This window comes from Medicago sativa, chromosome 2, assembly GCF_051527215.1.
Source record: "Medicago sativa cultivar Bolivia chromosome 2, Bolivia_mono, whole genome shotgun sequence".
NCBI classification, from domain to species: Eukaryota; Viridiplantae; Streptophyta; class Magnoliopsida; order Fabales; family Fabaceae; genus Medicago; species Medicago sativa.
In genome coordinates this window covers 34513794-34657972 of record NC_140750.1, presented here as the reverse complement: position 1 = coordinate 34657972, position 144179 = coordinate 34513794, and the positions used below count along the sequence as shown (strand labels likewise).

Here is a 144179-nt window from a genome sequence, read left to right as displayed (position 1 = left end):
GTTAATTTGAATGAAAAAGGAGTTTGCTGTCATGAGTAGCTTACATTATGAAGCTAGTTGATTTGTGAGAAGGGAATGATTAAGTATTTAATGTTTGTTTAAATCTTAGGCACACCGGATAGAGACTGTTTGTTTCTGATTATTTATTTAACAAATCACTTTTTTCAAAGATATAATAACTTGTAAAGATTTTTTCAACGTTTGTTTCAGTTTTTGGAAATAATTAAAATCTAAAAGAAAAAATCAAAATATGATTAGTTTCAGTTTTTGGAAATAATTAAAATCTAAAAGAAAAAATCAAAATATGATTATAATCAGAAACTATTTTTAGTAGCTTCAGAGACACAATTTTGTTTTTATTGAGTGTAATAGATGAGAGTACAAATACAAACTAGTTATTGTTTTACACAAAAATATTCTCTAGATTATTTTATCTTATAAAAAAGGGCAGCTCGGTGCACAAAGCTCCCACATACGCAGGGTTCGGGAAGGGGTCCCACCATTTGGTGCATTGTACCTAGCCTTACCCTGTTTTTTACACAAGAGGATGTTTCCATGACTTGAACTCGTAACCTTTCAGTCACATGACAACAACTTTACCGTTGCACCAAGGCCCCCCCTAGATTATTTTATCTTAAAATCACTCTTTCTAATCTCAAAATAGCGATCCAAAATTAGACTAGTAATATCCTCTCTAAACCCATTGACTGTGGCTTAGTCCCACCTGGATTTGAGCTCCGTGTGGTCTTTCATTATTGAAAATATATGTGACGGAAAATGAAGGACAAAATTGAAGAGAGAATCAAGCTTCTGATCTGAACAAAGCGAGTTTCATTTATTCTGTGTAAATACATTATACACAATAAGTTTTTAAAGATATAACAAAGGGTTAACTAAGTTACAACTCCCTAACCATTCGACTAACTGGGTAGCCTTCCGAGTCTGAAACAACATCGAGTTACTCATGGACTGATATGAGATCGTCAATAGAGAGGCAAAAATCTAGTAATGCCTTTCTACAAAGCAAGAATTAAGAGATCGTTTTCTTGTCTTATTTGTACTTATGAGCTCTGTGTGAAGCTGACTAGTCTTCTTGTAAGTCTAAGTTTCGAAGTAATTGTGTTTCTGCTCCCATATTTGCCACAAGTAGATTCAACTGAATACTCGAGTGAAGAATTGAAGTTAACAAAAAAGACTGCAACCACGAAGAGAGCAACTGATCTTATTGCTCCTAAAACTGAATAGGCCTTGTTCACTTTCTCTAGATTTAGATCTTCCTCATTCAGCAATTGGGAGGAATAGCTGGATTTCACACAGTTTTGTAATTGTCAACCTTTGATAGTAGGTTCAAAACATAGCTTGCAAAGAAGTTCTTATTGTCAAATTTCTTTGATAGTATGAAAGTTTTAAAAGCTTATAAATAAACAAGTTTACAAAGACAAATAGCATGAATATGTTATGTCCCGAGCATGAATCATGATCAGCAATAGTTAAAAAAAGGAGAGTGGACCGTGTAAGTTAGTCCCCAATATAACCCTAATCCTATTGACGGAACGATATGAGATGGAATTTTATGGGTCGGTACATCATGGGCCTCTAGCCATTGGGCTATCCTCCATGTGATCAACTCTTCGTATGACTTGTGATGACTTCTATTGGTCATATTCTCACATGCCCACATCTTGGGCGCAATTCCACCATCTTTTCCTCAACAATTGCTATTTTCAGAAATTGAGAAAATGAATACTCTCTCTGAGCTTCTACAATTTTTGTTGTACACGTTGTCTGGTTCAAGTTAATCAAGTGGTTACTTCTATCTTATATTCCCTGAATAACTCAATTTGGCCTTGAAAGGAAAACTAAGATTCCTATCAAGAAAGAGCATTGATTTCTGCTGCTTTTTCCAACAATTGTTTTGTCTGAATGGAATTTCTGCCATTTAGTGCAACTGTTTGGAGATGACTGTTTATTTTGTTGGAAGTGTTAACCGTGTACAACCAGGCTATTGATTATGCTATATGCCGCAGAAAAAGCACAATTTTTAACTTCAAATTTTAAAAGTAATACAAAAATTCTGTGCTTGTTCTTTGAGAATTTTTATTTATTCTATACCTCCAGTTTTTTTTTTTCTATCTTTCTGTTTTACAATTTTTTATTTCGCGTTTAAAATATCTTGTAATAAGAAGTTTTTTTTCCTTCTGATAAAGCATTATAAAAAGAAACGGTCTTCTGATTTTTCCTAAAATTTAGTAAATTGTAAAATGCACTTAATGTCATTTATCAATATAGTTAAATCTTTTTCTTTTGTATGTTCTTCTCTAGGGTGGTGGACCATACTATCTCATAGGCCGGGCGCTTGGTCCAGAAGTTGGAGTTAGTATTGGTTTATGCTTTTTCCTCGGAAACGCAGTTGCTGGAGCTCTGTAAGTGCATAAAATGAACCTTTTTTCTTTTTAAACATTTAATGGAGATCAGGCTAGGTAGATGATGAATAAAGTGTTTTCAAATTATGTGTCATCATCATAGCTTAATAGGTACTGTGCAATGGATTCTGAAGTTTCTTGTTTGTTATTTATGGTTCTAGGTATGTATTGGGAGCTGTAGAAACATTTTTGAAAGCAGTTCCAGCTGCTGGGATTTTTAGAGGTAATGACTAATGAATCTAAAGACAGTTTTTTAATGTGGAATTAAGTGGTCTTTTATATTTTATTTAAATTTTTAATACTTACATGTAATTTTTCATTTGCTGAATATTGATGTTTAAACATGTGTCTCCTTCAATTTTCCTAATAATTAATTCTGCAATAAAAGTCAACTTAAGAACCATGGTGTACTCTTTTGGAATTGTATTATTGTCATTGTTGTCAGATAGTGGCTATAGTGGTGCTGTAATGCAGCGGAATTTGAATAAATCGCTATTGTTCTGCGATACACTGGTACGAAGTGTTGTCGAGAGTTGACTGTTGCCGCAATAACACTGTAGCTTACCAGAATTTAAAAAAGCTACTATTTTTTCTTGATTCGTGATTGGCAAATACTAATTATTGTACTAGTACGCGTGTGTGTGGAATAAAATGGTATACTTTATCTTTCCAATAAATCTTATATTTTTAATTTTGTAGTTTTGTTTTTTGATATGTTAACATGATTTGAGGCTTCAGTAGTATTGGAGAATCTGTTTTTCAGAATAGGATAAAATATATTGAGCATGAGTCTTGGACTCATAGCCATAATTCGACCTCAAGCCTTATTTATTTGGTCATATCACTAGTAATGTGGGATCTCAACATACACCACATGCCTAGAACAATAACTGTGTTGGAGGCTGCAATGAAAGTGACCCATGGTGGCCACAATGAAGGAAGCACAAGGTGCTTGCAATGAAGGCTGCTGGAGTTTCCTACACTGCTACACAACACCTTCACCTCCAAAAATGACATTTGGAGCGTGTACAGATGTGGGTGGCCCAATACTTTATATAAGATAATCTCTGATAGCAAATTGGAAGAAGGAAAAACTATAAATGTCTATCCTAAATTAAAGCAAAGAATAATTACCGAAAAATACAAAATCAGCTATACAAAAAAAAAAAAGGGAAATAAACAGCTATATACAAAATGGAAGACCTTCCTATACTTGAACCATGCATAGACAATAATTTTTTCTTTCTATTTGATTTCAGATAAATGTGCATAAAAGCCATCAAACTGACATGTTTTTGTCATTACATTTGTCCCTGGTCAGGGACGGAACCAGAAAAAGATACTAAGGGGGCAGATTTTTTTTTAAAAGGCTACATGTAATTATATACCACTTTCAAATTTCCACCTATAAAATATAAACAAAAAAAATACAAAAACAGGGATCATTTACGTTGGTAACTTGGGATGGCCTTATCTTGTATTCCTTTGCATTTATCAACACGAAAAAGGGGGATATAAAGATTCACTATTCAATTTAATATATATTAAATATCAATGGAAACACCATATATTTTTGCTTTGGTCATATACATCTTTCAGTCCTTCAAGTTAGATGTTTGTAACAAGTTAGCCATTTAAGTTTTTTGTAACAAGTTAGTCCTTTTAGTTTGTATAAGTGTACGTTACAAACATCTAACTTAAAGGACCGCAGAATGTATTTAGCCTTTTTCTTTGGGTTATGTCGACGTTGCATGTTTGATTTTCTTTTTGACAAATAAGTATACTGTTATGCATTGAGTTGAAGTATACTAAACAATTGTACTGTTATGCGTGTTTTGACAAAAAAATGAGCAGTATGCTGAAGTAGGAAACTGATCGTGTAAATTTCTTTTTCCTTCATTTTTTATGTATTGCAAGTGCAGAGACTATCACACAAGTTAATGGTACCACAATTGCACAGCCGATAGAGAGTCCAAGTTCACATGACCTGCAAATTTATGGGATTGTTGTGACTATTATGCTATGCTTTATTGTATTCGGAGGAGTGAAGATGATAAATCGGGTTGCACCTGCATTTCTCATACCTGTTTTATTCTCACTCATCTGCATATATTTGGGAATTCTGTTGGCAAAGGAGGATCATCCCACAGGTTTGTTTTATTCTCATTGTTAACTTGTCCTTTTGCTAGTTTATCCATACTTTGGCTTCATCATAGGCTCAAGTTCACACATAGACATTTTTTTTTTCTCCAAGCTTTCCTAGTTTGGTAAAACTTGGTTAATGTTTAGGTGTAACAAATATAAGTTTATTTTCAAAATATACTGTACTCTATAGCCTATACAAAATAAAGGGGAGACGGGTGAGTGTCAACCAGAGGATTCTTGCAGAAGCATTTAAATATGAAATGAAATGGAGGAATAGTTCAGCTGTAATTTTATGATAAAAAGTGTCACTCTAGTTTAAAGGAAATTTTTTGTACGTCGCTTAAGATATGCAATACTGTACGAAATTGAATGTTTGGCTGCAAAAAGTCTATAAAAAGTGGGTGTCCCTAATATGGATTTGGTCCACCTACAGAACAGACCCATTGGTTAGAAGAAACCAACTACTGCAGGTCTTGAAGTTTTTGTTTTGCAAGATCTAGGAAATGTGGAAGAAAATGTGTATAAAAATTACCCATACATATGATGCGAATGCAAACCCAATTATTTAATCGCCTAATCATATCCATCTTATAGTGAAGAAAATGTCATTGTTTGCTACAATTTGACTGGAGCTTCCTCTTTTTCCGCAATAGCGAGCAAAAGCTAGTGGATCTCAAAATTTAGATGACTTGGGAAAAGACCAGGGGAGTTTCCTTGACCTCGCAGGTTTAAGGAGTACACAGAATACATATAGCAAATTTGAAGTGTTTGTGAAAAACTGACCTTGTTATATCTAGTAAAAATTCAGGTTCTACTGTTGGACCACTTTTGAGATGGTCCATATTAGAGGGACCCTTAGAAAATAAGAGCAATGGCCAGATTATGTTTTTATTTGGGTGATTGAAGAACAATCAGTGAAGAAAAAAGGCAATAGTACTGTGGTGGTATGAAGGTTAAGATATACTGTCTACAATAGACAGATAACAGAATCAAATCTGGGCAAGAAATAGGGAAAAATTACTTAGCTGGACTTGTAAATTTGACTTGTTCTAATTCTTTAGGGCTTTGTGCTCACATTGATCTTGCTCCCTTCATGTTGTTGACTGTTGAGTTTTTTTCCCTTTGTTTTTTATTAAATAAATTTTCTTTTTAAAGTTATACTGATTTGTGCTATTGAATTTCTTTAATTCGTTACCTTTTATCCACTCTGCCATATTTATTTCAGAAGGAATTACTGGATTGAGTTTTAAGACTCTTAAAGAAAATTGGAGTTCAGATTATCAAAAGACTAACGATGCTGGAATTCCAGAGCCTGATGGTTCTGTAACCTGGAATTTCAAGTAAGACTTTGTAGATTTTTCTCTTTAACTAATGTAGTACCCATATCCTTCTTTTATGCTTTATATGATTATGTCTTACAATATATTTGCAAGAAGCCTAATTATTGATGTGCTTTGGATTTCACTTCCTGTCAGCGAGTCATTTGTGGCAAAAGTCCTTCAACTTCTTTCAATTGATCTAAGTGCTATATGGTGAATCATAGCAAACGTTATAACAGTTTTATTTGACTAAATTTGTCCTACTTCCGCTCCTTTTATATGTTCCCTTTGTAATTTCCACATATATTACGAAAAATAGGCAGTGTATTTAATATGTTTATTTTGTGTATAGATATTTCTAAAATACTCTTTTATATACGGATATATTTAATTATGACTTTTTATATTTTAAGACACGCAGTAGTATTAATTAGGGACATATTTCGAAAAATATATTAAATGCCTTAGAAATTGTGTTGTGCTTGGTGCGTGGATATAAATAATAGGTGGCCCAATAGCGGAAACCTGATAGCAGGTGGCCTGACAGATCTTGGAGGCTTTTACCATCTTTTATCCAACGTGGGACTCTTTGACACACCCACTCACGCCCACCACCATTGAGCTTGGAGTGTGGATATAAATTGTGGGTGACCCAATAGCGGAAACATGATAGTAGGTGGCCCAACAGATCTTGGAGGAGGCTCTGATACCATGTTAGAAATTGTGGTTGGGCCTAACACAATCCCACAAAACCGGTTTGTGAGGTGTGGGCCATCTTTTATCCGATGTGAGACTCCTTAACAAAATGTATCTAGTAATTTGAGTTGAGGCTTATATTTAGATGTATCTAGTAATTTGAGTTGTGGCTTATATTTAGGGACAAATGTTTTTCTCAACAGGGGCATATAGGGGCAGAGAGTGTTTGTGTGTGTATTATGGCTGATGTAACAAAAAGACCATTTGCAGTTTTTAAACATATACTGTTGTTACTAACATAGCCATTCATTAGTTTCCAATCACCATTGTTGACTTTTAGTACCATTTTATTCAATTTAATTTGATTTTCACAAGGGATAATGCTTTCAAAGGAAAAAGTAGAATTTTGAAATGGACTTATAATGGGTATTTGTTAGTTCCAATGGAGTGTTGTATTCCGTACATGTTGCTATGAAACTTTTCCATAGGGTTTGGCACCAGCTGGTAGTGGCAAACATTTATGTACGTAAATCATTTTTGTCACTCTAATTATCGTGCACAGAGAGAGCATGATTGTCAAACTCTTGAGTTAACTCCTCTATTTTACAATCTCAGAACACAAAGATGAGTTATATAAATAAATGAACTCTATTTTTAGGGGATGCACATTACTTAAGTAAACTGAAATCAGTAAATTATCAATTCTACTAGTGAGTTTGAATCTGGATTTATACATTTTAGCCTAAAGTTTTTACAGTTTTGGGTGATGCTGTTGGGTGCTTTGACCGGTTTGCCTTTATTATATATACTAGCGAAAAGATGGGCACTCACGTGCCCGTCTTTCCGCTCTTTTTATTGCGCTAACGCGTGTAGATTATCAACGATATTTTATAGAAATTTGCGTGTAAATTACAAACAACATTATATATATATATATATATATATATATATATATATATATATATATTAAAATTATAAGTAGACATATATATTAATGTGACTTTCAAATGTAACAAACTCAATAAACCATATTTATCGTTTTCAATGACACCAATAATATAACACATATAATAAAAATTCTTATCTTTTTTAAAAACACCAACAATATAGCATTATTATATGAAAATTTGTTTAAGGGTATAATTGAAATAACAAAAAAGCCAACCCAAAATCTTTTCCAAAAGGGGCTATATTCTTTATAATTGGAGTAGTGTATATATGTGTGTGTGTGTGTGTGTGTGTGTGTGTGTGTATATATATATATAATTCATGGAGTTACTTTATGTTGAAATGATTATTTATGTTCTGTTTTGCTAAATAATACTACTAGACTACGTAATTGCTAAGTATAAATATAAGAAATGGATCAAGTATTGAATTATGCTTATATTTGAGTTTAGAAGTAGAATATGAATTATACTAGATCATATTTTGCTACTGAATGTTTTAAAACAATGTATTTGAATTACGTAATCACTTAAGAGTTTATGGATCAAATCTATGATTTTGGTTTTACTAGGGCTCCACAAATTTACCCATACTCTCGAGTTTGATAACCTTGGGATAAAAAATTGGGGAATGAGTTTCATAACTTTACAATATATTAGCATTTATATAATTTAAAACTATCTCATATTTAATGCTTGTCCTTGGGTTGGGGATTATTTTTTCAGTAAAGGCTAGTTTGTGATATTGAAATGCTTTTTCAATTTTTTAATTTTAATATTTTTCCCCACCAGTTCTTTGGTGGGCCTCTTTTTCCCAGCAGTGACAGGAATAATGGCAGGTTCTAACCGATCATCTTCTCTGAGAGATACTCAACGATCTATTCCTGTTGGAACTTTATCTGCAACTCTTTCAACTTCTTTTATGTATCTTATTTCTGTCATACTGTTTGGCGCCGTTGCCACCAGAGATAAGCTTTTAACTGACAGGTACTTTTTTAGTCCAAAAGTTTTTTATGTAGCTTTTTCTTATAATATAAGCATCAGCTCAGAATATCTACTCCCTCTGAATGTGCACCAAAGAAACTGCTTATGTTTCACCAAATGCACAAACCCCTTTTATCACATTAGTTTTCCCTTCAGTGGTTAGTTTGGCATTAACTGTATCAGGAAGTTCCTTGTTTTCTATTCAAACAAATGGATAATTGATCTTGGTATTAAGCCACAGATTTAGCGTTTCTTTTTTGTTTTTCTTTTTTGTGGGGGATATACTTATAATCTTGGATATTGATGTGATTTCTATTAACTGGTTTTATTTTGATTTGGAGTTTTATGCAGGTTGCTTACAGCTACAATTGCGTGGCCTTTACCTTCATTAATTAAAATTGGGATTATTCTTTCAACCATGGGTGCTGCTCTTCAGAGCCTGACCGGCGCCCCACGTCTGCTTGCAGCTATAGCCAATGATGATATTTTACCTATTCTGAACTACTTTAAAGTTGCAGATGGCAGCGAGCCACATATTGCTACCCTTTTCACTGCTTTGCTATGTATTGGGTGTGTCGTCATTGGGAATCTGGATCTTATCACTCCAACCGTGACCATGTTTTTCCTTCTGTGTTATTCTGGTGTCAACTTATCCTGCTTCCTTCTTGATCTATTAGATGCTCCTAGTTGGCGTCCTCGGTGGAAATTTCATCATTGGAGTTTGTCGCTTCTAGGAGCATTACTTTGCATAGGTATGCTTCCTTCCTGGGCATTTTTTCCGTAGATTCAATCCACTTGTTTCTTTATTTCCCTGTTTTATATCTGATCTGGTGAAATGTGGAAGACAACAAGGACAGAAGAAAATCCTTCTGTATATGTTAATAATTAAAATAAAACTAAAAATGAGAGATAATAGTGCTCTCAAGACACCATTGGTCAAACACCATATATGCCACTGTCAATTTTATTTATAGGCAACACGGGTGTAGTGAGAATCCCTTTGTTCAGTTTATAGTATTCAACTTTATGTCTTCCTTTTGTTTATAAAAGGGGTAAGAGTTGTGTACAGCTGATATTGCAACTGTACAAATCAAATATAGTTGTGTAATAGCTACAACTAGAAATGCATATAACTCGGTGGATGCTTATTTCCGCTTCTGTCTCATTTTAAAGCTTGATTTTTGTGGTGATCAGTATCTTGTTTGCAATGCAGTGATCATGTTCTTAATCTCTTGGTCATTCACTGTGGTTTCTTTGGCCCTAGCAAGCTTAATATATAAGTATGTGAGCATCAAAGGAAAGGCTGGAGACTGGGGAGACGGTTTCAAAAGTGCCTACTTCCAACTTGCACTTCGCAGCCTTCGGTCACTAGGAGGTATATCTCTTATAAATTCAGTCATCTATGCGCCTCAAGTAGATGATATGGCACTAAATATGGTAATTTTGTTGATTTTGAAATGATATATGATTTGATGGCTAGTATAGATTAGGTTGAACCACTTTTGATGATCTCTTCCCTGGAGTGACAAACCAAAATTAGTACACGTTACACATAACTCTGGTCTGCTTGTGTTCGTTTCTCAGCTAGCTTAGAAGAGGTTTCATTGGAGTTGGTTAAGGTGATTTCACCACCATTGATCGGTCCATTGACATTGATAGACCCATTAAGAGGAAAGGAGGTGATGTAGTTATAAAGGAACTGAAAGTAGCGTGAAAGGCATGCATGAATTTTGTTGAGTGGTTTGGGTTTGGTTAGTTCGTGCAAGGAAACATGTTCCTTCTCAGCAAGGGTTAATAATTTTTTTTTCTTAATTACCATTACTGCTTGCTTGTTAGGAGCTTGGCTTCATTCCATTCATAATTTTCTTTTTTAGCAGTCTGGTATCAATTCATGAAGAGAGGATTTATCATCTTGTTGAAGGAGTTGTACCTTTTAATTCAATACAAGTTTCTTTTTCTGTTGTGTTACCTATTAACCTTGCACTCAGGGTTGAAGAAATGGGTGAATTACCGTTCTGGTCCTCAAAACTGTAGGGATCATTCAATTTGGTTCCTCAAATTTACAAAATGGCAAATTAGTCTTTGAAATTGAAGATCATCGCCATTCAATCCGGTCCCTCCATCATTTAACAGAATCAGAAATGTTGAGTTGACACGCTAAAAGCATGCTCAGTTGAAAGCATGTTTTAAGAAATTTGTTTAGGGCTTCTCTTGATCTCTATTTAGTGATTCAGATTTATCCGAATTAATTGACAGATGGACTTAATTGGTCGAGGGTCCTCAATTTCAGGGTCTAATTTGCTATTTAGTAATTTTTTTAGACCAAATTTCCCGACCTCCAAATTTCAAGAACTAAAATGATGATTCACACTTGGATTTAAAGAGAAAAAAATGAGAGAAACTTTGTTTTCTCTGAGCTTGTTTCGCTTAGTAAAAAAGTGAAAGGAAAGAATATAATATTTTAGTATATAGACAATTTGTCTCTGTAAAATATTTGGCAAAAGTTGAGAAATTGCATAGTTGGCACTTGAGAAGAATCCAACTGGTTGGTTTATCCCATCTCGTGGGATGCAGAAGTCTTCAATTCGTTGGCTTTTCTGTACCACTTTTCTTACTTCAACTTTTATCGTGCGTAGCTCGGCAGAAACAATGTGTAACTCCTGCGCAATTCCAACCATGAATCGTAGTAGTACTTGAGATTTTTGAATTTAAATGGCTGTTGCTTTTCTTATATTGCATGATTATCTCTTCTATTTTGTCATCTATAGTTCGTAGAATATCATATCATCTAGAATAAGAATATGAGGAGTTAGGATAAAATTGTACTGTGGTCAACTTTTAGAAGTATCAACATATGAATGGGATGTTTTCAATCACGCATAGCTGGAATTTTACCGCATCAGACTACCCTTTTTTTAACCTGTGTATTTCGCTCTAGTAACTTGTTTCGTTTTATGTTTGTAGCAAATCAAGTGCACCCAAAGAATTGGTATCCAATTCCGCTAGTATTTTGTCGACCCTGGGGAAAACTGCCAGAAAATGTTCCCTGTCATCCGAAACTTGCGGACTTCGCCAACTGTATGAAGAAGAAAGGTCGAGGACTGACCATATTTGTCTCTATACTAGACGGGGATTACCATGAATGTGCTGAAGATGCCAAGACTGCTTGTAAACAACTTAGTACGTACATCGAGTACAAGAATTGTGAAGGTGTGGCCGAGATTGTTGTAGCTCCTAACATGTCTGAAGGTTTCCGTGGCATCGTTCAGACAATGGGCCTTGGCAACCTCAAGCCGAACATTGTGGTCATGCGTTATCCAGAAATCTGGCGACGGGAGAACTTAACAGATATCCCCGCCACCTTTGTTGGTATAATTAATGACTGCATTGTTGCAAACAAGGCAGTAGTTATAGTGAAGGGTCTCGATGAATGGCCAAATGTGTACCAGAAGCAATACGGTACAATTGACTTGTATTGGATTGTAAGAGATGGTGGTCTCATGCTGCTTCTCTCTCAATTGCTTCTCACCAAAGAGAGCTTCGAGAGTTGTAAGATTCAGGTTTTCTGTATTGCAGAAGAGGATGCAGATGCAGAGGGGCTAAAAGCTGATGTTAAAAAGTTCCTTTACGATCTTCGTATGCAAGCAGAAGTCTTTGTCATAACAATGAAATGGGATGTTCAAGTGGATAGTGGGTCTCCACAAGACGAGTCATTAGACGCATTTACCAGTGCTAATCAAAGAATTGTTGATTATTTAACCCAAATGAAGTCAACAGCAGAGAGAGAAGGTACCCCTCTAATGGCAGATGGTAAGCCGGTGATTGTGAACGAGAAGCAAGTTGAGAAGTTTTTATACACAACGCTTAAGCTCAATTCCATAATTTTGAGATACTCAAGAATGGCTGCTGTTGTGTTAGTAAGTCTTCCTCCCCCTCCATTGAGCCACCCGGCATATTTCTATATGGAGTATATGGATCTGTTACTGGAGAATGTACCAAGGATTTTGATTGTAAGAGGATATCGTAGAGATGTTGTAACTCTATTCACATAGCTTGAAGTGGATTCTAGGACAGTAATCGAATTTCTCTCACACTGTTTATATTTTTGTAGTTTACATGCAAGGCTCATTCTTTGTACCAATTTTCTTGATGAAGAGGATCTTTTGTATCCGTCAGATTTTATAGAAAGATATGAAATTATAAATTCATTTTCTGGACTTTGTTGTAACTATTTCCTATCAGATGAGAACTAATGTTCCAATATGGTCATTTTTAAATACGACACCATATATGACTCTTTAACTTATACGCCATACACAGATTTTGAAATATATTAAAAAAGAACAAAACGTTAAATGTATTTTTTTGGTACAAATGAGGGACCTAAGCTCAAACAAATGAACAAACTAAAAAGGAACTAAGCTGGGGAAGAAAACATCCCTCAAATCATCTCGATATGCATGTACAACCTCGAGAGGTTGATTATAGACCAGCATTGTCATAATAGTAAAACATGCCATATTTGCTAGAATGTTAACCCATCCATTCTCTGATCATTGTCCTGTTGATTCCACCCTTTAACCATCTTTATAACGCATAGAAAATCATCCATAAGATGCAGCAGTCCAATACATATTAGCTATCATCCTACTCTTATTGCTTGCAGCATCTCTAATTGAAGAGTATGTTCCACAACATCCCAACACAAATTCTAATGTTGTCCAAGATGTTTGCTGTACAAAATGTTCAAAAATACTCACCGCTATCAAACAATCTTGAAGCACCAGAAGCGTTGTTTCTTCGCACTGGCCACAACGAGTACACTTTGAATCTTCCAAATTCCATCGAGCTATTTTCAAATTGGTTAATATTTTTTGGGTTAATTATGTTTCTAGTCCCTATAAAATAGCGACCTTGTAAGTTTAGTCCCTACTTAATTTTAATAGCATTTTTAGTCCCTAATTTTGTTTTTCTGCACTGAATATTAGTCCCTACTCAATTCAAATTTGTTTAATTTATGCTTAAACTCTTAAATTTTTGAACAATTTTTTGCAGACATGTTTAGAACATTACTAAAAGTTCGTCCGCAAAAAATTATTGCAAAATTTGATTTCTACATCCAGATTTTATTACTTTTTATCTTTAACTTTTGTCGTTTTAAAAAATTCATATTTAATTCATTTCATGTCAGAAAATTCTAAATTTTAGTAAATGAACCTTTCATAGTGTTCTAATCTTGTCTCAAAAAAATCGTTCAAAAATTTAAGAGTTTAAGGATAATTAATCAAACTTTGTTTTAGCATGGACTAAAATTATAAGTAAATTTTTTTTATAGGGACTAAAAATGCTATTAAAATTAAGTAGGGACTAAACTTACAAGGTCGCTATTTTATAGGGACTAGAAACATAATTAACCCATATTTTTTTTATGTGCTCATTAAGGATATATTTAATTTTATTACTAAAGAAAGAGATAATACGAGTATTTTATTTGAACAATTAACAAAAACATATATATGTAAAATAAAAATGAATCTAATATTATGTGATTGTGTAGAAAATTTGTTTCTTAAATAAAATTGTAGTTTCTGACTATAAATAATATACTCGAGAGATTGTTCATGACACAAGGTGAAAGAAAGAAACCAAGAAAACGTTTTAGAGGTGCACCCTTTTTCTCAAATAAATTTGTTTCTTAAATAAAAATTATAGTTTTTGATTATAAATAATAATATAATCGAGAGATTGTTCATGACACAAGGTGAAACAAAGAAACCTAGAAAACATTGCTCAGGTACACCCTTTTCTCAAATTTTTCTTCGATTGATTTGTTGTGCTTTTGTCTTTCTATTTGTATGTTACCATAATTTTTGTGCTTGTCTGCAAAAGCTTATATATCGGATTTTTTTTTCTTCTTCTTTCATTAGTATGTTAATCGTTAATTTTGTTAGTTTATATAATTAAGGTGAAATTGAACTTGAGACCACCTTGTCACTATCTTCTCTTACTCTAATCACAAAGTCAACATTGTATTTCTTTTTTATTGTAAAAATTCCATATGAATTCTACTAAGTATTATTACATTTAATAACGCAAGGACGAACACGTTACATATATTAAAGTGACGTTTGTTTGTTTTTCTATTATGTTTAATTGTATATCCATGTTAGCACATTTTATTATAGATTTTTAGCATATACCACAAATAATTTTCGTATATAAATTAAAATAAATTTGCCTTTATTGTTACTCTTTTTTTAGTAAGATATTATTCCAGATTGTTCTTATTATTATGAAATACCACACTTAAATAATTTTCGTAAGATATATTCTTTTTCATGAAATATTCCAAAATGTTCCTTTTTTCATGAAATTTTATAAACTTTTTAATCAAAACCATATAAAAATATTATAAAAAGATAAATAATAAACAAATTATTTAATTGAAGAGTATAATAATTAGAACAATCAAAAAGTCAGCACTAAATCTCCTAACCTTTTATATATTATTATGTTATAGATAATTTATAATTCACTAATATTCATACAAACATTTCGTGTCAGTCTATCTGTTTTTTTAACACATGTATAATATAAACAATGTGTTCTTATAAAATTTTGATTAAAATTATATGTATAGATGTTTGTGACTTTTAAATAGTAACAAACTATGCTTATATTTGACCAACAATATAACAAATTTAATAAAAATTCTTATTTTTGTCAATAACAGTAACAACCTTTGTAAAGAAAAATTTGTTTAAAGATAAAATTGATATAATTAAAATATCCAGCTCACAAGAAATCATATATTCCCTTTATATTTTGTTATAGATAAAGACTAAAAACTAATTTGTCAACAAAAAAAAAACTAAAAATTAATTTACCAATTACACCCTCCGTTCCTTTTTAAGTGTCTTTTTAGAAAATTAACACAAAAATAGTGATGTGTATTTTTCACATTTTCTTCCTATTATACCCTCATTTTAATCCACCAATAAATTCCTATTTCACACACGTTATCTTTCCAATAAATTTAATATGTTATGTTTCTCCCGTAACAAACAATTATTATATTTTTCTCCAACAAATTCCTATTTTTTTGTGCACTCTCTCTTTCATAACAAACAATTGTCAATTTTCTAAATATTGTGCACATCTTTTTAATTATTGTAAGTCGATATAAAAATTATTTCAACTTCACATTTATCAAAAGTTAAGAAAAAATTAACTTTCTTCCAACTCCTTTAATCAAAGTTAAGGCTTCAACTAATGCTAGAGTCACACTTGAAATTTTTAACAATTGTCCACCCAAGATAATGATGAACAACACTCTAACACCATCCGAGGGCATCCCTGAGACGTCAAATCCTTCTCGACCTCAAGATATGGCTGCTAACCATACTCCTATTCCTCCTCGCCGGCGAAGTGCACCACGTAGCGGACCAATTCCTATCCCTTTCATATGGGCAACCGATCGCCGAGCAAAAATCCACAACCTCAATCATCTCTTACAAAACAAAATCTTTAGCATCACCGGCGACGTTCAATGCAAGAGTTGCCAAACAAAGTTCCAAATATCGTTCGATTTGCGGACGAAATTCGATGTAATCTCTCAATATTTGGTTACGAACATGAACACCATGCATGATAGGGCACCAAAGATTTTGATGAATCCAAGATTGCCAAGATGTGCGCATTGCAATCAAGAAAACAGTGTGAAACCGGTCATTGCCGAGAAGAAAAAGAATATCAATTGGTTGTTTCTGTTGCTGGGACAAATGCTCGGTTGTTGCAAGCTTGAACAATTGAGGTATTTTTGCAAGTACAACAATCATCATCGAACAGGTGCCAAGAATAGAGTTCTTTATTTGACTTATTTTGAGTTATGCCAACAACTTGATCCTTCGGGACCCTTCAATGTCCGTTAATTGGTGAGCAAATATGGCAGTACTGTGTGCTTACTTATGGCTTGATGGTTTACGATTTTTTTTCCCTGTCATGATTTTACTTTAGTTTTTAAGGTGTGTGGTTATTTGATTTTCTAAATTTGTAACTCTAAGATGTTTTTATGGATTTTTTTCGTAGCCATTTTATGTTTTGTTATGAATTTGATTCAAATATTTATATATATATATATATATATAGACACACACAAAGGTTATGATCAAAGTACATGGTTTTGTGAGTTCCTTTCATTGATGTGTAGTTTATCTAAATGTTGTGTCTGTCTTTAGGAATAATGATGTTCATTGATTTTTTTTTTGTTTGTTTTGCTTATGCTAATAAAATCTGTTTTTGTTAGGTTTGTTGAGAATAGTTAGCAATTAAATTAGGCACTACCTCAATTCAGGTTAATATTTGTTAGGTTTGATAGGTTAACATTAGTTAAGCACTGTCCAGTTGATTCCATCCTTAATTTAATCCAGTTGTAATTCCCATTTTCCATTCATTTAACCCTAACCCTAAATTCATCACTCCACATCCTCTTGCCATACTACTCCTTCGTATAAGTCTCAAGGCTCCGATAATAACTTCTCTTGGTCAATCAAATGTTTCAATTTATTTTCTACTTAAAATAATTTGATTAAAATAATAAATTGAATTATAACTCAATGAATATGCTCCAGTGGTGAATCCCAACTTGAAATATATTTTTTTTATCATGAAAATATAAGTTAATGGATCTAAGAAATTACCCTTATCAAGCACAAAAGGTAGAGTAACTATATTTTTTTTTGAAGGAAGTAGAGTAACTATATTTGTCTTTTAAACTTATATAAAAATGTTAATATGTTTAAAAGAGTCTCGTTAACGAGTGTCCCGGACGCTCTTAAGCATTTCAAAATAAGCAATTATTATTTAAAAAAATCAAATATTTTGATTTCCAAGACATTGATTACGCTGATTACGCGCATTTTTATAAATACTTACTACTTATAACGGTCCATCAACAAAGACAAAGATAGAAGGAGGACAATCAAAGGTCACAATCCCCCCGAACTTATTTTTTTAGACTAGTATGCAATTTTTTTTTTTTGCTCTCTCTATATGTGTGTGTGTGTGAAATTTATATGATATTGCATATGGTCCATTGTTTTGACTCAATATATTGGGTCTTAGCTATTGTTTGGTTAGGCGTTTTAAATTAACATTCTTGCGTCCCAATGTCTTTTTTACCATGATTTTATGAAGCTAGAAATACAAGCTTCTCCTCAAACCATTATAGCATCAAGTTAACCGCTAAAACAAACACACTATTAAACACCTATGTTTATAGGCTTAAGTTGCACTAATACTTAACTCGAATCCTTAGCAACTAAAAGAAATTGAGGTTTTGTCTGAAATTTACGGAAGAACCCTAATTAATCCTTAACTAAAATTCCAATATATGATTCTTCATTGCAATTTTGTTTAGAAATATCAAATTAAAATTTGCGCACTACCAATGATGCCTTGATCATGACATCATCCTCCTACGCTTGCATTTTCGTTGTTTCACATTTTCTTTCTATGCTACATATTAAAAAATCACTTTAATCTTGTTATTCTATAGCAGCAAGCATGTACTCATCTTTCTTATATCCCTGGAATTTCTTATAATTTTAAATATATCTTATAATTTCTTAAATATCTTGTATATATTGTGCACAAATTATTTTTTTGTTACTAAATTATACTTTCAACTTGGTCCCCCCAAATTTAATTCATGAATCAATCTATATCCATTAGAGTCACCCTTTCAGATCCCGATGAAAGGAAAACCAAACCAGATAATAATGAAATCCCGAAGCTACCCTACAAATAAACCCAAACCCGTATTAAACAAACAACCACCACATGCACAATTCAACGAACCTAAAGCACGAGTGCGAAAAAACCAAATTGCAAAAAAAAAAAAAAAGTAGATGTTGATTTTATGATTTGTTATATAAAAACGAATTAAAATAAATAAAGTTATAAATGAGTTTATTTTTTTTATTTGTGCTTGTTAAAAATACATTTGATTTTACTACAAAGGAAATATATAATATTTTATTCGAGCAATTAAGCAATTTTTTTTTGACAACAGCATAATATTTTTAATCCCCTACAAACAAATCAAAATATTTTTAATAATAAACTAGAATTTGTCCCATTAAAGTAGTGTGTTTTAAAAATGTCCTCGTGAACTTAGCTAAACTGATAGGGACAATGCATAATATATGTAAAAGTCCGGGGATCAAACCCCGTATACCAAAAAAAAAGTGTGTTTTTAAAATAAAAAGGGATCTAATATTATGTGATTGTGTAGGAAATTTGTTTCTTAAATTAAAATTATAGTTTGTCACTATAAATAATATACTCGACAGTTTTTGCAAGGCACAGTGCAAGAAAGAAACCCTAGAACATTGCTGCGATACCGGTATGCCTTATTCTCTATTTTTTCTTCCATTGAGTCGTTGCCCTTTTGTCTTTGTATTTGTATGCATACTATTTTTTGCTTGTATGAATCTGTTACTATACATTTTATTTCGCTGATTTTCATATAAGAATTCTAACATGGATATTTTTTAATAGTCAATATTAGCATGTTAATTTTTTATACAGAATGTTAGTATGTTAATTGTTAATTTTGTTGTGAATATTTGAAGTGAAATCAAATTTGAATTAATCCATAATTAATTAGTCTTTCATTTAAAAACCACTAAATTTTCTGGTCAGAGTTTTGATGTTCTAACCATGCCTACAAAATTAAGGAACAAAATTTGATCCGTGAGTATATATATGTTTTACTCAAAAAATTCCAATTTTGCACGTTTTTGTTGAAAAATCAAAATAAATCGAGACCTCTTCAAAATACTATGAAACTTTGAAGACCCTTTTTTTTTATCTATTTTTATAGATGTTTCTGCAAACAATCAACTCAAAATTTGATGTTTAGGTCTAGATTTCCGTTTTTTAGTTTTTTGAGTTTTTGCCGCTTTAAAAATTCATAATTAATTTGTCTTTTATTGGAAAATTCTAAATGTATGTGGAAAACTATTTTAACATCTTAAACATGTATGCAAAAACGGAAAAAAATTCAAAATCTAGGTTACTTTTCCAGACTTTGTTCCTATAGAAAAAAGATGAGGGCACATATACGAAGAATCTCAAATTACCGGGCTATAATATGTTTTTTACAAGGTTATTTTTTCAGAATTCACGTATATTACATGACCAATTTGAACAATTATAAATTAACCATTATATTTTATTTTGAAGGAATTATCCCTTATATTTGTTTGTCCTTTAATTATTTTTTCAACTATTATTTTTCTCCTCTCTTTACTATTTCCACACCACAACACCAACTTGAATGTACATGACAACAAAACTGTGAGATTTATTCGATTTTAGAAGATGAAAATGGGATGGGTAATGGAGACAACGATACCCACCCCGAGTCCATCCCCACTTGTCTAAAAATTAAATTTGTTATTTTCTTAAATTTAAAACCCTTAAACAGTCCCGTAGATATAACTCAATTGGTAGGATATTGAATGTAATATGCAGAGTTCGGGTTCGAACATCACATTCCTCATTTATTCACCTTATGAGGTGAATTTCTAGGCACAAACTACTTGACAAAAAAAACCTTATTTTTTTGTTGCTAGTGTTGAGAAGCTGGAAAGCACGTTTGCTAATAATGAGAAACCCACATTTTCGTGTAATTTTTATGACTGTCATCGGCTTAAAGGTTTACTATGATTACCATTAATGAAAACACACTTTTGAGATTTATTTATGATCAATGTCTTTCTTAATTCATTTGAAGCAAAATGACCTAATTCTAAGCAAATTCATGACAGGTAAATAAAAAATATGAATACTTTGTCCTGCCATAAGATCAACATATATGATGGTAAGAGAGACAAAGAGCTGGTCACAATGGGTGACAAGGAGGAAAAATTTATTCTCCGTGATCAAAATGAATCAACACAAAACTCTATCAAAGTAAGTCATGGCCACTTGATTGGTTTTGCTTCTTTAGAAAGTTATCATATATTTGTGATGTAATTTGTAATGCAATACAACTAGTTATTCTTTTATAACCAGAAAGGATATGTTTAGTACGTGATTTTCAATGTATCAATATCTCTAAAATGTACAGGCAAACAAGGAATATGGCATGAATGTGGTGAAAAGACTTCGCAAAAGTGCATCCTCATGGAAGACATTTATAAAGTTTTGTTCATCAGAAATGCTTCCAAAGAAAAACACTCTGAAACTCACTATTTTTGCAGTTATTATATGTATGATTCAAGTCAAATTGAGGTTGATGTTCAATGATGATTATATAAACTCGGGGACCTTATTACTAACCTTGGGGAAGGACTCTACTAAACTCTTACCAACAATTTGCTGGAATTTTTTGTTGATAGGGAGCTTTGTCTATGACATTTTCTACATAGTGTCATTGGTTCGGTCTTTGGCTTTAAGGGTGCCCTTTATCTTAATGATATGTGTTACTCATTTATATCTCTTATCAAAATGGGTGGTTGAAGCATCAAGGTTCACTATCATCTGCTACTCATTTAAAATGAATGGAATCTTGTTTGCCTTTATTGGAGCTCTTGGCTTTATCATGCTTTTTGTTGTTTTGGTCATTCTTGTACATGTAGATCTCTTAGTAAAGTAGAGGAGTAAGGTGCAAAATGGAGGAGTAAGGTTATTGCATTTTATTTCATTAACTTAGAATGTTTCTTATTCACTGGAAAAAGTTCATACATGTTTCTTTTTCTTATGGTTTAATATTTTTCTCTTAAATTAGTTTGGTGTGACTGTGATTGATACATATATTTATATCATATATAAAAAGAATATTATTTTGATGTAGTTTTTTTCTTCTTTCAATTTACCGTTTGTTTAGACCATAATATATAAAATTGTCTCCTTTTGCTATATATCATTTGAATTTTTAATTTTAAAAAAGTCAAATTGCAACTTGAACAAATTCACTCTAATAGGAGCAATACCACGCACTACAAATAAAAATCTTGTTTTGATTTTGTTTTTTTTTTTTGCCAAAAAGAATTTGATATGTCAACATAATTATAACCAATTACAATGAAAATAAAATACAATATATAAAGGAAATCGTTAATTTTAATGTAGTATTTTTTTCTTCAATTAGTTAATATTTGGCTGATGAGTACTGGTAGTTATTTTGTAATTAATTTAGTAGTTGTAGTTATTGAATTTAGGATTGAATAGACCTTATATATTAAATTTATTTTTGATCCCTAAAAAACTCAAACCTTCTAAGTTTAGTCATCTTTTAATTTTAATAGTTTAGTAGTCCTTAATTTCTTTGCATGCAATTTTAGTCATTGCTATAATCAAAATTTATTTAATCTGCACATAGTTTTAGTCCTGCTAAAACAAAATTTGTTTAATTATCGTTAAACATCTTAAGTTTTTGAATGATTTTTTACATACATATTTAGAACATTATAAAATGTTCATCGGTAAAAAACAAGCTCAAAAATTGATTTCTAGATCCAAATTTTAGTTGCTTTTATCTTAAATTTATTATGTTTTAAAAAATTGCGTATTTAATTCATCTCATGTTAAAAAACCATAAATTTTAGTTCAAAAAATTGAGAATTTTTTTGAAAGGTTTGGGGGGTTCCAACCTTTGATCCAGTTCTATATTTCCCACCTAAAGGAGCTTGGTTCTGAGTAGTAGTCTTCTTTAGCATTGCATCATTTTTCTTTCTAGTTGAAATCCAGAGTCAAGAACATTTTGTGCATCTTTCTTAGCGAAAGCTTCATCAATCTGTTTCTCATTAGCAATTTTGTTAATAGCCATCTCTTCATCTAGCTTGCATCTCTTGCTTTTCAGCTAAATTAGCCGATGACTCTATGAGAAACTCTATATCTTTTTGGATTCTAACATGGGTGCTTGTGTTGTGGCTAGAATCAGATTCTTCATTCTCTAGATTTTGTTGTAAAGGGTTGTTCTGGCTATAACCTTGGTGTGATATGTTCCCATCCTCTACTTCCTCTAAATGTGTTGCATCAATAAACTCTGATGCCTCAGAGGCGGAGCCAGACAAAAAAGTTTGGGGTGACCGTCATAAAAAAAACCAAAATATATAAATTGTATTGCATAAAACACATTTAAGTCGTAATAAACTAAAAATCGATCATTCAAAATTTAAATTACATCTATACTAATGTTTTTAAAGTCGGGCAGGAGATTGAACCGGTGAGACCTTCGGTTCATAGTTCAATCGGTTCAACTGGTTAAACCGTTATTGAATCGGTTAATGAATAAATAAATATTCATAAAATAAATATGAAGATAAATCAAGAAAAACCTCTAAAGATTTTATTAATTTTCATATGGATATTAATCCATTTAGTTGACTCATTGGGCCAAGTCCAAATCAAAGTATCCAACCCTAAATATAAATTAGTTTTTTTTTTTTTGAACGAATTAGTTGTTGTATCACATTGGTTGGTAATATTTCCTAAGCCGCCGCTAACAACTTTCTCTTTCGTTCTACTGAAGTTCATGTTTCTTTTTTCCTTTCCTTACTCCTTCTCCTTATTTCTTCCTCATGCTTAGAGACCACAATTTCTACAAAAGCAAACTAAAAGCTTAAGCCTTTTCATCAAATTTGAAAGACGTCGTTAACATCAAATTTAAACTGGCTCAGTAGGACAGAAAAAACACCAGAAGCAGTATGTAATTTTTTTTATTTTTTTTAGGATGGGGTGGCGGTGGCTCCCCCTTGCCACCCCCTAGTTCCGCCACTGCTCAGAGCTTTCATCTTCTGTTTCATCTGCAATCCTCTAAGTTAAAGCATGTTTTTCCATTCTAACATCTTATCCAGGTGCCTCAGGTTTTGAGCTGCTTCTTTTAATTCCTTTTGTTGAAGCATTCTTCTCTAAGACATCATTTGTTATTTCTTTGTCATTCCTTATATTTTCCTTTTCTTCAAATTCAAGATTAACCTCTTTTGCCTTATAACCCTGCTAAGGTGCCTTTCCTTTGTTTCTTGTTGCATTTGTTTCCTTTTCTTTGCTTTCCCTTCCATCTTTCTTATTCCTCCAACAATTTACCATCATGATGACCAACCAGTATGCGCTGATTACAAAAATCAGGTAATATCTCATAATCAAGTTCCACAAAAAAGGCAAATCCTTTCCTTTCCACTAACACTTTCCATTTTAACTCAGAGGCTAAATATTTTTTCACAAAAACAAAACAATATTCATTCATTTAAATTGATAGAATACATCAGATACAATAACATGATCAACATCGCTAAAAACGTAAAGGATGAATACGCAAACAAACTCACAACACCTAAGTTAATGGCATACAATGACAAAATGCCTACAAGTAATATGATAAAATTTAAATCACCATAATACCCATGCTTCCAGCTCTGCAATGTTGACAACTAAATCATTGATTGAATTTATGATTAACTAAAGCTAATCTTTCAACACGAACTAAACAAACACTGCAACAAGACGCACATGAAATCAAACAACGCCATACAAGACGACGAACAACACAACGCCACACTCAGACGATGAAATCACAAAAAATACAAGTAAAAACTTGATATATTTGAAATCACTTATTTAGATAGAAAATAATATGGGAAAAGAGAAGCAGAGGATGATTCTAGGTCAAAAAATTACCTAAAATCACACCTCCTCGATGAGTGAAAGAGAACTTGGAGAAAAGTTGGAGTTTCTCTTACTAAAAAACTAGTACCGACCACTCAGAGGCTAAATCTAAATCCACAAGAAGAATATAATGAGAATTCAGGTGATGATATAAAGAGTTTTTAATTAAAGTTTAGAAATTAGTTTCATTTTATATAATTGGACATATTATAAATTTAAAAGGAGTATGTAATATTGGAAAATAGTTTCTCCTTATATTTAATAATACAATAATTCACAAGAGGTTGAAATTAAATTATGGCTAATCTCAAATACTGTGACTTTCATCCTTGCATATAGAGTCGTTGAGCTTTGATGACTTAACAACAATACCATGTATCGTTCTTTAAAAAAACATGTAATCTTGCACATATTGTCATCATAAATGATTCAAGATTCAAGAATCAACAAATGATTTATGTGATGGAGGCAAATTGTATTTGGAGAGATTGTTACTGATTCAAGAAAAACTCTCCGTTTTTCTTTTTCTTTCTGTAAGATTAGGCCTTGTAAGCTTTCACATTTTTTCTGTACAAAAATCCAGACTAAGTTATTTTGGTGAGGCTTATCATACCCAACTAACCAACCCATTTGACCGCTCATCTGTCATACCCGAGACCCGCTCAAATTGAATTAGTTTGTGGGTGGAAGTGGGTTTTAAAATGGGAGGCTCGGTTTCATCCATCTTGCTAAGTTCAGATGGGAACCTGACCGCTGCTCTACCATAAAATATGGGCTAATGTTAGAGCTTTGAAGGCCATCTTACTTTTATTTGAAAAGATGTATGGGCTAAAAGTAAATTTTCATAAAACATGATGTTTGGTGTCAATGTGGCGGATTCTTGGTTACATGAAGCAACATTGGTGTTGGATTGAAAACATGGTCGACTTCTGTTTGTTTATTTGGGATTTCCCATTGGTGAGGGATCCTAGAAAGCTTAACTTTTGGTATCTGTTGGTTGAGCGTATTAGAAGTCGTTTGTCGGGTTAGAAAAGTAAGAATCTATCTATAGGGGGTCGGCTGATCTTGCTTAAGTCTATTTTGTCTTATATACCAGTTTATTTTCTTTCCTTATTCAAGGCCCCCTCGGGTATCATTTCTTCCCTTGATTCTATTTTCAGTAAAACAAAATTTGGGGAGGGGGTGAGGATGTTAGAAAAATGTCTTGGATCAAATGAGATCCTTTGTGTTTGGAAAGGGAGAATGGAGGTTTGGGGCTTAAGACGTTAAAGGAGTTTAACATTTTGTTACTAGGGAAGTGGGTTTGTAGGGTGTTGAAGGAGATGTAGAATTGGTGGTACAAAGTGTTGGTTGTGCGGTATGGTGAGGAAGGAGATTGGTTGTGTTTCGATGGGAGAGGAGGGTCAGTGTGGTGGGAGAATTTGAAGAAAATTAGTATGGGGGATAGTTTGGTGAATGAAGGGTAGTTAATCGATAATATTAACCGCGAGGTGGGGAACGGGTTGTCAACTTTATTTTGGAGAAATTCATGGCTTGATGGGGTCCCCCTAGAAGTTAGTTAACGTAGATTGTTTGAGTTGGCAAAGAATAAGCTAGTTACGTCGCGGACATGAAGGTGATGGGGTGGGAAGTAGGTGGGGAGGCTTGGAAATAGCGTAGAAAGATGTTTGCATGGGAGGAGGAGTTGGCGAGGGAGATGTGTGGACAGATTGGCTATTGTTACTCTGCAGGTTGACATGGACGACCGATGGATTTTGAAGCTTCATTCATCCAAATGTTATATGGTCAAAAGTGCTTATGAAAATTTAACTTAAGTTGATGTTGACTTTAATGTGGGTTTCAATCATGTGTTGTGGCCAAAAATGATTTATCTTAAATTTAATACTTTTATTTGGAGATTATTGTTTGAACCAGCTCTCAACTAAGGATCTCTTGGTGAGGCGTCAGATTTTGGATGTATATGATAATACTTTGTTTTGGTGATTGCAATTTTCCGAAAGATATAAATCAACTTTTCATTACTCACAAAGTGTTTGGTACCCTGTGTTTATCGATTTCAAGTTGGCTTGGTATCTCGACGATTTTCCATGGAAACATTCAGGATCATCTGTTGTAGTTTGGTGGTCTAGGTGGGTTCTCCAAAAAATCCCTCCTGACTTTTAATATTATTTGGATTTCAGTTCTTTGTTTTATTTGGAAGCAAAGAAATGGTCAAATTTTTCAACAAAAGAGTAATCATATTCAGGCCTTGAGTGAAAAGTTCAAGCTGCATACTTATTGGTGGTTCAAATCGTTTTATGTTTTATTCGATTTTGATTATCTCTTGTGTCGGCAAAATCCACTGTTCTTCTTAAAAGCAATGTTGTAATTTTCTTATTTTTTGTGAATTGTTCGGATTTTTTTTTGTGGTGTGTGGGGTTCAAACCTTGAACCTGACATATATTATACATTGTCTCTACCAACTGAATTAAGTTCATGAGGACTTGTGAATTGTTCAGATTGTTAAGTTGTTCTAGCACTCCTTGTGCTAGATGAACTTTAATATAATTTCTTTAGCCTTTTAAAAAAAAAGATGATAGTTTTTCATTTGTCTTATGAGTTGCGCAAAATATTTATTTTGATCACATTTCTGACATGAGCATCTAAAGTGTTTAAACTACAAGGAAACATAACCTATAAAATTCCTTAAAATATATATTAATTTATAAAATTAGTTGTAAATTTATAATATGATATAATATGGTTTGTAAAAAAAATATAATATTTGGTTCGAGAATCTATAAAATTAAGCCTGAAAACACATCACAATCTCAACACTTTAATACAAAATAATTTTTTCGGTAGAAAAATATAAATGTAATTTACTTTAGTGTTACTATTTTATAAAAGAGAATTTCACAATCATATTTTAGGTTCAAATCTGGAGAATACGTGATTTAAAATTATATATTCTCATATTACATCTCATTATATGGTATTTTACAGTAGAATACCTTCCAATAGAATCTCATACCTTACCCTTTAAAAAAAACTTTCCGAATCTTCTCCCTCCTCTCTTAACAAACATACCAGCGCCGCCCTCTTCAGTCCTAACCCTTTCGATGTAGCCACCTTGGGTGGTGGTGCGACGAGCGAAGGTTGTCCTCCACACCACCCTTTGCCCCGCTGGGGTGTCTGAACGCCAGTTCCGTCGATGGCGCAACCTTGTGGCATCGACCTGTGGTCTGGTGGGCTGGTTCTTTAACGCGGTGGTGTGGGCTCGGCCACCACTCGCGTCAGTTTTCGTATTGGAGCAATCGGAGGTGCTCCAAGCCTTTGGTTTTCAAATCCCGTAAGGGTTGTTTCGCTCCAGATCCGGTGGTGCAGGTGGGTCTCTGTGAACAACGTTGGTGTTTGTTCTCAGATTGTCTTGTGAACGGCGTTGTTGTTTGTTCTCAGATTGGCTTAATGTGTCTCCGTCGCATTGATGCTCGATGGATTGCTTTTCCCAACTTTGGTTCCTGGTTCGACTCCAAATCTTTTGAGATTTGCAGGTCTAAAATGTTTTGGATTGTGTATGTTGTACTGGAGGGTTTCTTTGTTTTGTTTCAAGAAACAACTAGAATCACGGTTCTTTGTCGTATAGGTTCTGCTTCAAAACCTTATTGTCATCGTGCTGGATTTTTAGATCCAGTTTGCTATGCACAAGTTCGTTGGGCTCGAAAGGGCTGGTTATGCTGCTGTATTTCGTGTCAGGGGTCGTTGGTTCATGAATCTATCGATGTTGGTTGTTGATTCTTACACCATTACAAATATATCCCAGTCATCCTTTGATTGACTGACATGGGACTGTATGGACTCAAAAGATTCGTTATTGCTTGCTGTCATTGTTGCAGGGAGTTGATGGTACGTGAATCGTTTTTGTGTTGACGATCGATTCATTCGCCAAACTTTAGACCTGCTTGGTTCGTTTGTTTGAATTCTTTAGGGTTGGATCCATTTAATGATTTTTTTTTATGTTTTACCCATTAGGGTTGTTGACCGAGTCAGGTTTTATGTCCCCTCAGTTTTTATATGTAATTTTTTCTCTCTTTTTTTTAATAATATATATAAGCAATTGACAACATATTAGAGTAGGGTGCCAACTTAGTTGGACATTATTCTTTTCGATGTCATTTTGCTCTTGGCTTATAAAAAAATATTACATCTCATTAATTATATATATATATATATATATATATATATTTAAATAATTATCAATTCAAGTATACAATATTCAATGTCTGAATAAACAAAATTGAATTTAAAATTATTTCATAATTGTAACACTTAAAAATTACAATAGTCTTACTCAGTGGCTGAGCCAGGAATTTTATGGAGCCTGGGCAAAAAAATTGTTCTAATTAAGTCACTTCAAGAATTTATTCTAAAAATTGGTTATAGTAATCAATTTCAAATTCCAATGATATTGATTATAATATTTTATTATATTGATTAAACTAATTTTATGAATTATTCATTTTTTGAATTTATAGTAGAATAGAAAATATAAAAAATAAAATAAAACAATGATAAGTTTTAGTGACAGCCGCAACCGTAGGTAGAGGTGCATAATATTTTTAAAATGATCTCCTTGAATTACCTACGGGTTGGTCTGTAGGTAAAGGTGAAAAACATGCAATGACAACCAGTTGGCAAAGACAGACAGATTTAGCTACGAAAATTTGCTCTATAGTGACGGATTTTGGCAGTCACTACATATACAAGTCAAATTTCTTGTAAATATCTTGTAGTGATACAAAGAAAGTATGAGTTGAGCCCGACATGTGCCCAGGCTCGCCGGGTGGTAAAACCGCCCCTGGTCTTACTGTTGTAAAAGACATTTTACCAAAGATCCAAACCTTAAGAATATATGATTTTATTTAAAAAATGAATATATGATTTAATTTCTCAAAAAAGGAATATATGATTTAAAATAATATTCAACTCAAATTTAAATTCCTTCAAAGAAAAACTCAAATTTAAATAACACCAAATATTTACATTTTTTTTTTTGAAGGAAACACCAAATATTTACATATTTTACAAATAAATTTTTAACCACATGAGTTTTCATAGATTAAAACAATACCACTGATGGTATTTTTTTTAAGGGGACCACTGTTGGTAATATTAACTCTAATTATATTTCGTTAACATATTTTGAATGTCATAAAATAAAATATATCCCATATTTTGAATGTAATAAAATAAAATATGTTCCATTAAAATAGAATATTTTTAAAATAAAAATGAATCTAATATTGGGTGATTGTGAAGAAAATTTGTTTCTTAATTAAAAATTCCAGTTTATCGCTATAAATTATATACTTGAGAGATTGTTCAAGGAACATATTGAAAGAAAACCAAACAATTAAACTGAGTGTGATTCATGAGCTCCACCAAAAGCAATACTTTTTCCCTGAAAATTTAAAGGTACGCGTTTTTGAAAAAATTTCTTCCATTAAGTCGTTGCCCCTTTGTCTTTTTTTTTTTTTTTTTTTTAATACTACTTTTTTTGAAACAGCAAAATTTATTAGGCAAGATTAGCGCAAGGAACGCGAACCCGCAAGGAGGAATTTTTTTTTTTTAATACTACTATTACTTTTTTATTATATGCTGCCGATTTTCATAGACAAATTTCAATAAAGATTTTTATTTTTAAATTTTATTATGTTAGTCGTTAATTTTCATAGTTTATGTTTGAGGTGAACTCGAACTTGAGACCACCGTCGTCACTATACTCTATAGCCTCTCACTTCAGTCACAAAATCAATCTTATATCTTTATGATGTTTTTTTTTTAACACTTCAACATTTGTATCCTTATGATATTTTTTTATTGTGAAAATTCCCCTATGAATTTAACTAAGTATTATTATATTTACCAACTATAAGACATAACTAGCATGCCCGTCTGTTCAATTTTCTATTGCGTTTAATAGCATATCTATGTTAGCGCATCATTATAAATCCCACATTGTCCCTTTAATTTTAGAGTCATTTTGCCGGCTTTTTCTATTATCGGTAGATTTTAATCACGGGGGTTTTTAACAAGTCTTACTGTTGAATTAAAAGTGATATGATGCGACTTATTGACCCGATGGTAGAAAATATACTTATACAAATGGTCCAAGACAATTTTACTTGTGCACATTAGACAAAACAATTATAGATAATTTATATTTTAATTATATGAAATGAAATAAAACCTAATTTAAACCAAATAATAATTAAATTCTTTTTATTTTGTCAAAAAAATTAAATTCTTTTTATCATAAAAAATAATTAAAATTATTAATTATAGATGGATATGGATTTGATTAATAGGACACACGCATAATTAAGGATAGTTAGTTTAATTTGACCAAATTAGAATTCAAAGGCAATTTGTATCCGGAGAATTCAGTTAGTTTTTTGAAGGAAGGAGAGAATTCAGTTAGTTATTTGATTCTTTATTTTATATTTTGCTTAGTTTTTTTTTTTTTTGCTTCGTTTTTTTTAAAGATTTTACTTGGTTATTTGAGAGGCAATTTTATTAGGAATCAACTAGTTAGTTGATCCTGGACGGAATCAGAAGCAATTTATTTTTGAACAGAATTCAACAAGTCTTGTTACATTGAACCTACTTTCCAGTTCTTCAAATTTAAATATCACACTTTAATATTTTTTTATGAAAATCTCACTCTTAAATTCAAATTCATTCCCTTTTACACATTCTTTAACCCTAACTTTCTTCCTCCTCTTAGTCACTATTCTTCTGAATTCTTTTGCAGTCCACCCAAGAAAATGATGAACATAACTCTAACGTCAGAGATATCAAGTCCTTCTCAATCTCAAGATATCGACGCTAATCATCCTCCCGTTCGTGCTCGCCGACGAGCTGCACCACGTAGCGGACCAATCCCTATTCCTTTCATATGGGCAACTGATAGCCGTGCAAAAATCCACAGCCTCAATCATCTCTTACAAAACAGAATCTTTAATATCACTGGTGACGTTCAATGCAAGAGTTGCCGAACAAAGTTCCAAATGTCGTTCGATTTGCAGGCGAAATTTGATGTAATCTCTCGATACTTGGTTACAAACAGGAACAACATGCATGATAGGGCACCAGAGAATTTGATGAATCCAAGATTGCCAAGATGTGTGCATTGCAATCAAGAAAACAGTGTGAAGCCAATAATTGCTGAGAAGAAAAAGAATATCAATTGGTTGTTTCTATTGCTGGGACAAATGCTTGGTTGTTGCAAGCTTGAACATTTGAAGTATTTTTGCAAGTATAACAATCATCATCGAACAGGTGCCAAGAATAGAGTTCTTTATTTGACTTATTTTGAATTATGCCAACAACTTGACCCTACTGGACCCTTCAATGTTCGTTAATTGACGTGCTTTATGGTAGTACTGTTTGCTTACTTATGGCTATGATGATCTATGAATTTTCTTTCTCCTGTTATGATTTTATGTTGGTTTATAAGGTTTGAGGTTATTTGATTTTCTAAATTTGCAGACTCTATCTTAATGAATACATATTCACCAAAGAACGATGCAATTTTATTTTTTATGGATTTTTTCCTAGTCATATTTATGTTTTGCTATGAATCTAATTTAAATCTTTATATACAAAGACCTCAAAACTCAATGAATCTGATTGAAGACCCTATTTTTATGTTTTCCTAGTCATATGATTTTGTTATTTTTTCATTATAACGCCTTTTTAATCTTTGGTTTGGGAACGAAAATGCAATGAGTTCATCAATAAGTGCATCCATATTGTTTTTTAGTACCACAAGTGCATCAATATTGTTGATATTTGGTCTTGGAATTCTATAAATTATATTGCGCCCATGTAATTTTACTCACGAGCATCTTCAAACCTCTATACCCAACCAACCATTAGAGTTTAGAGATAGAATTCATTTGTTCCAAAAGAAAGATGAGTGTAATAACTAAAATTGAACTCTTTCCAATCCTCAATTAAAATTTCATGTGACGAAAAAAATTGAGATTTCAAGAGAGTTTATAGTAGTGTTGTTTTTTTGACCAAATACTAGTGTTGTTAGATAGCAAATATTTTCATTTGTAAATTGCAAGCGTGTTTCGAAAATCTTGAGTTTTGTTAAAATGGCTGTTGGAACATAAGTTTGGAATTAGTTGAAAGTTGAAAACTAAACACCAAGTCTTGGGATTTTAAACTAGTATTATGTGAATTAAAAATAGTGGTAATCCCATGTTAGAAAGAACACACACATTGATATTGTTTATACAGTAGAAACATTTTAAGGACATAAAAGATATGTATTTATTTAGTTAGACTTGAACCATTGTATTGCAATCCATCTCACATTGCAATTCGGACGAGAAGTGTGATAGTGAGAAGTGGGAATGATATACTAATCTGATCGGAATTAAAGTATCCTCAACTAAAAATCTAATGATAAGGGATAATGATATACTAATGATCATAGACACAATATCTATTTCAACAACCATAATTACAATTGTAAAAGGAAGATGTTTGTCCACGACAAGACTAAATAATATATACGTTTGTTCTAAGAGATATTTGTTCTAAGTAATATAACAATGCAATGCACCCTACGACAACAAAGAAAGGAGAGAAAAGTTACCCAACACTAAGGAGCACAAAAGAGATGCTCCGGAGGGCATCCCGGCAAGGTTTTTGCTTCGGCTGTACAAGAAGAGCCGAATGAAAGTTTGTCCGACTAACCTGTTTATACCAAGGGTGAATTGGCAAGACAAATCCAATAAGAAACCCTATTATTAATCCTACAATGTGACCAAAATTATATATTGGCATTTGGAATAATTCAATCCAAGAGCTAAAATGATTATGGCGGCCACAATGAGAATCCACATCTTAGCAAACTACAAAATAACAACAAAAATGAAACTAACTAATGTATGTTATGTGGCATAGATGTAACATGCACTATTTATTATAAGGATTCATTGAGGAGAATCGCAATGAATAAAAGAGTCAATATGTTTGAAACCATGGTAGATCGTAGACTGTCTAATCAAAACTAGATGTCTCACATTTCAACTGTGTGATTCCTAAATTGGACCTTTAAATCCATTTATCAAACAACATTACCTATTATTTCTCGAATAAATGAATTTAAATTCACTATTAGAGGTAAATATGTGTTGCCTGGAATGCAGACAATCCAAATCAAAGTCAAAACTACTCCCTCATATAAACGCGTCACTTATTTAATTTTAGTTGAGGCTTCAATTATATAGGGTTTCTGCAATAATAATGCTTTGAATAAACTAGCAACAGACCCGTGCTAAGCACGGGCCCGTGCTACGCACGGGCAGAGCGTTGAAGTGCGGATTATGCGTCGAAGCACATTTGCAATGTTATATGAATTCAGAAGATAAGAAAAAACTAATGATAAAGCCAACGTTAATGATAAAAGGGAAAATTATTTTGACTTCCTTTGAGATTTTCTTAAATAACACAGACACCCCTTCTAATTTTTGAAACACATCAATCTCCCTTCATTTTATCCATTTCAATCACTTTGTAAATATACAATTTAATCAGTCATTTTGGTTTGTTTATATCAGCTTTCTCTTTTCACAAATAAGTTAAATGAAGTGTTTTTCTCGCAATGGAGAAACAATAACATCATTTGTATTTACCACCAAATAGAACCTAACATCGACAATTACAGAAGAGATCAAAAGAGAATATAGAAATGAGAAATTTTTTGGTGGATGAACATTGTGGTTGATCAATGAAAAGGAAATAATATTCGATATATCTGTATTATTACATTAGAGTTTAAAAAAAAATTAAACCACATTGACCCAGGAACAATAAGTTGGGGAAAATTACCTACATGAAAATTGGAAAGAAAAATGGTCGAAAATTAAATGAGTTTCATACTTGTGTGAAAAAGTTAATTGCTCAAAATAAATGGAATTAACAAAGTTTAAACCATGTTATATTAGAAGAGAAGTGTTTGTCAATTTGATAAAAAAAAAGGGAGATTAGTATTTAGTTAAAAAATAGAGCGGGTGTTTGTGTTATTTAAGAAGATCTTAAGGGAGGTTAGTGTAATTATATGTAAAAATATTTAAAATTGTAAAGATTTCATTATCGATAAAGATGTCGTTATGAGTCTTGTTTATAAATTGTACAACTATATTATTTACTGTGTTGACGGTCGATCCATTAATTATTTTTCGCAGAGGTTCACGTTTCATATTTTTTTGTAACCTAATGTCGCGCCCGTATATGGGTTTGCTACGTTGCGCCCGTGATTAGTGAATTTTTGTTAGGATAGATTTGGGTCGATCCACTTGGTCTGATTTATTATGTTGTATCCCCGTTTTAGGTTGTACCTGAGTCAGGTCTAATGCCCTCAGACTCTTTATCTATTCTTTTTATTTAATATAATTTTTCGTTTGACTAAGTATTTTTAGAAAAGAAGCAATCTTGAAAATGTCTAACTTTTTGAAAAATAAATATATGCCTTGTAATAAATATTTTGTAACTTTCTTGAAGTTATGTTATTTTTTTTTAAGAATGAAGTTTTGTTATTTTGTGATTATCAATCAGAAATTATTGCATGTTTTTTTTTTTATTTTCTTAATGAAAATATTTTTTTCAATGTTTTGTTAGTATCGAAGTTAACTGTCTCAACCATATTTTGTTATTTTATTGATACGTGAAATGTATTTGTTAATGTTTTTATTAAAATTTATATTTTGTGAATATATTTTTTTAGTCCAAATATGTAAACAATTGTCATTTTTTCATTGGATTACCTACAAAAGAAAAACTCATAGGAAGATAGTTCTATTGCATCCTAAAAACTAAAAAATCATTGGAAGTGAGTTATGTATCATCAATAGACTCAGTGTCTGATAAAAGCACATGAACATCTAAAAAAAAAAAAATTGGTACAATCACAAAACTTATTTTTAATAAAATAAAAATATATTTTGATATTGAATTAAAAATTATATATATTTTGATATTCAATCATTTAGTGATTATTTTTGAAAAAGTGGAATCAATTTTGTGTTTGTTTATCATAATAACAATCACTTCTTTGAAAAATTTTGTTTGGATACAACAATATAAAATGGATTTTGTGTTAGAAGATTATCTTCTTGTTTAAAGTTTTTTTAAAATTTATAGCAAACCCCGTAGGGCTTATTTGTTACGAATTAAAATAAAAAGAGTAAATTACACTCTCCTCCCCTCAAAGATACTTGAATTACACTTCTCTCCCCTCTTATGTTAAAATATACACTTCCCTCCCCTCTTATTCAAAACATATTAGAAAATATTTCACTCCCCTCCCTTGAGAGAAGCTTGAATTACATTCCCCTCCCCTTTTATTTTAAAATCTACGCTTTAATCCCTCAATTTTTTTTATTTCTAATAATCTAACAAAAAAAATAATCTAACACATTTAAAAGAAAAATAGCATTGCTGGTTCATTTTAATATAATAAAATTTTGAATACATATCTTTCTCTATTTTTTATTCACAATTTCATTAACATATAGTTTTAAACCATATTATAAAATATGAAACAACCCAAAATAAAATTAAAATATGTGAAAAATTACTAAAGTTGATTAAGTATGGTTATTTAAAAGTGAATTTTATAATCTAAATTATAAAATTAATAACAAAATATTTAAATTTAATTGTTATTGACATTTAGATTATAAAAAAACGAATTTATATTTTTTAAATGGTGATTCAAAATTAATATATATTATACAAATATTTATTTATGTTAAAATAGATTAAAGTGTAGTCCATATTTAATTATTAAGGGAGGGGGTTGTAATTCAAGCATCTTATAGGGGAAGGGAGTGTAAATTTTACTTTTCAAGGAAGGGGAGTGTATATTTTAACATAAGAGGGGATGTGAGTGTAATTCAAGCATCTTTGAGGGGAGTGTAATTTACTCAAATAAAAATAATATTGACATTCAATAATTTAGTGATTTTTTTAAATTTTAATAAAAATATCATAATCTATTTTGTATTTGTTTATGGTAATATAAAATCATTTAAAAAAAAAATATATTGTAGAGTTTGTGTAGATACATCAATATAAGTCCTCGTGAACTTACCTCAGTTGGTAGGGACAATGCATAATATATGCAAGGTATGGGGTTCAAACCCCGACTTCCACCAAAAAAAGATACATCAATATAAAAGAAACTTTTTGTTGCAAAATTACATCAATCTTTTGAAATTTATGTTCTCTCTCAGCTAAATAGGTTCTTTTGTTACAAAAGACACAAAAAGATAAATATAAGTTGACGTGTCAAAATATTAAGATGTGGTAAAATTATGTTTTTACAGATCATTAACTTTCATAATTAGAGAAAGATAATAGATTGTATTTGTTTTTTTAACTCTTTAGATATTTAAAAGTTGAATTATATAAAAATTTGTTTTGATTGAGATTAAGATTAAGTTTGTTTGTAGATTAAGTTAGTGTGTTTTATTGAGTAAATTTGTTTTAATTTGTTTTTAAAAGAGAAAAAATAGGGGGAAGTTGAAACAAAAGACACAAAAGGATATAATTTTGATGACGTGCCATAAGGTTAAGAAGGGGTAAGATTGTATTTTTGGTAGACATTAAGTATCATGATTAGAGAATAGAAAATAGACGATTGTAACTTTTTTAACTCTTTAGATATTTAAAAGTTGAATTATAGGAAAATTTGTTTTGATTGGGATTTAGATTAAGTTTGTTTTTTCTTTAAAAAAGATTTAGTTAGTGTGTTTTATCGAGTGAGTTTGTTTTAATTTGTTTTTGAGAGAGAAAAAATAGAGGAAAGTTGAAGCAAAAGACACAAAAGGATATAATTTTGATGACGTGTCAAAAAATTAAGAAGGGGTAAGATTGTATTTTTGGTAGACATTAAGTTTTATAATTAGAGAATAGAAGAAGTAAAAAACACAAATCTCAGTTGTTACGAATAAACATCCAACACGGTAGAGAGACGTCACACTAGTAAAAACATGAGAACTATAACAATAAAATATTTTTTTCGAATGAATAAAATATTTATAAATATATTTCTTTCGTTTCAAAATAAGTGTCGTTTTAGCAAAAAAATTCGTTTTAAAATGAATATCGTTTTAGCCAAAAAAAAAATTGTTTTAAAATGAATGACATTCTCACCTTTCAATATAGTGTTAATTAAATTTTTCCAATAGTTTGCTAAAAAAAAACTTTTTCCAAAGCATCATATTCAACTTTAATTTATAATGATGGGAAATGCACCAATAAATAATAAGACTATTTTAGTAAAAATGTAATGTCCTTAGACAACATTATTACATTTCTTTATCTCCATCTGCTACAAATTATACACCATCTGATCCTTATTATAAGAAACAATTTACTTTTTAGTTTCATTGGGTAACTTTTATATGTAGTTTATATTTACAAACCACATGATCAAAGAGGTGCAAAGAGCAGACCTCCCTGTTCCTTGAAGGCCCAAGCTCAAACCAAACCCTAGCTTATATAATCACATTCACGCCGCAAAAACATTCATAGTCACAGCGTTACTTGTTCCTTAAACAAACAATGTGTTAGTTACCGCAAACCTATCTTGGATACCTCAAAATCATCATCTATCTGACACGCCTCTGCCGCCGCTATTGCAACCACCACCAATAACTACAACTCTTATTCGATGAGCGTGTATCTGCCTGAAGAAGTGATAAAGGAAATCCTTCTGAGGTTGCCGGTGAAGACTTTACTACGCTGCAGGTGTGTCTGTAAGTTATGGCTTTCTATCATCTCTCATCCACATTTTTCATCTTCACATTTTCAACTTGCTGCCTCTCCCACACATAAAATAATGGTCTTCAAAGCTGCTGCTTATTTTACTCAACCCCTATCCATAGATTTTAACGATGATGATTCTTCTTATCGTTCACTAAGCCTTGATTTTAAGCCTCACCGATCCCACCCTGAAATTATTAAAGGTTCTAGTAGAGGGTTTCTTCTATTATTGAACTGTTACGGTTGCATCTACCTGTGGAATCCAACCACCGGTCTCAACCAAAAAATACCTAAGTCTCCTATAACTCTTGTCAATGAATTACATATTATCAAGTTTCTGTATGCTTTGGCATACGAACCGTCAACTGATGATTACTTGGTAGTTTTGGGGTCCTACAAAGCTGATGATCACCTTGAGCCTATATCTAGTTCAATTGACTTGGAGATTTTCTCATTGAGAGCTAATAAGTGGAAACAAATTGAGGTTGCTTCTCATTTGCCTTATATCTTTACTGATGCCTATGAATTTCGTCCCAGAGTCGGGTCGTTCTTAAATGGGGCTATTCATAGGCTGGTTCATAATTCTGAGACCAACCGGGATGTTATTATTGCCCTTGATTTAAAGGAAACAACAATGTCAGAGATAGCTCTTCCAGATGATTATAATATTCTTTATGCTTCTCGTTTAGAATTTGATGTGTTGGTACTTAACGGGCTTATCGGTGTATGGGTTGCAAATAGGGTTACAGTTAAGATATGGATGATGCAAGAATACGCTGTCCATTCATCTTGGACTTTTTATATGCATCCCGCTCCTCAAGACAATGATTTTTCCCTAACATGCTTTACAAATTGTAATGGAAATGGATTGAAGAAGTTTAACGACAAAGGACAGCGGCTAGAGCATCAATTCTATTTATCATCATATAAAAAGAATGTGGCGATGTATACAGAGTCTCTGCTTTCACTCCCTAGCGGCATTGATCAAGCTTAAGAAGACGACAAGTGTGGCGATAACAAATAAAAAGTTTTTAATACAGTATTCTGTATGTTATTGTTGTGTTAATATTAAGCAATTTGTTTTCTTCGATTGTTCCCACTCGGTAATAATTTGTTTCCTTCCTTTCTTTTATTGGGATTTTTTGGTTGAAGACGTGATTAAAAAAAAATTGTTGCATTGCATGATGATATGGAGTCAATTTTTAAGCTGTGAAAATCAGTTGACGGTGGGTACTAGTTATGCGAACCGGATGCCATGTTATTGCATGTGATGTTTAATTTAGCCTATGATATGCATGTAATTAGTTTATGTATAAATAAACACCAATAAGATTGTATTGATTTTCTTGTAGACAAACTTGCTGTCAAGATCTAATCTAAATCTTAACAATTCCAAATAATTTTTATTTGATGAGTAAGTATATACAGATTGAGGAGTTAAAAGATGAGTCATTTATCCTTAGCCATCTTTGGGATAAACATTTCTCCATAAGTTGAAAATGAAATGCAGAGCATAAAGATCAAGAATCTGTATCAATCTGGCATTTTAGAAGGATGTGGACTCCATTTGTAGGGATAGCGAAAAAAAATTCTGCTGTGAAGGTCATTAGTTGTATGCTCAAATGATTATCCTTTAATTGGTGACTACGTAAGGAATTATGACCTTTCTTGGTGCTTCTAATTCTGTTGAAACCACCCTTATTGTTGGTATTTTCTTGCCGATAAGTTTCAAACGTCTCACTGCAAGATTTGCAATAGCAATGATTTCACATCTTTCCTTACTTCCTTAAGAATTGTGGATTCTAAAATCTGCGAGAGTTGGATGTCCGGTTAAGTAAAATCTTTTATTACTGTCAAACTGTTTCGACTTTTTAACTGTCCGGTAACGTTCCTTTGTGCACATGCCATAACCACCTTGACTAAGGAACCTATTCTCGTTGTAGATATCTGTTGCTCTTTTCAGCTCTATTTTTGTAAAAAGCTTTGCTATTTCTCCATTTCCATAAGATGATAACTTCTCTGTAACAAGTAGCCTACGTTTTGCCTGAATAGCTTTTCCGGATGAATACTAAGTAGCCTACTTGTTACACAGAAGACTACTTGTTACTAACATCTAAATTTTGTGAGACAATTTTAATAATAATGTCCTTCGTGTTTTTTAATTTGATTACGCTCATAAAATCAGTTTATTTACCTATTTGTTAGGTTTGTTAAATAGTAAGCAGTCAACATGGGTAAGGCTGTATTTTGCGGTATAAGCAGGTTTGGGTTTGGTTTTGGCCTTCAGAAGCAAAGGTTTTTTTCCTCTGCTCTGGTGTGTGCTGCAGGTGTTTTGGTTTTAAGGGCAGTCGCAGTCTTGAAGTTTTGTCGTTGGGTGTTGGCTTTATTTGCTTTATGTTTTTTAGGCTTTGACGAGCTATCTGGTGTTTGACCGTTTCTAACCCACTATCTCTTATATGATTGAAGATGTAAGATGAGCAATTCCAATTTATATTTCCACTAAGTTTCAAAAGTATGTTTCAATTATATATCCTTAAGGTTCCTATTTCTTTAGAAGACAGCGATCAACTTGTCTGGAAAGAAAGAGTGGTGATTGGGCTCTATCTGCAAATATATACCTTACTTGCACCTCAAGCACCAGCAAAATCCCAAGAATTGGGCTAAGATGATTTGGTTCAATTTTATACCCCCTTACACTCCTTTCTCTTTGCGTGGTTCATTCATGATAAGTTACCTACTAAAAACAACCTTTAGAATAAAAGTGTTGCATTATAGTGTCAGCTTGCAGCTTCTGCCTTAATCACTATAATTCTGCTGAACATATCTTGGGTGCGTTTGTTTCAGCTTTAAAGAAAAAAAATAGATTTTGAATAAGAATCTAGAGATTTTTAGAAAAAAATCTAAAGCTATTTCTGTTTGTTTACTATCATAAAAATCATTTTTTAAAAATTTGAAACTCTTACACTTGAGTTCCTTGTATTTAGAAAAAAATAGATTTGGAAAAGCTACTTGGAATAGCTTTTCATTGAGGCTAAAAATGATTTTTTTAACAAAATAGATTTTTTGAAAATCTAAAACAAACACTACAAAAATAAAAAAAGTGATTTTTTGGTTAAAAAAATAGTTTTTTTTCAAAAGAATCCAAAACAAACAGCCCCTTGTCACATTTTCATTATGCGAACCATATTAGAACATAGTTATTTGATTTGATCGGTGTCAATGTGGCGGGTTCTTGGTTACATGAAGCGACATTGGGGTTGGATTGAAATCATGGTCAAATTCCGATTGTTTATTTCGGATTTACCATTGGTGGGGCATCCTAGAAAGCTTAACTTTTGGCATCTGTTGGTTGAGCGTATTAGAAGTCGTTTGCGGGCTGAAAAAGTAAGAACTTATCTTTGGGGGGTCGGCTGATCTTGCATAAGTATGTTCAATCCTATATACCGGTTTTTTTTTTTTCTTCAAGGTTTCCTAAGGTATCATTTCTTCCGTTGATTCTATTTTCAGTAAAAAAAAATGGGGACGGGGTGAGGATGTTAGAAAAATGTCTTGGATCAAATGGGATACTTTGTGTTTGGAAAGGGAGAATGGAAGTTTGGGGCTTAGGAGGTTAAAGGAGTTTAATATTTTGTTACTAGGGAAGTGGGTTTGGAGGGTGTTGAAGGAGATGGAGAATTTGTGGTACAAAGTGTTGGTTGCGCGATATGGTGAGGAAGGAGGTCGGTTGTGTTTCGATGGGAGAAGAGGGTCGGTTTGGTGTGAGAATATGTAGAAAATTAGGATGGGGGATGGTTTGGTGAATGAAGGGTAGTTAGTCAATAATATAAACCGTGAGGTGAGGAACGGGTTGTAAACTTTATTTTGGAGAGATTCGTGGCTTGATGACGTCCCCCTAGAAGTTAGTTGTCGTAGATTGTTTGAGTTAGCAGAAAATAAGCTAGTTCCCATCGCAGACATGAAGATGATGGGGTGGGAAGTAGGTGGGGAGGCTTGGAAATTAAATGGCATCGAAGGTTGTTTGCATGAGAGGAGGAGTTGGTGAGGGTGTGTGTGGAGAGATTGGCTATTGTTAATCTGCAGGTTGACATGGACGACCGATGAATTTTGAAGCTTCATTTATCCAAATGTTATACGATAATAAAATGCTTATAAAAATTTGACTTAAGTTGATGTTGATTTTAATGTGAGTTTCAATCATGTGTTGTGGCCGAAAATGATTTCGCTTAAATTTAATATTTTTATTTGGAGATTATTGTTGAATCAGCTCCCAACCAAGTATCTCTTGGCGAGGCATCGTGTTTTGGATGTATTTGATAATACTTGTTTTGGTGATTGTGGTTTTCCGGAAGATATAGATCATCTTTTCGTTACTCGCAAAGTGTTTGGTACTTGTAGTTATCGATTTCAGGTTGGCATGGTATCTCGACGATTTTCCATGGAAACATTCAAGATCATCTACTGCAGTTTGGTGGTCTAGGTGGGTTCTCTAAAAAATCCCGCCTGACTTTTAATATTATTTGGATTTTAGTTCTTTGTGTCATTTGGAAGGAAAGAAATGGTCGAGTTTTTCAACAAAAGAGTGATCATATTCAAACCTTGAGTGAAAGGTCAAGCTGCAGACTTATTGGTGGTTCAAATCGTTTTATATTTCGATTTTAATTATCTATTGTGTCGGCAGAATCCATTGTTCTTCTTAAAAGCAATGTTGTAATTTTCTTAATTTTTGTGAATTGTTCAGATTGTTAAGATGTTCTAGCACTCATTGTGCTAGACGAGCTTTGATATAATTTCTTTAGCCTTTAAAAAAAAGGATGAGAGTTTTTCAATTGTCTTATGAGTTGCTCAAAATATTTATTTTTATCACATTTACATGAGCATCTAAATAACTACAAGGAAACATATAACCTATAAATTCCTTAAAATATATGTAACTTTTTTTAACAAGTAAAAATGATATATATTAACACTGTCAAGCAATCTCTTCCGCACAAGGTATACCAAAAAGACCACATAAATTTTACAAAGTCAGATATATGTAATTTATAAAATTAGTTGTAAATTTATAATATAATATTTGGTTTGTAAAAAAAACATAATATTTGGTTCGAGAATCTATAAAATTGAGCCTGAAATCATTTCACAATCTCAACACTTTTAATAGAAAATAATTTTTTCGGAAAAAAATAGAAAATTAATTTACTTTAGTGTTACTATTTTATAAAAGAGAATTTCACAATCATATTTTAAGTTCAGATCTTGAGAATACGTGATTTAAAATTATATACATTCTCAATTTCTCATATTACATCTCATTAATTATATAAAAATATTATAAAATATTGTCAATTCAAGTATACGATATTCAATGTTTGAATAAACAAAATTGAATTGAAAATTATTTCACAATCGTAACACTTAAAAATTACAATAGTCTTATGCTGTAAAAGACATTTTACCAAAGATCCAAACCTTAAGAATATATGATTTTATTTAAAAAAAGAATATATGATTTAATTTCCCAAATAAGGAATATATGATTTAAAATATAATATTGAACTCTCAAATTTAAATAACACCAAATATTTACATATTTTACAAATAAATTTCAAAGCACATGAGTTTTTTCCTTCAAAAAAAAAAAGCACATGAGTTTTTATAGATTAAAACAATACCACTGTTGGTATTTTTTTTAGGAACCACTGTTGGTAATATTAACTCTATTATATTTCGTTAACATATTTTGAATGTCATAAAATAAAATATGTCCCATATTTGGTTAACATATTTTGAATGTAATAAAATAAATAAAATATGTCCCATTAAAGTAGAATGTTTTTTAAAATAAAAATGAATCTAATATTGGGTGATTGTGAAGAAAATTTGTTTCTTAATTCAAAATTCCAGTTTGTCGCTATAAATTATATACTTGAGAGATTGTCCAAGGCACACCTAGAAATAAATCCAAACAATTGAACTCAAATGTGATTCATGAGTTCCACCAAAAGCAATATTTTTGCAAAACTTTATTTACCTGTCAGCTTAACTCTAAATTACTAAGACCTTTTTTCCTGAAAATCAAAAGGTTACCGCAAGAAGAAAAAAAAAACATAGAAAGAAAGAACCCTGGAAAACTTCGCAGAGGTACGCGTTTTTGAAAAAAAATTTCTTCCATTAAAATTTGAGAATTGCTATTTTCCACGAAGGATTTACCAACGAATATTAAGAATGTACATGTGTATATGTGTTTTAAAAAGATGGAAAACTATTACTTCCGGATTTAATGGAAATCATGGCCATGTGTTTGTGAAAATGGATGGCAGATATCAAGTCGTGGTTTTCGTGGATAGCCAATTCGTTGGAACAAGCATTTTCCTTAAAATTTTAGTATGTTAGTCGTTAATACAAAATCAATCTTATATCTTTATGATTTTTTTTTTTTTAAACTTCAACCATGTATCCTTAATTATGATATTTTTTCATTGTGAAAATTCCCCTATGAGTTTAACTAAGTATCATACTCCCTCCGGTCCTATTTACAAGAGAAAAATCGGTTAACAAAAGTTGTTGTATTTGGTTAAAAATTCAGTCCAAATACATCAATTTTGGTTGACCCAACTTTTTCTTATAAATAGGACCGGAGATATTTACCAACGAAAAGACAGATCTAGCATGCTCGTCTGTTCGCTTTTCTATCACGTTTAATTATATATCATCATTATAAATTTTAAGCATATACCACACATAAATAATTTTCGTAAATAAATCAAAATAAGTCCCCCCCCCCCCCCCCCCCCCCCCCCCCCCACACATTGTCACTCTATTTTTAGAGTATTTTTTCGGATTGTTTCTATTATCATTATATTTTAATCACGGGGATTATTAATAAGTCTTACTATTGAATTAAAAGTGATATGATGCGACTTATTGACCCTATGGTAGAAAATATACTTATACATGGTCCAAGACAATTTTACTTGTGCACATTAGACAAAACAATTATAGATAATTTATAATTTAATTATATGAAAGAAAACCTAATTTAAACCAAATAATAATTAAATTCTTTTTATTATAAAGAATAATTAAAAATATTAATTATAGATGGATAAGAATTTGATTAATAGGATAGTTAGTTTGATTTGACCAAATTACAATTCAAAGGGAATTTATATCCGGAGAATTCTGTTAGTTTTTTGAAAATATACTTATACATGGTCCAAGACAATTTTACTTGTGCACATTAGACAAAACAATTATAGATAATTTATAATTTAATTATATGAAAGAAAACCTAATTTAAACCAAATAATAATTAAATTCTTTTTATTATAAAGAATAATTAAAAATATTAATTATAGATGGATAAGAATTTGATTAATAGGATAGTTAGTTTGATTTGACCAAATTACAATTCAAAGGGAATTTATATCCGGAGAATTCTGTTAGTTTTTTGAAGGAAGGAGAGAATTTAGTTAGTTATTTGATTCTTTATTTTATTTTTATTATTTTGCTTCGTTTTTTTTAAGGATTTTACTTGGTTATTTGAGAGGCAATTTTATTAGGAGGATCAGTTAGTTAGTTGATCCTGGACGGAAACAGAAGCAATTTATTTTTGAACAGAATTCAATAAGTCTTGTTACATTGAACCTACTTTCCAGTTCTTCAAATTTAAATATCACACTTTAATATTTTTTTATGAAAATCTCATTCTTAAATTCAAATTCATTCCCTTTTACACATTCTTTAACCCTAACTTTCTTCCTCCTCTTAGTCACTATTCTTCTGAATTCTTTTGCAATTGCAGTCCACCCAAGAAAATGATGAACATAACTCTAACGTCAGAGATATCAAGTCCTTCTCAATCTCAAGATATCGACGCTAATCATCCTTCTGTTCGTGCTCGCCGACGAGCTGCACCACGTAGCGGACCAATCCCTATTCCTTTCATATGGGCAACTGATAGCCGTGCAAAAATCCACAGCCTCAATCATCTCTTACAAAACAAAATCTTTAATATCACTGGTGACGTTCAATGCAAGAGTTGCCGAACAAAGTTCCAAATGTCGTTCGATTTGCAGGCGAAATTTGATGTAATCTCTCGATACTTGGTTACAAACATGAACAACATGCATGATAGGGCACCAGAGAATTTGATGAATCCAAGATTGCCTAAATGTGTGCATTGCAATCAAGAAAACAGTGTGAAGCCAATAATTGCTGAGAAGAAAAAGAATATCAATTGGCTGTTTCTGTTGCTGGGACAAATGCTTGGTTGTTGCAAGCTTGAACATTTGAAGTATTTTTGCAAGTATAACAATCATCATCGAACAGGTGCCAAGAATAGAGTTCTTTATTTGACTTATTTTGAATTATGCCAACAACTTGACCCTACTGGACCCTTCAATGTTCGTTAATTGACGTGCTTTATGGTAGTACTGTTTGCTTGCTTATGGCTATGATGATCTATGAATTTTCTTTCTCCTGTTATGATTTTATGTTAGTTTATAAGGTTTGAGGTTATTTGATTTTCTAAATTTGCAGACTCTATCGTAATGAATACATATTCACCAAAGAACGATGCAATTTTATTTTTTATGGATTTTTTCCTAGTCATATTTATGTTTTGCTATGAATCTAATTTAAATCTTTATATACAAAGACCTCAAAACTCAATGAATCTGATTGAAGACTCTATTTTTATGTTTTCCTAGTCATATGATTTTGTTATTTTTTCATTATAACGCCTTTTTAATCTTTGGTTTGGGAACGAAAATGCAATGAGTTCATCAATAAGTGCATCCATATTGTTGATATTGGTCTTGGAATTCTATAAATTATATTGTGCCCATCAAATTTTACACTTGAGCATCTTTAAAATTTAACTCATGGTCAATGTTTCCATAAGCAACTTATAATCTTCTGGTTATCTTCATCAGTAAACGAAGTTAGTTTAATGCTGATTATGTTTACAAACACATCACAAGCCTAATATTTTGAGGTTAATTTGCATGCAGCTTTGCATAGTCATGTTTATAGTACTGTAATGTCCAGTATTGAAAATTGATAGCCATATAAGGTACTTTATCTATTTTTCAAGATTGAAAAGCAGAAAATGAGTTTAATATATTCAGTACCGATTTTTCACGAGTGGAAACATGTTGAGTACTTATTTTGCATCTTGGAATACTTAAGATTCTAGAATATAATCCAACTTCATTTGCTGATGAATATTCTTGGTATACACTAGTGGAAACATGTTGAACTTAATTGTTTCCTTTCTTTAATTCCTTAATTTCGTCGATTATTATTTGTTGTTACTTTGTAATTAATCAATAGTTGTATTGATACAGTTAAATTAACAATAAAAATTAGGAACAGCAATAGCAATTAGTAGATTACTTATTTAGCTCCCTTGTAATCTCTTTAATTAGTACTTTTGAGTTGTGACTAGTAAACAAAGGAAACTTTCATTCTCCCTTTTTGATGATATCAATTATCAACTAAGGAAGTTTTTGAGTAGTGTAGTCATTACCATATGCACAATCTCCCGTGAAACTAAGCCACATTTCAAACAAAAACTTACAATCTCTCCCCCTTTGACAACAACTAAAAGGGAGAAATAGTATAATAGAAGGGAATATCGTAACTTAAGCAAGCATCAATACACAACATAATAATACAGATCCGAACACAACACTCGCACAACTACGCCGATAACAATTTGAGAAATGAAGTTTTTTTTATAAGCCCAAAGTAGGGAAGGTATCAAGGGGAATCAAGGACATCCCAACTAGGTTGGCACCTCGCTGACACCCTATGCCACCTACTCAAAAAATATTATTACAACAAAGGAGAAATATATACAAAGACGGAGGACCAAACCAAAACCCCTAAAAGACAGAACAAATCCATAAACATAAAATGCAACAGCCAACTTGGAGAAACGAAAGTTCGACAATCCATTACGATCCCTAGCAAAGTTCTGCATCAAAGCCTGAGGAATAGAAGACAACCACACAACACAGTGCCTGAAACTGAGTGACCATGAGTTGCTAATTTATCCGCAGAACAATTGCCTTCCCGAAAAATATGAGAACAAATATCTTGAATGCCGAGATGAAAACAATTATGCCAACATACGATTATGTAAACAAAAAGGGACAATGTGGGGATTCTTGAATGCTTGAACAGCTGTCGAAGAATCACTCTCAATCCAAACCTGCGTCCCATTGTTGGCAGCCGCATGCTCCATGGCTAATATCATGCCATGCAATTCCGCTTCCAACACCGAAGATATGCCTAAGTTACTCGCAAAGCAGGCCAAAAAAGTGGCTTCGTGGTCCCTAAAAATTCCTCCACAAGCAACATGGCCACCAAGCACTGACTCATCTGTGTTCACCTTAATAAACGGAGAGGCAGGAGGCTTCCAACAAACTGGAATAATATCCTTAAAGCGCTGGAATGAAGGTGCAATCATAAAGTTTTCCATTAACCAATTATCAGAAGTTGTGCAATCACCGTTGGAAATGTTACCGCTTAAAGCAATGGACGATGTAATCTTAGATTTTGCCGCATACAAGTGCGGAAAGCCTCGGCTAAATCTAATCATATTTTGAGCTAACCAGATAGTGTGAAACGTATGAACCAAAGCAGCAAGAAATACATCACGAACCTGGGAACTACAATTCGACGGAACACAATTAAACACCACCACATAAGAAGTGTCAAGCGAGCAGAGGAGCTGAATAGCCAGCCATTGCCAAATATGCCTAGCATACAGGCAGGTCAAGAAAAGATGGGAAGAAGACTCCTCGGAATCAAAGGACAACACGCAAACGGACACCGCTGTACAACCTCTCAAGCGCAAATTCTCGTCAGTAGGAACCTTGTTATGAAGGAGGCGTCAAACAATAAAGGAGGAAGATGGAGGGATTCAAGCTCGCCAAATAAAGGCTGAAAGTTTGCTTGGCTGAAAAATTGCCGTCTACAATGCACCCAAACAGCTTGTCTGGAAGAGGAGTTGCCGAAAGAGTAACGTTCTCAATGGCTGCTGACACAGTCGGGTTCTCCATAATACAAGCGAGCAAGCCCCCATTGACCCCCATAAATGGCCAAGTCAAGGGTACACAGTAACGTGCCAAAGGATGCTTGTGAAATATTAAAAACCTCCACCAGCGGCGTGCCCAACCAATTATCTAACCAAAGATTAATTCGAGCACCATTACCGATTAACAAAATAGAATTAGAAATTATGACCTCCATATGCGCTTTGATCCCAAGCCAAATAGATGAAGTAAAGTACCGTTGAATTGGACGTCTATGAGAGAAATAACGGTGCTGAAAATGTAACGAGCATTGAGAATCCCCGGAAAATAATATACTCTGAGTTGTGCAACTTGCTATTGGTTCTATCTAATACTTTTGGAATGGGATTCTCGTCATTATAATAATTGGGTTAGGCCTATTAGACACATACCGTTAGATCTTCTGATTGGAGATTCATCATCACTAAAAGGCAATGAAAACTTTGTACTTATTATAACATATAACCAAAAATAAATAAATTTTGTCCCATTAAAATAGTATGTTTTTAAAATAAAAATCTATTTTTTTTTTTTAGAAAAAGGATTTAGTTACAAAATAATAAAAATGAAATTCCTTTTTAGCTTCTGAAAAATAAAATCAATATTTTTTTATATGAAAAAGGATTTAGTTACAAATAAAAATGAAACTAATGTTGGGTGATTGTGTAGAAAATTGATATTTATTTTAGAAACCCTAGTATGTAGATGGGATTTCACTATAAATAATTGATCAATTGTTCTAAACCTAGAAAGCAGTTGGAAACTGGTACGCGTACACCTTTCTACTACTAGAAAGTTTGGGAACAGACTCTGCTCAGCTCTTTCCAGAAATTTTGTGGAATGTTTTGTTCTCGGCGATCTTTGTCTACACAATTTTCTTCATAGTGTCAATGGTTCAGTCTTCGCCATTTCGCGTGCCCTTTATCTTAATGACATGTCTTGCTTACCAATATGGCTTATCGAAGTTGGTTGTTGAAGCATCAAGGTTCACTGTCATATGTTACTCTTTTAGAATAAATGGAATCTTGTTTGCTGCCTCTATTGAGATTCTTGGTTTTATATTGCTTTTTTTTTTGTTGTGATCATGCTTATTGAATTTTCTCAAAGCAAAATAGAGGACTAAGGTGTGCTTACAAATTTTTTTGGGAAAAAAAGTTTTTGGATGCTATTTTTGTGTGCTTACAAATTTGTCAATTACTAATCTCATTCCCATGGGTCAATAAGTTATTTGAAAATTATGGTTCTTTATGTACAATATATTTTATTTAAAATTTATGCTCGAAATAAAGTGAAAGTTTTTTTTACAGTTACGTGAAAGTTATTTATTTCAAAAAAAAGGTTTGTATGTGCTGTTTATCAAGAAACAAGTACAGCATTCCTCTTTAGTTAGACTTGGTTGTACACAAAACAAATCAAAATATGTATCCGACATTGTGTTATTCATATAGGATATTGTTTTCTGTCAAAAAAGAAGAAGCTAGCTAGGATATTGTTATTTGTGGTATTTGTACATAAATCAAAACATACATTTTTTGAAATAATTGATATGTGTCTAAATTTCTAATGAGGTTAACCATAGTCCCATGTGATCAATGTATTAAAATATGTCATTAATTTCAAGGGGAATTGTTATAGTTGATGCCCTTCCATGAAACAAAAGAATTGAAACCATGTGACCTCAAATTTGCAGAAAAGGAGAAGATTGAAGTTTTAGGGTTTCAAGCTCAACCCCAAATTGCAGTTGTAACTGAATCAGAAATTTATCACACAGTCATTTATCTCTATATTTTCATCTTCTACTCGATTCATGTTTCTCCTTTCCACGATTTCGTAATCGTCGGTTCCCTGCGATCTTCTCTTCGGTTGGTGGTTCACGTGATTTTCTTTGTAGATTACTTCTGTTTCTGTTTGTCTTTGTTTACCCTATCAGAAGTTTGTGATATTTTGTTGTAGTTATGATTTAAAATAGAAAAAGAAGGTGAACTTGAAGTTGGATGTTGATGGAGTTTGTATTTTTTTAAAATTAAATCTGCTTAAATATTAATATTAATTTATATAAAAATATTAAAACTAATTACAAAATTACAGTTTTAAACTGTTTTATTTAACTTATTTTAATTTCTATAATTTATCTTTTATTGTGTCACGTGGCGAGAAATAATTGTGTCATGTGATACTTTATTAATTTGGTTTTTTCTTTAATGTTAGACTAATAGAGGGATCAATAGCAAATTTTTTGCAAACTGAAAGGACTTAAACCAAACAAAGAAATGCAAAAACCAATTTCAAAAAGTGGCGAAAGTGCAGGCACCAATAACATATTTAACCATAAGTTTTAACTCATTAAATGTATGTTTATAATAATCTTATACGTGTTTCATCGTTGCCATCTAATGTCATTATTCCTGTTAAAAAAATATAATATGACTATTTTTTATGTAATTAGCTTATGTGAATATTTTTATCTGGATATATTTACATTATGTTTACCTAATTATTCAATTTATTTAATTACATGACAAAAATAAACAATTACATTTTCATATTTTAAAAATTGATTTATTTTAAACTGTTGTGAATCTTAGTCACTTGAATATTCAATTAAAAATAATCTCATAATATATGAGTCTCTCAAGAAGAAGGTGCATATGGTATGAATATAATAAAGAGATCTCAATCCATGGATGCACCATATTCAAGATCTCAACCCATCACTCCCACCTCTTCCTTTTCTCTTCCTAGATCATGTAGTAAGATCGAATCCCACAAAATAGTAAACCTTGTCGAGTACTCTTATGTTTCAGACCTTGTCGAGTACTCTTATATTCCAGATGATGCTCATATTTCTAAAATTATACCTCCCCTCTTAAGCCTTTGTAACATCTTCAAAAGACAAAGATCATTCACCTGGTTAAGCAGACACTTAGTTTCAACAAACCGACCTCACATGAAGGAATATGTTCAGTCATCTTGACTTGATCAATGTAGCCTTAAAGCAACAAACCAAGAACGATATGTATATTTAGAGAATCCTTAAAGTCTCATAAATCACTGAAAATATGAAGGATACACAACTTTACATTTTGGAGTTATTAGGGTAATTCTTTCTCTTTATAAATCGACATGTTTTTGTATAGGATAACTCTCGTAGATTCAAGTTGTATTCATTATGAAAATGTTGTGATTGGGACTGTACTGACTTCACCTCCATGCTGGTAGTATTGTGCTTACAATTTTCCCAAATTACAACGTAAGCCTTAATGATAACACTCTACCCTCAAGATTAAAAGTTCAATTACAAATCACTAGATTTGACCGAGTTCCAAAAGCCTTGTCCGTTACTCTGCATCACCAAGTAATTTATCGCCTTTAGAACCACTCGATAGATTTTTCCCTCTCAGGATGTTCTTATAACTCATTGTTGGTTGTTACAAACAGAGAAGAAGACGTACCCTCCATTGTCTTTAGGAGAATCTCAAGAGAGAAGTTAACTCAATTAATTTCTTTAGAACGGATAACAAATTATGATAAGATCCATCAAGACAGAAGACCAATACATTCTTAAGAGGCTACCTTTAAAAGATTTGTTGATATGTTAGTCAAAACAATTTTAAAAAAGCCAGATGAAGAACCATGCTCAACATCCTCTATCTTCCAAACCATGATGATCCAACCTATACTAAAAGAAGTTTGGGTCCCATTTATGTTGTCATTGTTAAAGGAAAGACTATATATAATAATAAAATAGATGACCATTTTATTTGGGATGTAGACCCTAGTATGTGTGACTCAAGATTGATTGTTGCATTCATAATGATGATATTGACAGAGATATCATCTTCCTAAAAAGAAGAGAGAAAAAGAGTGTGTACAACATCTCCTCCACCACAAAGATGGTATGATCCTAATAATGGTCATCGTGCAGGAATTGATAAGAAAGCTCGTCCTCTTCCATTTTACGAGGAATCCCTTAAAATCCTCATTAAAGAAAACTTATTGTCACCTGACGATTCTGATATCATTGTATGGTCTCCTTTAGACTACTTTAAATCAGTAAATCCTCCAAAAAAAATACCCAACCAATCCCTTGCTTCATGTTTTCAGGTTCAACTTCATAATATGACCAACATTTCCCTACTTTAGAAACAAAAATAGACCCCATCACAAGCAGATCATCCAAACCATTCATACAACCAAATGAAGTTCAGCCCAATGGAAAACTTAAGCCTTTAACCTAAGTTCACGAGGTTCTAAATTGGTTGTCCGAGAATATGGTTGCTCATAATGATATTCTCCAAAATATTGACAAAACGATGGATAAGATTACTGAAAGAATGGACGAAACAGATGATGTTGGGACAAAGGACTTTTGGCAATTATTTTGACCAAAAGGAAAGAGAAATCAGAAAATTACAAGACAAAGTAAAGGAGATTGATGATTTCTTGAAAGCTTCAAAAGAGATAAAACTCAAACCTGTTGAAGATCCCTTTTTAATCTTCCTATTTTTCTTACTCATTTCACGCAGCCATAAAGACACTCTCATTTTTACCCTTCATAAGCCTTATCACCACCAGGTTATGTCAAATACATACCATCGGCCTACTGACCAAGATCTACTAGAACTACCGCTTCAACGTATAAGTCAAAAGGGAAAGTTACTTGTTTGAGTGTATCGTCCTCTCATTCTCAAGACGTTCCCAAAACATCTCTTCTAAAGTTTCAAAAGGAAGAAGTTACAGACAAAAGTTTCCAAGCCATGTCAATCACGGGAAACTGTGAGTTCTCTCAATAAAATTATTCATCTGCGGAATCTTCCACAAAAAGCAGTGAAAATCGCTCCTCCTTTGATGAAAATTATTCCTTTTAAAATACATCCACCAATGACACCTCAAGATCCTTTTCATCAGAATTCCAATCTGAATAAAAAATTACATGAATATTTCCAGACTTTTTATGGTGAGTGTAAAGGAAGAAGGATCCTTTTATGAAGAATCACTTGAAGAAACTCAAGTCTCTGAAAGAGCTAAAATAAAGTGGGTGTTGGTTCACACTTCATGACATACTCAGTTGATGAACACAAATGCATATTCTTACAAAATCATTGAAGAATTTTGTTGTAGAACGACATACACGCTGAAAAATGGTATCATAATATTGGTACATTCAAGCAAGATGAATTACACAGATTATAAAATGTTGTTGCTATCCTTGGTGTTCTTCACAATGAATTCATTGGTAATAATGAGATATTTGATAGAAAGAGCAGACAATAATTCTTTGAGATGAAATGTTCTCTTAAAGTTAAAGACCTCGAGAAACATTATCAAAGAATGTCTTAGAGGTGCTATGTTCTCAATGGATTTAATGACCCTAGTTTCAAAAATACTTATGTCTCCTCACTACCACAAGCCTGAGATCCATATGATGATAGCAACAACTCAAAAAGATATGAAATCCATGAGTCTCGGTAAGATCCATCAAACGACCTTAGAGGCACCTGAAAAGTTGTGCATATTGCATCAACATTTCTCAGAAATTGTTGTACAGAAATCCAAGTTCACCAAGGCAGGCAAAAAATCCTTACCTGGAAATCAAGTGTAAAGATAACAAATGTAGTTGTTCACAAAAGAAGAAAATCACCAGCAGAGGTATATCAAGCCTTCTAGAATCCTCAACAAGGGAAGATAAGAGAAAACAATGAAGTTCTTTAAAAAGAAAAAATTTTGAGGAGAAGAATGAAGTCATAGATGTTTTGTTTGTGGAGAAAAGGGATTTTTTTCCTCCAAAAATTGTCCTAATAAGACCATATAAAAGGAGATCTAGAATCTTTGTATTCTGATCGGAGCTATGCTGGTGAAGAAACAATTTTTGCTCTTCAAAACTCTTTGTTCGATGAAAGATCACCTACTGAATCAAGAGATAATGAATACTTCCCTATTTACTCATGCAAAGAAATAGGAAGTACTCTACCTACTCCTCCCCTCCCTTGTGTCGAAGTGCATGTTCTCTGCGTCAAAGTTTTCTCATCCTACGAAGGTCATAACTTACACAGACGCCGATGCTAAAATAACAATGATAAATCCAAACATTCTCCCTACAAATGCATAAGCTGCAATCTTTCTAGCAACAGATGGAAAAGTTTTTAGGGTATATCTAATGACAAAAGAAAAAATATGAATCATATTCTTCGCTGAATTCGTAGTTTGGACTAAGGTGATTTGTTGCAGTCTCCCAATTAAGAATATTAGTTATTATTGTTTTGTAAATACCTAGTGTGGCAACCTGAGCGGACGCACGGGTGGATGTAATCTTTGATTAACAAAAAAAATAAGGGAATAATAAATATTTCGTAATTGGAATACAACCACAACCACATGTTACGTTACACTACAATCCCAACTTTGCCTGGATTTTTAGACAATAATGCAACCAAATAAAAAGGTCTCAACAAAATAACATTCAAGCAAGACAAAAAATAGAAAAGCCAATAATTAGAAGAAAAAAACGTATCACAATAACATTGGACTTACATTAAAACAAAATTAATACATTAAATTATAATTACACCACCCATGCCCAGTTACATAATAAACAAATTACATAACAACATTGAAAATTTAAACAGGGTGCAGGGGGAAGCTACACACATACATCTTGGGCACGAATGAAATAATTGATATCATCTAACCTCCAATCAACACTGAGGACTAAAAAACATGGATGTTCTATGACAACATTCAAAACATTGTCCACAAAAAGCCATGAATGAGGCCAAGGTTTATCCTGAGCTTGTCCAACAATTCTACAAAGCTAATGACAAATGAGGTGGTCCAGTAGAAACACTCCTTCAATTATCTATACTCACGGATAAGATGAATAGTTGGCTGAAACATCACTACCCATAAACATAATAGCACCAAACTACAACGTGAAGATTAAAAATACAATAGAAGTAATTAGACGCATAGACCCAAGGGAAATCCACCAAAGTCTTTTAATTTATCTCTCTACCAAAACAAATTGTAACACACCAAGCCAAAGCCAATAATGGTAAAATGTCAAACACAACTAAGGCTGGATAAATCATTGTTAATTCTTCAATATGAACAATAACACTAACAAACAAAACAAAGACAACCAAAGTGATGCATAGAAGAAAAAGCTTAGACACTTTGGAAAGTTATGAATAATTTTTGATAGAATGATTTGAAAATAATCTATGAGGAGTAAGTATTTATAGAACAAATATTGGGATATAACTGTTACTGTTCCGTTTTAACACCGTTGATTACACTGACCGTTGGAAAACGACCAAAATAATTTAAATGGGACCCACATGATAGGTCTAGGTACATAAAATGTCCAAAAAGGACCAGGTTAAACTAAATAAGATATTTAAATAAAATCCACCTTTAATTTGGCCACAATGCACAATTAAATATATTGGAGAAACCTTTTGCCACTCTTTTGCGTGGCAAACCAAATTTGAAAACAAACAAAAAGGGGAAAAAATAAAAGGGGAAAAAATAAAACCAATAAGATGTGAGATTAAATGCAATTAACCAAAAAAAGGTTTACGTTGAGAGTAGAAGACACACCAGACCAACATAAAACTTGATCTAATTAAATCCAACACAAATACAAATAATAACTTAATCTCCCACAAGTAACTCATACATGACAGGTTACAAAAAAAGCATCAAAGAAATAAATGCGAAAAAAAAGGATAGGGTATAAATACAATAACCAAGATACCAAAGGAAATAAAACTACATGCAACAAATGGCACACCAACCAGATGAGGGTTCTCCATGGGAGAAGAACATATAGCTCACATCCGAACTTTAAAAACATGAAACTTCTTTTTAGGGTTGAGAATCTCGAACTTAAAGCATAAAATGTCACGGTCCTTAAAGTCATTCTCCTCATAAAACTCCTTCCATCCCAAGCCTATTGATGTCTTCATAGAGGGTTCATCCACGTAGAAAACCTGAAAAACTCTTTTTGGCACCATTATCACAGCAAAGAGTCAAATTGAGAAAATTGCAAGCCCTAACATAGTCCTCAAATGAGAAACAACGATGGTAAAAGCATTCAACTGAAGATTGAAGTGTATGATCTGTCCAACTCTCATGCCACGACAATGATAGGTCAGAATCTGATCTGGGATTTCCAGCTTCTTACTATGATAGATCCCAAAGAGATCATTGCCATAGTAAAAGAGAACAACCTCCTTGTTCCCGTAAAAACCAAAAACATCTTGCATCTCCTTCCATCCGTGCGTAAGAAGTGGATGAATAGGATTCTTGTTGAAAGCAACTTTGCGACTCTTATCTCCATAATTCATTATTGTCCATTCTTCAGAAAGATCATCCTTGTTGTCTTAAAAAAACTAGATCAACCTCTCCAAACTTCTAAACAAAAATCAATTAGAACCAACAAACAAATCATATCACAAAACACAACAACATAAATAAGATGGATGATAGACATTAAGCTTACCAAACAGATAGAGAGTTGTAAAACCTCCACACGATTGTTCATCGAGAAAATTCCAATAATTCTCCATTATTACAAGTTGATGAAGTGGTATGGTAGAAAGGCTCCCCACGCTCTATATATAGAGGAATAAAGACAGAAAGCTCCAAAAGAACCGCAAAAAATGTCTTTATTTTACACCAAACAATTAATTAAAACTTCATTCAATTCAATCTTTTTCAACTATTTAATTACTTTCAACTATTGAATTAGAAAAATCCTTTATAAAAAAAAGAAGAAGAAGAATATAACGAAGAAAGAAAGATGGAAAGATACATGCATATGAACTATATCCAATGCCCAATAACACAAAAAAGAAGAAAAAACAATCAAGTACGACGTGACAATACCTTGACATTTCTCTACTCACATCAAACAAAAATATACCAATTGTCTTGAACAATTGCTCACTTATGTTTAATAATTAGCTATAATAACTTAAAAACAATATTTTAAAAGTCACAAAACAAAAGAACCATGTGTTACCAGCAAGATTCCCACGTATGCACAATCTATCCAACATGATTAGCATATGAAACATAATAAGAGGGACACATCCATTAAGATTTGGAGCAACACACTTTAATATAAAATATAATCATTCATACAAACATCTAGTATGTTGGAGAGATAGGGTTTCAAAGATAGGGTTTACTAGTACCACCATGGCCATCAACAAAAAACATGTTGTGGAGGTCTCCATCAACAGCTTCCACAACAAAATCATACGCAATCAATTGTTCATTGTTCAAATTTTGATGATATTCTCCATGCTTCCTCAACATTTCATTTGAATCATAAGACAACTCATTAGCTATCAAAAATTTTCCAAAGGGATGAACATCTGGTCACAAAATTTTAGGCATATATTCATAGTCATCCAGAGTTTTCCCATTAACTCATGAGGGGGTATGACTAGATTTGTTTTAAAACAAAATAAATAAAATTAATACAATGTAAAAAACAAATATTGTTACATGATGCTTGAGGAAAAAATATTGAAACATACTCACCATGAATATTCAATGAACGACGACGATGGTAAACAATTCCATCATATAGGACATCCCATATTTGCTCCCAAACATGTCGCGATTTACTCATTGAATTTGACAGCGGCAAGTTAGCAAAAACCCTACGAACATAGAAACCTGATTCTAGCAAAGCTACCTCGCGAATACCATCAATGAACTCTCGATCAACAACACATACCTCTCGATGTGGTGTGAACATGAACATCAACAATCCTAATATCTTCAAAGCTAGTACAACAAACCTGAAGATTAAACAACAACCTCATGTAATATATCTCTTGGGTGCTAGGAGGAACAAACGTCAACCTTCCAACTAACTTGCCACGCTTCTTGGGATACCATACACCATTATCTGAATCATACGTAAACTTGCTTGGAAATTGATTATATGTAAATTTTCTTCCTTCAAAATAAATAATATTAGCATCCATCCAAGCAAGGAACATCGTATTTTTCCCCTATGATGATTCAACATCCATTCAAATTTGACGAATCTTTACAAACAATATTGTGAATATTAAAGGCAAATATCCTCTATATAAATTCAAAAGGAGATAAATACCTACAATTATAGTATGCTTTATCTTGTCCACACATTCATCATGATCAGGTTGCAATGAAGCTATGACCCTATCAACACCCTTTGTAATATATTTGAATAGATACTTGATGCAATTGGACTCATTGCAATATTCAATATTGATGTGAGCATGGTACTTCATTAAGAGCTTTGGGTTGTAAGGGGCAACACTCTGATTATCTAACTGTAACATCCAAACTAAATTTATCTAGAATATTTAGCATGTGCATTAACTTAGTACTGGATACATTAAAATTACAATAGGATTTCGATCGAATGAATAAAATCAACATTTCAAGTTCGTACATCTGATAATTTAATACATCTGTCAAATACATATATATGATCCATATCTGAGACCAGAAAAATTTAATCTAAACTAGTACGACACTTGCAAATAGATACACGTCATTCAGCTCCTGTATTACTTTCCCTTTGCCACGTACACCTGCTGATTTGAAATAATAATAAAAAGGATTGGGGTAAGACAAGATGTCTCAGTGAATTCCACATATCCTAGGATGCAGACAATTATATGGAAAACCTACGATCGTCATATATATATACTCCACCTCTTAGAGATTTATACTGTTCTTTCTGCATAATTAAGGGATTGGGGGAAATACTAGGATCGTTATCTATATTCAACTATAGGTCTTATCATAATCTTATTCATAACATGTTTTCATATTAAAGTTAGAATGTTAGCGTTGAACAAACAATATTATCTGAGTTCTTTTTACGGAATGGATCCGAGTGGAGTAACCCCGAATACATTCGCTCTGATAAACCAGCTAAATTCCTATCTGAGGCTAGAGCCAGACTCCTCTTGTCGTCATGCGGGCCATCCTTGCGGAAAGTGTCTCGTCCCATTTGCGTTAACCTTCCATATCCCACTGACGTGGATAACAAAAGACATGACTTACTCGTATTTTATCTTATTGTCGTGGGGTCCATCCTTACGGAAAATATCCCATCCCACTAACGTGAACCTTCTGTGTCCCACTAGCATGGACATCGAAAGACACAACTTTTACATATTTAAAGTAATCTAAACTAATAATTAAGACGTAGTAATACCGTATTTAACATGTGATCATTCTCCGAGTTAGTAACCTACCCATAATTACCTAATCATATATTTAAATTTATCTCACATGTCAATGTATGGCTTTCACATATTAGCTCCAATGTTGGAAAATTACATGGCATTATTTTGCATAATTTAAATAAACAAGTGTTTAATGTTTTAGCCACATAACAATCAATTCCAAATAAAGTAACCAATTGCTAGGTAGCCTTGGCGTGATATAATATTAGAATCATTTTTAGGAAACAAGTGGTATATGCTTTGGCCATATAACAACCAACCTCACATGATAACTAATAGATTGTTATATAGCCTTACCAAAATTGACATAGGTTTAAAAAAAAAAACAACACGGCAACACAATTTGAGTTTACAAAATTTTCATGGTTTAAGGACAAGGAACCGATTACACATCCTTAAGCATATTTTTTTTCCAACATTAGTCCTAACATAGAAACATACATTAACAACAAGGGTAACACTAGTGTGTGTGTGTGTGTGTATTCTAAATCAATTGTTATCTCACAAAATTGCACATTCTAAAACCCAAGGTGAGTACTAATACTAAAAGGAACTCACCATGACAATTTTGGCAACTTGGAAAATAGCTTATGCTTCAGCTCCTAGGTTGTATCCCAATCAACAGTCTAATTACAATTTATCCACTTCTGCCCTTGCCCTAATCCTCCACAATCACTTTTTTCAGCTTCTAAAAAAACAGCTCAATTATGATTTAAGCACTTATGTCGACTCCCAAAATAGCTTATCAATTCACCAACTACTTATATAGTAATTTAAATATAGGATTGGTAATATAATCAACACACAACCATACCTGCAGCAACTTGTATTCCAACTTAAGCTTCTACAAAACAACTTAATTGGTAGCTTATTGCTTCTAAAGACTTCAATTTTAACCCAAACACTGAAACAACAATTCAAACATACCCAAAACTCAATTTACACGCCTCATGTAGACTTCTGCTCAAAAAACGAAAATGGGTCCTTCAAACCCATAATCTACAACTTAAGCTCATTTTTGCAACAACTTAATCTTCCAGCCCTTTTTACCCAAGCTTCAGCCTTCACTTCTTCTGCTAGTATCTTTCTTCTAATGACACAATCATTCCTTATATTACATATGCAACACATTTCACAAGCTTGAAACTCCAAATTCCCCCAAATGAATGAAAGTGAGTGAGAGTTCGGTGCATAGGGAGAGAACAGGGGGAATTCAGCTTGCTTCCATCCTTCAGTGGTCTAAGGTTCACTAATTTTCAATTGTATGTTAAATTTAGTTGGGAAAATAATGGAGAATTGATGAATTTATGAGGTTTGTTGAGGAGAGGGAAAGTAGCCGTAAGAGAGAGAGAGAGAGAGAGAGAGAAGTGGGAGGAAATGTTTTCTGATTCAATGAAATGAAATGGGAAAAATGAGAGAAAATAAGTGGAACTTTGTTTATATACATGAGGTTTGGCAAAGACCATTATGCCCTCCTTTAACAAAGTTATGTATTTTTCGTACGTTCTCAATTTTCCAGTTAATCTAACACTGCAACCTGGTAAAAGACCGTGTGGACATAAAAATCTTTTACATTACATGTCATGTAATTTACCATTCATTAAATATTTCTTCTCAGACAAGTTCAACTGATACTGCAGTCTGTTAAGAATTAGGTGGGATATTACACCAACTCTATATCTCATTTAAGAACTGTAAATCCAATATCCCTACGCCGGTAAACAGGATATCCATTTTCATCGAACGAAGTCCGCGAAACAATTTTTTTAAGATAAAATTTAAAACACCTCTGATCCTTCATGCATAACGTGCTAGGTCGGGCAAACCCACAAGGGCCATGTACGATGAAACCATAGACAATACAATATAACTTAGGGAACAAACGCTTGTCTGATAGCTCTGCACATATAACAGAATCTATGGAGTCAGGGGACACTAACTTGTCCCTTTGATCCAACCACAAAAAAATGTGAGCCTGCAATAAACCTTATGTTTGAACTCAATCGAGTACAAACCTGCACATTACAATCACAACTTAACAACTGGGAGAGAAACAAAAAAATTAAAAATTAAAGATAGATTAAACATTTACAAAAACAAAACCCACTTGCTATGACCCTCTCGAAAAATTGATTGCCATTTCTTTTCAGCTACAAGCACAATATCCTTTCCAACCAAAAACCTAAAATCAGCATGGTAGCATGCATAGTTGAGGCGCTGGGAAAAATTCAAAGTAAGCATTCATTGTTTTGGACATCGAACACGACAAAAAATAGAAAAATGAACAAAAAATAACCACAACTTTGAATAAGGCACTACTAAGACCAAGCAATATATGGTCATAAAAAAAAATTTAAAAAAAAAAGCATCATTAGTCCCGTCCAGCACACATATCTTCAGCTTACACCTAAAATATAGAAAAATTGGAACCTGAGATGAAAATGCTCAAAAAGAAAATAAACATATCAATGTATCTTATTTCAAATAGACTTTCTTACTTAGAGCCAACACGGAAAATGCTCTTCCGACAATCCAAGCAATAATAGGTTCCAAACAAAACAGAAACGACTTTCCTACAATCACAAACGGGGTACCACCTCTGATCAACCTGTGATATCTCAACCACCCTCGCAAGAACTGCAAATAAACTAGACTTAAGACATTTCTTCAGCTCCTTCAAGCTCTTCTTAGGGTACCTCTTGATAAAATCAGCATGAATCAACCCAAATGACCCAGGAATCAACTCATGTTTAGGCAAGGGACAATTTATTCTTGCCAACATTCTAGCAAACACAAATAAAAAGAAATTAAGCATAAAACATGGCAAAATATCCAGAAAAAGGTAACTCACAGCCAATCGGAAAAAAATAGCAGAGAAAAGTAAAAATCATGTCCTTCAAACTCACCGAGTCGGAAAAAAATAGCCTCAACAATCTTAGGATTAAGCATCAACACAAAAACATCCTCAACACTCTGGACCAGCATAACTCTGCCACAGACAACAAAATCATTGGCAAAAATGTCCAAGAGAAACCAAATATTCAATAAAATGCAAACCTTTGTCTATGATGATCTTAGCAAACTAAATAACAATAATAGGAAGGCCTTCATCAGCAGCACTCAACATCCTCTGAAACTTTGACACATAATCTCCATAAAAAGCACAATGAAACTTTTCACTGCAAAAGCGAAAGAAAAAAAAAGTTTACTAAAACAGTACCATACAAACGAAAAATAATAAAAGATGACAAAGAACAATACAAACAAAACAACCACTTGCGATCAGCAAGAACGAATTAAGAACGGTTTGGATGTAACCATTGGCCTCCTGAACATACTCTCGTTTGATGGAAACCAACAGTCTCATAATATCTAAAAAGCAAAGAATGCAATGAAAATAGAAAAATATAAACCATGCACATGATAATGTTTGCTTACCAAGAATCTTATAATACAAAAAATTTGGGGCAACACTCACCAACCAAATACTTGTAATCAATTTTCAAGATAAAATCTTGATAGAAGAATAAAATGTCAAACCATTACTTTCAATAAGGGGACTTGACATCAAGGGAATCTCAGTCCTCAACTGAAAGATCAGTCTAAATTTTTGATCAGTGACCATTAAATCACTTGAATTTGGCACAATAGTGAAAGAAGAAATGATATAACCAGCCTGTGACCAAATCGATAAAGAAACTCAAATGGTATAGCAGCTTGTATTTTAATTCCTTGCCAAAATGTCTAGAACACCAATAAGTACCTTAACCAAAACATTGGGTATATTAAACACACAAGAAAAATAATAACCAAATAAATTTGATCTTACATCCTTGTCAAGAAGGATCATCTCAACAGAGTTCACTCTATCAGGGAAATTTGAACTCATCACACACCATATTTTGAGGACTCTAACCCTTATAACCCAGTCAGTCTTAAGGTGATTCAAGACCAACAAACAACTTATGTTTTTGTCCATCGTTAAGGAAAAACGAAATGGATAAGCTGTTGATACTTCTCTAATATGCAAGGGACCAAGGATAGGTTGGATATTATACAAAATAATCAAGGGAATAATGCATTTGCGTTGAGAAAATTTGTCTATGGATGTAAGTGCAACTCTTATAATGTATCCAAGACAGTACTGATATAGGCTCTGTTTGGTAAAATTAGCTGATAGCTGATAAGCTAGCTGATAGCTTTTAGCTGATAAGCTAGTTGAAGTATTTGGTAAAATTAGCTGATAGCTTTTGCTTTGAATAATAAGGGTAAATATGGAAGAAAAAATGAGAAGCTAAAAGCTATAAGCTCAAAAGCTACTTGAAGTAGCTTCTAAAAAATAGCTTATAAGCTCCTGAAATAAGTTATAAGCTCGTTGTACCAAACAGAGCTAAAGTGTTACCAAACAGAGCTTTTTTGTCAAATGAGCTTATAAGCTAAAAGCTAAGAGCTAAAAGCTCTTTTTTTAGGTTTACCAAACAGAGCCATAGAGTGATTAATAAAAAAATGATAAAAAGAATATAAAAATGACCAAAATAGGTAATTATTTTCAAACAGTGGCAGTAGGCATCATCATCGCATCACATACCAAATCCAACCACAAATAGTAAGGGAATGATGGAAAAACCCGATTTAGATAAAACCACACACAACAATTGCACCCAAAAAAAGGAAGAAAGAGATTGTCTCATGGGTTAGGAAAGGGACATTAATTGGGAGGTGATCAATCACAGCAAAAAAAATATATCATAAAATTGCTAGCCACACCATTCCTAAAAAATATATCATAAAAATTATTGGCAACACCATTCCAAAAAATAGAAGATGATTTCACAGCAAAAGAGTTTGAATTCAACGTCCATGTGGGAAGAAAAGCAGCAAACTTTGAATCACCAATAAAAAAATAGCAATATAAACACAAACACAAAATCTATGATCAACAAACCCATATATTTGTGAGATTGACAAAACCTCCATCTGACTGCCACATCCCCTTGTCAACAAAAGGCACCACCCAAATCAGCCAAAGAAAAAAATTGGACCAGAGAAAAAAAATGTCAAATCTTTTTTAAACACGATATAGTTTATTTGAATATTATTTTAGTACTCAACAAATGAGCCAACTATATATAGCGTTCAGATCAAATGCAGTTTCAGAAATATAAACAAATAACTAAATGAATTACAAACACAATAACAATATAACTAACATAAAGAATTATTAGATATAACCAAATTATTAGATAATAACCAAGGGTTCCAATAACAAAACCATATATATTACATCAGATTAAATTACACATGATAGGTCCAACATGAATAAGACAGATTAGGTGTTATTACAACCATGATTAAGAGGGGATGGCACGTTCAACATGGGCCAGACACGAACCAAAACCTTCAATTAGAAAACTACAAACATAACAGATATTAATTTATAGAAATCCAGTTGAAATGGACAACACAAACCAAACCCAAAATGACAATGCCATATAGATGGATCAACAGACAATCCAGAGAGGAAGCACTTCAAATTTTACGGATAAACTTGTCAACCTTCCTCCTCAAATTTTCAGAATCTTCAACGACATAACCAAGAACATAGTTTTTCAGGATATTAGCCTCGTAGTCCATGCTGGCCTTCTCCATGCCCACAGTAGGGAGTTGATACTCCTTCCACAACTTTCCAAAATCTCCAAGAAAATATTAACCCCAGCCACAGGCAGAATTACCCTACGAAAAATTAATCAAACTCAGAAACTATGACTTACATCCTAAATAAACAGATAATTTAACGTCACATAAGTGAAAGTAGAGAAACTCGTACATATTTGAGAAGATACTCCTTGAAGAACATGTCAACCATGAGAAGATCATTGCAAAAACCTGTAACATTGAAGACATCATTCCCCTTACAATCACTGCAAACCTTCCCAAACACTTTGAAAATTACAGGATCCTCGTACAAAATGTCAAGTTCATGAGGGAATATAGAGAAACCTTCTTTCTAGATTTCACAAAAAGAAAAACACAAGAAAAAGGTAACCTTAAATAACTTTGAAATTCATGTAGGAAGTGAAAAATAAGGTTTAGAGTGCCTAGACCACCATGGAGAGCAGTAGACTAAATGTTTGTAGAACAAAATCACAAACAACACCATCGAGAATGCTAAAAACGGCCTCACGTTCCATGTCTTGCACCTTAATATTTAGCCTAAACCTATCAAAAAGTGAGGTGACCGAGTCACCAAGCAAACAACAATAAAAAAACAAAACGAAAGACCTATGAAATAAAGTATCCAAATGAAATATGAGACACCAACACCTCACCTGAGATTATCTTGACTATCTCCATTAGAAAACCACATATCAACACCTTCTAAAACGGATGAACACCAAGAGAGTACAAAGCAATCACCCTCAATCTTAGTAGAGGAGAAAGTAGATAACAATTTAACCTCACGTCCTCCAGCATAATCTTTCAATTTAGTCAACATCAAAGTCTCAATGGTTAGAACATCTGAGAAGGCCATTAGAAAAATGGGGACCTGATTGGATAAATGCAACCTCCTGGATCGATATAACCAAGAGCGAAACCTCATTTATATGCAAAGCAAGCATGCAAATAAGAAAAGAAAAGTCAACGATTTTTTAAAATGTTGACACTTGAGGGAAAGTTTGTCTTCAAAAAATAGGAAACAATTGCTGACCAACATTGTTCAAAGACCATTTACGTAATTCCACCCCACAACTTTGTGGCACATTGGAGTAATCTTTGAAAGGTATGGGCCTACACACATCATTGAACAAAATTAACAAAAAAAACACCAAAATAAGTCAACGAACATCTCTAAACAACACAACCCATGATTAACATCCCATAAAAGGTTTGTAAGATGGAAGGGAAAAATCAATATGTCTCATTCATTAGAAAAATAATGAAAATCGAAAAGATAAAAATATACAACAATGAACATTAATTTCGCTACCACAATCCTAATATTTTTATGTGATCTGAAAACGATTCAAATTTAAAAAACGTTAGGGTGCACAAAAGATAAAGATAAGCACCAAAGGTAAGGAAAGTGCATCGGCTACAATTTTCTTCGAATCATGTCATACTCGTAATATAAAAAAAATCAATATAATTATAATAATCATTACAAAATATCAAGCTAGACATAACCAAAGCGGTTAAAATATGATGCAGTAACGCGGTTATCCATGCATTTGTACGTTAACAATATTAAGTAACCTCTAAAACTTGCATAAAGATGATTAGTTGGGCCAAAAACTTAAATCAATATTCCGCACCAAGGGAGTGTTGTAAATGAAGCAACAAAGCATGGTACTCAGAAAGAAAGAAAAACGGAGATATGTGGCATGTCAAATACAAAATTAGTGTTAATCACCATATTAATTTTGTTAACAACATTTTTGTACCAATGGATCGATAAATACAATAAATCTAAAGAGTTGTCGTGATTTAGCATTCAAAACAAATAAATATTATGATTTAATGCCCAAGTTTAAGCAAGTTAACGTTATTAAGTCAACTCTTCCAGAATAACATACATCAACCAAAATACAATAGACCAATGAGAGTATTAAATAACATAAATTTCCAAAATAAACCTTTTATGTTGATGTGGTGGCAGTATAATTGCAAAACACCAAAATTTACCGATATTTAAATTGAATTGCACCCCAACATATGAATATGAGACTATAAGAATAAGAAAGTTTCTACCTAACCATCACATAAATGATGGCATGAAAACACAATTTTCCCACAACGATGAATGACAACCCTTTAAACTTGGGCAGACCAAAGACTCCACTAAGACCGAGGAACGCAACATAATATCACCAGGAAGCGCAAAAAATGTGCAAATATATGCCGGCGAAACCAAAAGATAAACAATAAAGTAAAAAACAGAAAGTTTAAAACAAACACAAATTATATTATATCATGCTCCCAACAGAGTGGAAAGCAAATTATAGGCTACAGAACAATACATTCCACCAAACAAATTAAACAACTAAAACTAAGATACATTTAGGGAATGACTGCACCACATCACACAAACATCCATCTCTTCCATTACATTACATTACTACGTACATAGGGCTTCATCACATAAGCAATCTCATAAGATGCAATTAGGAAATGAAACATGCGCATACACCATCTTAAGATAGAAACATCCTAACAGTCATCATTCCCTGATAACCTTAACAGGCTTGGCTGCCTTCTAAGAGGTAGACTTAGCAGCTTTATCCAAGAATTTAGACAAATTCCTCTTGGAAGATTTTTAACAGAAGCAGGAAACTTGTCGGGTTGCACAACAACATCATAAGGAGAAACGGACAATCCCTGATTGAAAAAGAGTTCAAACCACATAAATCAGGAAGGCTTAAGAACTAACATTGAAAATCAGATAAATCAATATCTGAAATAGAAAGGCCAACTGCCGAGATAAGGCAACTACCTTGGAAGGAGTATAAACCTCTCCATCAGTGAGAAATAACTCAATAATAGCCGCATCAATGCAGACCCTCCTAACCCTAAAAGAACCATCATAGGCAACACATGATCCACAACTTGTCATAACATTGAAGAGGATCTTCTTTCCAACCAACATGTCCATCTCAGAAGGAACAAAACCAGCATTTTCAGCCTGAGAAATGGTTGAAACCAATCATTGAATAAACTCAATAATATAAACACACCATGTAATACACCACCAAACAAAATGACCAGAAAACAAACGAAAGAAACCTTAGAAGAAGCAACCTAAGCGGCACATTGCTTATCAAGAAGAAACTGCATGTCAGTATCAAAAACAACAAAAATGGTCTCATCGGTTTCATCAGAAATCCATTGAATTTGATATTTTAAGGGTATAATTTGTTAATTACACCCTTATTTTGTTCAATTACTCTTATATTATTCAATAAAACTAACGAATGCTATATAATTGAAAAACAAAAGTTTATGTTTTTAAGCAAAGTTTGTTTGTCTGTTCTAAAAAAACCAAAATTGTCTATTGTTATCTCGAAGTCAAAATAAATTATGTTACCTATGATAATGGTTTGGTGGTAACTTTAAATTTTAAAAATAAATTGAGTAAATAAATTTAGAAGAAAGTTGATCCTTTCTTATCTTTTGACTAAAATGAAGTTGAAATAACTTTGATACAAACTAAATAATTAAACATAAATGCACAATATTTAGAGAATTGAGAATTTTTGTTTTGAAAGAAGGATAAAGCGCACAAAAAAACATAAAAGGAATTCGTTTGAGAAAGAGAATAGTAATTGGCAATTGTATATCACATATTAAATCGATCAGAAAGATAAAGATTGTGAAAAAAATATAATAACTTAAAACGATGCGATAACAGGAAAAAAAATGTCCCAAAACACCCTTCACTATCCTATGTTAAAAATTCAAAATGACACTTTAAAAGGAATAGAGGACGTATTAAACACTATGACAAACGAAATGCCACACAGTGCAGGAACCACATAAAACAAAACTGGCAGAACAAAGATTTTGCCAGATTTGGCACCACTTATTTGGGAATACAATCTCAATGGAACAACGCGACTCTAACACCTAAACTAGATATTTTTTCACAACAATTCATCTCAGTGGGCAACAACTAGTAAAGCAAACAGGAGCAAAAGCAGAAAGTAAAGCCCTGCCAAACTACACCTAAAGCCGCCATAATTTAGACAAAGGACCTTAGCACAACATTATGATTTGAGGAAAAACAGCAACATCCCCATGTGAAGCAACAATACCAATAACATAAACTATGTACACTACACTCTATAAAAAAGACCATCTTCCTCACACATTCTTCACTCCAATCATAAACAACTTGTTCACAGTCAAAGAAATGGGTAAGTTTTTCCTCATATGCATTACTTTGCTTGTATTTATCTTCTTCCTCGTTACCACCATCAACGTCGAAGAAGTTGGAGCAGATACCTTAGTAATCATCATGGCCTGCATATTACCTCTGTTAGGCCTTGCATGGATCGTTTATATTTGTTTCGAAAGAGACATGTAGTAGCTTGGGCCCGTTCTCATGTAATTCCAGCAACCAAATAAGGTAATTATGTAATGTTTGGGAATCAAGTTTGTTCGTTTGCTTCAAAGTGGGATGCTGATTTTGATCTCATATCTCATGCTTCAACGTATGACAATGCATAAGATCAAATCAAATCCAACATGTTATCCAAGTAGTTGTATTCAACTATGTTCATTATGTTGGATATTTGTATGTTGGCTTCACTTTTGCCTAAAACAAATATTCACTTCAGATGTGGAACATAATGTTCCAACATCCAGGCTCGGTATGTATGTTCTGTGTCTTGCCTATTTTTACGCACGCGTTCGCTTGTTTTAAGGAATCCACGCCAGCATTAATGTTGGTCAAACAGTGTGTAGTTATGAGAAGATCAGAACATATTTGATTTCCTGAGGAAGTGGTAACGACTTAGGAAAGTCTTCGAAGGTGATCATAATGTTCCTATTAATGTGTCTGCTTTTTAGGAGTTTCCTTATCCGGTCATGTTGACTGAGTAATGGATCACCGGTTTGATCTGAAGCCCGATTAAGTTTATGACCCGCATTGCTTCAGTATTTAAACAAGGCTGCAAGACGTGGAGAATTATTCAAGCCTTCATTTGAAGAATAGATCATTTTAGGGTTTTGAGTCTTTTAAATTGTGAGTCTTTCGTGTATCATCTTGGTGCATGTTTAGGACTGTGCTTTAAGTTGTAAATTGTGCACTACTCTGAAGCTTTTAAGCAAGGAGTTAGGTAGTCTTGTGAACTGCACCAAAGCTGTGAAGTACGGTGTTCAGTTGATGTGTTTGAAGGTAACTTCATTTTATAGCGTCTGTAATTTGTGAATCACAGGGATTGTGATCAGTTGTAAATCTATAAGTATAGAAGTCAAACCTCTCATCAGCAAGTTCCAATCTCACAACCGTAGCAAGACTATCAGCAGCATCCACGACAAAATCATAATGAAGAGAAGTCAAGAGACCCATCACATCTAAAACAAAAACAGATTTCGCAATATAAATCTTTTCTCGATCAGAAAAACATCAACAACATATACAGCACCACATCACAAACACTTAACAATAAGATGAGCAGAACCATGACGAAATCCATTGATTTCAGCAGAAGACACAATGGATACACCATACCTTCGAATGGTGTAACTGTCACAGGGCTCGACAGTGGTGGTGGTGGTGAGGATCTTTAACTTATATCTATGCGAAGTAACCCTTGTACTACCCACATTGGGTACCAAACGGAAGTTCGCCACCACAAACACACAATTCTCGTGAAAGACCCTTCCAAGAGTTTCCATGCACAGAGTTGGAAGATAAGCATGAATCTTACTGCCCTGCATTTCACGTCCAAAGGTTAACTATAAAAGAGTTGGAATGAACAACTAAACATAAACATCAGCGAAAACTACTGGAAACAACAAAAAGGTACAAACTTGACTTACATCTTCATCAAGGAAGACCATGTCAATTGAGATGACCCTCCCTGGCGTTAACACACTCCGGCACCTCCACAAGCGAACCACACTGACCTTCACCTTCCAATCGGTCCTTTCATGACCAATGTTCACAATAGCATGGAAAGGAATAGCCATGATGGGGACGAAAGTAATAACCAAAGCCTTAGAGAAATCTAGAGCTAAAAAGGTAAGGAAGGTGGTGTGAGTTCTCTTAAGTAAACAACATAGGTATGGTATATATATAAGCAAGTAAGCGTGTAGCAACTTGCAAGTAGAGACAAAAAGAAAACCTCTATCTCACATAACCAAATAAATAAATTATTTTTTCAAATTGAAAAGAAGGAATTGGAAGTCAACATATAATGATACATGGTCACTTACAAAGGTGTGACAACACCCTTAGCTGATTCACCTAAGTATGATTCTCACGTGCACCCTCTTTTGAGAAGTAAGGAAAATCAACCACTACAAATATCAAATGTCACAAGTTACATTTAAAAGGCAAATAAAAAATTATAATGTGTTGTGAATAATATATAATAACATAGTGTTGTCACACCAACACTCAATTAGAAAACATATGTTAAGTAAGAGCTTCATAGAAAATAACAAAAATAGATAAACACGCAAGAAATTGGCTGCTATGAGTGATGAAAAGCTTCGGGCAATCATAACAAAAGGGCACGACATCCAATCTCTAAAAATTATTTCCCAATGTCACTTTTAAAACAATATATCAGGTTTTAACATTTAAGTGTAACATGCCCAAATTTTTTTTTTTTGGGTCGGCACGACTTTTTTCCCCGAAGAAGCTAAATTAAGCAACCCAAATTGGCACGGAGGAATCAAATAAAACATGGAGGTCAGCGCCGCACACCAAATAAAATGTGGCCACACAAAACATATTTTTTTTCATTAATAAACATTACTCAAAACACAACAAATATTGTGCAGACCAATAGTGTAAACCATGAGAGCTTTATTAAAAAATCTAATTAAACAATAGAAAATTTCAGGTACACTAATAAATAACGCAAATATCCTAAAGTCGCGACTTAGACAATTGGATAGATAAAAAAAATTAAACTAACTACAGAAAAACTAAACGTGCCCTAGACATCAAAGACATTATAAGAAGAAGAAAAAACAATCTATTTCGAAAGATGAGTGATATTTGTACAACCTTTGTGACAACCGCTTTTTATCTATTTTTATTAGACAAAAACATTAGAGAGAGCAAGAAAAAGAAAGAGAATAAAAAAAACATGAGTATTTGAGAGAAGGTTGTTTCAAAAGTTGTCAAAAAGTGGTTGTACAAATATCAATTCTCATTTCAAAATCATCTAAAAACACCAGGACGGAAACGGTGAACGCACACTATAAATTAAGATCTAAATCCCGGTTCATACACCGACTACAAAAGCCACGATCAAACGACAAAATGAATATAAGATCTCGAAAATTTATAAACGTGATATCACGAATCCACAAACCATTTTTCCTCACACAAACCATATTATTTAGTTTATAAGAATTATTGAGAGCACCATAAAGAGTGTGCAAACTAAGGGTGTAAACCATTGGAGCTTTATAAAAAAAAGGATAATTAAACTATATAAAATTTCAGCTACAATAAAAAATTTAAAGATAACATACTACAAACAGTATCACGGTCATTTTCTGCACCACACCAAGGCAAAAAAAAAAACAAATCATGTCCCAAAAAAATTCATATTAACTACAAAAAAAACTAAAGCAATTTATTTCGAAAGGTTCTAATAAAACAACGCAACGAAAATGTGGAACGCAAACTATAATCCAAGAACCAAGTATTGGTTACACACAACGATTGCAAAAGGAAACAATCGTCGCAAAATAAAAGGCCTGATCTAAACCAAATAGAACCAAAATTCTAAACAAATACTGGACATATAATCAACAATGCTAAGGTAGGAAACATGCCATATTTACAATTTTCGGATAAATACTACTGAAAAATTACAACTATCGTCTTATACCTGTATATATACATACGATATCAAATAATTTTATACCCTAGGCAATGTTGAAAGTTAAAAATTATTAATAGATTAATAAATTAGTGAAAATATGACCTTTAAAATATGTATATGTTGACCAATCAACAACAAATATCCATCAGAAATTCTATCAAGATTTCCAAACTAACAATGACAATGACCATTTGAATATAATATTTTAAAATACACAATGGCCTAAATGCAAAATAGTCATTTTATTCAATGCATATGAAGCTTCAACTCCAAACGGGAGAGTCATTGCCAAGTAAAATTCAAATTCTAAAACATAATGACATAATCACATCCATACAAATAGTCTGATAGTAAATTGTTTCATTAAAAGATCAAATACTAACTTATATAAATCAAACAATACAGAGATACCCAGTTGACAAAAAAAAGTCAACTTAATAAGTACAACAATCTCAACACCACATAAGGTACACCAAATCCACATATGAGAATCTGCACCCTTTCCTTATTGGGACTAAACAACAATAATTAAAAAAAAAACCAACCACAACACACCAAACTTTCACTACAATTGAGCAAGACAAAACAAAGATCCTCCATAAAAAAGACATCCAAAAGCACAAATAACTGATGGGCTCCACCCCCTCAAAGCTTCACGCGAAATACTTTCTCATTAGGGTCAACTGCACCAAATGAATCGAACAACCTCCTATTAACACCCTTCACCAATCCCTCATCAAAAGGTCTTCCAACATCATAACCTCTCACAGCTTGATCCAACACACCTTCTGAAACAGTCACATTTGCATCCTCATAAATAGAAGATCCAGCCACACCAACCCTCTTAGAGACTCCACAACCAATGTTAGCCTCTGCAAAACTCAGTGGTGCATTCACCAATGAACCAATAGAACCAACATCACCTTTTCGATAATGCTCCACATCCACCAGATTAACCATCTCACCCCCTAGTGAACAAAGGAGTCTCAGCAAACAGATCAACATTTTTAAATAATGTATAAATTTCAAAAATGCAGAACAACAACAACAACAAAAACTCACCAAAGGTCCATAAACGGAGTGGAACGGGTTGACGTAAACATTGATCAACGAAGGATCATCAAACATCTCCAACACCTCATATACCATGGCAGATCCCTCACCACCACTAAACTTCTTATTCACCTTAAAAAGTAATGGATTACCAAACAAATCATTAATCTCATTGGGATAAAGAGAAGAACCTTCCTCCTGCAGGAACAAAACATGCCATGCATTTAAACGTTAATATAAACAATTAATATAGACACACACAAACCAATCACTTTTAATGCAGAACCTACCAACGACATCAGCAAATCACAAGTAAAATGTGCAACCTTTCCAACGGCATCGTTTCAAAGAACGAAAGTCGCTTCATCCACATTGTTCCCAACTGTGATCTTTAGCCTGAACCTAAACAAATCACAAAGAATAAAGAGGGATAAGCAAAACATTCACAACAACACCAAGACATAACGCATATAAAAACCAACAAACCAAACACGCACAAAAAAATAAAATATGCAACTTGGTATCAAAACCGTTGCATTCCTTTGGAAACCACATATCGACCCCTTCGTCCACCCTTAAACAACAAGCAATAACAACCACAACGCCCTCCTTTTTAGAGGCATAAAAATCTGAGAACCTTGACATATCCCCAAGGAATTCACGAATCTTAGAGGTCATTGTTGAGACAGGGATAAATGAATGTGTCAAAGAAATAAACAGGTAAAATAAGCAAATGTGGTAGGCAATACACAATGAGAGACTGAAGCTTGGATGACATATATATATATATATATATATATATAGAAGGGTGAGTGCAATTTAAGGGGAGAATAGCAAATTTCAAATCTGCCAAGTAAGAAAATGAGAACAATACAAAATATTAAAAAATAGTTAGATGACAAACACAGACAACAAAATAAACATTCTTGACAAACAAACATGTACATACAAACATGTTTTTGGATGCTTGTGAAAAGTCTAACACAATAGAACATGCTAATGGTTTGGTTAAATGTTAGTTAAAATGCTCAAGTTATAAGACCTTGGACTATTTCACATGAAATTCAATGACAACAACACCTCTAACTAAAACACAATAAGGCCAAAATCAAAGCTAGTTAACACAACAAAATGCACATGAAAAATCCTGTCCAGATCCAAGAGAGGGACATGAAAGCATAAACATCCCTACCAATACCATAATGACACCGAAATGAGATTTTCAACCAACACCATCTCACCAATTCAAAACAATATATTTGATCCAACTTTAGCTCTGAAACACCAAATAAAACAATAACAGAAAAATTAAACCACATATCATGCCAAAAAAAGCATCTACAATTATGAAAATTCAAGGTGCATAATAACCCATGGATCATTTCAATTCACCTGAAAACCACATCTGAACTTTTCAATATCTCCTCGATATGTCAAATAACATACAATTTTTAAAACTCCAACTCATTAATAAAAAGGACCGCAGTAATATCAATTCATTGAACAAACGGATGACAATAGCAAAAAAATTAAACACGATACCATGCCAATAAAAGTATCTACAACTTTGAAAATTCAAGGTGCATAATAATCCATAAATCATTTTAATTGGGGATAGTACATGCCTCAGTTCTACTTTTCCGATCCTGAGAATCTTCCTCCAAAATTTTCCAGCCTCTACTAACATCATTGGATACTGATTCATGAGGGTATTCATCCCCAGTTTTCGAAGGATCAGATAAGTTTGGCACAGACTGATAATGGCTCCCAACACCAGGAGCGTATTCAGTGCCAGCAACAGATGACTGTATGTTAGGTTCTGTGGTAGGTTTTGGCTAATCATTCACATTCATACTCTCAAGATTCCTCAAGTGGTGTTATGTCTTTTGTTTCATCACTTTCTATAGGCCAAACCACAAACGAAGTATTAATCTCAATTGAAAGCAAACTGTTAGGGTCAGTGGAGCAAGAGCAAATCTCACATCTATCTTAAATCCAACATACTGATTGAACGTCATTGTAAATGGAAATGAAATGTCTCTATTGTCTTGGTTCACTACTGTTGAATCCATTTTTAACAAAGGTTTACCATTCAAACATCAATTCCCAAAGTTGCAAGTTGCAATTTTCCAATTTTCCAACAGATTTCCAATTTTCCAACAGATTACAAATTACTTCAGGGTGCCAAGTTGCAAGAGTAGTTGAGGTAGCATGCAACAGAACATTCCTTATTGTAACAACATTCAACAACAAACACCAGTCAACAGACAAGCAGTGCACACCAAAATCACTCCGCCTCAATCCTCACGGCCTTGCGAGGAAGACCAACAACGTCACCGGAAGCCTCGTCGAATGCTGCAGTCAAGTTCCTCTTAACAGACTCAACGATAACATACGAATCACCATCTCTTGCAGCATCACCAATATAAGCATGGCCCGCACCACGCTCATGAACCATGTTCAACCATTCGGGCTCAGAACCGAGAGACATAACTTGCAGCAAGAAACAGGTTGAATCGCAAATCATATAAACAGCACTATATAATGCGTAATGTCTTCCCTAAACATTACATAATGCAAAAAGTACCTCGACAACATTGGCAGTATCGTCAAATTCCAATCCAATTGGGGCAGCATTCCTGGGGCTACCAATCATCCGTGACACGAAGTCCTCTGTTTGGGTTTCTTCCACAACATCATGGTCCTCGTCCTCTTCACTCTCATCAGCCAGTATAGCATGAGACACGGACTGCACAACACATGCCATAATACATCGGCAATGAGGTATCCTATAACCTAGCTCTTAAACATACACAACCTGAATTTAACAACGAAAAAACAAAGTAAAAAACACACACCTTAAGAGGAGTAGATTCCTTTGCATTCAATAGGAACGACTCAATGATGTTCGGGTCATAACAAACTCTCTTAACCCTGTAGGATCCATCAAAGAGAACACTTGCAACTGAAGTCTTTTCAGCTTTAAACAACAACTTCCTACCCTTCAAAGCAATCAACTCATCAGGATAAAACCTAGCATTTTCAACCTAGAGACCAATAAAAGAAACTCAGACCACCAACACATATATGACACTGCCAGATTTTCAAACAAGATCTTATAAAACATGATAACAAAGATCATTCAATAAACCAAATATAACAACCTTTGCGGCCGACACCAAAGTGGTGCATGGAACACCAATTAATGCATGCACATCACCATCAAATACAACAAAAATAGCATCGTCAGCTCCATCGTTGACACACAACTTAAGCTTGTACCTAAACACATGAACCATTTAAAATGCAGACAATATCAAAATTGCAACAGCTACATGTGGAGTGTGCATACACGAAACAAACCTAGGAATCATATGGAACACATGTTTCACACATCCCTTGCAATAGTATGCCCCTGAATCAGGGGTCACACTTCTATGACACTTGCAGACGGGATACCACCACTCTTGACCATCAACCAGACCATCAATAATAGCATAAACAACGAATGTCCCATCTTCATTGGTTGAGTTTAACTCAGACATAGACTTAGCAGGATACATGCGAAGAAAATCTTCCTCGAATGAGGGCCTGATCCTTGGACCAATTATAGTAACCAGCACAGATGGTTCCACGCCATGAATTGCAATGCTTCATTCAACACACGTACAATCAGTAACAAACGAAGTTGATCTACAATGCTCAAAAAAGGAAATCATAACCTAATTACAAAACAGCAAAAAACAACAAACCCTTCTCTAAACTTCCGAGCTTCATCAATCGGAGGATTAAGAAAGATCCTAGTGGTATTCATAACGTTCTGAAGAGATGCCTTGTCTACACAACGTTAAAAAATCATCAACTCAACATGAATTCTCTGTCAAATTAAGCACAGACAACTAAGAGGAAGACACAAACCTCGAAAAATCTTAAGCTTTGCAAACTGCAAAACAACAACAGGTAGTCCATCGGTACTCTTTCCCATCAATTTTTGAATGTTATCAACATAAGCACCAAACAAAGCACACTCGATCTTACCACTACAAAAATCCAAAGAACAAATGTAATAAGCATTGAGCAGTCATAAACCAAAACCAAAGTACATATATACATATAAAACCACCTGTCATTCGTCAACTCGAGCACAATCATCTTGGAGACCTTACCATCCCTCACATACTCCCTCTCAGCAGATATACCGGTCATCAATCCAACAACATCTACCAATTCAATCAGAATCAACATATACAACCACGACAAAACGTAAACATAAACATAGATAATGAAATTACACAATTAATCAAAAATTACCAACTAAAAATGGATAGTCGGCAGTATGCTACGACAAATCTTCATTCTTGCTGAAGGAAAGCCCATTATCTGGAATAGCAGACCCTTCAATCTTCTGAACCTTTGTCTTCATCTGGAAAATCAGCTTGAATTCATGCGTAGTAGTGCGGTAATAACCAACATTTGGAGCAACAGAAAAATAGGACATCTTGTAGGCATCTCCTTCAGCCAACTTCTTATGGAAAACATACAACAACTGCTTGCGAACAGTGGCATGCATCTTGTCACCCTACAAATCAACATCAACAAACCAAAAATCAGATGCGATTAAGGAGGTACATGTCATCAGAACTGCGAAAAAGACACATAATGAATGTCAATTGAACCTCAATTCAGAAACACACAGATCAAATAAACACACCTTCTCATCGATAAGCACCATTTCCAAAGAGTTTGGCTGATCAGGGTTCAGGAAAGAAGGTACCTCCCACATTCTAAGGATCATGACCTTAAAACGCCAGCCCTCCATGCCAGGCACAACAGCTGCCAATGAATCAAAACAACTTCCCATGACAAATTCAGCAAAACGAAAACAAAAAAAACCCAAGAACCGAAATCAGACGAATAACAAAATGAGACTCGATACAGGCAACTGAATGCAACACACCACACCACCATTTATACACCAGGAAGAGGGCAATAGGGAGATTTCAACGTAGATACAAAACCGACAAAAAAGTAATATGTACCTCCACAAGAAAACAAAACAGAAGAATTGAGATGTGGGAAGATCTTCCCAATAAGACAAAAAAATCCCACCAAAGGACAAAAAACATCTCCACAACCAAACCTGGTACAAATCAAACGGTGTCCTAGACCAGCAGCGCAAAGCCATGCGAGAAAAAAAACTTGCCGGAAAAAAAAGGGAAACCACTGGAATTGGAAATCACCAGGAGAAATCAGGCAAATTTGGCTAAAGTCTTTTGTAAGAGTTATTGATTATTGACAGATTGGTAAAACAAACCCTTTCCTGAACTCCACAACTTTTGGAATCTCTGAATTTATCAAAATATGAGTAGTGTTCATTACATTTTGCAAAGATGCTACTTCTGCAAAACCAGCACCAAAGCATGAATAAACTATACAGCTGGTAAGAATTACCACAAACAAACCGAAACCACAAACAATCAAAAAACAAATCAACATCCACACCTCTGAAAATCTTGAGCTTGACAAACTGCATAACCAACACATGCAAACCCCCCTCAACTTTTGCTATAAGTTGTTTCAGATGATCAACATAGAGCTTGTTTGGCCAAGCTTTTTTGGGCTTCTCTTCTCCTTATAAGGAGAAAGTAGGGCCAAACACATTTCTAATAAAGTTATTTACCCAAAGAAGTAGCTTTTGTTCAATGTACAAAATTGAATAGATTGAGCTTCTACGAGAAGCTGTAGAAATGAACTTTTGGAAAAAATTCGGAGCTTCTGTGCACTGGAACACACTTCGAAACCTGCTTGGCACTATTTTTAATATTTTTTTCATTTTTTATTTGCCTATGTACATATTTATTTAGGCGGGACATGCTTATTCTTCTTAACTGTTCCCGCATTTTTTATTTTATTTGCCTATATATAAGTTATTCTTCTTAACCGTTCCCACATCTCTTCAACCTAGATGCTGCTGTTGTCAGACTTTTTAGATCTGCAGGTACTACTTTTCACTGCATCTATTTTATTTTGTTTGTTTTTTCTTTTCGATTTTGTTGAATCATGTTATCAAATCAGTATTCTATGCACTTCTGTTTTCTTTTTTTGTTTGTTATTCAATCAATACCATACTTTTTTATGCTTTTGTGATTGCAAGTTGCATGTTTCTTTATTCATGTCTGACATGCGTTTCCTATATATATGATATATGACTCAAAATCAACCAAATCAAAGTCAAAGTAAAACAACATATCAACCTCATAAGTATGTATATTAACTATTAAGAATATGTAATACACAACTAAATGCAATATATATGAATATATTCTACACGTCAACCAGAAGTGTACAAGAGTTATATTAACAGATACGAATATTTTTTGAACTAGATGCAGATATATGTTGGTATTTGATACATTGGTGTTCAACACCGACACATATAAGTACATTAAATTATATTATTTTGTAAAATTATTATCAATTTCGACGTATATGTGTTCGTGTTGTGTTCGGTGTCTATGTTTATGTATGTTTGTTAATAATTGTTCTTGTTAAAGGATTTAAAAAAGAAAGTTTTATAATAAAAATAATATTATTTTTTTACACTTTTAAAGAGTTGGTTAAGCACATCTCAATAAAATATTACTAAACTTGATTTCTTAACATTAGCATTTTCCTATATACAATTGCTAAGAAATTTTTCGTCAGAAAAAAAATGGTTTTAAAGAAATAAAAACCTTATTCTTCCTTATGTGTGTGTATATATATATTAACATGTTTGCTATAGGGATAGTTGTGGCTCTCATTTGGACATAATTTTGGCTGGAATTTGTCTCCTGGTTTGTGGTTAGAGACTTGACTTTGCTTTCTGCGTATGGTAGTTGTAGCAGTGTCTAAGTTATCCTAAAGGATTTAGTTAGCTTGCAGGACTGTCATTGTGTTTGTTTTGGCTTAGCCTTTGTTTGGGTTCTTTTAGCCTCTCTTTGTCTCATAAATATACACAAGTTTCTAATATATGTATTGTTGCAGTTCATGGCTTCTAAAGAAAGCCTTCCAAATAGTTCTGAAAACTTAGGAAAAGCAAAGTGGGATACATTTAGTACCAAAATGTTACTTGACATTTGTGTGGTTGAGATTCGTAAATGCGGAAAACCAGGAATTGCTTTTAGAAATAAAAAATGGGAAGAAATACGTGACGAGTACAACAAGTGTGCTAATAAAAACTATACTCAAAAGCAGCTGAAGAATAGGATGGAATCATCAGATAGGTAATATTGATGCTGATTCTGCTTGGTGGGATGCTAAGATAAGGGTTAGTACTATGAACTTTAATTTTTATTCATTGAAAGTAAATAGGAGAATTTAGATAGCCTAAATTTTATCTATTTTTATTGGTTACACAGGAGAATGTGAAATATGCGAAATTTCGATTTCAAGGTTTGGAATTTCGTGATGAATTGGAATTCATATTTGGAGAGATTGTGGCAACTAGTCAATGTGCATGGGCACCAACTATGGGTGTGCCATTAGAGTCTACTGGAAAAAATACTACTGCAGATGTGGCCCATGAAATTATTGAATCTGATGATGAACTCAACAATGATGAGTTAAGCCCTGTGGAAAACACTCAATCAAAAAATAAAAGAAAGGTTTCACCAAATATGGATGAGAAAGCAACAAAGAGTAAGGCAAAGGTTGGGACTGCACCAGCTATGAGAAAAACATTAGAACGATTAGTCCAAGCAGCAGAAAATCATAATGAAGTTGAAAAGGCTGAAATTGAAGCAACATCTCATGTCAATGGAAAATATTCTATTCCAACATGTGTTGCGATATTAAAAAATGCAAAGGAAGAAGGACTTTTGGATGGGAAACAATTTACTTATGCTTTAGAAATGGTTAAGGATGAGCAAAACAGAGTCTTACTAATGACCCTGAAAGATTCTATGAAGGATTTGATAGAGTGGGTTCTATACAAGTATAAGTGATAGAGTCTATGGTTTAGGTTAAGATTAAGTTTTATAATTTTTATTTCAGTTGGTTTTATGCTTTGGTTGAGATTTGAGGTTTTTTATGTATTTGCATTCTATCATTTTAGTTTTTGGATTATATGTTTATGGTTGAGAAATTTATGCATTTGAACTACTATAATGAATATTTATTTGTATTTGATTATGCTGTTGTTTATAAATTTTTCTACAGATGCCTTCTAATGAAATCAATGGGCATTCAAGAAAAGTTAAAAAAAGACGATGCTCATTTTACAAAATATATTACGCTGCTGCAGCAATTGCAATTGATTATCATACGAAGTATTTAATAAAGCAAGGTAACAGATTTCTTTATTCACATGGATGGAATTGGGTTCGAGAAACTCTTAACACTCCAGGCGAAAGTTATAACATGTTTAGGATGGAATCTAATGCTGTGCTGAAACTTGAAAAATTATTAGTTAGTAAGGGATGGTTACATCCATCTAATGAAATGACATCGTTGGAGGCTTTGACTATGTTTCTTTGGAGTTGTGCACATAGTGAGACTAATCGAAATGTCCAAAATAAATTTGGAAAATCAGGAGAGACTGTAAGTAGGAAGTTTGGTGAAGTTCTCGATAGTTTATGTTTATTAGCTACCGAAATTGTCAAACCTCCTGATTTTAACTTTGTAGAAATTCCATCCAAAATTAGAGATGATAATAGGTATTGGCCTCATTTTGAAGGATGCATTGGAGCTATAGATGGAACTCATATTCCTGCCATTGTTCCTACTAAAGAACAAATTCGTTATATTGGTAGAAAAGGATTTCCAACACAAAATGTCATGTTAGTGTGCAACTTAGACATGTTATTTACTTTTGTTGTTGTTGGCTGGCCTGGTACTGCACATGATACACATATTCTTTCAACTACGATTGAAGAAATGAAAGATGTGTTTCCTCATCCTCCTGAAGGTAGGATATTCTCACTGTTGTAATAAATTATTATATTTTTTAAATTAAAATTTTCATATATATTAACAAAAATTGTTTTATTATTTTTAGGAAAGTACTATCTAGTTGATGCCGGATATCCAAATATGAAAGGGTATCTAGCACCATACAAGGGTGAAAGATATCACATTCCAGATTTTGGAGCAGGAAGTCAAGCAGAAGGCATACATGAAGTATTCAACCATGCACATTCTTCACTAAGAAATGTGATTGAGCGAACAATTGGGGTTTGGAAGAAAAGATGGCATATATTATCTGATATGAGACCATTTCCATTGATGAAACAACAGAAGATCATAGTTGCAACAACGACACTTCATAATTTTATTCGAAAGTGTGGTATTGAAGATGAAGAATTTAACAAATGTGACCATATTCCAGGATATATGATTGACCATAGAGAAGAAAGAATCAATCATGAAGACATGGATTCATTTAATCCAAGAAGAGTACAAGATGGAGGCTATATGGACAGAGCTCGAAATCGAATAGCAGCCGGGTTGGTTGGAAATAGAAATCGTTAGAGTTTTTGATAATTTATATTTCTAATCATGAATTATTTTCTGAAGTCTTTTAATATTGTTTATGGTTTTTTTTTTGACAAGAATATTGTTTATGGTACTTTTAAGCTCTTTTTGGATGATTTACGTTTTATAAAAATATTTTGAGAGATACTTTCATATGACAGTTTATGAAATTTTATTCACATTTGTCTTTTATTTTTAAATATTCACTCATTTATATCATAGTTTGTCCTGAAACATTAAGCTTTTAAATATGTATTTTACCAAACAACTTTTAGCTTAAAAATCACTTTGAAGTTAAAAAAAATGACACTTACCAAACAACTTTTAGCTTTGCTTCTAAAGCACTTATTGTTAGCTTTGGCTTCCAAAAAGCTTATAAGCCCTAAAAAAGTTTGGCCAAACATAGCCATAATCTTTGAAAAGAGCAATCTCACATTTGCCACTTTTACAAAAAAAACAATATTTCCCTTTCATCTTAAAAAAACTATAACACAAAAAAATATAGTTACTCAAGACACTGAAAAAAGAATGCCCACCAATAAAGACACTAAAAACATAAACTATAACACAAAACCATCTTAACAAAACCTTTGATCAACTATCTGAAGCAAAATCATCTTAGTATCTTTGTTATCCCTAATGTATTCCCTTTCATCAGTTATCTTAGTCATCAAGCCAATGACATCTACACAAAGACAATAAACGAATAAAAAAAAGAATATTTAATATATACCAAATCACAGACAAAAAAGGAACGAAATATGACAAATAAAGGCATAAACCACACACCAACTAAAAAATCACTGTCAATGGTTTGTTTAATAATCTCATAAACACTAGTAAGATTTAAGCCATACACTGGCAGCAAAGAACCCTCACATACATTAACCTTGGTTCTCATTTGAAAAAAAAACTTATAAGCATGGGGGGTTGTCCTGTAGAAACCACTGCTATGGGCAACTGAAAAGTAGGTCAGCTTATATGCCTGACCCTCAACCGACTTCTTCTGGAAAAGGTACAACAGTTGCTTTCGAACAGTTGTGTGAATCTTAACACCCTTCAAAAATAACAAATGGCCATAAAAACACACCAATGCCAAGAACAAAAGCTAAAATCAACACAAATTGGTAAAAATTACACACCTTTTCATCAACCAACACCATCTCAACTGAATTGATCTGTTATGGATGAAGAAACATAGGTGCCTCCCACATACGCACCACACAAACAATGAATCTCCAAGACTCCCTTCCAGGAGCAACATCAAACAATAAATCAAAGCTGCTATCATACCAACACACATTTGCAAACCAGACTTAGGAACTTTGATACCGTACCTAGAATCTTTCAACATTGCAGATGACATACTCACAATTGTAGAAAAGAGAGAAAACAATGGATGGGTGTGAACCCAAAAACAACCCAGACCAATATATAGAAAACCAAAACACAAGCAGACAAAACGGGTTCAAAAAAAAGGGGAAGAAACGAAGGAATTGACGTTAAAGGACATGTGACTATATTATATTAAAATCAGGCAATAAAATCAAAACCCACGTGCATCTCCATCGCCGTTCTCTCATATTTGTTGATAACGACACATTTTGACCTTTCAAAACAAAAACAACTATAGAGAGGTAAACGACCATCCAATCAAACCCCCCATAAATTCAAACTGGAAAACAACCGCGAAAAATCAAAAAATAAATTGCCACAATAGTCAACCCACCAAAACTTAGGAATCTACAGTGGACGATTTTTTCTCGTCTTGATAAGAGTATGGATACCCTTGTATAAATGATACTATTTCGTCTCAAATCATAAGTCATTTCAAATATTTTACACAAATTAAAGAATGTAATTAATTTTGTGTCGAAAAGAAGAATAATTATTAATTATTTTACAAAATTAACCTTTATTAATGGGATGAAAAGGAGAAATTTAAAAATTGAAAAATAATAGAAAAAACAATATTAATACAATGACTTATAATTTTGAAACAAATATAAATGATAAATTAATGAAGTAGTGATTTCTTCTTCTTATACCGAGTCTCACAGCAATAGTGATACGAACGAACAACCCTTCAAAATTTCTTCCCAAATTCAACAAATCAACACAACTGTAATCATAATCTTCTTTCTCAAATTCTCTTCATTCCCAACGATTTCGATTCTACTACTCAGCTTCACTTTGGTACTAATTTCATCTTCGATTCTTCTTTTTTTCTCCTTAATAATTTTAATTATTAGGTTTTCTGTTACTGTGTTTAATTGCATGCAAAATTGTAATCTTTTTATTTTCAAATTGTTATTATTCGATGTGGTTAATTGATGATGATATTCATCACTCACTCGAAACCCTAGTTCTAATTTTCTGTTATTTGATTTCTCAGTGTGAATGGAAGATAAGGGTATGGATCAAAATGAAGATGAATGTCGCAATGAAGGTGAAACTAACAACAAACAAGATGATGAGGTTGTTCTAATCATTCATTCAACTTTACTACTTTGTTTTTTCTTCTGGTTCTGGGTCATTAGGGAAACAAGGGATTCACGTGTTTGTTACAACAGCTTAAATTAAAAATCACTTTTTTTAAATAAATATAATCCCTTTTAAGAATATTACAGGTTTTTTTAAAAAATAAAATAAAATCAGAAAACGGGTTCTAAAAAAATAGGTTTTTTTTAGAGGTGAGAGAAAATAAATGTCAAAAGAGGAGGTAGTGAAAATGCAATATCTTGTAAATAATAACAATGGCTTAGGTTGTTTAACAATGATTAGTGATGTTTGGTAACCTTTTTTGTTTTCATGTGAGCATTTGGTGAGAAAATTTATACAGATTCTATAGGGTAATAACTATGCAATTGATGTGGGTTTTTTGTATTTATTGTCTTGTTGCACGTTGACTCAGTTGAGTTTTGTATTTTATAATCATCAACAGGAAGCTGTTGCTCACCTCGAAGAAATCAAGAAATCGATCGAGGCAAAAATGGCTTTACGTCAAACCAATTTGAATCCTGAGAGGCCTGGTTAGTTTTTATTCCTTTTGTTTTTAATAATTACGTTATGGATATGTGAATTAGTTTTTTTGCTGCTAGTAGGAAATGGGTATGGATAAAACAATTTAATGCAAAGTTGGTTGAGCGGTAGCTTAAGTGATTAACAACAACTACCAAGTTCTTTAATAGACTATATTCATATTCTATGAGTTAAATCCTAGCCTGGACACTAGGTCTTGGACCTCCTCCTCCATAGCAAAACAATTAAGACTTTGGATGGTTACTTGGAAAACTATTGCTGGATACGTTTTACTAATTGCACATAACATATTACTTAAATGTCATGTTTTGAAAGATAAATTGGAAACTAGATCTTCATTAAAATGAATCTTGATGAAACATTTACTTTAGTATCCAGGTGAAGAAAATAACTCGATGGTATAATTTTTTAGTTTGTATAGGAGTCAGTAGTATTACGTGGAACATTACATTTGCAGACTCGTTTAGACTGATAGAGTACTATAGCTGCTGCTGCATTGGGAACCTTCTTGCTGCTTATATAAATACAGTAATTAGTCACATATCTTGTTCATGCTACAACTGAATTGCTAGATCAAAGTTTCTACCAAGGGCTGGGTGCAGAGATTAGACCTTGTGTGAAATGCGTGTGCTGCATAGGGTTGAGTCTTCTACATCTATTTAATGGAAAACTCGTTACCGTGAATCGGGCCATGAGTGCAAACCTAGGTATGAGCTCTAGGGCTTAATAAATGTGAGGTACAAGTACGCGGAGTTAGGCTCTGCTGTTAAGGACGAGTCTCACTTGACCATTAACCGGAATGTGTCCATATTATTTCATAATTTTTTTATAATAGCTAGTCATGTTTAGTTTAGGATTGAAGCTTACCATATACATTCATGCATTAACAACTTTAGAGATATTAAAAATATTAAAACTACATTGATAATATCTAATCATGTTTGTTCACCGCATCAATATTTTGTTGGGGGAGTAAATATTACAGGATCACCTAGAATTTTCTCCGCACATATTAAATTGGGACCGTGCATTATCCACGCTTCAACTCTAAATGCCTCTTACAGAGGATATTGTCTTATAGAAACAACGGCAGCTTAAGCTAATATTATAGCTGGAAAAAAAAAAGAGCTAGGTCAGCAGAGGAGGTTGCTGGAGAAGGTCGTCAGAGTGAAAGGTTGAAGGAGAAGCTGCTGGCTGGCTAGAATACTGACATGTTTGAATAATGAAACAAAGAAAGAGAGATGTGAAAGAAAAGAGTTTCTAAGATGAATTTGAGGGTTTTTGGACTTCTGGGTTTATTTTATGTTTTTGCCACTTTTCTGCTAAAGGCCGTTACGTGAAACTCGCACTGGCAGACCTGTCATTTTTCCATTACTGCAATGTCTGCTTTCTGACCACACTGATAGGAACAGCTTCATTCTGCAACGTTAAACACAAACATTCACGAGTTCTTAAAATTAAGTACTGCGCTCAAACATGACATGACTTTCAAGATGATCTCATGTGGACTTAAAAAACTTGTTATAATTCCATTCGTCTGTACTAGTTTTGGATCAATTTTCTGACAAATGGTTGTGGGGTTAAATCGATTTTTTGACACTTGAATTTCTTTCTTGTATTTTGCCAGGCCAGTCTGGGTTTTTCGTCAGCATAGATTTATTCTTAAGACTGAATTCCTTTTGGTTAATTTTTTTATTCTGACGTTGTGGTGATTTTCAGAACTTCATTAAGTCTACATGACATAATTAGTTTGTGGAAACTGAGAGTCTCCCTGTATGAAATAGAAATATTGAGTAGTTAATAATTTTTTAATGAGTGGATTATTGAATTGAAATATGTAATTGATTTTTTTATATTTTGTATCAACGGTAAGTGACAAAGATAAGAATTAAACTCAACCGCGTTATTTAGTACGTATTTAATCAAACTCAACCGCGGTTATTTAGTACGTATTTAATCAAACTCAACCGCGTTATTTAGTACGTGTATTCAGTCATAGTAGGAAAATACTAAGTTGTTGTTTTAATAATATCATCTTAGGTTGTATATGTTTAAAGGTAGGTATGTAAAATTATTCCAGGGAAAGTGAGAGGCGGGGAATGGGAGTGAATCATTCCCATATTTGTTTGCAGTTTTTAATAAAATGTTTGAGTATTATTGATTCCCAGGAGTGTTGTTTAGTGTTTACACATGTTTTCCTCGTCTTTTATTCCCATATTAAGAGAGAGAGGGAGGGGGAGGGGATCTTACATTCCAATGGAATCAAAATTAGTTTAACTTCCCCCTCCAACTTATGTTTTTGGTAGATTTTCAATTAAACAAAATTTTAAAAAAATTCCTATGAATACTAAGTTCCTACTACATACGTTATGAGTTATACCCCGTGATAATATTCCCAGTAATAATATATAAAGGAATATCAATCTTGGCATTGGGATTTCATATCGTGAAACAAATCATCCATAAAGTTCAAATCCCTTTGAGCACTATTTGGTTGTTTTTCTGGTATATGTAATGTTGCACAAATAGTGATACAATATGATGTTCATTGCAGACACAGGATTTTTTAGGACCTTGGATTCCAGCATTAAGCGCAACACTGCAGTTATTAAGAAACTGAAGCAGATTAATGAAGAGCAGCGTGAATCATTGATGGACGACTTGCGAAGTGTCAACTTAAGCAAATTTGTTAGTGAAGCAGTGGCAGCTATATGTGATGCAAAACTTAGGAGTTCTGATATACAAGCAGCAGTTCAGGTATGTGAATTTCCATTTTTTCTCCTATTTTCCACACAAAAGAAACTATTTCCTTGGAAGAAAAGATATCCTTGATAGTACTCCTTACTTTGCTGTGGGTCCATGAATTTGAAATTCATACTGTTTGCTTACTTTGTGTATTCCTCCTTCATCAGTATTTCCATATTATTATATGACTTCGAGCTTGGATAGCTGCAAATAGCAAGGATCTTTTTTCTTTAAGAAAAATATTTTCAATTAGACAAATTGAAACCATGGATCTTCTGATTGTAAACAAAAAGAAGTAGAAATAGACAGATCAGTTAAATATCTAATTATGTAAGCAATTAAATTTTTAATTTATTTTAATAGAAAAATCTCTTGAACATATACCAAAATCTTATTGACTGCTGAATTGAGACTTTAATAGTTTAGGTAGGGAAGGAGGAAAAGGGAGGCAGTAGGTCTCCGTAATAAGGTGTATTTGAGATACAGAACACAAGCCTTCCCCTCCAATTTAATACTTAGGTCACGTGTACTGCTATTAGTACGAGACCAGGCCGTCCACGTGAGCTTAGCTCAGTTGGTATGGACAATGCATAAAATATGCAAGGTCCGGGGTTCGAACCCCGGCCACCACCAAAAAAAAAGTACGAGACCAGGCCTAAACTAATACATTAACACTGGTAACACTAATTTTCCAACGGAGACTATTGTATACAATGCATACATTCATACACAGTACACACACAGTGTGTCTGTAAATCAGTATAAATGTATTTTTCCTAGAAGTCATTGGTACAATGGTATGCCTTTTCAATCCATGCTGTAGTTGTATATCTCTTGTATTCAATTTTTGTTCTTGTTTTAGCCTGTCGTTGCATTATTATTATTATTATTATTATTATTATTATTAGTAATTTCTTGTCATGCTTCTTTGTACTTGTCTTTGTTAACTTAAGAAATTCTTCTATTATACAATGGTAATCAAAATCAATCAATTACATTGTCGAGCACATAGGTTACTTTTTCCACTGAATTTTGAAAATTTTCCATTATTTTATGTGGTGAATGTTACCTAAAATATTTGCCTTCTGGTATATGGCCATCAATTGCTCTTTTTCGGAAAGATATGCTCTTTGCTTCATCAAAGGTACAAGGATTTTGTGCCAACTCTGATTCAAGGACTTCTCAAAGTCTTCTCTCCTGGAAAATCTGGTGATGAAACAGATTCAGACAAAAACTTAAAGGCAATGAAGAAGCGCAGCTCTCTGAAACTTCTATTGGAACTTTTTTTTGTTGGGGTTATTGAAGATGGTGGCATTTTTATCAGTATCATAAAAGATCTTACTAGTGTGGAACAGCTGAAAGATCGGGAAGCTACGCAAACAAGTTTGACCCTTCTTTCTAGCTTTGCTCGGCAAGGAAGAATTTTTCTAGGACTTTCTGTCACTGGGCCAGAAATTCACGAAGAGGTAATTTTTTTATTAATTCATTATATTAATTATATTGCCAGTGCTTTCTATTAATCATGTTTGTTCAGTGTCCTCCTTTTGCATCGATTTTCTCAACCTCTATTCATTTTAAATCATTGCAAGTTTCCTCCGACCTTTATTTGTATTAAGGATTGTTTTGTCTTCCCAGAGCTGTGTTATAAATACTCCTGCACTGACATTCTGAAACAGTTTATGAAAGGCCTCAACATCACGGCAGATCAAAAGAAAGTTATCCGGAAAGCATGTTATTCGTTTTATGATACTGCAGCAGAACTACTTCAGTCTGAGCATTCTGTAAGCATTTTTGTATCTGTAACATAACATTATTTATATTTATTGTTGTCTGTCTTCACCTTCTCTTTTCTGTTTTCTTTTTCCATGAAATATGTGCCAATAGTTTTGTTTGTCCTTTTAATTATTGATTATTGATGTCTTTTATTTCTTGACAGTCACTTCGATTAATGGAGCATGAAAATTCTAAGATTTTGAATGCAAAAGGAGAGCTAAGCGAAGAAAATCTCTCTTCATATGAAAAACTTCGTAAATCCTATGACCATTTGTACCGTAATGTCTCATCGTAAGTTGCTTTCGTTTAGTTTTTACTTTTCATGTTCCATGTCTAATGGCTATTTGTTTGTGTATCTACATAATATCTTTTTGCAAAAAATACTTTGACCCCAGTTTAAGGTTACATGTATGGCTGCCCATGTGTATTTTGGCCTATCAGATTGGCTTATTTGTATATATGCACTTATGCATAAAGCAAAAGCCATAAATTCTTTGAGCTATTGAGACACAGTCCAGCAGATTTGAGGGAAATTTGGAATTATGTGGTTGTCTGCGGGTTAGAATAGTTTATTGGGGAGATCTCTGTTTGTTGGAAACATAATCATATTCAGGTTCATATATATTGAATTAAGACCACGTTGTCTGAGCCCAGAGGTGGGCTTCATCTCTCGTCGAGGTTCCCCAAAAATTGATAAAAAGAAAAAAAATTCGAAATGTCTTTGTAAGATAGTTTTGCTTACTTGCTATTAAATTTTGACATTTCGTTCATCCTGCCAATCTCTTCTGTCTAATGTAGACTATAAGTGGAGTCACCCTTCATTTGAATGTTTCCTAGATGTGTGTCTAATTATTCCTTTTAATTCTTCTATCCTGTAATTATGATTGTCTTGTTACAGATTAGCTGAAGCACTTGATATGCAGCCTCCTGTAATGCCAGAGGATGGGCACACAACAAGGGTTACTAGTGGTGAGGAGGCTGTTTCTTCTGCTGCCGGGAAAGATTCTTCTGTTGTTGAACCCATATGGGACGATGAAGACACAAGGGCTTTTTATGAATGTTTACCTGATCTTAGGTTTGTATTTCCAATTAAACTCTCCATTAGTCCTTGATCACTGTATTCTTGCATGTTCAAAACTTTGATGTAAACATCAATGGTTTAAAAGTTTCTTTAGTTGGTTTACCATTGTTTTATTTTAGACGGAACTTTATTCTGCTTGCTTTTCTCCAGAGCTTTTGTTCCTGCTGTGCTTTTGGGAGAAACGGAGCCAAAAGTTAATGAGCAATCTGTTAAGGGTCAAGACCAACCAACCGTAAGAAATCATATTGGCAAATTTATTTAACCTATTTCAGAATCTCAGACTCAGCTGGGATCAACCATGATTGTTTGAGGAGGAGTGATAGGAACGCTCTCTCTAACACTCACTCTTTTGTTGGGTAAAATCCATATGGGTCCCACCATTTTATGTGGGACCCATTTCCAAAGTGTAAGACCCACATTGATTTCACACAATAAAAGAGCGGGTGTTAGAGAGCGTTGAAAAGAGAGTGACTACTCTTCTTTGAAACCACTCTAGTTGCTGTTTAAATACTTGATTAAAATATTGTGTTGTATTTTCTTATTACAGTGTGACCTGCTTTAGTTGTCTTTAGCTGTTTTTCTATACACTTCAAATATTTGATGCTAATCATTGGAGCTCTACCTGGATGCTTAACCCTTAGGAAAGTTGATCTTGGGCTAAAATATATTTATTCTTCATATATAGCTTGGAACTAGCAATAAACTATATGCATTCCGTCATTCATCCATGTTATAAAATGTTGACAAGTTATGTATTGTTTCATATTTCTTCCTGTACTTCTCATCTTTTTACGTGTAAGATACTTTTTCCGAATTTCAGCAACTTTAGTTGTCATTGCACAGCTCTTTGTTAAAGAATAATGTGAAACTTTTTCTGATATAGAACCATCTTCCCGGTTTTTCTTCTTCTTTCTCTTACCTTCATTCTGCAACTATTCTCTGACTCCAAGATTGATAATTATCTAGGAAATATTACCTAGTCAACCGATCACCCTTGATAGTGGAGAGGTCTCCACAGAATCTAGCGTTTTACCTGAGGGAGAAAGCTCAGAGAGAGTGAATGATAAAGAAGAAAAAGAAAAGTCTAAAGAGTTGGACAGAGACAAGGAAAAAGAAAAAGAAAGTGAAAAAAAGGGGGAACACGAAAAAGAAAAACTCAGAAGTCTTGAAGGAACAAATTTGGATGCTCTATTGCAGAGGCTTCCGGGTTGTGTGAGCCGGGACCTTATAGATCAATTAACAGTGAGGATATCTTATTGAGCTCTATTACTTATTTTCTTAGATTGTATTGTTATTTTTTACATCACTATTAATCATTAGTTCCTTTTGGTTTAACAAATGTTAGGTAGAGTTCTGTTATCTAAATTCAAAATCAAATCGGAAAAAGCTTGTGAGGGCTTTGTTCAGTGTACCAAGGACTTCTCTAGAACTGCTAGCGTATTACTCACGCATGGTTGCTACACTCTCAACTTGTATGAAGGATGTCTCCACCCTTCTATTGCAGATGTTGGAGGAGGAATTCAACTTCTTAATAAATAAAAAGGTTAATTTTATATAAATCTTCCATTGGAATAGAATCAATTCTTTTCATCACTTTAAATTAGGTAATTACTTTTGTTATTTTGTTTTTGGATTGTCTTAACAGGACCAGATGAATATTGAGACAAAGATCAGGAATATCAGGTTTATTGGAGAACTTTGCAAGTTCAAAATTGCCCCTGCTGGCCTGGTCTTCAGTTGTTTGAAGGTATGAGAGACTAATAATCAAATCATATATCATAGCTAACTCCTTTTAATTACAATAATTGTTTTCTTAAATTCACAACTTCTGTTTTGGAGCTGTTCTTATAATGTCAATAGGCTTCAGGTTCACCCACTATACATTTTTGTGCCTAGCTTTTTAAATTTTAAAGTCCTCTTCAATTATTTTCTTCTGTTTTGGTTACAGAAGTCCTATAAGTTATACTCATGTGAAATATGCTGTCATCCTCCATTTCGCTGATTCTTAGATCAGGGTCTTTTCTTCATATCACAATAGCTCCTTTTTGTGGTATTAGAATATGCACATTTTTTAGAAGACGACTGTTTTACTCTTTTAAGTTAACCAATTGAAAGATTTAGTTAAACCCTAACTTATGGAAAATTTGTTGCCCTGTTGGACCGCACCTAACCTTTCAAGATTAAAATTTAAAAGTTTTGACAAAGTTTGGAGAAGGAACATATTCTGTGTCAAATAATTGACCAACTGAACTGGGTATTAACTCAATGATACTGCTTTATTTGGCATCAATTTTTCTATCTTACTTCAAGTCTAGTTCCACTTGCATTTGTTACACCATTTGTTGGAAGGTTTGAAGAGAATGAGTTTATGTATTGTGATGTCACCTATGAACTATTGAATCCTCAATTCATGTTGTTATCGTTTCAGGCCTGTTTAGATGATTTTAGTCATCACAACATTGATGTAGCTTGCAACCTTCTTGAAACATGTGGCCGTTTTCTGTATCGGTCTCCAGAAACTAGTATACGTATGGGTAACATGTTGGAGATACTGATGCGCTTGAAAAATGTTAAAAACTTGGATCCTAGACATAGCACTTTGGTGGAGAATGCATACTACCTTTGCAAGCCACCTGAAAGATCTGCACGAGTAGCTAAAGTCCGTCCTCCGTTGCATCAGGTGCAATGCTTATTTCAACTTCCTTTTCTTTCTCTAATAACTTTATGTTAGGAACCAATAATTGGATTCCAGAAAAAAAGAATTTATTAAGAAATATGATAGAATAGGAGCGAATCTTTCCTCAAGGGTTCTCTGTTCACAATAGAGAATACTCTATTCAAAATTACAATATTCAAAATATACTCTTCAACATTTTTGTTCTCCTATTTATACATATACTCTCTAACTAATCCAAATAACAAGAACTAACTTACTTCTCTAACAACCAATAACTACAATCCAAATAACAAACTGAGTAACTACTCTAACAACTAATAACTACTCTAATTTCCCTTTATTCTGTAATCGTAACACTATAATCTCAACTAACATTATAATGATATCTTCATTGCAGTATATCAGAAAGTTACTCTTCTCTGATCTTGACAAGACGACCATTGAGCATGTGCTGAGGCAACTTCGTAAATTACCATGGAGTGATTGTGAACTGTATCTTTTAAAATGCTTCATGAAGGTTCACAAAGGAAAGTATGGTCAGATCCACCTGGTTGCATCTCTTGCTGCTGGGTTAAGTCGCTATCATGATGAGTTTGCTGTAGCTATAGTTGATGAGGTTGTTATTTTTGATATTTTTTTTTACTTCTTTCTTGATTTGCCATCTCTTCTTCATAGAATAGAATGATCTGAATTTTGAAGGATGCCTGGTTAGGAACGCCTATTTATTATTTAGCTCTTGTTTTGGTTTCTCATACCTTTGTTTGCATGTAAATTTGGTCGGACTGAGCAAAGTCTGCCTCTCAATTTTAAGTTGCTCACTTAATTTAACATGCCCAATAGTAATCAAATTATTATTATTTTTTTCTCTGATTAAAGTTGAGTTTTCTGTTTCAACTTCTAGGCATTAACCCTTGGGGAGAATGAAATTTTTGTATGTGAATCTTTAATAGATATTCACTTTCCAGACAGTTTTTAAGGTTGATTTTGGTATTTGGTTTCAGGTTTTGGAGGAGATTAGAATTGGGTTGGAACTAAATGACTATGGGATGCAACAAAGACGCGTTGCCAACATGCGATTTTTAGGAGAGCTTTACAACTACAAGCATGCCGACTCATCTGTTATTTTTGAGACATTGTATCTCATTATTGTCTTTGGCCATGGAACACCTGAGGTATTGGTTGTATAATACTGCTTAATTTTTTTAGGAGTCGTAGAATTTAGGCTTAGGATCCAGGGTGGGGACTCCCCATGCCTTGTCAGCACTACTTAGATCACACACCCAACACAAGAAGATGTTGAAGGCTGCAATGAATGCAGCCCATATTTGCCGCAATTAAGACCCCTAGGAGTGGACCTGAATTAAGGGTAGAATATCCAACATATCCATCATACCCAGACTCCGATTGATCGGGAGCATGGGCGATGCAACCCTACAATGCATCTACGGTAGACTTTGATACCATCTTAGAATTTCAGCTTAGACCTAACCCAACCATGCAAAATTGGTTTGTAAGGTGAGGACAGCCCAAGTCAACTGATCAGATCGATGTGTTTGACATGGCTTGAATACAGAAATGTTTGCATTCTTTTATTTGATTCATTAATTAATTAATTTTGCATATGAAAGCCTTCTCGTGACATCATTATATTTGTTTATTTATTCTGCCAGCAAGATGTACTCGATCCACCTGAAGATTTTTTCCGTATAAGGTTGATCATTACTCTACTTGAAACTTGTGGCCATTACTTTGATCACGGCTCTTCTAAGAAAAAGCTTGATCGGTTCCTGATGCACTTCCAACGGTATATTTTAAGCAAAGGTGCACTGCCTCTGGATGTTGAATTTGACTTGCAGGTCAGTCTGGGGAGCCTTTTTGTTGACTGCATTTCATTATGAATGAATGGTTGATGTGTTAATTCATGTATTCGATGATTTGGAGTAGCAATCCTAATCATAGTTTATGTATGCATCAGTCTTTAGTTTAATCCAGTAGAATTGAGATATCTTGAGCGGCACTTCTGTACCGTGTTTTATGTCTTCGGAATTGCAACATATTCAATATTTGAATATTTAGAACTTGATATGACAAGATGTGGTAGCTTTATGCATTAATAGTTTTTATTTCTGTGATTATTTTGGTTATGCACTTCAGAAGATATCTTTTTGTTCTTTATTCTGGTACTCAAAAGATATATTATTTTTCCTTGTTTATTGTTACCAATGTTATCTGAGTGATTGTGTTTCCATGTAATACCTTTGTATGGTGGAATTAAGCGTTGATATCAAATAGGATCTATTTATGACAAACATGATGAATGATAATTTAATATGATAGTCAAGTAACGGGATATAATTTAATATGGAGTGAAGTTTGGAACAAGAATGAAATTTTCATGGAATAACCATTTTTGAAAAATATGGTAATTGTGGGAAAATGTAACTGCCAAAACCTCTATATCTTCCTCATTGCTGCGACTAGCACCCATGGACCCACAAACACACATATATATTTTAGAATGCTGTCAGTAGATTCTAAAAAACCGTCACACTAACTTGTGTATTCATGTGGATATTCATTTTCTTACATTTGCTATTTTGGGGTTATTGATTGTTTTGTAGGATCTGTTTGCGGACTTGCGTCCCAGTATGGTCCGTTACACTTCTGTTGATGAGGTGAATGCAGCTCTAGTGGAACTTGAGGAGCACGACCGAATAGTTTCTACTGATAAGGCTAGTAGTGAAAAACATTCCCACACTGATAAGCCCTTAAGTAGGAGCACTTCCACCACGATGGTCGGCAATGGACAGAACAATGATAACAGCATTGAGGAAAATGGAGTGCAAGACAATGTCAACGAAGGTGAGCATGATTCAGGGAGTGACGTAATCGATGCAGAAGGACATGATGATGAAGAGTTGGATGAGGAGAATCATGATGATGGGGGTGAGACTGAGGATGACGATGAGGATGAGGACGGACCTGCTTCTGATGATGAAGATGAAGTCCATGTGAGACAGAAGGTGACAGAAGTCGACCCATTAGAAGAAGCTGATTTTGATCAGGAGCTCAAGGCTGTCGTACAGGCAAGGAAACTTATTTATCATGTTCACTTGTTCCTGATTCATTTTCTGCAAAATTTGATGGTTTACCTTGACACAGATTATTTTGAAAATAGTGTAGTTTTTTATGCCACAATATCTCGATTATTTAGAGCATTATTTTTTATATATATCATGCCGTATCTTCTCTCTTGTCCACCATATTCCTAAATTTCAACAAGCTTATGTAAGATTAGATTTTCTTTGGAAGAATGGATCAACGTTGGCCTGATGCAAACAATGTTTGGCAACTGGATTTATATATTGATGGTTCTTGTATTATAATTTATGCAGGAAAGTATGGAACAGCGACGACTGGAGCTACGGGGCCGTCCTACATTGAACATGATGATTCCAATGAATGTATTTGAAGGATCAGCCAAGGATCATCATGGGAGAGGAACTGGTGGGGAAAGTGGTGACGAAGCCTTAGACGAGGATGCTGGCGTAAGCAAGGAGGTTCAGGTGAAAGTTCTGGTGAAGCGTGGCAACAAACAACAAACGAAGCAGATGTACATCCCCAGTGATTCCTCACTGGTGCAGAGTACGAAACAGAAAGAAGCGGCTGAGCTTCAGGAGAAAGAAGACATTAAGAGGCTTATCTTGGAGTATAATGATAGAGAAGAGGAAGAGCTTAATGGATTGGGGGCCCAACCTTCGAACTGGATGCAAAGTGGAGGTAACAGGGTTGGTGGTCGTGGCAACTCTTTTGAAGGAACCAGTGGCAGGGGTGGTGGATCACGGCATCGGCATCATCACTACTATACTGGCGGTGGGATATACTATAGCAGAAGAAGGTGAATGATACTTGAGTGAATGTAGAAGGCAGATATTTTATGCCATCTGCTTCCCCCCAGCATGATCGACATTTGAAAACAAAGTTCCTCAGATATTCATGATTAGTAATGGCCTGGCCTCCTCTTGTGCTGCTCTCATATTCTACTCTTCAAACACTTACTGGCAAGGACAAGTCCCATATCTTGTTGGTAAGTGGCGGTTTCAAGCATGGTGGGTTGGTGATGCAGGGTTTGTAGAGTGTTGTGCACACTATCTTGGATTCTTGACCAAGTTGACACGCTGGATTGTAACAGGTGGAGTCAAGTAATTATATCCTGGCCTCTAAACCAACCTCTTGTATAGCTAGCTCTATGTGGAGACAAAATCACTAAATGCATGGTTTTGGTGGTTTTTACTTTTTCAAGTCGGTGATGTCGGCTTGTATCTTTTGAGGAAGAATGAGTAGGCAAAATGTCTTGAAACCTTGTTAACAAGCCGAAAACTGTCAAAACATGAGTTTAAAGAATCGACCTCTCATGTCTTGGTCATGGTTACTGAATGTCTCCCATGTATGTTACAATTATTATCAGCATAACATTATAGTTCAAAGAGTAATTATTGATAGACTGGAGTATGGATCTATTTGATCCCATACCGTTGGAAGGGGTCTAGGTATAGATTGTACTGTATTTAAAAATGTGGATTTTCTCTTGTAGAAACTCTAGATAATGGTTTGATCCCTCAAGAATTTAACTTGTTTGAGCGTGAAGCGTGATGTTAATATGGTTACTTGACTGATTTGAGTTTCTGCTGATATTTATGTTTATGTCATCATTCTTTTTTGGAATGAGTATTTAATGTTAGTGTTATGATGTGGGAGACTTTTCCATATTGGCCTCTTGAAGAATTTGCGTGGTTTCGTTCTCAATTTTATAACATTTATTTATATTTAGATTTAGATTAGATAATAAGGATTAGTTTGCATGGATTTGAGAACTGCTAGCGGCAGTCTCTCACACACTCGCGGTCAAACACTCGTCTGATTATTGGCACACGTCAGTCAACTTTTTTAAATTTAAACCGGTTAACCGGTGCAGTCGGTTGAAGCAATTTTAGCTTTTTATTTTTTAATATAATAAAAATCTAGAAACACCCATTTTCATGTGCTCTGCATCTCTAATAAAAAAATCCCCACCTCTCTATGTTGCATCATGCGTAAAACTTCAGAACCAAAACCATCCCTCTTTTATGTTTTTTTTCCAGAACAAAGCCAATTATGTCTTGAATCTCGTTACATAATACAAATTTTGTGAAATTAGTACTCTTACGTTTCCTGATCTCTGTGTGTTGTTAATCTTTGGTGTTGTTAATCTTTGGTAGAAATAATTTGTTGTGTCAGATTCAAGATCTAAGGAAGTTATTGATCTGGATAAATCCTTATTCTTGATCGATCGAAAAAGCACAACAACGTTGTGGTTGTGGTTACCTGTGTTGTGGGACAACTGGAGTTTGATTGGAGGTGTGAGATACTGATGGGTGAGTGTGAGGATGAGGGAGCAGTTTGTGTTTTAAGGGAGGTTGATTTTTTTTTCACGGTAGAGAGAGATTTAAGAGCAACTCCAATGCATGTTCTACACTATGTTCTTAAGAGACAAGAACTGAGAATTTTGTTCTAGCCATTGGAGAAGAATGACATGGAAGTACAAGCTGGAGAACTGTTCTCCTAGAGGAACACGTTCTTGCACTGTTCTGTCAGAGAAAACAAAAGCAAGGAGAAAGAAGAGGAAAGGAAATGAATATATAATAGGCTAAACTGCAACTTTGGCCCCCTATCTTTCAAAAAGTTGCGATTTTGGCCCCTTAAGTTTGAAAACTACAATTTTGGTCCTCTATGTTTTAGCCCCTTTGCATATTTGGTCCTTTTTTTCAATTTTGACTTGTCAAAGCCCATGTGGCATGCCACATGGGTAATTATTAAATTAAAAATAAATAAAAAATCATTTTTTAATTAAATAAATGAAAAATATAATTAAAATCATTTAAAAAATCAGGAAAATTAAAAAATTAATAAAAAAATTGAAAAAAATTCTGAAAATATTAAAAAAATCTGGAAAAATGAAAAATTAATTAAAAAATTGAAAAATATATAAAAAATTCTGGAAAATTGAAAAATTAATAAAAATGAAAAAATACGGGAAAAATTTAAAAATTCTGGAAAAATTAATAAAAAAATGATTAAAAAAATAAAATAATATAATAAAATGAAAAATAATGAAAAATTCTAAAAAAATAAAAAAGATTAAAAAATTCTGAAAAATAAAAATTATGAAAAAATAAAATTTCGAAATTTTAATTAAAATTTTCGAAAAATTCTAATTAAAATTTTAATGAAAAAATTAAAATTCTGGAAAATATTAAAAAAAAATCGAAATTTTCATTAGTATTTTTCGAAATTTTCATTAGTATATATGTCGACCTTAGGTTTTTTCAGTGTATAAATATACAAAAATTCCCGGTTTATAAAAACACAAAAGTTCCCGGAAAAAATACTAATGAAAATTTCGAAATTTCGAAAAATAAACAAAAAACCTAAGCTCGGTTTATAAATACACATATTTTTCCCTTATTCTCGGTTTATAAATACACAAAAATACACTGAATTTTTTTTGGAAATAAATACACAAAAAACCTAAGCTCGGTTTATAAATACACATATTTTTTCCCTTATTCTCAGTTTATAAATACACAAAAATACACTTAAATTTTTTTGGAAATAAATACACAAAAAACCTAAGCTCGGTTTATAAATACACATATTTTTTCCCTTATTCTCAGTTTATAAATACACAAAAATACACTTAAATTTTTTTGGAAATAAATACACAAAAAACCTAAGCTCGGTTTATAAATACACATATTTTTTCCCTTATTCTCAGTTTATAAATACACAAAAATACAGTGAAATTTTTTTGGAAATAAATACACTGAAAAAACCTAAGCTCGGTTTATAAATACACATGATTAATCTTTTTAATTTTTTTAAAAATTTTGAAATTTTTTAATATTTTTTCAATTTTTTTATTAATTTTTCATTTTTCCAGAATTTTTTAATCTTTTTTATTTTTTTCAGAATTTTTCATTATTTTTCATTTTATTAGATTATTTTATTTTTTAATCATTTTTTATTTTTATTAATTTTTCGAGAATTTTTAATTTTTTTCCGTATTTTTTCAGATTTTTTTTATTTTTCTAGAATTTTTAAATTTTTTCCGTATTTTTTCATTTTTATTAATTTTTCAATTTTTCAGAATTTTTTAATATTTTTTTTCAATTTTTTAATTAATTTTTCCAGATTTTTTTAATATTTTCAGAATTTTTTTCAATTTTTTTATTAATTTTTCAATTTTCCTAATTTTTTAAATGATTTTAATTATATTTTTCATTTATTTAATTAAAAAATGATTTTTTATTTATTTTTAATTTAATAATTACCCATGTGGCATGCCACATGGGCGTTGACCAGTCAAAATTGAAAAAAAGGACCAAATATGCAAAGGGGCTAAAACATAGGGGACCAAAATTGTAGTTTTCAAACTTAAGGGGCCAAAATCGCAACTTTTTGAAAGATAGGGGGCCAAAGTTGCAGTTTAGCCTATATAATACTATGTGAAGTTCATGGTGGATCCCATATAAAACAAACTAAGAACTTAAATGCATTGGAGTGAAAATGATAAAAGTTCTTGAATTCTATGTGACAATTATTGGCCCACAAAAATTACCTTGAGAACATCAATATTGTTCTACCGCTGGAGATGCTCTAAATGGAAGAGAGAGTGGTGTTTGATGGATTGGACTTGGAAGAGATGAGAGCGAACTTTTCCCTTCTTGCCCATAAAAATTAAAAATAAAAAAAGAAAGAGCCGGTTGCCTAGTTTCAGATCTAAAAGTATGCTGATGTGGCAATAGCATATGGGCGAGTGTTTGACCGCGAGTGTGTGGGAGACTGCCGCGAGTGTGTGGCAATAGCTTATGTCATCATTCTTTTTTGGAATGAGTATTTAATGTTAGGAAATTCTACGGTGCAGTCACCCAAATGACTTTTCCAATAAAGTCAAATCTTTTAAATCAGTTTGTTCAAAAACCGGCTTTAAAAGTCTAAATAATATAATAATGGAATTTATTAAAGGACCAACAGGGAAGTGTATTTTACAACCCTTTATATTATGTCCAAATTATCAAGACATTACACTAGTAAAAGCACAGATTAGATGGTGTGATACAACGGCTAAATATTTTTTAGATAAATATTTATATGAAAGCCATGAAAATGAAGATCATTTTTTATATAATGAATATAAAGGATTAGCTCAAGATTTAAGAGACAAACTTAAAGAATTAGCTAGATGAGTGAAGAAAACAATACACTCACAACCAGAGTCAAAGCTTTGCTTGACGAAACCAAGAAATTAAATGAGAGATTTGAAAGACAAATTTCTTTTCTTGAAACCTTACCTCAAATCTTTAAACAAAATAGTTTATTCACAAAAGATTATGAGCAAGGATTAGAAAGACCCCATGAAACCTGGGCAAATATAGAAAAAGATTTTCCATGCTACAACAAAAATGAGAATCAGAAATATCCTCATATATATCATTCTTTTAATCCTCAGTTAAACAATATAACTGATATGATTAATTATATCATAAAAAATTGTTGTTGTAAGCAAAATCATTCTCCTCAACTTAAAGAAGGGGGAAGAATAAGGAAAAAATCGAAACATCTTTATTTACTCACTATAAAAAATGAGTATAGAAGAAAACATAGAGTATCAACTCGAAAAATTAGATCAACTTATGGCTACTTTAGACATAAGTGAAAAAGATTCCATTAAGGAAGAACCGAAACCTAAAGATCTAGAAGATTTTGTCTACGACTTTAGTTCTGACGATGAATCAAAAGACGATGGAAATTTCGTTAAAATAGAACAATTAGAAATGGGCGAAAGCTCAGGAACAAAAAGAGGACCCTCTTATAATTGGAATACAGAATTCCATAGAGAATTTTCTCAAGCTAAATTCCAAAGAATTCCTATGAATTATATTCCCAAACACAGTGTAAATGATGGAAGTGGAATTCTAAATATTGATTGTGTTGACAATCTTGTTCAAGCCATAAGAAACTGGTATAATAAAAATACTATCCAAATACAATTAGATAGTGATTTAAAAGGTTTAAGCCCAAAGCAGATTTTTAATTATCTTTTGTGTAGAACAGAAGGTAATGCATATAAATTTCTGGCTGAAAAACCTGAAGAAGAACAAACTGCAGAAAACAGTATGGGTATGATAAATAAAATCTTTGAATGGCTTTTAAATGAATTCAAGGGATGGCAAGATACGGTAGATTCAAATACCGCCTTCAATACTGAAAAATTATGGAGAATAATAAATCTATCCATATGTAATCCTTGTTACATAGAAAATTATATTTGTGAATTTTCACAATTATATTATGATCTAAACAAGGACACTAGAGAAAACCAAAAGGTTGTTGAATTATTTTACCAAAAATTACCTATGGCAATGTCCCAAATAATTCAAACTGAATTTAACAGTGCAGTATCCTCAGGAAAGGTTAAAGATACTTTAGGAGCTAGAATTTCTATCCTTAGAAATTGGATGCAAGAACAGTGCCTAAGGAAACAATCAAAACGAGATGCACAAATAGGATTATGCTGTGATAGAATCCAAGGAAAAATTGGAGCTTATGGTTGTGACAAAAATAGGAGAAAAAGAAAATATCCTAGAAGAAAGAAATTTAAAAGATTTTCCTATGATAAAAAGAAACATAGGAAGAAAAGATTCTATAGAAGAAAAAGGGAGTATCCTAGAAAAAATAAAACCTGTCCTAAAGGTAAAAAATCATGCACATGTTGGCTATGCCATGAAACAGGACATTATGCTAATGAATGTCCAAAGAAAGTTTCTAAAGAAAAGAAACAAGTTTTAAACATGATCTATAGAATAGGTTATGAACCAGTAGAATCAGATTCAGATTCTGATTGGGAGCAACAAAGTTTCTATGAACTTTGTACAGATTCCGAAGATGAGCAAAACCAAGATTTTGAGTAAAGGAAATCCTAGTGCTACCTTTATCAATGTAAAACTTCGCAAGAAGGAAATTTTAGCCTATTTAGATACAGGCGCAACGTTATGTTTTGGAAAACGAAACATATCAAGAAATTGGGAAGAGCTACAAAAACCCAAAGAAATAATTGTTGCAGATAAGTCAAAACATCAAATATGGTTTGTTTTGAGAAACATCTCAATTACTATAGAAGGTAATGAATTCTTCATACCAACAATTTATCTCCATGATTCAGGATTAGATCTAATCATTGGGAATAACTTTTTAAAGTTATATGCACCGTTTGTGCAAAATGTCAAAACTATTTCTTTACTTTGGAAAAATTTAGCAAACCCCAAAGAAAAGACAAAAGTTATAACTACAAAAATTATAACTAGAAATGAGATTATTCAATTAATTTCTGAAAATCTTATAAACCTAAAGAGTATTTGGGAGGAAGGAAAATTCTTTTTAAATCTTGAAGAAATAGAACAAAAACTTGATACTGTATGTTCAGAAAATCCTTTGGATAATCTGAAAAATACAAATCATGAACTTGTTACAATTAAATTAAGAGATCCCAATAAGGAGATTAATGTAAGATATAAAATGCCTTATTCAGTACAAGATAAATTAGAATTTCAAAAAGATATAAAAGAACTTCAAGAAAAGAAGTTAATTACTCCATCTGCAAGTCCACATTCAGCACCCGCTTTTTATGTGACAAATCACAATGAAATAAAAAGAGGAAAAGCTAGAATGGTGATAAATTATAAGAAACTCAATGATGCTACAATCGGAGATTCTTATAAATTACCAAGAAAGGATTATATTTTGCAAAAAATAAAAGGATGTGATTGGTTTTCATCTTTTGATGCAAAATCAGGATACTATCAAATCAGACTTTCAAAAGGAACTAAGCCTTTAACAGCTTTTTCATGTCCACAAGGTCATTACCAATGGAATGTCCTTCCATTTGGACTAAAACAAGCACCATCTATATACCAAAGATTTATGGATAATGCTCTTAGAGGATTAGAACATATATGTTTGGCATATATTGATGATATTTTAGTTTTTACAAAAGGAACTAAAGAACAACATCTTAAGGATGTAGAAATTGTTTTAAACAGAATTTCAGAAAAGGGAATTGTTATTTCAAAAAAGAAATCACAATTAGTCAAAAAAGAAATCGAGTATTTAGGCCTTATTTTTAAAGAAAATGGCACTCTCGATTTATCTCCACATGTTCAGGAAAAGATTCAAGCTTTCCCTGATGAATTGAAAGATCGAAAACAAATTCAAAGATTTTTAGGATGTTTGAATTATATTGCCAATGAAGGATTTTTCAAAAATTTGGCAACTGAAAGAAAGATTTTACAGAAAAAGATATCTGAAAAGGTTCCATGGTCATGGACTGAACAAGATACTCTAACTGTAAAAACTATTAAAAGAAAAATTAAAGTTTTACCCAGCTTATACAATCCAACAGAAAATGATTTTTTAATTGTTGAGATTGATGCTGATAAAACAACCTGGGCAGGTTGTATGAGAGCTCTACCTAATGGTAAAGCGATACTAAATCTTGATGATTCGGGAAACTATGTTGGTGATGTAACCCATCAACAAGGAATGAAAGATACTGGAGCAACCCAGTACGCTAAGTCTAGTAGCTCGAAAGAGAAATTGGACAAACTATCTGATTCATCAGAAAAATTAGTATCAAAAGATACTAAGATTGATTATTCTTATGAAAATATTAAAAATAAGATAAAAGATGAAGATCTTTTACTTTGTAAATATGTTTCAGGATCATTTACAGATACCGAAACGAGGTATCCAATTCATGAATTAGAAACATTAAGTTGTGTTAAAGTTTTAACAAAATGGCAAATGGAATTAATTCCAACTAGATTTTTATTAAGAACAGATTCCAAATACGTAACCGGATTTTGGAAATATGACCTTCGTGTCAATTATAAATATGGAAGACTTGTAAGATGGCAGATGAAACTCCAGCCATTTCACCCATATATTGAATATATAAAATCTGAAAAGAATTGTTTTGCAGATGCATTGACAAGAAAATGGAAGCAGCTATAAAGACGCTACAGAATTCTCTCAGACAAAAACAGGAGCAAATTGCCTCTGCAAAAAATCGTCTAGAAACTCTTCTTTCTGAAGAGGGGGAGATGATATTAACAATTCAAAACCTTGAAAAACTTTGTAAAAAAGAAACATCAACAGCTTCAGAATCTAAAAATAGTGAAAACTGGGATCTGCTTGGTCAAGATTCTGGAAAATTCAACTACTATGTAAAATACTCAGCCCCAAAAGAGTCAAACACCCCAATTGAGTCGATAGAACCAAGAGGATGGAAATCTTCAACAACCCCAACAACTGTCCTTGCAGATTTACCAAAAACATCTTGGGCTGATAAAGTCGAAGAAGATGAAAGAAAAAATGGAAAAGAAAAAGGATCCATAGATCAACAAACAAGCCAAAAGATTGACAGTCAACTTGGAGGCAAAAAGAAAGCTTATGTGATTTTTGATGGACCTATGAAAGGTATCTACCAAAACTGGGAAACCACAAAGTTACATACAAATGGCAAAAATGTCAGATACAAAGGTTATGAGACCTTTGAAGAAGCAAAGACAGCTTACAACGCTGTTTACAAGGAAGTTACAACAGCAAGCAATATAGTCCAGCCATCAAAAATGGAGATTAAGAAGAAAATATCTGTAGATAGAATTATCTATGGAGAAAGTAAATTTGTTAAAGAAGTCACCATTGGAGACTACTACAAAAACTGGAGATGGTTAACCAACTACTCAGAAGAACTAAAAACAGAATGTTTTTATCCTAGCAACAACGGGATAGAAGTAAAGGCCGTAACAGTCCCAGGCGTAAGCAAGGAATTAGTCAGATCATTCTATGATTGTGGAATGATTAAAACAATATATCTTCAAGAAGATGCAGGAAGAAAAATTCATGAACTAGAACTTCTTCCAAAAGATATAGGCGAAATCGCTTATAAATTCAACAATAGCTTCGCAAAAGGTAAAGAGTTCTTTTTATCTTTTACTTCAACTTATCCATGGTTTGAAGACGATGAAGTTATTAAAGCCAGACACTTAATCAAGATTGGCATTTCAAATCATTCATATCCAACAAATGATGGAAGAGATGTAGATCCAAGACCAGAATGTTTTCTGTATCAAATGGAAAAATTCTATGATACTCTTATTAGATTTGGATCAAAATTACCTAACTTCAGGGTAATCACTGCAAAAGAAAGTTTTCTAGTCTACAGCGACTCAAGAAAACAAGCAAGAGAAGATCACCTTCAGCAAATTCTAAAGTTCGAAGAAAACTTTAGTGGGCTTGAAACAGACTTGGGCCGTCTACCCGACCCAATCCAACAGGAGTGCTGCCGACACTTTCAAAAATACAAAGGACACCAATGCAAGTGGTGTGCAAAAGACATGAATAACGTGGCAGACAAGGAATCGCTGTATGATAGTGACGTTTCACCAAACAACGAAGAAAATGTAGAAAATTAGTGGGCATGGGACCCATTTAGAGATAAGCCTTATCTCTAAGGCAATTATGTAATATAATTTTCTTTGTCGTTTTCTTCTTTCTGTCATGTCATTTCTTTTCCGTGTGCTGTAAAGGAAAGAGACGTTGTGCCAACTATGAAGGCCAACTTGTAAGTCTCTCATCCTATAAATAAGGGCCTCGAAGCTCATTTGTATTCACCATGAATTGAAGCAATATAAGTTATATCAGTTTGATATGAGCTTGCCTCTTAGTTTTAAGAACTAGTGGTCCTATAGTGGTAAAACACTATAGCTGAGAATTCTTGAGGTAATACTCTGGAGGAATTCGCCTTGAGTTGGGATAAACTCAATACAAGCAGAAAAAACTGCTGAAGAAGATCAGATTGCTGAAGCAAAACCAACCCACATTTCTGAAGAAATCAGGTATGAATTTATTATAAAACATGTCTGAAGTTTCATATTTTGAAGGAACATCTAGTTATTATGCTGATAGCATAATAGATAATAAAATTGAAGAAGCAGATTTATCTTTAACTGCTGAAGAAAATTTTAAAAGAAAGTTTAGTAAACTTAAAGAATTTTTATCAAGAAAAAATATTCTAAAATTTGGAATAATGGTAGGAGAGGAAGCAATTCCAATTGAAACAACTAATGGAAAAATAGTTATATCAACTATAGATAAACAACAAATCGATAGAAGACTTGAAAAATTTTCTGAAAATGAAAGAAGAAAGATTGGTTATATTCATATATCAACCATTCAAATTCTAATCAAAAGTACCTTCATGAAAGGTATTGATTCACCTTTAAAAATAGCTCTAGAAGATTCTAGAATTAAAAACAAGAAACAAGCTGTAATTGCAAAAGGAAAATGTAATCTAAAATACGGAAAGATAAAATTTGATATAAATTTACAAATGAGATTATCCCTGAAAGATATAGATCTAAATAAATCTATAGTTTTTCATTATAAATTAGAAGACTCAACATTTATGAAAGAAGGTAATCATCCTTTTACAATTTACTACAGAATTAATTATGCTTTGAGTAATTCACATCATAGCATAGAATTCATAGGAAAAGATACAATTCATATTGATGAATTATTTACACCATTAATTACTCTGGAAACACCAATATTTAAAAATATCACAAGAAATAGTTTTTCTTTGATAGAAGCGGAAAAGAATATGTTTGAAGAAACAGAAAAACCGTTGTTTAGAAGCCAAAGTCTTCGAATAACATCACCAAACAGAGATCAAAAAGATTTTAGCAAATCATTAAGTTCTCGAACTATATTTGAAGATCATGCTTCATCCTCATTCGAACCACCTAGAAAGGATTTCGAGATTAAGGAAGAAAGTGAGCTGAAAAAGCTACAAGACTCTATAAAAACTTTATCGATACAGGTTAATAAAATTAATCAAAAACTATAAAAGTTAAAATGCCTGGTTTAACATTAAAAGAAGAATTAAGGTTATTTAAAACTAGATTACAACACTTAGTAAGTGATATAGAATGGTATTATGATCTAATAACATTCAAACAAATAATGTATAAAGCTCAATCTTTAATGAAAACACATATAGATCTAATTGAAGATCTAGAAAATGAAATTGAAGAAAATTCCGTCAACAACTCTATCCAAAGAATAGAAATTCAAAGGAAAAGAGCAAAAATACTTCTACAACCTTTTCAAGGTTTAGATAACATCGAGAAACTTCTAAAAGAAGCTCGAGAAAAATCCGCTGAAAACCCCACTTCAAATCTGGTATCAGAGCCAGGAACACAATCGTAAAGAGATAAAAATGAAAACAATAATAAAAAAGAAATTAAAATTATTTTTTTTAAAACAAAAGCTTTTTAAAATCGTTTTTCCAAATAACCAATTTAAAAAAGACATCCACGTGGCACTCTCCCATTAAGCCACATAAGCGACTTTTTCAAAAAAGTCACGAAAGTAACTTCACCATAGAAGCCCCCTTTAATGTTAGTGTTATGATGTGGGAGACTTTTCCATATTGGCCTCTTGAAGAATTTGCGTGGTTTCATTCTCAATTTTATAACATTTATTTATATTTAGATTTAGATTAGATAATAAGGATTAGTTTGCATGGATTTATGATATTCAACTCCAGTGTGGTCAAAGACACACTTGAAGATTATGGTTAATGACGTTGAACACCGTAATTAAATTGTTTAGTAGATTATTAATGAGTAACAACTTTTTATATTCATTGGCTATTTGCTTATCTTAGTTGACCACAATTTTTATTAGTTTTTTTCCTTCCAAAAAAATAAATAATATGAGAAAGGGTTTAATATATTTTTAGACCGATGTTTTAGTCTTTGATATTAAGTCAATTCATGTATACCACCAATAATACAATTTTTGAACTATTTTGGAGTTTGGACCAATAAGAGTATCCGGAGACCTTCAACATATAGTTTTTAAACAGAGAAATGATATTTTGACAACCACTTTTTGACAACTTTTGGACAACTTTCTCTCTCATACTCACATGATGTTGTTATTCTCTCTCTTCCTTTTTCTCTCTCCATTGTTTTTGACCAATAAGAAGTAAGAAAAACAAGGTTGTCAACAAAGTTGTCATCAAATGGATGTCAAAATATCATTACTCTTTTAAACAGGTCATGTGTATAGATTACTCTTTTATAATTTTTTGGGGAAATTATAACAACCTCCCCTAAGTTTTAGCTAAATACAACTAACCTCCCCTCTATTTTGCAAATAATCAGATACATCCCCTCCGTTACATATTCAGTCCAAGTGCCGTCAGAATATAAAACGTGTTGTTAGGTCATGAAAACTTTAACTTATTCTTTCTCAAAACACAACCAATGAGAAACCATGTCCTATTCTCCCTATAGAAACCTTTCGTATCTCTCTTCTTCTCTCTTGTCACCCATCATTGCTTTGTTGACGTGCATTCTCGCTATCATTGTCTTCGTCGTTCTTGCCGTTTTTACAACATCGTTCTCTTAGTTGGGTTGTACTTGTACATGTTGTTGTTCTCATCGCCGTTCTTGCAATACCCGTCGTCGTTATAGTTGCTCTCATAAATATACTTTTGAAAATCAATTAATTGGTTTAAGTAATTAGTTGTTAAAATTATATATGTATTCTGTAACTGTGAAAAAAAATGTTTGGAAGGAAGGTTAATGTATATCATATGGCAAATATTTGATGCACTTGAACCACCACCAACCATCACCCCTGTTTTCATTTTAGTTGCAACTTAAGTTACAATTAGTCTTGATTCTTTATTACACCCCAGCATCCAAATTGTCGAAGAAAAAGAACCGTAATTATCTTAGGACAAAAAAAATGCTTTGGTCCTATCTATTAATATGAGAGCATATCACTAAATGATATGAACACCAGAATGAAATAGGCTAGAGAGTACCGAGAAACGGAGGAAGAAACTAGTTAGTGGGATCAAAAGATGAGTGTGTGATGATGCCGTGCAGAGAGCATAACTGTGAAATAAACACTGTTAAAGGATAAGGGAGTTGTTTATCCATTTCATGAGAACTTAAGGGAGGTTAATGTATATTTTAAAACTAGAGGGGGTGTAAGTGCCATTTTAATAGACCTTGGGGGAGGTGAATGCAATTTCCCCTAATTTTTTTAATAATTGTACCTAATAAGCACAAAGTCACTCCAATGGAGATTCTTTGAGAGGTGTTCCACCACTAAATTTCATCATTTACATTCTGACAATACAATAATTATTTTAATAAAAAGTAATGTGTGGTTCACTTAAGAATGAGGGTCTTAAGTGACACTCTGAGTCTTAGAAGACCCCAAAAAAAATTCCCCAATGTGGGTATCTATTATGTACCAGATTTTAAATGGTGAAGACCTCATCATTGGGGATGGTCTAACCCACTTGGATTACTTTGATGATGTTGACTTGAGACTTTAAAGTGTGTTTCTCTCAAGTATTCTCTCCGTACCAATTCCAGTGGTTTATTTTTGAAAAGATCTCGATTTATTTTTAGTTTTTGAGATTGAAGAAAATCTTTAAGTCTCCTAGCCTAGCATTCCTTGTGCTTGCTAGGATTCTTTACGTTTTGAATAAATTTCATTTTAGCTTCTTAAAAAAAAAAAAAAAAATCTTTATATGGATTAACAAAAATTTAAAAATTTATAGAAACTGAAAAATATATTTAATTGATAAAGTGGTGTAGAAACGAAAATTAAAATTGTAACAAAAAAAAAAATAAAAAAAGAAACGAAAATTAAATTGATAAATAGTGTTGTGAATTCATTCACGTTATTGGATCTTCTTCTTCATACACTACTTGTTGCAACACAGTTTCCAATTCCCCAACTGAACCCTTTTTGCACAATGTCATATTTAGGGTTTAGGGTTTTTTCAATTACAAAACCCTCAATATCAAGAAGGTTGTTCTCTCACTCTGTACCTCCAATTCCATTCGCTTATGGTCCCATGGATGATGATGATTATTTCATTTACAATCTCCGTAACACTAACCATCCCAATCCATGCTTTGAAGTTAACAACAAACTTAATGAACTCGTCAAGATCGATAAGAATTACTCGGCTGCCATTTCCTTCTCTCGTCGTATGGAATTGGACGATATCAAGCTGGATATTGTATCATTTAACATTTTGATCAATCGTTCCTTCGTCGAATGGGGTTCGCCTTCTCTACATTCGGTAAAATTTTCAAGACGGGTTATCACCCGGGTATCATAACCTTGAATACTCTTATGAAAGGCCTCTGTCTTAATGATCGAATTAATGAAGCTAAATGGTTTCATGAGAAATTAGTAGCACAAGGATATGAGTTAAATCATCTTACTTATGGTACTTTGATCAATGCGTTGTGTAAAAGGAGAGAAACAGGAGCTGCTGTACGGTTGTTGAGACCAGCTGAGAGCGAAGATGTAAGTCTTAACGTGGTCATGTATAACACGATCATTGATAGTTTATGCAAAGAAAACCGTGTAACTGATGCATTTGATTTGTATAATGAAATGGTTCTCAAGTACAAAATATCTCTTGCACCCGATGTTGTCACTTATAACACTCTAATTAATGGTTTATGCATTGCGGGTCAATTGAAAGAAGCATCTGAGTTATTGAATAAAATGGTGTCGAAATACATCAAACCAGATGTTTATACATTTGATATAATGGTTGAGGCTTTATGCAAGAAGGGAAAGGTGGAAGAAGCTCAAATTGTGATAGATGAGATGATGGTTCAAGTAGGAGTAGAACCTGATGTTGTGATTTTTAATAGTTTCATGCATGGGTGTTTTGTGGGTAATCACCCAAATAAGGCCAAGGATACATTTAATAGTATGGACCAACGGGGAGTCCCTCCTGATATTCATAGCTATACTATCATGATTAAAGGATTATGTAAGATAAAAAGGGTAGATGAAGCTTTGAATCTCTTTGAAGAAATGCGTTCTAAAAATATGACGCCTGATGCAAAAATCTACCTTTCTATTATTGATGGTTTGTTCAAATCTGGGAGAGACACTTGTGCTTTGAAGCTTGTTGGCGAGATGCATGATAAAGGACTACCAACCAATGGATTCACTAAGAGTGATTTGGTTTAGTGAATTTCTGTTATGATATCTCGCATCATCATTTTTTTTTTATGGACATAGATGTTCATAACATGTAATTAATTGGCTGTGATGATTTTATGTAACACATGTTTGAAATTGAGGAATGCAAGCTATTCTTTCCTAGGTCTGTTTCTTTTTGGAAAACCTTTTGAACATTAAAGTATTAGGAGTGGATTAAGAGGATTTAACTGATGCTTCTTATGCTTGGCTTGGCATTCTGGTTTTGCCATGACCTTCCTATAACTTGAGTAAAATACTTTTCATGGGTGTCTTAATGTAGCATATATATGATATATCAGTTAGATGGTGAGCGGGGGTGTGAGGGAGAACCTTTGCATTATGATCAATTGCAACTTTGTTAGCTTTCTGGCCTAGGGATCTAATCACCAAAACAGCACCTACACTTAAAAGTTCAAGTTTGTATACCAGCAGTCATATAGGTGGTTTGCAGAAGCTACCGATAGATTTGACGAATAGCTTAGAAGGAGAGCTTTTGGTATTGTTTATTGTTGTGAAAGTGACTCAAAATTGGAGTTTGGAGGCCAAAAATTGATGTTTGCTGAAAGTACAAATCGGGGCCCGAATGGCAAAAATCGGGGCCCGATTTTGGCTGTCTTTGGGAGCAGTTTGGTACTGGAAAAATCGGCGCCCGAATGGTAAAAATCGGGGCCCGATTTTGCGTGCTGTTATTTTTCAGAAACGTATTTTTGGGCCAGATTTGGTACAATTTTATGGGAGTTACTTTTACTATAAATATAGGCATTGTATCAGTGTAAACTTTGAGATAGAGGGGGCTGAAACAAGGGTTTAGAAAGGCAACAACAAAACTAGGGTTTGTATAGAGTTTGTCTCTTTGGAACAAACACTAGGTTTTGAGGGTTGATTCACCTTGGGAAACACTATTAGGATTGAGTCTCTTGGTTACGGGAAGAGGCTGGGATTTGGGTAGAATTAGGCGGGAGACTTATTCTTGTAATCCATCTCTTTTGTAACGTTACTCATCATATAGTGGAACGGAGGGCTGCTCTCTCCCCCAGACTAGGTCAATTTGGACCGAACTGGGTAAACAGATTCTTTGTGTTCTCTCTTCTTCTTTTCTCTTGCTGTGTTGTTTTCTACTTTTGGCTTGTGATTATAACTGTTCTATTCACTTTGATTATTGGTTGCTTTATTATCCCTTGCTCCACACATCAAGTTGTTATTGGTGTGAGTTTTCTCATCGAATTCGCAACATTTATGAAGGAGTCATCAGCACCACATGTTCCAAAACTCGCGTGGCAGTGAAAAAATTGAACAATTTTTTGGTCTCACTCGTCACAAGAATTTGGTTTGAGTACCTGAATTATTGCACTTTGGCAAGTTTTCTTTTCTGTGGTGGTGGTGAGAAACAGAACCAAATTTGAAACTAAAACTCGAAATTGCAATAGGGATAGCTATAGGACTGGTATTTTACATGAAGCGTGCATCAGTAGGATCATATATTTTGAACATGAATTAGAGCGAAACCAATCAGTTAGAATTGCTTTCTCTTCATCTCCTTGATCCATTTCTTCTACATGAAATTATCTCAAGTCGCACTACACCATAACTATACTCATCAACTTTAGCTGTGATACACATGTTTTTAAAATCATTCAAGTGAAAGATACCCTTTTCTTCCCCTTATGACAGTGTTGGTTTCACTCTTTCTTTTTTTTTTTGTAATGGCAAATATTATTCTCGTTGAGTATATATGCAAGATGCAGAAATACTCGCGGAAACTAGATAAAAGATACAAAATGGCGCCGCATATAGACGGAACACCCGGTTAAAACACCACAAAAACCAACACAAAAAACAACCCACAAAACCTCGCGATCAAGTAATGAGGCCGAACTATACAGTCAAACAGTCAAGTATACCCCTGCCTCACTACCCCTCTGTAAGACAGCAAAACAAGCCAACCTCAACTGTAACATCCCAGACTGCTGCGTGTTTTGTCCTCACTCGCACGCTTACTGGGAAACTTCCGAGTAGGTCACCCATCCCAAAATTTCTCCAAGTCAAGCACGCTTAACTGTGGAGTTCTTATGGAATGAGCTACCGAAAAGAAGATGCATCTTGTTGATATAGGTAGTACCAAACAATTCTTATAAGCCTTCCTTTAACCATGTAGTCCCATACCTACACGGCCTCAGGATCCCTCTCATTCTGATGTGATTCGGTTCCTCTAGAAATTGTTGGGAGCTGCTCATTGTCGTGCCTTGTGCACCGGTGACCACTCCCCTGTCCTCGTCAGCCGTGGGTGTTACATCAACCGAAAAACTCCCACCTACAGTGACGCGCAACACCAACCAAACAACACAGCTTCACCAAATCCCAACCCATAAAACCGCAATAGCAACCCATATCTGGTGTAATTTAGCATAAAACGTTTCATCTACATCTAAAAGAATTGTGAATTCGAGTTATTTCATCTACATCTAAAAGAATTGTGAATTCGAGTTATTTCATCTACATCTAAAAGAATTGTGGATTCGAGTTATGCAGGGGGAAATACAGAACTCTATTGACCCCTTTTTAAAAGAAAGAGGAGGATAACTCGCCTCCAAATTACTCTTTTTTTGTTGTGGTGGCCGGGGTTTGAACCCCGGATCTTACTTAAATTATTCATTGTCCATACCAACTGAGCTATGCTCACGAGGACACCTTCAAGTCACTCTTAATGTAACTGAACCCATCTTTTCATCTTTTAATTGAAAAATAATAAACCCTTATTATCTCAAAAATCATACAAGTATCTTCATAACCCGCGCGCCCTTTTTTTTTTCTTTCGAAAATCTTGAGGTTTTTGAATTTTAAAATTCGAAATCATTTTTCATTAATTCAAATTTTATAATCTGAAATATGCTTATCTATAATCATGGTTAGTTTAATTTGTTAAAATTTTTTTATATAAAAATTCATTAAAAAATATTAAATATACACGTGATTTATATAAAAACAGGGACCTTGGTAGTATAGCACAAACTAACTTAATTTTTTGGTGAATTTTATTTTAAATAAAAAAAATAGATATAGAGAAGCTGTCCCTTTTCTTTTTTATTATAATGGTTGAAATAGTAGTAGAACAGGATCCGAAGGAGAGGATGCAGTCCAAAATTTTCACATCGAATTCATGAGAAAGTTTATAGTCCCAACCTCAAATCAAAAAGATTTAGGCACACTTATATGAAATAAAAAAAATTAAAACAAAAATCAATCAGTCATATCAATTAATAACATTTAATTTTATTCTGATTTAAATTTTTCTATGTTTTCTGACTGTGCCCAAATCATTTTGATTTGAGGTTGTGCCCAGCTAAGACTTTCTATGGCAACAAAACTCATACTCGTATTTATCCTTCCGAACCAAACCTAATTTGACGGGTTTTCCCCGTTTTGACTAGGTTTGGACATGAGTTTAAGTTTTCCCCAATTTCAAAACACAGGTATGAGACGGGTAACGAGTATATATGTATCCACCCCGAACCCATACTCAAACCCGTATCGAATGCAGAAAATTATTTTATGCAGATATGTCATGTTATATTGTTTGATAATTGTGGTGTTACAAATACTTCCATTGATATTTAAAGGAGCAACTAAATCAATCATTCTAACAAATGTTAAAGTGAACATATCTTTGGATAATGCATTACAACATTTCCCTAGGGGTTGCAAAAAAGTTTCTATTTTTTTTTTAAATTATTCAATGCGAGGACGTTGATTGGGCGGGGATACCTGAATCCGACGGGGATGAAGTTCAATTTCTCGTCCCGTTGGATATGGACAGGATAACGGGTAAGTATACGAGAATCGGGTAACGTCTCTCGCTCTCTCGTCAATCTTCCATTCCATAATAACATAACCCTACTTCTGAACCCATTTGTGTGCCTCAGCCATAAAGTTGGAGTAATTGTAACACGCTACACAATCCTTATAAGCTTTACGAGCCCTTTTTGCACAAGAGGAATGCTAGCAACACTCTCTTTTGAGCACTCTCTCTAGCACCCACTTCTTTATTTGGTGAAATCAATGCATGTCCAACAACTTTATTTCCAAAGTGTAGGTCCTACATTGATTTCACCCAATAAAAGAGTGAGTGCTATAGAGAGTGTTCAAAAGAAAATGTTCAGCCTTTCTTTAATTTCAAAACCCTCAATGTCAAGAACAACAAGGTTGTTCTCTCACTCTCCAATTCCATTCTCTCACTGCCCTATGGATGATGAAGATTTCTTCATTTACAATCTCCGTAACCATCCCAATCCATGTTTCCAAGTTAACAACAGACTTAGTTCTCTCGTTAAGATTGAAAATGATTACGCCGCTGCTATTTCCTTCTCTCATCGTATGGAATTGGCCGCTGGAATTAAACTTGATATTGTTTGTTTCATTCAACATCTTGATCAATTGTTACTGCCACCTCCATCGGATGAAGTTTGCCTTCTCTATATTCGGCAAGATTTTTAAGACGGGTTATCACCCAAATCTCATAACCTTGAATACCATTATAAAAGGCCTCTGTCTTAACGGTCAGATTGACAAAGCCATGCGGTTTCATGACAAATTAGTAGCAGACAGATTTCTGTTGAACCATATTACTTATGGGATGTTGATCCATGGATTATGTAAGACGAGACAAACAAAAGCTGCCTTACAATTGTTCAGACAGGCTGAAAGAAAAAATGTAAGTTTTGATGTTGTAATGTATAACATAATCATTGATGGTTTATGCAAAGATAAACTTGTAACCGATGAGTTTGATTTGTATAATGAAATGGTTCTCAAGAGAATTTCTCCTGACGTTGTCACTTACAACACTCTAATATATGGATTTTGCATTGTGAGTCAATTGAAAGAAGCATCTGAATTGTTGAATGAAATGGTATTGAAAAACATCAAGCCAGATGTTTATACTTTTGGTATAATGGTTAAGGTTTTATGCAAGGAGGGAAATGTGGAAGAAGCTAAGATTGTGATTGACGAGATGATGGTTCAAGTAGGAGTCGAACCTGATGTTGCTATTTTTAATAGTTTCATCGATGGGTGTTTTCTAAGTAATCAACCAAATATGGCCAAGGATATATTCGATAGTATGGACCAACGGGGAGTTGCTCCTAATATTAATAACTATACTATGATGATTAAAGGATTATGTAAGATAAAAAGGGTGGATGAAGCATTGAATCTCTTTGAAGAAATGCATTCTAGAAATATGATGCCTGATACAAAAACGTATAATTATGTTATTTATGGTTTGTGCAAATCTGGGAGAATCACTTGTGCTTGGAAGCTCGTTGACGAGATGCATGATAAAAGACTGCCAACCAATGTACTCACTTACAATTGTTTAGTAGATGCTTTGTGCAAAGGCCATCAAGTTTACCAGGCAATTGAGTTACTAACGACAATTAAAGATCAGGGAATTTATCCAAATGTGTGCACATACACCATGCTTGTTGACGGACTTTGCAAAGTTGGAAGACTTAAACATGTAAATCATCGTCTTTTGTAGGTTCAAAGTTAAGGTTAAGGTTAGTGACGGTGAATGCGAAGCTGTGTTTGTGTTGTTTGACAACGATGTGAGTTACATTGTCGAGAAGTCCTGTGCTAAACTAGTGGCTCATGCAAAGGTTTGTTTCATTATCAGACCTGTGTGGCAATTAAAAGTGTGCTGTCTGAGTATTTTTTATGTGTATGTTAAGTGCTTATATGTCATATTAACATATAACAATTGTGGATGCCCAGGGTGAAAATGCTGGATTTTATCCATCTGAGTTGGAATATCTCATTGGTCGAAAAATGCTTTTTGTTGTTGACCATTCATCCAGTCCAGCGGTGAGGTCTGATGGAACATATCGTATCAAGAGGGTCTGTACGGATGGAAGAATTATTGAGTTGTTTGAGGATGGGGATACAAATTCTTCCAATGTCAAGGTTGGATATTTATTCATGTGTTGAGGTAGTACATTGGGTTTGTATAGAAGCTTTACGAGTTTCTCCTTTTTGTGTTCTAGGGAATTATGGATGAATCCTCTGTATTGGATAAGGTGGATGATGTTGTTGTTGGAGCAGAGTTTGCTGAAATGATGTCTGGGTTGAATGCTGAACCTTTTGAAGTTGGCAAAGGTTCTGTTTCGATTCCTAAAATGGTGTCTGCAGATCTGCTGGGCAAAAGGAAGCTGACTAAGGTTTGAATGTGATATAATTGGGTTGTTTTGTTTGAATTACTGCTTATGTAGTTTTGAATTTGATGTTGTTGCGTAGGCTGTTGTGGAGGATCGCCCTGACTTGAATGATGATACTCAAGGTGAAATTGGCGCTGACGTTGAAGTTGTTCCGGGGGCTGTTGATAGTCCAACTTCTTCCGATAACATAACAATTAACCAGATGATGGGTGCAAGTCGTTCTAAAAGAAATCTGATTAAGGTATTTAATTTTTCTTACTTATTGCATTTGCATGTCTACATGCAATACATGTATATTGAGGCGAAATTTGTAAATTTATTTGCAGTCTACACCAAGGGTCTCCCCTGACATTTCCGATGATGATGAGGTTGTCCCTGAGACACAAGTCGAAGAATTTTTGGATGAGTTGATTGTGAGTCCCCCTGCTGCAGAAGCTAAGAAAACAAAATTTGAAGTGGTTTATGGCCGACGATTGAGGAGGAACTTGACCAAGGTTTTTGAAGAAGTTGCTGCTACTGATCGTAAGAAGCGTTTGAAGCCTGTCAAGGTTGAGAAGGAATGAAATGTGTTCTATGATTAATGCCTTGGGAGTTCGTTAAGTGATGTGTCATCCTGTGCGTCTTTATCGTATTTGTGTATGTTGCCAAATAAGACACATGTGTGCTATGGTATCCAAATAAACATGCAAGGCTGGTGTTTAGCTAAAAGTTTGTGGTGTTGTATTGGAAGGATCACGATGTTTGGTCTATTTGTATGATCTAACTATGTGTGTTTCTAAGAATTTTGTTGTTAGCTTTGGCAAAATGTTATGTAATTATCTGTGTTGGATGCATATGTAATGTCGAAGTTATGAAATAATAACTGTTTGATTGTACTGTCGAATACTGATGTTTGTTATCTCTTTTCCCATTTGCTCTAAATTAAGTTTCGAATTGTCTGTGATGGCAAGGAAATGTTGAGTTACTTTTTTATGCGATACATTGGCTAAACTGATGGCAAGGAGTCCATTGATTTATCTCCTTCCTATTCTCTTTTAGTTTAAAAAGGCTATATGCATAAATATTTCTATCAAAATAGTTAAACTATATTAATTGGCAAGTAGTGTCTATACAATTTTTGTAAGAAGCAATGTGTCATGAAGATTAAAGAAAAGTTAAACTATAATAATTGGCAAGTAGTGTCTTCATAATAGTTAAACTATAATAATTGGCAAGTAGTGTCTTTATAAGAAGCAATGTGTCATGAAGATTAAAGAAAAGTTTTTGTAAACTGACCAAACTACTTTTGGATTTATACCAGATTTTTCCATTGATTTGATAGGCGTGATTTAGGAATAGACTGATGGCTTATCTGGTGAACAAACGTTTTGTTGATTAGTTAAAAAAATACTAACTATTGTGTTTTCTTTTGTTGATTAGTTCTTTGGTTTTGGGAGTTTGGATTTGTTAGTCATTGGACTGATGTTTGTTAGTTTGGGTTTGTTAACCACCATGGAATACATTACTAACCATTTCAGTTTTCTCTTCATTCCAATGGTTTTGGATCAGGTGTCTTATTCATGTTATCTCCCACATACATTTGTATATATGCTAGACTTCATGTGATAAGTTTTTGTTTTGAAGGATCCATGTGATTGGTATGTGCATTATTGTCTCGATGTATATAAACTTAACCCAAGCAGCACACTCCTTTTTCGGCTTGAGGAATTCATTGGCATGGTTGATATAATAATTTTAGTTGAGTTAGTCAGATACAAGTTGGCAGATGATGTTATTGTTTTAGACTCAATGTCCTATTTATTTGAAGTTGTGGACATGTGGTACAGGGATAATGTTTGTGTTTGAAGTCCTGGGTGTGTTATTCACAATTTGATTTATTACATTAATATTTTGAGGTATCATTTTAGTATACTCTATTAATTTATTATAGGTATGTTATTTTTGCTCAAAAAAAAAAAGGTATGTTATTTAATTTTGTTGCGTTGTTGTAATCTATTGTTGCTCAAGAATTTACAATGTTATGGGATGTATATGTTCCTGGCTCCCACGATAATGGTGGAGATGTTGCAGATATTCAGTTTTTAATTTCTAAAAAAATTTATCTTTGTAGCCTCTGTGGATGATTTTCATGAGGTTTTTATCTAGACTTTGTGTGTACTGTTGAGGTAGTGTGTTTTTTTTTGGTTTTAAATGTCATTGTCACAACTTTCAAATCAAGGAGATTTGATCATTATTTTTATAGATTTTTCTCTATGTTATATGTAGTTACCTATATTTCAATTTCTCTATGGACTAAAATATTAATAGAAACTCTAATCTAGATTCAAACCCAAATTAAATTTAGTTCGACATCCAATCACCAATCTAGATAAATTGGAAGAGAATATAGTCGAGTGATATGACTAGATAATTTATCTTCGAAATTTTTTGTTTGTGTGTGCCTCCAAATAATTTTGATTTGAGGTAGTGCCTGTGTAATAATTGAAGTCATACTTAGTCGTAAGAGTTACGCTTGCACATTGTACAATTATTTGTATTACTTTTGGTAGTCATGCAATCTCCGTCTTCCTAACCATGGTTTATTTAATCTCCGTCGTAATTTTGATTTTGACATTTGAGCTAAGGAAAATATTAATTTGTATATTTGCGGCGCAGAGGTAAAATATAACACAGACACTAACGCGTCTTAAATGTTTATAATTTGCAGATATTACATGTTTAGAACATGACATGGATTAGTATATTTTTTTGTGTGTTGTATAATGTATGAAGCTATGGAATTTCGTTGCTAAAAAACTTATTATTTGATGATCGTTTTTCTTAATTTTTGTTTTAAGGTATGATATGCAGCGGCAACAACAGGAAAGCCTTATCCCACTAATTATGGTTGGATACGTTTATCAAATTACGCCGTAGTGATTTAACAAAAGCTAAATTTGGATCAAAGTTATCGACATCTAAATCATGTACGGTGGTATCTTGGTTTTTTTCCTAGGTCTTTCTCTATCTCCTTTAATTTTTTTGTTTATGTGTACTTTATTTGTGTTATAATACTTTAGTGTTACATTTGTCTATGTCAAGAATGTATCATTAATTAGGTGATATCACCCACCATTTCATGCAGGTTATTATGTGCAATTTTAGTTCATTGTGGACTTGACTATTCTTGGCAAGTATTTGGTGGAAATTTTAAAATACTGTTTTTAACATTACATGAGGTCACACTATATCCTTCGAATGACCTTTAATAAAAGTTAGAATACATTCTAAGTGGTGTACTTTGCCATACCCGTTGGATTGAAAGTCTTATAAAATATTACTCATTTATGACTCATAGAGTAGTCATGATGTGTTTAATTTTTTTTATTTGTTTAATAATATATTGGTGTTGTTTGCGTGTGTGTGTATACCCCTATTGAGTGTGGCCTCATATATCACTCCATCCATACCTAACTAAGCAAGTAACAATGGACAGAGAACATGACTGTGTGTTGTCAATCACTCATGGAAGAAGAGACTGGTTTTTGAAAGTAAGGGTTGTGAGACTTTGGAAAGAATATGATGTTGTTGAACTATTTATGATCAAATCAATTGAAATGGTGCTGACAGATAGATATGTGAGTGCTGTAGATTTTGCATTCTCATTCATTATGTGTTTATGGTTGTTTAGTGATGATGTTTTTTTTATGTACAGGGCCATAATATTCAAGCAACTACCCCCTACCATTGATCACTCTCTTTCAGGACCTGGTTGTTGAAGGAAATGTTTATGAGATGCATCTCTTTTTTGTTGCACTGAATGTTCAAGAAGCTATGTCTACTTATCATACACACAGGTTGTTTTTCTTGATGAGGACTATGGTGATCCCTGCTGATTGTATTGCAATTCCCATGTATGGATTTTCTCAAATTGATTCTGAAGCTGTTCTTGAGCATTTTAATGGATATAGCTACTTGGTTGGTTAGTAGTCAAAAGAAATGAATGTTTTGTTCTTTAAAAATTTCACTGCTTATTTTCATTTGTGTTTGGTTGATTTTGTTGTTAACTCATTATGTCCGTGATTAATATGTATTCAGATGTGGTGGGTGTGTTGACTTCTATTGGGCATGAAACTTCTGTTCTTGCTAATGGGGAGCTAATTGAGAAGGCCACGTTTAATTTGACAGACCATAAGTATATTACTAAGTTGAACTTTTCCAACAACTTTGTAAAGATAGATAGACTTGTGGTTTGAAAGTTTTCATTTTTCTTGATTTGCTGTTGTTAGTGGAACTTTTAGGTGTGAACTATCTGGTATTCTTGTTGTTCAGCTTCGTAGAATGATGGAACATACTTTCCCTGGATTGCCTATTGTCATAATGCAATTTGCTAAGATCAATAGTCTTGGAGGTTCATTCAAAACCCTAATTCTCTGCAGTTGTTTTGTTAATCATTTTTAACTTTCTTGAGTTGTGTTGATGTTTTTATTGATCATTTTTTGACTGATTTCACGCGCCAGGTTGTATGATAGTCCAAGGTATTGAACATCTCACAAGAGTGATGGTGAACCCTCCTATCTCTGAGGCTGTTCAGTTTAGATAGGGGTAAATATCTTTGTAAGTTTGGCAAAATTCTATCTTTATTGGTGCATGAGTAACCTTGAAATGTTCTGTATAGGTTGGTTATCTGTGTTGCAGATGTCCAGAATTACACCAATATGAACCTTCTATCTAATGTTATGCTTGGCTATAACGAGTTTGATTTCGGTCGAAACTACCCCGTGAAATCAGTCCATGAGCTAAAAACCACCCTTGAGACTGGTGTATTTGTTATCGAGGGTTGTGTTGCTGGCTTCTCACAGTTGGACCCTTGGTGGTATCCAATCTGCTTGTGCCATAGGATCGTGGAAGGTTACCTTGGTCTGTTCTATTGTCATATGTGTCAGCAGAGAGACTTTCTTATAATACCAAAGTATGTATCAGCTCCACCCGTTTTTCCAGTGTTGTTAGTATTTATGTTTATATGACATGAGCTTAGTTTATAGTGGCTAGAACTATTTGTTTGGCAGGTATAGGGTGAACGTTACCGTGTCTGATGGTGTATCTGATGTGGTGTTCAATGTTTTTGATCATGTACTGCACTATCTCAGTGTTGAGAGCGCTAGGACAAGTGTAAGAATATGTTGTAAGGATTCAATTTTATGAATGTAATGGCCACAATATTTGGACATACAAATTTCAGCAGTTACCAACTATTTCATATCATGACAAGATTATGTACCAGATTTTCACCCATCTTCCTTTGGCTCATTGGTTGGGAAAAATCTTCTGTTATTGGTTAAGAAGTTAAGCAATGCTCCTGATCCATTGTATCAATCCTTCGAAGTTGTAAATCTCACCAATAGCATGGGAATTATGAATCAATTTGCCAATGATGGAGTAAACTTTACTCCAACTAAGGTGATGTTTTTTCTGCAACTGTTGATCGGATCGTAGTCACGGGATTTTTGACATTTTGGTTATGTTTATGATCTTCGTGTCAATTTTTTTGCAGTCCATGTTTCAAGCACAGTTTATGGGTTCATCCACTGACAATGGGACTGAGGATGACATGGCTAGAGCTGCAGCTGCAAATATCCTCTTGACATTCAATACTGGTGACAATTGCCCCTCTCTTGAACCAAACAATGAAGAATTAGAGCCAAACAATGAAGAAGTTGAGCCAAACAATGAAGAAATTGAGCTATCATCTATGGAGGATAGTCCACCATTGATGAAGACTTTTTCTTTGTTTCCTATGAATTAGTGAAGTTTGGATGCTGCAGGGCTTGGAAGGATGGATAATCTACTTGAATAATGTTATGCTTTTTTGGGGATTAACTACTTTATCTTTGTCTTTGCTATGTCTATTGTCATTCTAACTGTAACATGGAAGTTAGTGTGGTGTTGTGTTGTGTTGTGTTTGTTTTAAACTTTAGTGTTTTGTTTTTGTAATAACTTAGGTTTAAGAAGCATGATGTATGGTGAAGGATGGATTATGTGTGTATGTTTAAAATATGGTGGATGATCCTTTTGCAGTGGATGGTGCAGGGGGTTTGCTATGTGTTTGGTTTAAATAATTATTATTGATTGTGTATTTGTGCTGAAAAGGTATTTGCAAAACTGAGTAACTAGATCTCTTTGTATTATATTGATCTAATATAGCTATGTCATTTGTTTATTATCTATATATTGTTCCTGCATTTTTTTTACATGCCCATTTTTTTTTATAATTTTTTGGTTGAAGTGATTAGTGGCAAATCTTTGCAAAGGTCTATGATAATTTTTTTGTTCTAACAGGGTTTACTATTGTGTTGATTTAACATTATTTGTTGGCAAATATTTAATCGCTATTAATCATTGGTACTGGGTTATTTTTTGAGACTAATTGAAAACGGCAGACCTTAATGTTTTGTATAAATTTTAATTATAATTATAATGGGTTTGCTTAAGGATGTGTAAATTTCCGTGGAGATCTCATAGCCATAATAAAATAAAATTTACCTTTTGGGTGCATTGCTTTCAGGGGAGACATGTTTTTCTACCTTCGTATAATTGTTTTGGCATTTATTGAGCAATTGGTCAGGATTTAGTTGACTTGGCAATGGATTTAACCATGAGGCATGAGGGATATTTATTTCCATTTTGGTTGATAGCTGATGTCATACCCCAATTTTGGACCAGTTAATTTTTTTTAGTCGTATTTTAAAACGGCTCGAACTCTTTTTTCGCTTTAACTGTTTAAAGTCTTTTGGTCGTCATTTAAAATTTTTAAAGCTTTTTATTTTACAGTTTGAAGTGAATAATCATTTTGGTCAAGTTTTGTGTAATTTAAATCACTTCATTTATTTTCGGCATTTTAAAATTTTTACGCGCTCTTTTTAATATTTAGTGTCTTGTTGTTTAAAACCTTCAAAGCTTTTAATTAAATTCCCTTTCGGTCCGTATTTTTAAGCCGCTTTAAAAAAGTTTTGTTCGCATTTTAAAACACCACGTTTCAGTCGAAATTTCGGCATATAGGTATTTTAAAATACCTCATTTTGGTTTCCGAAAGGGACATTTTTAATTTTTAGTTTAGTTTTATTCTATTTTATTATTTTGTTTTTCATTTATTTTTTAGTTATATACATATACATGTCACTCACGTGACATTTCTTTCATTCCCTTTCATAACTCTTTTTCATTTTTTTAATTTTAAGCCTTTTGGTCCATGTGTCCTTTGTTTATGTCCTCTTTTCAAAACTTTTTGTTCAAGTCACTAGTGTTTTGGCTGGCCATTTCACATGGGATCCCTTTAAGGGCTTTTTGGTCCAAAGTCATTTTCACACAACCCTAATTGTGCCACTATAAATACACCTGCCAATGATTGATTGAGGGGGCTGCACTGAATTCTAGAACTCTTTTCCAAAAGCGGCAGACCCAAAAATACAGATTGGAAACCCTTCTTTCGTTGGGAAAATTCTAAAACCCAGCATCAAAACCCAGCAACATTAACACTTGTTTTCTTCTTCAATTTTCAATTCATCTTCAAAATCCATACAACAATTGCAACATTCGAACCGTGAATTTCTCCAGTTATCATTTTTTCAGAACCTATACCATAACATCAATAATCCAAACAAACTCATAGCCGCATATCATCATCCTTTACTCATCAAACCATCGCACAAAACCGAAATTCAACAAACAAGCTCGAATCTCATCATACATTCAATAAACAACATGAAATATCACTTTCATTTTCGGATCTACAAATAGCAGTAATAGGATCGGACTCAATCGAACTCAAAGAACAACAACAAACTACTGGTTCGAGTTCATCAACAACCGATCTGAAACAGAAGGAGAAGAAGATTCGATTTGATCCAAGTCATACAAGGGAAATAGAACCGGATCTAGAGTGAACCAGACTGGAATCAAACCAGAGCAACACCGGTTCGTGAAAAGAGGAAAGGGAAGCTCACAAAGCCAAAACCGAGTCCAAGCAAGGAAGAAGAAGGACTCAACATCTCAACACGAATCCAGGAGAAGAAGAAGGCAGGCCGCGTACACACCTCACAACATCAAGTCCAGATCGAACGGTAAAGAGATAGCAGAATCAAAGGAAGCTAAAGCCGTGAAGAAACAAGATGAAGTAGAATTGGATCGTACTCATAGAAGCAAGCAGAACCGAATTCGACACAGTGAAGGTAATTGTTCTCTGCTTTTGGTTTTTTTTTCGTGTTTGAAATTCCCGATCTGTGTTTGAATCTTACTTTCCTAAATTTTTTTTTGTTGAAAATGAAGAAAGGAGGAGAAGAAGAAGAGAACAGATCGGTTAGTTTTTTGTGAAAGCTTTGACAATGAAATGAACATGGAACTTTATATGTTTGTTTAAGTTAGTATAGTTGCTGGACCGGTTCGGTTGAACCGACCCGTTCCTGAACCGGTCCAGCTTCTTTGGTCTGATCCAAGCCCGATCTGCATTTACCCTGAGCCCAACTGCTTGTTCTGCTTGTTTTCTTATGTGTTCTCTGCTGCTGTTTGAACCCCCTTTGCCTGCTTACTGCACCCCCCTGTTTTCCTTGGAAATTTACTTCGTACATGGTTAATTTTAGCAACTTTCATGCATTTTGTTGTTTTTTCACATCATATTTGTCTTATCATATAGTTTACTCATTGATTCAATTTCTATCACATGCATTTTAATTCAAGTTACTCTTCATATCATGCATTTTTTTTTCCTAATCCATTTAAGGACTATATTTTTTAACTCATGCATTTTTTAACTCATTTTTGTGACTTTGTTCCAAGCTTTTTTTTAAATCTTTAATCACCATGACTTTTCATTTTGCTTTAATATTTCAAAAACATTACTCCATGCATTTTAAAAGTTGTTTTTTTTACTCCATAATATCTTGTGTTGATTTGGCTTTAATATTTCAATTTCTACTCCATGCATTGCTTTAAAATTTTGGCATCATGCATTCTATTTGATAATTCATCCTAGTATGTGATACCTTTGATCTTTTTATGATCTTGCTTGCTTTAATTCTAGTATAATCTCATGCATTTTCTTTTCCATTGCAATTTATTTAATTTTCATGATATTAGTGTGTATTTTAGGTATTGATGTAATTTATTTTCGAGCATTTTTTATTTCTTGCTTTAGAATGCATCTAGGATGGTATGTAATAATGTAGTAATTGCACACACCGACACAATCACCGACACTACACCATTTTATTCGTTGCTTTACGCTCGCTTTATTTTTCACGTCGTTACACTCGCTTTCCGTTAGTGTAGAAAAACCTTTTTACCTCAAAAAAATCAAATAAGCAAAAAGTCAAATTATTTTCTTAATAAACCTTGGATCCAAATCCAAGAGATTTTTCCTTTATTTTCTTAATCAAATTCCTAAATGAATCTTAATTAAACTTAGACTAAATTTCTTAAATAAAATGAAACAACCTCACTTCTATTTTATTTCTAGAGCCTTGAGGCCCCTCAATCCCCTTCTTAGAACCATTTTCAAAAATAATTAAAATCAACCTAACCCACCAAAAATATTTTTTAAGAGAGAACTACGGCGGTTTTGATCCCTTTTAAGGGTATGTAGGCAAGGGTTTATTCCTTCCAAATCGATCAAATAAAAATAACAAAAGTTCGTACTTCTTCTCCCTCCATTCTTTCACTTAGACTTTAGACAAGAAATTTTCAAATAAAAACAATCTAGCACAAGATAAAGTTAGAAAGAGGTTCTCACGGAGTACCGTGATCTTTAGAGGTGCTTAACACCTTCCTCTATCGAAACCAACCCCGGATCCAAAAAGGGTTTTAAATTCATCTTTTCCCTTCCCACGAATAAAGATCGAAAAGTCCAAACGATTGAAGGTTCAAAACCAGTTAATGGATTGACACCCGAAAATCATGGTCCACAGCTGACTTATATATTTTTCCTTTATTTGGTGAGGCCACTTGCACACGTTGGATGAGGGAAATTTCAAAATATTTAGACATGATGTGATCATTATGTTTTATACAGTGCACATGGTTTTGTTGGATGGCTGTCTGGATATTCATTAAAAAAAATAGTTCAAATTTATCACATCAATCTCATATCATGTGGACTTATTCGTTGGCATTTATTCGCGCACACAACACATCAAAACATTTTAATTGATAATTGATTTAAAACATTAATCTCTGCAGCCATTCAGTATCTTTCAATCAGTCGCATTGATTAACTCTTGGTTGAATGATTTAAGCGATGTATATGTAAAACATTTGTATATGTAAAGTAACTTTTATTGTCCTCATTCGCTTGATCTTGCGCATCTCACACATTATTTTGTGGGTTTAACCGTGTTGGTCAACAGTCTAATTTTTTTTTTTGCATGTACTACCATAAAAATATTTTGCGTCACGATTTAAAAAAATTTCATGCAGTGCGCGCCAAATTATTTTTTGGCTCTCGACCCACCACAATTAAACTCTAATAGTATAATATATAAAAAAAATATAAATAAATAAATTTATTGGTGGAGTACTACTTAAATTTATTGGTATTCATGTGACAAAAACCATCATTGCACGACCCAAATTTGACTTTAATGTTTTTCTTTGTTGGATTGTATGTTGTCCTTTAGCCATATCTTGCTGTCATTGTCTATGCCTGACCTTTTTGTGTCTTAGAAATCCTTATATATAGCAATGACAACTCTGGTTTCGTTCACTTCACACCTTGCAATTTGCGTAGATGTGTAGAATAATTGCCATGGCGTAATCTTGGTGTGTATTCTTGGCTGATCAATACGGGTTGGGGAATTAGACAGCATGGAGGATGTGGTTGCAAAACATGCATTATCGAAGCGGAAGCGTTATGAACGGAAAGAAAAGCTTAAGGCTAAGCGTATTAAGAGATCAAGTATTTTAGAAAGTCGTGGTGTTCGAAGGGGATGTTAGTTTTGAAGTCTTTTTTATACTAGATTCTATATTGTAGATTGTAACTTGCATTTATTGAGTCTGATTTTTATCCTAATTGTTTGTGTTAAAATCATCAGTGCGTTGGCAAATGAATCCACGACATTCGTCTCGCTCTTCGGCTGCTGATAAATGTGCTCCGTCAACCTCGCGTAGTATGATTTGTTCTTAAACCATAGTTAGTCTTTTTTTTGTAGATAATTCATTCACCAAATTTGTTTTTTGTTTCATGTTAAGGATCATCTTCTTACGAAGATCAATATGATGCTTCTGCACAAACCGATCATTCTTCAAACAATGTAATTTTTCGAATGGCCGAGATATAAGGTATAACGTTTTAGATATATGATTACCGTCGATTAATTTAACTAATATCCACGTTGTTTCATAGTGTGTTAACTTTATTTCTTTTTTTAGAATACATGGATGTTGGTGACATGGATATTGCCTGCAAGAAATTTGGAGCTTTGGTGTGGCATGGTGAGGTTGCTCGGAAGGATCGTAACTCAGATGAACCACTAATCTCAATGTGTTGTAGGAAAGGCAACATAACTATTCCTCTCATGATAGAACCACCCACTCTTATTTGAAGTCTTTTTAATGGTACTCATCCTAGAAGTAGCCATTTTTTGTTAAATATTAGGTCTTACAACAATATGTTTTCATTCACATCCCTTGGTGGTAAAATAGAATCTTCTTCTTCTGATGGTGCTAGGCCACCGCAGTTTGTCATATCTGGTCAAAATTACCATCAGATTGGTAGTTTGGTTCCATCTGATGGGAAACCACCTAAATTTGCTCAGCTGTATATTTATGATACTGATAATGAAATAGCCAATCGACTTTCTCATTTCAGGTGTGTAGTATCTCTACGTTATTCAAATTTACGTTTATTATTTCACATAAGATATGGTATAATAAATTTGCCTTTTTACCAGTTCGGACAATCGTTCAGTTGGTTTGGATCCCAATTTGGTTGAAGAAATATTGAATGTCATGGATGAACACAATGTATTAGTCAAGAGCTTTAGGATGGTTCGAGATTATATCAGAAGAAACAAGAATGTCTCAGTCAGTTTAAGGTTATTTCGAAAACGCGACCGTGATTCAAGGAATTATAATGTACCAGAGGTTGATGAAGTTGCTGCACTGATTGTTGGTGATCTCGATGATGCCGAAGATGGTAGAGATATTGTTGTTCGTGGAAGAGATGGATACATGCAAAGACTACATGAGACTCATTCTAAATATATATCGTTGCAATATCCTTTGTTGTTTCCATTTGGGGAAGATCAATATCAAGAAAAGATTGAGTTAAATTCAATAACCACCACGGCCACGGTAAAGAAGAGAGTTCGTGTATCTCTTCGAGAGTTTGTTGCTTTTCGACTTCAGGAGAGATTCATCGAAGATTCCATTGTTTTGAAGAGTCGAAGGCTTTTTCAGCAATTTATTGTAGATTTGTATTCAATGGTTGAATCTCAAAGGTTGTCATATATTAGACATAATTAAGGTAAGATAAGATATGAATTTTTAATGGGTATTGAGGAAGCTGTTGATCGAGGTGATGTTGTTGCCTCATCTATTGGTTCTTGCGTTGTTTTACCAGCGTCTTTTACTGGTGGTCGAAGGTACATGTTTAACAATTGTCAGGACGCGATGGCGATTTGTAAGAGATTTGGCTACCCGAATCTGTTTCTGACTGTTACGTGTAACCTGAAATGGATTGAGATTCAGAGGCATTTGCTAAAGTCGAAAAATACAGCCAATTTTAGACCAGACATAAATTGTCGAGTGTTTCGGTTAAAATTGGTTCAAATGATAAATGACTTTAGGAATGGCAAATTTTTTGGCCCAGTTGTTGCAAGTAAGTGGTATTGCATTTTGAAGCCTAATCATTTGCATTTTATTTTCTCGCTATTAGTTTTTTTAATATGTTGATGGTGAGCAACTACGTTTTTTTCTTATTATTTCAGGTATGTATAGCATTGAATTTCAAAAGTGCTGCCTTCCACATGCACATATTCTTCTTTGGTTGGGTGCGAAGAATAAGTTATTATCCCCAAGCGCAATTGATTCTGTGATTTGTGCTGAACTACCTGACAAGTCTTTGTTCCCACAGTTATATCAGGTTGTTACAAATTTCATGATACATGGTCCCTGTGGGTTTTCTAGACTAAGTTCTCCTTGCATGAAAGATAAAAAATGTTCAAAGTTTTATCCCAAAAGATTCGTTTCAAAAACCTCATTCGTTCCAAGTGGGTACCCTGTTTACAGACGTCGGGACTTCAGAGTCACTGTTGTGAAGAAGGAGATTGAGCTTGATAATCGTAGTGTTGTTCCATATAACCCTAAACTCATCATGAAGTACCAGGCCCATGTAAACATAGAATATTGCAACAAGTCTAATTGCATTAAGTATTTGTTCAAGTATATTAACAAGGGTGTTGATCGAGTTACGACTGCAATGGGGAATGATGGTGAAGAGTGTGTTGATGAGATCAAGCAGTACTATGACTGTCGTTACTTATCCCCCTCGGAGTCTATATGGAGGATCTTTGCCTTTGATATTCACAATAGATGGCCTCCGGTTTGTAGATTGACTTTTCATCTTGCTGGGAAGCAAAGGATTTTGTTTAAAGATAGTTCTAATTTAGATGATGTTCTTAGCCATAACAGGGATAAGAGAACGATGTTCCTTGCTTGGATGGAGGCAAACAAGGAATACGAACTGGGTAGAAATCATACTTATGGTCAATTCCAAAGCATGTTCACCTATGACTCTGATGATCGATCCTGGCATCCACATAAGCAGGGTTGCTTTGTTGGTCGGTTAATTTTTGTTCCTCCCAGTAACCGCGAGCTTTACTATATGAGATTGTTGTTGAATCTTCAAGTTGGATGTACCAGTTATGAAGATATTCGAACTGTTGATGGTGTGGTACATGATTCATATCGAAAGGCGTGTTGTGCTTTGCGATTGTTGGAAGATGATCGAGAGTTCATAGATGGTATTAGAGAGGTTGCAATTCTCGGTTCTGGTTCATACCTTAGAAAAATGTTTGCCAAACTATTGCTCTCAAATTCAATGAGTGATCCGTTAAATGTCTGGGAGCAGGTTTGGGAGACTCTTGTGGATGTGATCCTATATGAGAAGCAAATGACTGTAAATTCACCAGGTAAAATTAATTATTTAAGTATTTTAATAGTTGTGTTTGTTTGTTGTTGTTGTGCTGATTGTTATATAAATTATGCAGATTTGCATATTTCAGTTGAGGAGCTCAAGCAGCTTTGTTTGTTGGAGATTGATTCTTTTCTTCGTAAAAATAGAAAAGGATTGGAAGATTATGAGTGTATGCCTGAATTGATTGATTCACCCCATGGCACCTTTGACAATATTTTAATTGAAAATGAATTGGGTTATGATCAAGATGAATGTTGCTGAAGCTTGGAGAACATGTTAGAAGTTTGAATGATGATCAGTTGAATGCCTACAATGTTGTTGTTGGTGCTGTTGAAAATGGACGTGGTGGCATGTTCTTTGTCGATGGTTATGGGGGAACGGGGAAGACCTACCTATGGAATGCTCTTTCCTATAGGTTCAGATCGGAGGGTAAGATAGTGTTGAATGTTGCTTCCAGTGGGATAGCATCGATTCTTTTACCTGGTGGTCGAACGGCGCACTCTCAGTTTGCCATACCGTTGGTTTTGGAGAAGGAATCGTGTTGCAAGATAGAGAAAGGAGGCAAAAAGGCTCAGTTGTTGATTGCTGCAAGTTTGATTATTTGGGATGAGGCACCGATGATAAATAGATGGGCATTTGAAGCCTTTGATCGAACCTTACGTGACATTATGAGCGATGTATCTGTCTATGGGTCAAGTCTTCCATTTGGTGGTAAGACAGTTGTGTTTGGTGGAGACTTAAGACAAATTCTTCCGGTTATTCCAAAGGGAACTCGTGCTGACATTGTGCATGCCACCATCAATTCATCTCCTTTATGGTCTGTTTGCAATGTTCTAAGGCTTACTAAAAATATGAGGCTTCAATTTTTAGCAAATGAGGTCGATAATGCTTCGTTGGTTTCATATGCGAAGTGGATACTTGATATTGGAGATGGGAAGCTAGGGGAGGCTCAGGACTGCGAAGAAATGGTAGAAATTCCAGAAGATCTTTTGATTAAAGATTCGTCGAATCCAATTGGAGATATTGTTGATGCGATCTATCCTAATCTTCTTTCCAGCATGACTTCATCCAGTTTTTTCGAAGATAGGGCCATACTTGCACCAACTTTGGAAATTGTTGAAAGGGTTAATGATTTTGTTCTTGAACTACTTCCTGGTGAGGAGAAGATTTATCTGAGCTGTGACATTGTTTCCAAGTGGGACGAAGATGTTGGTGTTGACCATCGATGGATTACTACGGAATTTTTAAATGAAATTAAATGCTCTGGACTACCGAATCACAAGTTAACCCTTAAAGTTGGAGTTCCCGTGATGTTGCTTCGAAACATTGATGTTGCTTACGGACTGTGCAATGGCACCCGGCTGATTGTAACTCATTTAGGAGTTAATATCATTGGTGCAAAGGTGGTTACGGGGACAAACATCGGTGACAAGGTGTTCATATCCCGTATGAATTTGATTCCTTCGGACGCGAACGTTTCTGTTAGTTTTCAACATAGACAATTTCCTATTTGTTTGTGCTTTGCGATGACAATCAACAAGAGTCAGGGTCAAACTCTTTCTCACGTCGGGTTATACCTTCCTAGGCCGGTTTTTACACACAGTCAGTTGTATGTTACAGTTTCTAGGGTGAAGACCAGGGCTGGGTTGAAAGTTCTAATAACATACGAAGATGGCCAACCATCTAATGCCAACGTCAACGTTGTCTACCATTAAGTTTTTAGCAAGATATATATCTAAGTTGCAGATGTGTTAATGTATCTGTGTAACTGTTAAAGAATAAGATCTATTGCAGATCTATGTACAAGGCAACCATGCCTGCGTTGTATTATATTCATTATCTATGGATGCAGAATAATGTTTGTAGTTGTTGATGTTCCCAGCTAAATGTATCATGTAATGGTTGATTTTTATGGCCATGTATTAGTATTCCCAGCTAAATGTATTATCTATAGCTGAATCATAAGTGTTGTAGTAGCTGATGTTCCTAGCTAAATGTATCATGTAATGGTTGATGTTTATGGCCATGATAAATAAGAGAGTTAAATGTTATAACAAGTGCTTATATGGATATTACATATGAATAAATAGGAGTATAATACTGACATAGATGAAAGCTCACATTCGATGCTGTTTTGATAGACAAGGAATAGATGCGTCAATTTCAATTACAAAAGTTAGATTGTTGTGCTCATGGTTTGCAACAAACAAAACAGACAACTTTGAACATATGGAATAAGAAGATAAGAGATCCTGCGACACCAACCTTCATCTATTAATTCGTTCTGCTCTGACCCTGATTACATTTTCATCACCAATTCTTGAAAAGGTAAGTTTATCTCTTTTTTTTTCAGGTCCTCTTTTGTTATAAAATCGTACCATCCCTTTCCAATATGGCATTCTCTTCTTCCATGAATTTAACGTCCTCGGGTTGCTGGTCAAAATATTCGTTGTATGATAGGATGGGCACATTTTGTTGAGAGACAAGAAAATTACTATTAGTTTACATCAAAGTAATTGAACTGTGTAGTTACATAGTTAAATTGATGGATCATGTCTTAACTTACAAGTGCTTGGGAGCCTAGTGCGCTCGAATTTGTTATTGTTGTCGTCCACATGATTTTTTCGATCTCATTGTCGCTCACGTTGTCGTTGTTCGTTGAACCGAAGGTAGGACGAAGACTCACGAATATAACATCTGTTTCTCTCATAAATATCCTCTTCATTTCGACTGTGTTGTGTTCGTCGTAATAGAAGGATAATATGTCACCTTCGTGTATTCTCAACATCTGAACAACCTCACTCCAGTTCCCTTCGAGTGAAATACACCCATTATCCCATTTCCAATCCACGAACCAAATTCTTTCATCATCGCTTTTTATCCTCATGGGATTTGGGACCCTGTTAATCAGGTCATTGCTTGCCTCAATTGGTAGTTTCTGAATAGAACCAGGTTAATTGATAATCATAATATGAGTCTTTTAATTAAAATATTATAACATTTAGTTGTGAGTGTGTAGACAACACTCACCATTTTTCTTAGAATTCTTCTGTCGGATAGGGTCTTCATGAATCCTATGGGAAGAGATCTTCTCGATGCATTTGGATATTTTTGCCACATCATTGCTGAATTGTATATGGCCATGTTATACACTTTGTCCTGTACCTTTTCGAACATTATGACACCGATTATTGGAGTTATGAATTTGTGTATGATATTTCTCCATCCAAGGCCAAACCATACTCCATCGTTGCATGACGCCACTCTTACCATGCTTTCAATGTTTGGGCCTATCCTTAGAGTTAGCATATCTCCTTCTGAAATTCCATGCCTAAGTGCCTTTGTGTGGTCAAGTTTCTGCATTAATCATTCATGCCGCGTCAGTTGCGTGTTAAAGAATTTTTACACTTTGTTGTTTACGGTTAACATATTCCTTTTTTATTTTTGTTGCAGCTAGAAAATTTTATATTACTGGAGATTGATACGGGTTAGTTGAGCATAATTTCATTCATTTACGTATTTGGAAATTGTTTTATATTATCGTCTCATATGATAGATAATGTCTGAAATAGACAGAGATCTCATAGAAGATGTGGGTAAAAGGATCACATCACTTTACAACCAAAAACAAACAAAAGACTGATAAATTCCAGATCAGAGAAGACTGTTGTAAAGAAATTATTTTCTGGAAATTGAATAGAAACAAAGAAGCAACTAATGAGAGGTAAAATGTAACAATTACCCTAAGACTATATGAAATAGAACATGACCTGACATAAAGGTAAGGTGAAACAATGACCCTTCACATGAGTATAATAATTTGTTATTATTCTTGCAGAAAATGTGCAGCATCCTCAAACGTAAGGTAGGGACCATGACCAAGAGACAACATAGGCCAGCAGATATTTTAAATGTATCCCATCATCTTCTTATATACCACATGCCTCAAAGCCATCAGAAGTGCAAAATACAACAAGACCACGAATTATTACAATGGGCTCAGCATCCAATAGGAGGATTCACGACCGTGCACATGGAAAATCAGGTAACAAATATACTCAGTATGTTAGGAAAGTTGAGAATAAATGTATGTTAGGTGAGATAGATGATCAGCGTTAAACTAGTGGATGGGCATTTACCATCAATTTACTAAAAAGCAATTGCATATTTTGTAAATATTTAATTCTTTGTTTCCATCATTGTGGCTAGAGACATAATCCCTAAAAAAAGGCTAAAGAGATAATGTCAAAGTAAATGTCTAATCATACTATCTTTTTAGATTTTTATCTATGCACAATCTAGTACTATCTATCTTAAACAGTTGGTTGAACAAAATACTCCCTCCGTCCTTATATGTAAGCACCATTTGCCTCTAATCAAAGAATGCTTAAATATAGGGACATAGGGAGTAGTATTTATGCTCCATTCATTCCAAAAATGAGTGTGTATTTAGCCAATTGGATACAGATTGAGAAATGCATTCATTAAATGAAAGCGAGATGTTCTTTTATGTAATTAATATATCGTAATATTGGTTCGTTTATCATTAAATAAATAATAAAATTACGTAGGCAGTGTATATAGTATTAATTGAGGAGTACAATTGAAAAGAAGAATATATTACTCAATTGAAAACTTAAAGTGACAATCGTTTTGAAATATCTTTTGAAACGGATGTAGCGTGGAAGAATTCTTATAGCGTATATGTTAATCACTTATTAATACAATTTTTTCCTATAAATATTATCGGTCAAGGTAATTTCTATCATTTAGTTGTATTATTTAGTTATTTGCAATTGTAGCCCCTGTATACTTTTTCATGCATTATTGTATTTTGAAGTAGTACTTTTGTATCTCCTTTTTGCCTTATTTAGGGATGAATGTTCTAAGTTGTAGAAACTTTGCATGGAAGAATTATGTCATTTTTTTATGCAGCAGGGATGGATAACATGGTTTATATTGCCTTGAAGAGTTTGATTAGTGTTGTGTATGGATTAAAGTGAAATAGTTGTCAAATTTTATCACTGTTTAGAGGAACAAAGTATTGTCTTCGCGTGGTTGTTACCGTAAATGAATATGATTGTAAAATATGGTACAAATGATAAGAGTATGCGTATGACATGTGAGTAAATAAGATTCATTCTGTGGGTTAGACCAATAATTGCTCCAGTCCCTTCTCATCTTTAAGTACATGTTCCTCTTAACATTATTGCATTCCTTGGTTGATGTAGTCCAAAGACTCCATTTTTCTCCCATCAAATAGTCATGTGGCCAATATTAGCAACCTTGGGTGAATTTTTTAAGGGAAAGACAAGAAAGGGATGTTTTATGACTGTATATGTGAAAGATGAGGTATGTGTAGTTTAAGTTTTCCTGCCATTGCATGAATAAATAATTGCGTAGATTGATGACCATCCCCAAATATTATATGTGTTTATATGTGCTTCACGTTCTTATTTTATGTGTTTGTAGCCGTATGGTGAGATAGATCCCCTCTTTGTTGCAAAATTTGGTGAAAAGCTTTTTAACAACTGGTTGGTTTATACCGGTACTCATGAACATGCTTTGATGTGGAATGGACAAATGGATAAGCCACTTATAGTGAATGGTTGAAGTGAGATTCAGGAGTTTTACAATTTGCGGTACAGGTATCATCAGGTGGAATTTATATATTATGGTGATGACATGTTCTTATTGAAGGTTGATACTGATTGTGAGATGGATCGGAGATTTTTTCCAGACTTTCATAGTGTTTCAATTCCTAATCATGATCCCCTTACATTTCGTGTTGTTGTGTCTGGTGTTGACGATGGGGATTCTCGACAAACATTGGTAGATGAGTAATGTTTATTAATTCTTACTATGCATGAATTTAATAGTTCTAATGATATATCTAATTTTCTTATTTATTATCTTCAGAAAATTCAGCCTTGGTATGTGGAATTTATATCTAAGTATGAAACAGAATATTTGGTGTTGGTCGGGCCAAGCGATGATCCATATAGATTGCCTATAAGGCAGTCCTAATCATGCAAGGGTGCGATTGAATTGACGATGCGTTGGAGGAAATTCCGACGGAGATGTTCTTCAATTCACGTTTAGAAACATTCTAAATAATGGCTGGGTTGATGTTAGCAGGGTTGAGTGAGTGGGATATTATATCAGATTTAGTATTATAAATTTTATTGTAATTTCTTGTGTGTTGTACTATTATCTATGATGATGTTATTTTATTTTATATTTTCTATGTTGTACTATTATCTATGGTGGTGTTATTGTATTTTCTATGTGTCTTATATTATGCAAGTGTTTATGATAAAAATAATTCTAACATTTGAATTGTAGATAGAGAGGAAAGTGAGTATTTAAATACTGTAAAAAAGTAAAAAGATTATAGATATAAATGAGATTAAAAAAAATTTAATTTGTATTTGAGGACATATTATATGTGGCGTAGATAACTTAATAGTATTTTTTTAATTTAAGTAGCCTGATGGCCAGATATTATAATGTAAACATCTCCTTTATAGGTAGATATTATAACGTATAAAGCAAAAAGACGGTATAGTACAGTGATTGTACGGATCATTTTTTACGATTTTGAATTTGAATTCAACGGTCGTGAACAGTGTCGTAACAGTGTACGAAACTTTACAGGATTACTTCTCTATATATAACATCATTTGCTTGCAATTTTCATATCAAACTCTTAAATTTTAACAATTCATTCAATATGTCTAAGGCTTTTCTTCTTTGCATCACTATTATTATTCTTATTTGGCTACTTATTTGTGTGGTTCATGTTGAAGAAATAAGAGGGATGAATGTAGTATTAATTATGTTGTTTGTTTTTCCACTTTTGATCTTTGCTTGGATTATTACATTTTGTTAGTCTAAAAATCATTTAATGTCATGTGCTTTAGTTATATTAGCTATTTCGTGCTTAATTTTTTTTTGCATCCATTGTTATGAGCTCGAGGAAAATGATATGTTGTTACATTGTTACTGGGGAAGATATCTGTCCATTTCTACCCTTGGTTTCTTCCCAGCGTCTTCTTCATGAGAAAGGTATAATTTTTTACCACATTTTTCATTTGTGTATTTCGTAGTTATTTTTTTCAATTGCTAAAGGTTTGGAATTTTTGGATATTTATTTTTATAGAGATGAAGTTAATTTTAAAAATAGAGATTCAGTTTATGCTCTTATTCAATCAATAATTTGTCTGTTTTGTAATTGTATCAGGAGATTGTTCGATCGACTATGGGTAATTCAGACGGATCTCTTGGTTTGTCTGTGGAAGATTTGTTTGTGGAAGATTCTAATTATATTGATGGTTAAATTCGTTGGCCTTTATCATCGATTTTTATATTAAGAAGTTAGTAGAGATTCCAAAGTATTAAGAATGTGTTAGTTTTCCAAGCGAGGTTGTATTGGTAGGTTGAATGTAATGAAATTTACGTAATATTATTAAGTTGTTCGAGGTGTTGAACGACGTACTGCGTACTTATATATATGTATATATATTTTAAAATATATTTTCAATATTTTTTATTGTATTAAGTTTTTTATCTAATTTTTTTATTCTATTTGAGACATTATTAAGGTTACCTTTATTGTTTGCGTATGCGCAAGGGTTGAACATGAGACTTATAAGGATTAAGTTGACACCAAAGTAGCAAAAAGTTGAAAAAGAAATGTACTAATCTAGCAACGTATCACACGACATAAACAAACACAACCACAATTTAGATAAACTGACAAATCAAATAAGCTAGACAATCAAACTCAGCAAGCAAAGACCACACAATGTAGCATACGTCATTCATATAACTGGGCAGCGCACGACTCTAACGCATACACGATCAACAGGATTGAGCACGGTCAAATGAATCTTATCCCCAATATTCAATCTCAAACTCCGGGCAAAGTCATACCATCCAATAGTCATACGCTTCTCATCCAACCCAGATGGCTCGGGAAGGTATCCACTTTACATTTCACCAAGTCACCGTACGAAACCTCAAATACATGAACATGATGAAGGTTTACAAAAGAATAGTCCTGAACAACGGCTTGCGGGAAAGGCTACAAAAAATTGAAGAATACACCGTATAAATCCAAATAACCAAATGTATAAAAATAAAAAAAATAATTTGATAATTTACTAACCATTGGATCTTCTCCTTTAGCAATCGAAGTAGTGACTTTCACAATCCATTTGTGTGAAGCCAGATCATTGTCGTCAGGATAATCATCAGAATCGTCATCGTCATTCGAATGGTTGCCATATTGGTCCTCAACATATACGGAATTTGGTCCAGATGTGCTTGAAGAATCAAGGTCTGGGAAGCCCTGTTCAAAGATGCTGGCGTAATATTCATTAAACCTTCAGGTGAACAAGGACTTTGTTAAGGCACACACGACATAACTCATTCGGAACACAAGCAAATAACATGAGGGTGAAGTAGTGGTGTTTAAAAGGCTACAACATCAAGTGAAACAGTAAATCAATCCATAGGAATTGCAATATATGAAAAACCGTGTTGCCATGGAAATTGTGTTGGTGGTAAAAGAATTCCACCTTCGTGTTTTACAACTTCTCGGTTTAGTGAGTTTGTATTTTTTAAAACAGTATGAGCCTTGATGATGATTTTAACTTCAATTGGGATGTTCGTTAAAAATAAGCTCCTTCCAATGGAAATAAGTACGAAGTTTGTGGCTCTTGATAAACAAGACAAAGCTTGATATTGTATGTGAAAAATCGATAAAAAAAAATGAATTTTTTT

General features: G+C 33.4%; 12 protein-coding genes and 3 pseudogenes across 15 annotated transcripts in view; 10 read left to right on the top strand and 5 right to left on the bottom strand.

Moving 5' to 3' along the window:
* The window catches only part of CCC1 (cation-chloride co-transporter 1), a 17781-nt gene extending 5050 nt beyond the window's left edge, over window positions 1-12731 (top strand). Inside the window, exons 6-13 of the mRNA XM_085744545.1 lie at window positions 2323-2423; window positions 2585-2646; window positions 4346-4573; window positions 5794-5908; window positions 8323-8517; window positions 8866-9266; window positions 9728-9889; window positions 11479-12731. Coding sequence (XP_085600671.1) covers window positions 2323-2423; window positions 2585-2646; window positions 4346-4573; window positions 5794-5908; window positions 8323-8517; window positions 8866-9266; window positions 9728-9889; window positions 11479-12566 — 2352 coding nt within the window. The 3' untranslated portion in view covers window positions 12567-12731. The remainder of the gene's footprint in view (window positions 1-2322; window positions 2424-2584; window positions 2647-4345; window positions 4574-5793; window positions 5909-8322; window positions 8518-8865; window positions 9267-9727; window positions 9890-11478) is intronic.
* Window positions 12732-15836: 3105 nt separating this feature from the next.
* On the top strand, window positions 15837-16448 carry LOC146946490 (uncharacterized). Its single transcript, XM_085748233.1, has one exon. It carries the CDS (start codon window positions 15837-15839, stop codon window positions 16443-16445), a length of 609 nt encoding a protein of 202 aa, XP_085604359.1. The 3' UTR covers window positions 16446-16448.
* Window positions 16449-30785: 14337 nt separating this feature from the next.
* LOC146946489 (uncharacterized) lies at window positions 30786-31721 on the top strand. Its single transcript, XM_085748904.1, has one exon. It carries the CDS (start codon window positions 30996-30998, stop codon window positions 31590-31592), a length of 597 nt encoding a protein of 198 aa, XP_085605030.1. The 5' UTR covers window positions 30786-30995; the 3' UTR covers window positions 31593-31721.
* Window positions 31722-37612: 5891 nt separating this feature from the next.
* LOC146946488 (F-box/kelch-repeat protein At3g06240-like) lies at window positions 37613-39099 on the top strand. The gene has a single exon (XM_085748903.1). The coding sequence runs from the start codon at window positions 37925-37927 to the stop codon at window positions 39008-39010; it is 1086 nt and encodes a 361-aa protein (XP_085605029.1). The 5' UTR covers window positions 37613-37924; the 3' UTR covers window positions 39011-39099.
* Window positions 39100-41560: 2461 nt separating this feature from the next.
* LOC146946487 (uncharacterized) lies at window positions 41561-46527 on the top strand. The gene is made up of 3 exons (XM_085748232.1): window positions 41561-41735; window positions 44790-44822; window positions 45880-46527. Exons 1-3 carry the CDS (start codon window positions 41561-41563, stop codon window positions 46428-46430), a joined length of 759 nt encoding a protein of 252 aa, XP_085604358.1. The 3' UTR covers window positions 46431-46527.
* Window positions 46528-47781: 1254 nt separating this feature from the next.
* On the bottom strand, window positions 47782-49121 carry LOC146946486 (uncharacterized). Its single transcript, XM_085748231.1, has 4 exons — window positions 49005-49121; window positions 48236-48901; window positions 47916-48010; window positions 47782-47839 (listed from the first exon to the last, which is right to left on the bottom strand). The coding sequence occupies exons 1-4, from the start codon at window positions 49119-49121 to the stop codon at window positions 47782-47784; spliced, it is 936 nt and encodes a 311-aa protein (XP_085604357.1).
* A 13737-nt stretch (window positions 49122-62858) lies between these two features.
* Window positions 62859-64343, bottom strand: LOC146946485 (uncharacterized). The gene is made up of 6 exons (XM_085748230.1): window positions 64194-64343; window positions 63911-64040; window positions 63658-63736; window positions 63456-63543; window positions 63267-63337; window positions 62859-63147 (listed from the first exon to the last, which is right to left on the bottom strand). Exons 1-6 carry the CDS (start codon window positions 64341-64343, stop codon window positions 62859-62861), a joined length of 807 nt encoding a protein of 268 aa, XP_085604356.1.
* A 4229-nt stretch (window positions 64344-68572) lies between these two features.
* On the bottom strand, window positions 68573-72055 carry LOC146946484 (uncharacterized). The gene is made up of 6 exons (XM_085748229.1): window positions 71906-72055; window positions 71521-71797; window positions 71341-71437; window positions 69097-69190; window positions 68856-69044; window positions 68573-68740 (listed from the first exon to the last, which is right to left on the bottom strand). The coding sequence occupies exons 1-6, from the start codon at window positions 72053-72055 to the stop codon at window positions 68573-68575; spliced, it is 975 nt and encodes a 324-aa protein (XP_085604355.1).
* Window positions 72056-77272: 5217 nt separating this feature from the next.
* On the bottom strand, window positions 77273-78785 carry LOC146946483 (uncharacterized). The gene is made up of 6 exons (XM_085748228.1): window positions 78738-78785; window positions 78349-78636; window positions 78150-78267; window positions 77844-78032; window positions 77573-77734; window positions 77273-77458 (listed from the first exon to the last, which is right to left on the bottom strand). The coding sequence occupies exons 2-6, from the start codon at window positions 78546-78548 to the stop codon at window positions 77273-77275; spliced, it is 855 nt and encodes a 284-aa protein (XP_085604354.1). The 5' UTR covers window positions 78549-78636; window positions 78738-78785.
* A 63-nt stretch (window positions 78786-78848) lies between these two features.
* LOC146946482 (uncharacterized) lies at window positions 78849-79618 on the bottom strand (annotated as a pseudogene). Its single transcript, XR_015028055.1, has 4 exons — window positions 79297-79618; window positions 79109-79205; window positions 78904-79025; window positions 78849-78862 (listed from the first exon to the last, which is right to left on the bottom strand). The product of XR_015028055.1 is annotated as an uncharacterized LOC146946482 (transcript).
* A 961-nt stretch (window positions 79619-80579) lies between these two features.
* On the top strand, window positions 80580-83157 carry LOC146946481 (uncharacterized; annotated as a pseudogene). The gene is made up of 3 exons (XR_015026761.1): window positions 80580-80983; window positions 82012-82294; window positions 82386-83157. The product of XR_015026761.1 is annotated as an uncharacterized LOC146946481 (transcript).
* Window positions 83158-86542: 3385 nt separating this feature from the next.
* LOC146946480 (regulator of nonsense transcripts UPF2) lies at window positions 86543-100463 on the top strand. 2 transcript variants are annotated; one of them, XM_085744544.1, is made up of 18 exons: window positions 86543-86622; window positions 86894-86976; window positions 87443-87530; window positions 90095-90297; window positions 91407-91751; window positions 91962-92066; window positions 92222-92349; window positions 92957-93133; window positions 93290-93371; window positions 94106-94381; window positions 94485-94682; window positions 94785-94886; window positions 95568-95819; window positions 96214-96432; window positions 96818-96988; window positions 97487-97672; window positions 98438-98902; window positions 99212-100463. In XM_085744544.1, the coding sequence occupies exons 2-18, from the start codon at window positions 86899-86901 to the stop codon at window positions 99716-99718; spliced, it is 3582 nt and encodes a 1193-aa protein (XP_085600670.1). In that variant the 5' UTR covers window positions 86543-86622; window positions 86894-86898; the 3' UTR covers window positions 99719-100463. The 2 variants fall into 2 exon arrangements, with proteins under 2 accessions (XP_085600670.1, XP_085600669.1); XM_085744543.1 differs by having other exon boundaries at window positions 86543-86694.
* Window positions 100464-109830: 9367 nt separating this feature from the next.
* On the top strand, window positions 109831-110823 carry LOC146946479 (uncharacterized). The gene is made up of 2 exons (XM_085748902.1): window positions 109831-110630; window positions 110715-110823. Exons 1-2 carry the CDS (start codon window positions 109831-109833, stop codon window positions 110821-110823), a joined length of 909 nt encoding a protein of 302 aa, XP_085605028.1.
* A 13872-nt stretch (window positions 110824-124695) lies between these two features.
* On the top strand, window positions 124696-127013 carry LOC146946478 (uncharacterized). The gene is made up of 9 exons (XM_085748227.1): window positions 124696-124845; window positions 124973-125189; window positions 125306-125402; window positions 125509-125618; window positions 125728-125800; window positions 125886-126179; window positions 126277-126392; window positions 126492-126667; window positions 126762-127013. The coding sequence occupies exons 1-9, from the start codon at window positions 124696-124698 to the stop codon at window positions 127011-127013; spliced, it is 1485 nt and encodes a 494-aa protein (XP_085604353.1).
* A 5836-nt stretch (window positions 127014-132849) lies between these two features.
* On the top strand, window positions 132850-137131 carry LOC146946477 (uncharacterized; annotated as a pseudogene).
* The last annotated feature ends 7048 nt before the right edge of the window (window positions 137132-144179 follow it).

What these genes read in the sequence shown, in the direction of transcription:
- LOC146946490 (XM_085748233.1), top strand. Translation starts at nt 15,837, where the DNA reads ATGAACAACACTCTAACACCATCCGAGGGCATCCCTGAGACGTCAAAT.
- LOC146946489 (XM_085748904.1), top strand. Translation starts at nt 30,996, where the DNA reads ATGATGAACATAACTCTAACGTCAGAGATATCAAGTCCTTCTCAATCT.
- LOC146946488 (XM_085748903.1), top strand. Translation starts at nt 37,925, where the DNA reads ATGAGCGTGTATCTGCCTGAAGAAGTGATAAAGGAAATCCTTCTGAGG.
- LOC146946487 (XM_085748232.1), top strand. Translation starts at nt 41,561, where the DNA reads ATGTCTTGGATCAAATGGGATACTTTGTGTTTGGAAAGGGAGAATGGA. An exon ending in GCGATATGGTGAGGAAGGAG is followed by an intron (nt 41,736 to 44,789) that starts GTCGGTTGTGTT and finishes AATCAAAATAAG; the next exon opens with TCCCCCCCCCCCCCCCCCCC. An exon ending in CCCCCCCCCCCCCCCCCCAC is followed by an intron (nt 44,823 to 45,879) that starts ACATTGTCACTC and finishes GTCCTTCTCAAT; the next exon opens with CTCAAGATATCGACGCTAAT.
- LOC146946486 (XM_085748231.1), bottom strand. Translation starts at nt 49,121, where the DNA reads ATGGGGGTCAATGGGGGCTTGCTCGCTTGTATTATGGAGAACCCGACT. An exon ending in CTGCCAACAATGGGACGCAG is followed by an intron (nt 48,011 to 48,235) that starts GTTTGGATTGAG and finishes TCTATTCCTCAG; the next exon opens with GCTTTGATGCAGAACTTTGC. An exon ending in TATGTTTATGGATTTGTTCT is followed by an intron (nt 47,840 to 47,915) that starts GTCTTTTAGGGG and finishes TTTTTTGAGTAG; the next exon opens with GTGGCATAGGGTGTCAGCGA.
- LOC146946485 (XM_085748230.1), bottom strand. Translation starts at nt 64,343, where the DNA reads ATGGACAAAAACATAAGTTGTTTGTTGGTCTTGAATCACCTTAAGACT. An exon ending in GTCAAGTCCCCTTATTGAAA is followed by an intron (nt 63,737 to 63,910) that starts GTAATGGTTTGA and finishes TTTGCTTTTTAG; the next exon opens with ATATTATGAGACTGTTGGTT. An exon ending in ATGAAGGCCTTCCTATTATT is followed by an intron (nt 63,338 to 63,455) that starts GTTATTTAGTTT and finishes ATGCTGGTCCAG; the next exon opens with AGTGTTGAGGATGTTTTTGT.
- LOC146946484 (XM_085748229.1), bottom strand. Translation starts at nt 72,055, where the DNA reads ATGGCTATTCCTTTCCATGCTATTGTGAACATTGGTCATGAAAGGACC. An exon ending in TGGTCTTCCTTGATGAAGAT is followed by an intron (nt 71,798 to 71,905) that starts GTAAGTCAAGTT and finishes CGTGAAATGCAG; the next exon opens with GGCAGTAAGATTCATGCTTA. An exon ending in AGGTTTATACTCCTTCCAAG is followed by an intron (nt 68,741 to 68,855) that starts GTAGTTGCCTTA and finishes TTTTTCAATCAG; the next exon opens with GGATTGTCCGTTTCTCCTTA.
- LOC146946483 (XM_085748228.1), bottom strand. Translation starts at nt 78,548, where the DNA reads ATGTATCCTGCTAAGTCTATGTCTGAGTTAAACTCAACCAATGAAGAT. An exon ending in CTTTGGTGTCGGCCGCAAAG is followed by an intron (nt 78,033 to 78,149) that starts GTTGTTATATTT and finishes ATTGGTCTCTAG; the next exon opens with GTTGAAAATGCTAGGTTTTA. An exon ending in ATACTGCCAATGTTGTCGAG is followed by an intron (nt 77,459 to 77,572) that starts GTACTTTTTGCA and finishes CTCGGTTCTGAG; the next exon opens with CCCGAATGGTTGAACATGGT.
- LOC146946480 (XM_085744544.1), top strand. Translation starts at nt 86,899, where the DNA reads ATGGAAGATAAGGGTATGGATCAAAATGAAGATGAATGTCGCAATGAA. An exon ending in ACCTTATAGATCAATTAACA is followed by an intron (nt 94,382 to 94,484) that starts GTGAGGATATCT and finishes AACAAATGTTAG; the next exon opens with GTAGAGTTCTGTTATCTAAA. An exon ending in TCCGTCCTCCGTTGCATCAG is followed by an intron (nt 95,820 to 96,213) that starts GTGCAATGCTTA and finishes TCTTCATTGCAG; the next exon opens with TATATCAGAAAGTTACTCTT.
- LOC146946479 (XM_085748902.1), top strand. Translation starts at nt 109,831, where the DNA reads ATGTCTGAAGTTTCATATTTTGAAGGAACATCTAGTTATTATGCTGAT. An exon ending in AGCCAAAGTCTTCGAATAAC is followed by an intron (nt 110,631 to 110,714) that starts ATCACCAAACAG and finishes ATCCTCATTCGA; the next exon opens with ACCACCTAGAAAGGATTTCG.
- LOC146946478 (XM_085748227.1), top strand. Translation starts at nt 124,696, where the DNA reads ATGGACAGAGAACATGACTGTGTGTTGTCAATCACTCATGGAAGAAGA. An exon ending in TGGTGCTGACAGATAGATAT is followed by an intron (nt 124,846 to 124,972) that starts GTGAGTGCTGTA and finishes ACTCTCTTTCAG; the next exon opens with GACCTGGTTGTTGAAGGAAA. An exon ending in TAAGATCAATAGTCTTGGAG is followed by an intron (nt 125,619 to 125,727) that starts GTTCATTCAAAA and finishes TTCACGCGCCAG; the next exon opens with GTTGTATGATAGTCCAAGGT.